This window comes from Ischnura elegans, chromosome X (assembly GCF_921293095.1).
Source record: "Ischnura elegans chromosome X, ioIscEleg1.1, whole genome shotgun sequence".
Taxonomy (NCBI): Eukaryota; Metazoa; Arthropoda; class Insecta; order Odonata; family Coenagrionidae; genus Ischnura; species Ischnura elegans.
Window position 1 is genome coordinate 108,003,056 of NC_060259.1, and position 144,179 is coordinate 108,147,234.

Below are 144,179 nucleotides of genomic sequence, written 5' to 3' on the forward strand. Positions count from 1 at the left end.
TGTAGTGTGAAAAACTCGCGCAGCTTCCCAGCAGCAGATGCGGATTCGGACCACAACCTAGTACTTATGAAATGCAACGTAAGATTCAAAAGACTCATGAAAGGCAGGAGGGTGAGAAAATGAAATGTTGAAGCACTGAAGGGGAGTATGAGGAGAGAATATCAGGAACTAGTGGACATGAGTATACGGGAGGGTGGAAGTACACAGACTGTAGAGGAAGAGTGAGATTGTATTAAAACGGGAATAGTCGAAGCGGCTGAGAAGTCAATTGGTTACGTTGACAGTAGAAGGATAAGGAAACCGTGGATAACGGAGAGCATGATAAGGGAAATGGAGGAGAGGAGGAAGTGGAAGAACGTGGACACAGAACAGGGCAAAAGAATGTATAGGAAATTGAATAATAGATTACGACGTGAAACTAAGAGGGCAAGGGAGGCTTGGTGGAAAAGATAGTGTGAGGAAATGGAAAAGTTCCAAAAGGATGGAGAAGTAGGCGCGTTGTACGCCAAAGTTAAGTCGCTATCGGGCGGCAAAAAAGGACAAGCCATGTGTAAAATTAAGGCTAAAGATGGGAGGATGCTAACCGAGCGAGAAGAGGTACAGAGTAGATGGAAGGAATACGTGGAGGATCTGTATGACGGAATGAACAGACCAGAGAGGTTGACTCTAGAGGAGAAAAGTGCAGTGGAGGAGGATAAATATTGGGCCGGAGATATTAGATTCGGGAATAGAGAGAGCACTTCGTGATATAAAGGCTAGGAAAGCAGTAGGCGTGGACAATATCCCGTGTGAGCTTCTGAAGCATCTAGGGAAGGAAGGTAAGGAAAGGTTTTTCGAACTAGTGCGCAGGATCTATGAGGAGGGATGTTGGCCGGAGGATTTCGTGAAGACGGTTTTAATTCCGCTTCCGAAAAAGAAGAAAGCAGTGGAATGCGAAGATTATAGGACTATCGGCCTAATATCGCATGCGGCGAAAGTGGTGCTGAGGATATTGAACAGACGAATGGAGGCGAGGGTAAACGAGTATTTGGGCGAAGATCAGTTTGGTTTCAGAAGAGGGAAGTCAACTCGTGATGCAATAGCAATAATGAGGTCCCTCGTGGAGAGGAACCTAGAATATGACCAGGACGTAGTATATGTGTGTTTCGTGGATTTTGAGAAAGCGTTTGATAGGGTGAACTGGGTGAAGTTAATGGATATTCTCAAGAGAATAGGTGTAGATTGGAGGGATAGACGACTAATTCGTAATCTGTATATGGCCCAGACTGCACAAGTGAGGGTAGCGGACGGAGAATCTGGGTGGGCAAGCATTGGCCGAGGTGTGAGGCAAGGTTGTCCTCTATCGCCGCTGCTCTTTAACGTGTACGCTGAAGAGATGGCAAGGGAAGCGTGGGATGAGTTAGAAGCTGGGATAAAAGTGGGAGGAAAGATGTTCAAATCCGTGAGATTCGTAGATGATCAGGCGTTGATTAGCCAGTCAGCGAGGGGGCTTCAGGCTCTAGTGGATGCGTTATACGAGCGTTGCAAGGAGTATGGGATGAGGATAAATCACAAGAAAACTAAGGTTACGCGGTTTTGTAAAGCATCACGAGCGAGGAATGTGAGACTCAAGATAAAGGTAGGTGGTGAAAAACTTGAGCAGGTTGAGCAATTCAACTATTTAGGCAGTACGTTAGAGGAAAACGGATACAGTAGTAAGGACATCAGGAAGAGAATTGAATTAGCGAAGGAGGCGTTCGTGAAAACAGGAAGGAGCTTCTGAGAGGATCGTTATGTAAGAGTTTTAAGAAAAGGTTAGTGAAGAGTTTGATCTGGAGTGTAGCTCTCTACAGTGTGGAAACGTGGACACTGAGGGAAGAAGACGAGAGAAGATTGGAGGCATTCGAGATGTGGGTATGGAGAAGAATGGAGAGGGTGAAATGGACGGAGAGGAAAAGGAACGACGAAGTGCTGGATATGGTTGGCGATGAGAGGCAGCTTTTAGATGAGATACGCAGGAGACAGAAGGTATGGATGGAGCGAGTGCTTAGCGGGGAGGGGATGTTGAAAATGGTGTTGGAGGGTAGAATGTTAGGGAAACGAGGGAGGGGAAGGAAAAGAATAGGATTTTTAGATAGATTGAAAGAGAGTAGGCCTTACAGTGAATTAAAGAAGACAGTGCTGGAAGGAAAGGGAGGCTCCCAAATTACTTCTTGAGTACTCCATGGAAACCTACCTTAATCGGTAGAATACCATAATAAAATAAATGTTATAAATAAAGCAACCAATAAAACTTTTTACAATCCTCTTTTAATTATATAAAAATTATAATAAATAATTTAATAATTCAAACTCTGGATCAAGCAATGTCTTTTTTGGTTACACCTTTTATGTAAGCTTCACGATATACCTACGCGAGCGTTGCGGAGGCCCCCTAAGCTAGCGGCCCTCGGCGATTGCCGACCAACTGACCTGGCCAGACCGCCCCTGAATTTTAGTTTCACATGAGTTAAGGGTGTGGTTTATATGATTTATTGTCTCAGTTACGTAGCCTTGCCGTGTATGTCCTCGTCGTTGCGCGTTCGACTTGAGCAATCAGAGAAAATGCACACAAGTGCGCGCATCGGGTTATGCGCGCGAGGCCAAAATCACGTGATACCCCTTCACCTGGTAAATATGCTCATTGGATGATGTTTCAACCAGTAGCGGCGCGTGCGTATACGCATGTTAGCAAGTGCACACCCAAAGATGAATAAATTATAAAAGAAAACTATTCCTTTGCAACGCGAAGGATAAAAGTACTGTCTGCATATGCAAGAAACATGAGACTCCGAACGCTACAGCTATCTCCTTTTCGAATTCACCGCTCTACAAGTGTGCGATCCCGTGGCATGGTATGTGCTGTTCAAAGGGGCGATGGGAGCAGACTCAAAACCATAAATACTCTACACAGGATTCTCCACTCCCTTGGTTCCTGTGATTCCCACCGATCGCATCAAATAGCGGCGCTGATGTAGCGAGCCCCGATTGTTCCCAAGCAATACACGCCCACAAGAGGCACGCTACGCGGCGAATTTGAATCCAAGTTTCGCAACGCAGAGCTGTGAAGGGCAAAATTTGCTGGCGGAGCGGGAGCTCTCGTGGCGTCGACGCAACGCGGAGCTGTGAAGGCACCCTAATATGGCCGCGAGAGGCACGCTTTGCGGCGAATTTGAATCCATGTCTCAATCGTTCATTGCTAAAAAATAAAGTTCGTGTCAACTGCCCACGAAAATATAACTATCACCGTGAGTTTATGTAGTTTCCTGGTGGTGAAAATGTACGTAATCACAAAATCGGTACGCTAATTCACGTTGAGAGAAGGGAAGAATAAGTGGGTAAGGAAACGCTGTTAACTTTCCCTAGCCTGAATTAAGTTTGAGGGCCCATAGATATCAACCATGTCTTTAAACTTCCGGCACCTATGTTTTAGAGAATTAAGAATGATTCCTGCGCAGCTCATAAAGAAAATCACTCGTTGACATCATTACCAGACCACCTAGGCACACTTGGGGACGGGTCAGATCCGGTATTAGGACCATAGCAAGAATTTTTATCATACAGACTGTTCCAAGGGTCGTGTGTCATTTTGGACCTGTAATTTTAGTAACTTTGCATGGAGCAATATTCATGAAAATTGGCACACTTATGGGGAAAGGTCCTAAGTTTTGTTGAGTGTAAGCAAAATTTTACAATTTTGACCTTTTGACCTCACAAAGTGGGTCCAAACCAAAAATTTGAATTTGCCTTATGGGGTTTCAATGTTAAAAAAATCGAGATAGACTAAAGTGTGAATTTCATTGACCAATATGTCAATTCTTAGGTTTTCGGACACGAGAAACCGGAAAATAACACTTTTATTTACGAATATTCAACCGTTGACCCAGTAAGGTCACCGTCAAGGTCATAAGGGTGGCAAAAGGAATAGCATACCAACAAAGGTGTCGATCCATGGGTTTTGTAGGGCGCCCAAGTCATTGGTATTGTCCAAATACCCGTATTTTTCACTAATTGACCTCCGAGGGTCACCACGGGGGTCAAAGGTCATAGAGTTAAAAGTCGGGCAATCATAAAAACCAAGGTGTCAAACCATAGGTTTTGAAGGGTGCCAAAGTCGGTTAGGCTGTTCGTACATCCGTATTGTTGATATTTTGACCTCCGAAGGTCACAATGGGGGTCAAAGGTCCCTTCCGAAAACTTTCCATTCCCTCGCATTCTTTTCCAACAGGCCTCCCATGTCCTTTTATTTTCACGCCGCAGTGGATTATTTATTTCTCTACACATTTTGTGATTTGCCAAAGTTAAAGAAAAAACTCCGTTAAAAAAGATATTGGCTATGTTAGAAACCATTATGTAAAACATAAAAGAAATGGATGATTGAAATGAATCTAGCTTTTATTCAAAGCAATGTGATAAAAATTTGACGATTAAAGAGAGATATCATAAAACGACAAAATTAATAGAATAATAAACTGAAATGTGAACATGGATTTTTCATTGTGCTAGTCAACCATCCAATTGCAGAAATGGTTTCGGATGCCATGATTTTCTTCTTGAATCTCTTGCACCATTACACTTTCTAGGGCTTCAAGTTTAAAATGTTTAAAGTTCGTTATAACGCACACCTAGAATTGTCCAGTACACGCTGCGCGGACAATAATGCGCAGCGGCAAATGCATCTTAATGGAGATGCCAAGACGAAGCCACAACTGCATGTCTCTGCTTTGATGATATTGTTGGGTGTTAAACAATCTCATCAAAGCAGAGACATACCGAACCAATTTGCAAGTTTGAATGTGACGTGAGGTCCTGATAAAATTGCTGCCGGTAATGCTTGCATAACGAGGGACAGGGGAACTGCGGTCTTTACAGTCGAACTGGGAATTTTTTTAAACTACTTAATTAACCTATTTTTAGGACTTTCTGGGGTCAGAGTGGCCCTCCAAATTTTATCAAAACTTTAACTGTTTACCAGTTAAATAGTTTTCGTATCCTTGTAAAGGATACAAAAACGTACTTGTGCAATATATGCAAATGCATGGCTACAAGCAGGGGTGGTCTGGGCTGTTTAGGGGCCCTCGGCTGGGGAACACGATGGGGACCTCCTTATTATAGGGGAATCGGACCTCCTCCCCCGGAAAAGTCAAGCAAGAGTCAAAATTGCATGGTGTTCAGAGTAAAGAACAAATCTGTGTGCACAAAGGAGTGGACAAAGGGGTTGAGGGAGGTGGGGGGCACGAACTGTTCGGTTCATTGCCATCCGCAAGTGGCTTCCGCGCGAAGACCCACGGGTAAAACCGTCAGAAGAGGGCAGGGCCGGACTGGGACCTCTCAAAGGGCGCTGCCTTCAACTTAAGAAAGGGCGCAATCCGAGGGTAGGGCTATGGGATATTGTTTTGAAATTCAAAAGGTAAAATTTGAAAAAAATATGGTATTTTTTTTACAACAATGGTTTCAAAAAAGCTATTTAACACAAAAAGCTATTTACAACTTGTAAGTGATGGAAGGTACACTAATTTAACAAGCGAATACTCCAAATGATCATGTGTACATAGTTGGCTTCTACTTTAGATGGATATATTCTAAATACTTTATATTTTAATATTTTCAAAGATATTTATTATTAATATAACAAATTACACTACTGCCACTATTTACGATGTTTGAATAATGGAAAAGATAAAACTTGTAAGTAAGATTAAGGTTATAAAAGCGTTTTAATTATGTATACATTTATGAAATCCAAATCATACATGAAACAAGAGACGTATTAAACTGTTTTATGAAATAAAATTAATACAAAATAAAACATATCTTTGTAGAAATACAAAACAGCCTCTGAAAACTGAAGTTATCAGTAATTAATGTGAAGGCCACTTTTTTGGAGCCCACTTCAATTATCAGAAGGAAAGTAGGCGCTTCATTTCCTTGCTTTGGAAACAAGAGTTCATCTATAATTTTTTCATTGCTTATCTTTGTGACTAATTCTCGTTCCGACTGCATCAAGAGGAGAGCTTCCAAATTCTCATTGCTCATGGATGAACGAATTCTCGATTTTATGAGCTTCAGCTTAGAAAATGCACGTTCACAGCTCACTTGGGTCATCGGTATTGTTAAAAGGAACTTGTAAGCCTTATGGAGTTGTGGATACATTAATGACTACATGTTGTACTGATAAAGCATCTTGTATGCACATTTAACATAGGAGTGGCATTTGTTGTTGCTTTTACACCAAATTTTTTCTTCATCTTCATCTTCTGATTTAGAACTTAAACTCACGTCAATGTCACTGGAGTCCTTATGAAAGTGATCTTGTAAATTCATATTAAAGCTTGCCTATTGTTCAATAAATGATTCCAGTTCTTCCTGGAGCTTGCCTTTGTCAATGTTGCGGATCACAGAGCATATTTTTTCCAATGCATGTTCTGGTATTCCATTTGTTCTTAACTCAGAGAATCTTACAGGATCATAGCATGAAAGATCTTGATAAACTCGATTTTGATCAGAAAACCTTGCTTCCATTCCAGTCCATTTGTTTGCCCGAGTAGGAAAATCTTCGACAGATATTTCCAGCTTTCATCTCCCAAGTCAAGAAACATAATGCCGGATATTTCCTGCCTTAGATTCCAATGTAGGATTCAACAATGTAGCCTGCACATTTCTGGAACATTTAACCCTCTGTCTGTTGCAACACATTTTGGAACGCAATTTGTCGTGTGGAATCTCACGGACGCCATTTGGTAATGGTTGAAGAAAATACATGCCAGTAGATATAACTGTTTTAACAACAAAAGATCATTCATATAGTATTTAATTTCATGCATGGGCATCAAATATATGCATAATAATGATGGAGATATTCATATTTATAAAATAATTAATACACGTTTTTTTACTGCTATAATTTATTTATTTATTGAATCATTCAAAAACAGCCAAAACAGCCTTTACATTGAATAGACAACTTAAAATCTGCAGCTTTAACAAATATAAACTATGAAAAAACTATAAAAATGATATTTAAAAGAAGAAAAAGAAGAGATTCAGAAGACGGCTTTTCGAAGCTGCCTCTTGAATGATCTGATGGGCATTGAAAGATCCAGGGAAGGGTGAGTACTCGAAATGGTATTGAAAGAGGTAAAGAGTCTGTAAAAAAAGTATTCTCTGAGAGGGAGTGGTGAAGTTTGAAGAAAAGTAATTGTTAAAAGCCAAAGGTCACTCAGCCCCCGAGAAACACACTTGGTCTGACTTAATGATTGATGGTATTTGGGCTGATTTCCGTTTTGAGTTGAATAGTGACCAAAAGCATTTAGGGTTAGAAACCATGTGATCTGTAATTGATTTGATGCTATTGCTATAATCGTGGCATAGGAGATTCCGCTACACTCTACGAAGGCAAGAAAATGAGGCATATGTGTAGGGATTGGGAAAAGACTTCCAAAGCTTCCTAGCAGCTCTTTTGCTTTGAAGAACTCGGGAGATTTCAGCTGAGAGCCACATGGGGTTTTTCTTCGATATCCTTCGGGAGGGAATGAAGTCTTTGGTGACACTGTGCACAAAGTCAAAAAACACTTCTATAGCATCATCCGGGGACCCACTCTCCAAGAGACCCCAGGGCAGAAGGGAGAGGGTGTAGTTGATGGCTTCCCAGTCTTCCCATTCTTCCAAGATTTCACTGACCGCGCTGGTGGCGAAGTTTGGGCAGAAGTGCAGTGGGGGAGGGACATGGGCAATGAGAACTCGAGTGAGGAGTGGTCGGAGTTGAAAATATTCCTGCATGTGGTGGGAGAGTTTACAATGAATGAGGAAAGGATGAGGCCCAAGGTTGCCAAATTTCTAGTGGGGAAAGGCTAACACTGGAAAAGGCCCATGCCATCTAAGAAATGGTCTATAAGAAAGGTGCCATTGTTGTCGGCACTGATGCCGCTGGTCTGGGAATTCCATGTGATTGGGAGGTTGAAATCCCCAAGTAGGATCAGATCACCAAGGGTGTGAACATGGAGGACCGACTCAAGGTATGCCTCCAACATATCACATGATGAGGGATGATAGAAGCAGCCAATGAAGAGTTTTTTTGGGATGCGGATTTCACAACCACCCTCAAGCCAAATTTCTACCCACACTATTTCACACTCAGTTTTGAGATCAAAATGTTGAGTGGCTGGAATGGTGGGGTTAATCACCAAAAGTACACCCCCACCACGAGAGCTCCGATCACGCCAAAATACCTGGTGACTGTCTGCTAATTCCAACTCACTATCGCCCTCTCTATCGCTGAGCCAGGTTTCACACAGGGCTATCACGTCAAAAAAGCAGAGGCCAGAATATTGGGAGGAAAGTATGGAGAGTTTGTTCTGAAGGCATTCTGGTAATATAACTGAAGAGCAGGGCCAGGGTTGAGGCTGATGTCCCTGGCTAGGAGAACAAGTAGGGCAAGTAGGTTCCTCACAGAGAATGACTTACTCGGGGCAGTCAGGCAGGAGTGTTGTCTCGGTGGGTGGACCAGTGGCTGCCGGCATAGTTGGAGATGGCGGATGTTTAAGCCAAATGCGTATAAAGCGTTGAAATGAAAATTTCCATATCTGACACAGTTGTTGGAAAATCCATTTGTTTCGCAAATGTAAGGGAATGGGCTGCATACACAAGACGACACACACACTGAGAGCACCACAACAGAGAGAATTATCACTGAAAACACTACTATTATCTTAGACCTAATAGTAGGTGGGTGCATACCGGCGGCCATCTTGGCAAATAATATGTAGTTTCATTCATGTGATATATTGATTACAATCATAAATGTGCAGCAAAAAGTCACATAACCCAAATTTAATGCTTTAAATAGTTGCTAATAATGTTTGTTTAAATTATAAAATGCATTTAAAAACTTATCAATAAATATCGTGAAGGAATTAACATATAACGTATTGTAACTCAAGTTGTCCTGTGGTGTCTACCAGACGCCAAAAGCAAAAAAATATTCCTATTCATTCTAGAAATGCGATGAAACATAAAATCATGTTGGTGACTAATTCAGAAGCATAAAATAATACGATACAAGTGAGGACAGTTTCCTAACTTTGAAAATATGATGAGGGTAAAGAAAAGAAAATGGCTTGGCATCTGATAGACACCATGCAGCCAACGGAGGGTTCTCAGAAGTAGCTATGCTTCTAGAAGAGGAGTCACCCCTTGGTGTGTGAAAGAACTGATACGCAGTTCACAAAAAATAGTCATTACTATAGATAAGCTTTGTTTAGGAATGTTTAAGTATGCCTCTCTCTTTTACAAAAATATTTTCTCATACTTTTTCTAAATCCAGTTAATAATCCTCTTTGTTAATCTGGGTTGTGAAGACTCTAATAACAAAGAAATGGAAACCATTGGGAAAGAAAGGCCTTATTCCTTTACATTTTACTGAAATATTGCTGTCACCAGAAGATGTAAGGAAAATAAATTCTGTTGAGTGCAAGATATGCTTTAACAACAAAATATTAAATGGAATACCACCTCTAACTCAAGGAAACATATTGTCGCATACCAAGCGGTGCTGAGAATTAGGGTAACAATACGTAGCTGAAACGGGTCAGGGATCTCATACCACAGAGGCAGTCATCATAAAGAAATACACACCCATTCTTAAGTAAAGTCCATTTAACGACAATTATTAGAAATACATATTGAATAAGTGTTGGCTCACTCGTCAAAATACATGGAGTAGGGATTCAGGAGAACTGCGTAGACTAAGATGCGTCAGGGGCGGGCCTTTGGACGTTGGCCTGGGGCATCGGCTGAGGTGATGTTGTTGGAGTAGTGAGACGGTGAGATTGCAGGATCTGCGAGCGTCAGCAAAGCAGCGTGGATGTGAATTTAGGTATATATACCTAATCCGACCCTAAAAGTTTCTAGAATGTTCCACAGGCTTTGGGGCCGGTGGAAAGGGAGAGTTGTGTTGTTTCTCACGACCTTTTGAAAGTCAACCGTCTTTTTAACATAAATCCATTACTTAAGATAGCAAGGTAGGCTGACGTCATAGGCGACCATCTCTCTGCCGCGAGCCGGAACTCGTGCGGTCATCTCGGAGGATAGCGGCGGCGATATCAAAGGGTAGGCGAAAAAATAATGAGCATCAAGGCGGAGAAATGGCGAGGCGAATCTTGTGTAAAATTTATGAATAGCGGGGATCACCTATTCGTGAGAACGGCCATTCCCAAATACGGATGGCCGGCTAAATTAGAAAGTGTGAGAAAATCGTGACTCCGATAGCAGCCGGAGGTAGCGAAGGACTATGGAATTTGGTGGTTGAAGGTTGCCAAAGACTAACTGATGGGGATAGGCCCCTAGCAACAAGTCAGAATGCGACAATATTAAAGTAAGTGTACAATAATTTTAACACAAGAGGGTTAGCAAAAGAGCCAGGAGAATGACCTGATGATTATATGTAACATGATATAAGTACATACCTGTATTCTTTGGCTCTAGGCTATACTCTGTCATTTGATCAACTATCATTGATGACCCTAATTAAAAAGGCTGAGAATTTCTCTGTTGAGGATGGATATAGCTTGCTGTTTCTTACTTTATTGAAAATGTGCTTCACATTTGACTGGGATAAGAAAATCAGTGTTGAAAAAATAATTGCCATGAAATAGATTTTATGTACTTGAAGCGGTGATTATATTAACCTGAAAAATACATCATGACCCAACAGTGAACATGCATTGAGCAATAACTATTACAAATGCTTATTTTTGTGGTTCCCCAATGATGTTGGCTCAAACCTCCCAGAGTGAAAAAGTCTGAGCCTCCTTCCCCGCACAACTCAAACAGGACAAGTTTGATGGCATAACTAACAGTGGATGTGCTTTGCTATGCTAAGATTAATGCGTAAACCTCATGACTTTTCATAACTTTCTCATCCATAAAGAAACTGCAGTAATATGGTTGAAATTTTAAAAATGCAATGAATATTAATAATATAATTTTCTAGTTCCACAAACTTTTGTAGTGATCCAACTTGCTCCATAAATTCCCCATATAAACAGTCTTGGATCAGTCTAGTAGGCACTTGCCAAAGGCCTCGAGATGGAGTAAAAAGCCAATCCCTAGCTCTAGGGCCTCCACAATATGGCCCACGTGTCAGATGCAGCCCACCAGGTCATCTAGCCTGAGGAGACCTTTTAAGCGAGGGGAAAAATTATGGAAATTTAAATGTGTCCTGACGAGATCAGCTGCTGATAAATTGAACTTTCATAATTACCAAGTTTAAAATAGAGGCTTGCAGTAGTAAGTTCGGTTCGTTTTATCTTCTATTTGCCACACGAGTGTGCAGTCAACACCCAAACTGAAGGAATTAAGGAGAAGAAAGACTCTTATTGGGACTGCCTGGTCGTGCCTCTACGTCATTGGGTTACCGCATTATCTACACTGCCAAGGCTATGCCGCATATTTATTGAGACCAGGTCAGTGGCATTTATTATGAAATGTTGAAACCAAATGAAACCATTACAGGGGAATGTTATGGGCTTCAATTGATACAATTGAGGTGAGTACTGCGCAAAAAATGGCCACAATACAAGCAGAGGCACGACAAAGTGATTCTACAGCATGATAATGCTCAACCTCATGTTGCCAAACCTGTTAAAACCTACCTGGAAACACTCAAATAGTAAGTCCGAACCCAACCGCCACATTCTCCAGATATTGCAGTGTCCGATGATCTTTTGTTCCGTTCGATGGCACATGGTAAGGCTGATTAGCAGTTCCACTCACATGAAGATCTCAAAATATGGCTTGAATTGTGGATAGCCTCAAAAGATGAATACCTTAACAGTAATGGTATTAGAGCTCTGCCAGAAAGATAGGAAAAAGTTATAGTTTGAGATAGAGAATACTACTTGGAATGATTCATTTGTAACCATTTTTTTACAATAAAGTTGTACTTTCATTGATAAAGACAGCGAGAACTTAGTCGCGCACGCAATAGATTCTATAAAAGCTATAAAATTACAAAAACAAGGAACAAAACAATTAATACACACATTTTATGGCTGGAATATATCAATTTTAGATAACATGGATCGTATTGCTCTAGCCCTGTGCTCCAACTCCACAACTTCTGAAATGCTCTGTTGCTCCTCTGGTTCTCCTTCATGCATCACAACACTTTGATTAGCAGCATGAACATCAGTCGCGAGCACCACTGTTTCTGCCATCACTGAATCACGTCCATTCCCCTCATTCTCTGCACCCTCCTCCATTTCCAACTCTGCCGTTTCACCACTCGTTCCATCATCTACATCACTGCCAATTGCTTCCTCCTCATTCGAAGTCACAGTCTCACTAGCATCACCTTTGGGAAAGGTGATATGGAAAGGGGCAACTTTAGCCAGTTTCTTAGTAATGGAGGGATGGTCAGAGGAGGATGCCCAATCACATTTAGCACTGGAACGTCCATCTGAAAAATTTCATGCATGTAATTTATAACTTTACTCTTGTAAAAACTTTAAATAATTTAGAACCACAGGTTGAGTGATAGCACATGGTAAGAGTTAGGAATAAAAATTGTAGAGTGGTAAAAGATATGGACATCGCATTACAATAGGGTAGTTTCCTTCATCAAAGAAAACGAAAGGCATTGATTGCGATTCGTTACCCACAATTAGTATATTCATGATATACAAATTATTTGGTTTTAGAAATACCGGTTTAGATGAATGGCAATGGCCAATTTTTATCCTCATTTGAAAAAGGCCAGATTGGCGCCCATACGATGCCACTCCACGTGACGTCACAGGGACCTAGTTTCTATACAAGTAGATAGGAGTTTTACATTGTCTGTGATTACTAATGCATGCATGAGGCACAGAGCTCAGGGAAACATGTCTTACTAATCACTTATTAAAACTGGCTAAGGTCGGAAAGTTTTCTTCGTTTGATAAGGTATTGATAATCCTTATTTAAGCCAAGCGCTACCAGCTAGCACGGTACTCTGCTACCCACTAGCATCCTGTGTCGTATCAGTGCTCTAAGTCTCGCCCCAAGGTCACCTCGCTTGCGGCAACGGGAACCAGATTGACGCCACATGGAGTTTTCCCGGCATTCATACTGAGCTGTCGTGTTTTTGCGTGCTTGAAAATTTTCACTTTTCATTTAATCGCGAAAAATAGATATCGTCATTTAAAAATTTAAATGTGTGAAATATGTACTCCAGGAGTAATAATCTTTCGATTTAGGCAATAAAAAAATAATAGGAAACCACCCTATTGCAGAAATGGTTTCAATTTTTTTCCCAGGTTTTCATAACATTTTTTGACTTGAACCCATTTATACCAGAAGTTTGAAAAGTGCAAAATTAACAATCATCTTTACATATCGCAGGTGTAAATACAAATAAATATAAAATCTGAAAAAAATACTTTTTATTTACAGCCAATTGTTTCTTATGAACGCTTCCAAAAGTAGAAAACTAGGCAAATCCACTACCATAACATATGTACAGTACTTTGAAAACACATCATATGATCAATTTTGATTCAGAAATAATTTAACTAACCTATGAGAGTGGTATTAGGTGAAAACTTCTTTTCCAAAAAGTAAGAGGTATTTTTGAGGCGTTGGACACAGCAAGTTCGCTATTTTTTGCTTTAAAGACAGATTTGGAAAGACCCACTCACTTCATCTCTCTACTTCATGCATACTCCAAGCAGTTCATTCCCATTCAAAGCAGAGAAACAGTGAGTTTGAGAAGCATTTCTTTTCAAGGAAACAGTGAGTTAGAGTAGCATTTCCTGTCAAGGATTAATTCTCAATATCAATCAATATTTTCATGATCTGTCCTCCTCTACCATATACTGACTGTAAGTCGTGATCAAATTTGCCGAAGTAACCTCTACCTCCTATTTCTGCTTCTGATGAGAACAACTGACCTGCTGCAAAGGATTGACTTGGAAACCAGGTGACACATTACATAGTTAAAACACAGTTATCTTACCATTTTCAAGCAATAGAGTCTTTTCCATTCATTTGGTAATCAAACATGTTTCTACTTTTTTTCCAAAGGGTAGCACCAGAATGTGGATGTTGGTCTACGTGATATTTTCTCGCTGAGCCAGCAGCCGGATGGACAACTGAGTGGAACTCATCAAGTGGAGTGCAATGCTCGCTATAAAGCGATTGAAAATAAAGGGTGTTTTCATTGATGACTTGCGACTGCCTCCACTACGATCTAACGATTTGATCGTTGGATCATTCTTCCTCATAGGAAAACCTTTCTTTTTGTAGAAACATTAAAATATGATTTCCCTAGTAGTAGGACCCGCCCGCCTCTGAGACGGTGCAGGATTCCTCTTCCCTTCCATTCCAACCCTATCCTATCGCAGGAGGCGTCGTCGGGCTCCTATCGTGGCAGCGCCTCTCCTTTTTCCTACCTTCTCCTCACCCTTCTGCGGTGCAGACGTGATAAGCTTGTAGCTTCAGACTTCGGCCCAGGAGAGTAACCCTGTGAGCCCACCCCAGAGTTTCGTATTCACTCCCTCCACTATGCATCCAATGATTTGATCAATGGGTTTTTCTTTTTAATAGGAAAATCCTCCAAAATTGTTGGCACATTAATGGCTGATGCTGGGTTTTGCTATTTAGTGGGCCCTGGTCGCTTCTATAGCGGCGAGGGTGTACCCCGTCCCTCCCTTCCAACCCTATCCCTATCCCAGAGGCGTCGTCGGGCTCCTGTTGTGGTGGCACCCTCACAGGACCCTCCCTCCTTGCGTCCTCATCTCTCTGCCTCCACTATGCGCACAAAACTGAAATTCCAACACCAGATTTATATGTTTGGCCATATTTAGATGTTTATTCCTGGTTGTATTTAGATTTTTGCCCTAAACCAGTGAATGTAGCCCAGCCATATTGCACCACAACTGACTTCATAATAAAATCATATAGCCCTTCTCTGCATTAACTGTTTGCACCTGTCAGGGCTGAAATAAGGAATTATATCCTCAAAAAAGCTGAAGTAAATTCAAGGTAATAAAAGTTTCATTTATCTCTCCTTTAGTCTATAAGAAGGCGTAAACTATATAACTTGTCCACGTAGAGGAAATGAACACTGTTTACAACATGTTAACAATAAATTATTGTTTAAAATATCACAAGTCTAATTGCACAACTTACTAGAGCATTATGCAAATCTCGCCTTGGCTCTCAAAGCATAGACAATAACAGCCGAGGGTTCAGAGCTATCCAGGGAAAAAGCCTTTAGTAAGCGGGGCAGCAAAAGACGGGGAGCCAAAGTTTCCCATGCCGCTCTGATAAGGAAAAGGGCATTGCTTGAAGACTTTAAAAGACATTCCCAAATGTATTACTTGGCATCATGACTATCATTTATTTTCTTCTCTCCGCTCGTAAGTAACAATCTATTGATGAATTTACATCCTCACGAAAATATCAATTGACAAGCAGTCCTGTTATTCCCCTCAGTCATATCACCTCATACTGCAGATAAGATCAGAAAGCAAAGCGAATCGCTCAAGGTGGCTGAATGCAGCCATGATACTAGTGGATTTGCGTTGTGTTCCAAAAATGGAACACTGTAAAATAACAGCTAGTAGCTTAAACACTTCCACTAAACTGTGAATAGTTTGACGTCTATGCTATATTTATTGCTTATTCACACACTAGCAGCCAATCAGTAAAACAAAACGCATTTTTTCAATATTGAAGCTTAACCCTTTTGCACTGGAGCCTCATGGAGGGAAATTCTTCCATGTTACAAGTCCATTGAAATTTTTCTGCACTTCCCAGGGCGAAGCTCTCTTGCATTGACAGAGGGAAGAGTTTTGTATCCATTCTAAGGCTGGGACAAAACTCAGTGGCATGCCAAAACCTTTCCTTGGCCGCTGTCCAAGACCATAAGAGGTTTAAAAGACTCTTTCACAGCACGAATCCACAGTCAACTAACTGAAATAGCCGTGTTTCATAAAAACAACTATTTGTGGTTCCCATAGGTTTTTTAATAAATACTTAAATTCCATCTGTTCTTCTGAGCGTGAGGAAATTTTAAATGATTCATATTGACGGATTTGGTATATTTCTCCCAAAAAGTCGAAGGGCCTTTCAATAAGTCGTGGAGAGCAAGAAATTAGGTCAGGCAGAGAAATCAGTGGAGAATAGCTGGAATAATATCAAAAGGTGGCTTCAGGAGGCTGCTAGAGAAGTTCTAGGGAAAAGAAAATGTGTTAAGAAAAAGCCATGGATCACGGATGAAGTCCTAGATGTCATTGAAGAACACATAAAGTATAAGAATGCAAATACTGAGGAAGGATAAGCTTGCTACAAGAGAATAAGGAACAAGATTTGTTGCTAAGTGAGGAAAGTTAGAGAAAAGCATGCATGATGAACATACAAAAGGACGTGCAAAATAACCTCGACAAAGGAAACTGGAAATGGCCTACAGAATAGTGAGGAACCATTTCAAGGAATGGCGAAGGAGATGTAATACTATGGGGGACAAGTATGTGAATATTTTAACTGAGGATGAAGACAATGCTGAGAGATGGAAAGAATACCTGAAGGAGTTAACTAATGGAAGCAAACTCAGCTCAAAAATTGTCAAAGAGGAAAGTGAAGTAGGATGACATGGGAGTGAGCATCTTAAGATCGGAATTTAACACTGCAATAATAGACCTATGAAATAATAAAGCCGCAGGAATAGATGATATTCCAGCAGAGCTAATCAAAAATGCAGGAGAAAAGGTCTTAACTCAAATGTGTAAAACTATTTGCTATATGTACTCAACAGGAGATTTACCTTGTGACTTCTAGAAGAACATCATTCCTGTATACAAAAAGAAGAGAGAAGAGAAGTGTGAAAATTTTATGACCATAAGCCTGATGACACGTGTCGAAGACACTGACAAGAATCATTTACGGGAGAATAGAAGGAAGAGCAGAAGAATTCCTGGATGAGGACCAATTCGGACTTAAGAAAAGCAAGGGCACAACAGAAGCAATTTCAGCTCTAAAGCTGCTCATAGAGAAGAGAATGGAGAAGAACAAACCAACTTTCTTCACATTTGTCGAGAGAAAAAGTTAGTATGCTGCAATTTCCTGATGACATAGCACTCATAGGGGAGACAGAGAAGGATTTGAAGACGACTTTGACAAATATTGAAAGGACTATACCCAGACATTAGCTGAAAATCAACAAAAGGAAGACTAAGGGACTGGCATGCAGCAAAAGAGAGGCGACTAGAACAAACATTAAAGTAGATAAACAGAAGTTCGAAGAGGTGAACAAGTTTTCTTCCCTGGGAAGCCCAATTACCAACAATGGACGAAGCAAGAAAGAAATAGTCAGTAGAATAGTGTAGGCGAAGAGAGCTTTCTACAAAATGAAGAATCTTCTAGCAACTGAGAATAAAATCATGGAAGTGATGAAACAATTCATCAGATGCTATATTTTGTGACGGCACCCCTTAAATAACTGCCAAAAGGTTTATTTCGTTGTGTGTTATATTTTTCTTATATTACTTATTATTGTATGAATTGTATTGGTGTGTGAGTGAACAAGTGAATGGTGAATGTATTTGAAATTTTGTTCACCTAGTTCCCCACTACGTTGTCATTGTTCGGGCCGAGTGCAGACGACATTAGTGCAGGGAATGTTGGGCAGGTGAGAATGAATAAAAAGGGAAGCAGAGGAGGAGACAAGGCAGATAGTGACGCATGAGCAAGCAAAGTAATACAGTAAGAGAGAGCAAATAGCGATCGCACCACGACGGAGTTAACACGCCGAGAGAAGGAAAAGTGGGGGATGGCCTTTTTGGACTACGCTATGCAAGTTCCTTGGCATTGAGGGATCGACATCCTGGAAATAGTACCTGCCACGATCCAGCAGACGTGATCCGCCGTCTGTTTGTCAGAGTATCTTCTAGAACTGATCCCCGCCGGAAAGGAAGCGTAAGCTAACCACGCCTCGAATCCCTATTTCCCCTAGTGGAGCTTGTTAAAGCTTAATAAGTGTGTTAACGCGCGTGCTTCGTGCTCTCATGCATGTAAGAAGAAGAAGAGGAAGGACCTTTTTAGCTAATTTCTCACTGTGCGCTATCTACCTAAATTGCCTTGATGATTAAGTCATTTTCTTTTAAAGGCATTGTTAAAGGGTGTTGAATCTCATTGTTCATGATTATTGCAGTTAGTTGTATTATTCAAAGGGTATTTTGTGTTTTAAGGGTTATTTCTTGTTATCATGTTTTGCCTTATTAAAAGTGATACATATATGTTAAAAGAAAATAGGCCTGGCATCCTGTTACTTAAGGAGGGAGATTTGTCACCTTATTCGGCGATTCCTCTGCCACCCCTCAATTTTATTATTTTCATGCAAATCAAATGGTGCTGGTCGCTTGAAATCCAAGTTTCCTACATCTGGATCGGAGGAAAGGAGTGTTGGATGAAGGCTGTGACTCCTCCGACCCAGGAAAGTTAACTGTGTGTGTGTCGCCTCGCTGGCTAACCTCACTCGTCCAAATATCCTTGGAGCAAATGGAAGGGGGGGGGGGGGGTAAAAGCTTATCTGGGAGTTGGGACCAGCACAATATGGAGCATGTTTCTCCATGGAAGCAAGGCTTGGATATTGACAGGAGCAGAGAAGTCAAGATTGGAAGCACTCAAAATGTGGTCCAGCTGATGAATAATGAAAGTAAGATAGATCGACTGAGTAAGTAATGGGGATTAGCTAAGAGGAGTGGGAGAAGGGAGGTCTTCTAAAATCCTCATGGAGAGGACAGGACAGCTTAGTTGGCCACAATATAAGACATGATGGCTTGATGAAAACCATCATAGAAAGACTAGCAGATAGGTGAGAGGAAAGGAGCACCCTGTCAAACCAACCTTAGGATTGTTGACTAAAGATGATGATCAACTGATTTGGAACTGAACTGAACTCTGTTGATATTAATGCTACACCTGTTTGAAATTTCCATGTTATAAGCGAAAAAAGAAGAATTAATTTCTAACTTAAGATTTATAAGATAAGCAACAAATATTTTTTGGAAAACACTGCAAATAGCATTAGGTAAGCGTGCGGAAGGGATGGGAAAGAGGCAATATGAGCGGCTGAGGAAGGGCGTGGGCTCGCGCTAAGTTGGGTCTCAAGGTGCGACCACATATCTGGGTCCACTGCGTCCACTTTCCTCCATCTCCACACCGCACATACGTGAATATAGGCTTCTGTTCTTTTACGAATATAACCCTCGCCACATGTGCACAGCATTCAGCGCAACAGGGTTCATTATTCAATTTATATAAGTCACATACAAGTAATTAGGTTCAAAAATCTTATAAGAAGCAACACAAGAATATGGGACATTATGAGCGACCTCATTAAATATTTGGAAGCCATCATTAAATCTTTGTGTGAAAAACTTCATTTCATATTTATTGTATAGGTTATTTTGAAAATCCTTTTTTTTTTGGGCCACTGATAATTTATACATGAAATATTTTACAAGGAAAAATGGTATTTATTCTATTTTCCAATTTACTAGTTTCTGAACAAGATTACCTCAATTCCATTTGACTGTATTTTATAAAAACATGCTCATCATTGGATTGCCACTGCACATATTTAATTCACCAGCCACGTAACAATGAACAAACACGATTTTTAAGGGAATTAGCTTTTAGGATTTTATATTTCAGGACATGTTGGGAAAAAAAATTCCCAGTGAGGAAATTGAGAAAGAAAACTTTTTAACCTCCGAGGCTACTTTCCCTAATCAGGATGGTAAAGGTAAATACTGAAAAACACTTCATACTTTCTGAACTGCAGCTATCATCTTCATCACTGTCAGATTGTCTTTCTTCAGCACTTGACTCCCCAGCCACACTTTTGCTTCCTTCAGATGATAGGTCTTCTACATGGAAAGAACTTACATTTTATAAGTATCCAAAGACAGAAAATAAAAACATTATTATTACAAACAGATTTAATTTTACTTCCAAGTATTAATTTAAGCAATGCTAGAATTAGCAATGCTAAAAAAATATGTAGCACAACGTTTCATCAAAACTAGAGCATTGCAAGTGAAATATGTATCTTAGGCATGATGAATTAAATCCAGGGTGAGGTAATTTTTCTTAACATTTAAAGAAGCCCAATGTGTATTATGAATTCAGAGACAAAAGAACATTGAAATGTACGTATACATATTCAATCAAGAAGCAACAAAAGAGTATGTTACAAAATGAACAACCTACCATATATCTCCAATAAAATCCTAGGTCAAAACTCATGACTTCATCACACAAGTAATTCTCAGACAATAGGGTAGTTTCCTTCATCAAAGAAAACAAAAGGCAATAATTGCGATTCGTTACCCACCATTAGTGTATTCATAATATACAAATTATTTCGTTTTAGAAATGCCGGTATAGACGAATGGCAATGGTCCATTTTTATCCTCATTTGAAAAGGGCCAGATTGGCGCCAATGCGATGCCACTCCACGTGACGTCACAGGGACCTAGTTTCTATAGGAGAAGATAGGAGTTATACATCGCCTGAGGTTACCAATGCATGCATGAGGCGCAGAGCTCAGGGAAACATGTCTTAATAATCACTTATTAAAACTGGCTAAGGTTGGAAAGTTTTCCTCGTTTGATAAGGTATTAATAATCCTTATTTAAGCCAAGCGCTACCAGCCAGCAGGGTACTCAGCTACCCACTAGCAACCTGCGACGTATTAGCGCTAAGCCTCGCCTCAAGGTCACCTCACCGGGCGGGAGGGGGAACCAGAAATACGACGTACGGAGAGATTTCCCGGCATTCATACTTACGCGTCGCGTTTTCGCGCGTTTGAAAATTTTCACTTTTCATTTAATCGCGAAAAATAGATATTGTCATTTAAAAATCTAAAAGCATGAAATACGTACTCCAGGAGTAATAATCTTTCGATTTAGGCAATAAAAAAATAATAGGAAACCACCCTATTCAAAACTTTTTCAAGAATGACTGATAGTATATAGACCAAACCTCAGATTTTATGGTATTTGTAACATAGATGACTGATTTCTGCATTCTGGTCACACTTGTACTGCCAATTGAGGATGAGATTTTCTTCAGCCATATTCCATTTAAAGCTTTTGCAGTAGCCGACAAAATATCATACTTTCCACTAGAGGATACAAATTAAAATTGGAAAGAATTAAAAAGACAACTCACCATCAACCTCGTTGCTTGAGTCCTTTGGAATCTTAAATTTCTCATTAACTAAACCACGTTTTCTTTTTGAAGAATCTCTGAAAGGAAATTCAATTGAAATCTTATTAAACCAAAAATTTCAGATTTTTTCATGAAGGACTAATTCAAAGACAAAGCAAACAGCAATGTGATTAAAATGACCCTAGTCTATTGTTCCCACTGAAATTTAAGCAATAGCAATGATTAGGTATTAATGATAATTATATTGGTCATTCCAACTCAAATCAACTAACAACTGACCCTCCAGGTCTCAGATTTTGATCAAAACAAGTGTATGCATGAATAATAACCACAAAATAATCACCCCAATACCATTTAATGAAAGAACTGCAATTTATGACCCTTTCGATTAATAAAGTTATTATTACAGATGGGTCGGTTCCGGTTCCCGGTACTGCCGGTTCTTGGCCTGTGGAACCGGTATCGAGAACCAATCGCATAAAGTCCATACTTTGGAACCGGCTCGGTGCGGTGGCGAGGATTTGAATTTGGCGCCTAAATCCGAAATGGTTTGCAGTGTATTCAAAGCCAAAAAGTGAAAAAAAGACGAAAAAATGATATTTTACTTTCCAATTGCATGGTGTCCACTATTTTTTCTTTTGAGAGTTGCTCGCTAACACGTGCATTTAAGGATTCATCAGTTTGTTGTTTTCGCCAACATTATAACATTTCCATAGCCTTTCAAACGAGCTGACTTATTGCCTGCATCCATCCACGGCACTGCGCCGTTCTTTGAACTTATCATACTCTGTCAAACGAGTCGATTCGTACCGTTGATGGCACGGCACCCATTTCAATCTGGCCCAGCGATGCAATGTCTACGGCGTGAAATACACACAATATGTAGTACATTAAGGCCACTTTCAGACCATACGACTTTTTTGCCAGCCTGCAACCTGTGTGCCGCGCAGTGAACGGGGCCAGCAGAAAATTGTTTTGTCTAAAAGTGGTCTTACGATTGAATCATGTACACATGCAGAAATTCTTCGACAAACGAGCAAGATGCATTCCGAGAGCTTATTCGTACGTTGATAACCTATGCAAGGCATCGAAAAGAGTGGCTATCCTGCAGAATGCAACACTGTATTACAATTTAGCTCACGGCTACTCAGTTTATCCCAGGTGTCGCTGCACCGTCGTGCTGAGCAGTTTATTGTTGAGGTTATAAAAACCGTGACAGTGAAGCATCAGAATAAGTGGTCAATTAAAGCAACAATTTGAGCTACATGATAGAATACCGAATATATTTTGAGCCGACTCACAAGTTACAACAAATTAACGGATGATGTTGCCAGAAGTTGGGGGAAATTCACTATTGATCCTGCTGTTATACTAACTATTTATGCAGCATGTAAACTGTGCTCCTAGCATATTTTGCACATGAATTGGATGGATGAGACAGATACTTTGTGGAGATCCATTATGAGATATGAAGTGAAACACTTTGCACTTTCCGCATAAAAAATTTATTACACTAGAGTCAACATGTTTCATGTTCATTCAACAAGAAACATTTCGACTCTAGTGTAACAAATTTTTTTATGTGGAAAGTGCAAAGTGTTTCACTTCATATCTCATATTTTGCACAGCCCTTCAAAATCAACATCGACCACTACTGTTACTATTTAAAGCTTGTACAGCACTACAGGCAATATTTCTGCCAAAAAAAAGAATAGCTGGGGGAAAAATGTTGAATTTTTTAAATTAAAATCTGGAGAAAGAACCAGTGGTTGCCTGATGTAATTTGACATTTTGGTCGATCGATTCTTTAACAACATGTTATTTAAAACTTTTACTGGGCAAATAAAATTATGGAGATGATCTTAAGTTCTTTTACGGAGCTTTCCTGCAAATTTACATCTTTAGTGAAATTATTTTCCGAGAGAACCGAGAATCGAGAACCAAAAAAATTTAGGAACTGACTTATCCTTAGTTATTATAATAAAAATTTTCATATATATTACTGTTTTTTTGGCATTTGATAATCAATGCATCAATGTGTTTCTTAGTCATTTGAATTTGCCTGCATTGATTCATGTTTGGCATTTGTTTTTTTTAGCACAGTCTTTTTTATGTTGTCTACTTCCGTGTGCCCGACATGTTGTGATGCGTTTTAGCTCAGTAAATGAAGTGATGAGTAAATCCTGGTGTATCTTTAATTTAGTGTGTCTATAATTATTCCCTACCTCGCTCTAAGAGTTTTCGTGACCTCTACTTCTATTTAATCTTAATTATAATCTATTTCTTACACTAAATGTATGGCAGCTGACAAGCAGTGAGAAGGACAGTACAATGGCAAATAAAAATTATGCAGAAGTGCTGGCAAAAAAGCCTACCAAATAATGAAAGTAGAAAATGATGGAAGAAATGCCGGTTGAGTAATTGTCCACACACAATAAAACATACACCAACCTGGTTTCAACAGATAAACATCATTCTCAAGTTGTTGCACACCAGCAAAGTACTATGCATATTTGAGCAACTTCACAGCAACTTCATGCCCATTTCAGAGGGATAATGTTTTTCCCAATATTTGTGCACCAGATGCAGCAAATTGATTTATATTTCATATTGCAGATGAAAGGCATTAAGCATTTCCGATTTCAGGAGCTAATATTAGTTCTTTGAAAACTTTATTTCTTCATTTAACTACATTTTTACAGAAGTTATGCAGCAGTCCAAAATTCGTGGCTTGGTAATGGCATTTCACTTAGCGTGAAAAAGTAATGTTACTCCTTTTGCCTGCCCAGACATTGTACATGTCCCCATTAATATGCATCAAAAATCTGAAGGACTTTAGTACATGGAAGGAAGAAAGTAGTTTTACAGTAGTGCTTGAGGCTAACAACATGGCTCAAATTAAGCCATTCCCTATGAAGTTGAGCTGCTCAAAATTAGTGAGTGGATATTGCCTGAAGTGAAAAACGGAAAGAAAAACTGATTGCTGAAAATATTTCAATACCAATCAAAAATATTTAAAAATTTTACCACAGAAAATATAGGAGAGACATGTAACCACGAAGGTTAACAGTGAAGGCAGCAAAAAGTTGAAAATAAGGAAATGTGGGATAATAACAAGCATACTACAGTAGAAGCCCGCTTTTACGAGTGCTCATAATCCCTAGGAAATTACTTGCAAAACCAAGCACTTGTTGTATCCAAGGAATTGAATAAACCCACCCAAGTCTCATAATTGTTTATATTTACAGTTTTTCTTTTGTTTGTGCAGTATTTAACGAAGTTAAACTCATAGAAAGTCATAATCAGGCACAATATGATTGAGTATCAACATTTTTAAAGAAGGAAACGGGGCATTTTAATTTTTATAAAATAATAATTCCCCCAGTTTCCGTGATTTTATTCCCGTTCTTGTATTATTTGATTGCGGAAGAAAGCCGTAAAAACAGCGAAACTATTCGGAATCAATATGTTTGGTATGTGGTGGATTATTTTGGATAACTTTGCGAATACATCATGCCAACAATATCAGTTCTGTTGAGTTTTTGAATGTTTAACCAGTACATCAGTCAGTTGAGAAAATCGGCCGAAAGATTCACTGAAATACGGCGTGATTCTGTGATCGTAGATATTTCTTGCAAAGACATTTTTCCCCATTGGAAATGTAGTCAGCTTTCGTCTTTAACATCACACCGTTTATGGGCAGTCCTTTGTTGGCAAAACCACTTCAATAGTGCAGATTCCATTTGTGGATGTTCCCCTTGCCACAAATATTTTTGGCTGCTAGGTGTTCCTAGTTCATTCACTACTGCACGAATTGTATCTTTCTTTAACCCTCTCCCTATTGAAGTTTAAATGCCTCATTCTCCGCTCCGTCCTAACCCGGCCGAAACCGGCCGCCGCCATTTAAGTCGCTCCTTCATAAACCGGCCGAATCCGCCCGGCTTGGTCTGCTCTGTTAGGGGCAGCCTTTTGAGCTTCATAGGCATCTGTTTTATCTTGAGAGTGTTTATCTTTGCTAGCACAAGCATCCTTCCTATCTCTCGTTTCATTAAGAAGAAGCAGAACGTCGTCACCATAAGCTAAAATCCCGAGACAATAAGGTGCTTTGTTCCAGCGTGGCACATTAACTGAGAAGTTGTGTAAGCTCTTACGATGGGATTTTTAGGAGGGCCAGTTTTGAAATGGTGTGATACGAAAACCCTAGGCCAGCCCTGTGTTATTTAGAGTGACTGTCACATCTAATGACGATATTTCTTCCTGTGTGGTCACACACAAGCTCACGCTTTTCCTATCTCACATGGCAAGGAGGCGAAGCTCAGCTGGTCAGCTCAAATGAAAAGAAAATTAATCCCCCTCAGTTCTGTTTGCGGGTGGTCACAGGCACTCTCACACTTTTCCTATCTCATATGGCGAGGAGGCAAAGCTCAGCTCAAATGAAAAGAAACCTAATGCCCCTCAGTTCTGACCATGGCTTGGTTAAGTGAGGATGCTATCGCAGAAGAAGTGAACAGAAGCGAATTTTCGAGTGATTCAGATGGTTCTAGTTGTTTGAATGAAGAAGAAGGATACAGTGATAGTGTCAGATCAGGTGATGTACCACTGGAGGATGACGTTACCCCAAGCACGAGTGATTTAAAAGGTGATGATCAGGTGCATGACTCTTGGAGAGACACCCTGATTTTTGAAGAACCGTCGGAGTTCAAAGAAGAGAGAGGACCTATTCATAATTTGGCGATAGGTGAAAATGAATTTTCCTTCCTAAAATATATGCTAGAGGGCGAAGTTTTTTTTCACAACATTGTCAAGAACACAAACAAATATGCAGAACATCTTCAACATTCCTCAGGAAAGGCTGACAAAGACTGGGTAGATGGTACGTGCGATGAAATGGTGGCATACATTGGGGTGCTAGTATACATGGGAATATTCGATTTGCCTGAAAGCAAGGATTGCTGGCATAGCCAAGATATTGACTGCTCAATTGTTCGTGACTGTATGACCTTTGGAAGATGGACAAACATTTCAAAATATTTCCATATTAGTGATATAACTCAGGAAAAAAAACAGGGAGAGGAGGGTTTTGATGTATTGCATAAAATTAGGCCGGTTCTTGATGTAATGGAAACTTTTTAGCAAAAGCATAAACCGGTAGAGAATTAAGTGTTGACGAGGCGATGGTTGCTTTTAAAGGACGTCATAAAATTAAACAATACATCCAAGGAAAGCCAACGAAGTGGGGATTTAAAGTTTGGGTTTTAGCAAGCTCCCATGGCTACGTTCTGCAGGTAAATGTGTACTTAGGGAAAAAAGATAAAAGAAATCGTAAAATGTTTCTTGGGACGCAAGTTGTAATGAATTTAATGAAAAACTATTTAGGGAAAAATCATCATTTGTACTTTGATAGCTTTTTTCGAGTGTGTCTCTCATGAAATTACTACTTATGAATAACACATACGCATGCGCTACTACAAGATCATCTCGTATAGAATGGCCTCAAATACTAGGCATGGAGTAACACAGAAGAACTTTCGTTTAGCACTTTACAGGCAGATGATAGGGAAATTCTCCTCGCGTAAAGTAGTGGGACGTAAAAGAATCCTTCCGATGGGAACATTTTCACAGAGACAGCAACACTCTTTTGTAAAAATCGTGGGGAGAAAAAAAGTGTGCGCCTATTGCAGCTCAAAGAAAAGAAAAACTCCTGCTGGTCGGAGCATAGAAACGTCATGGAAATGCATCGGATGCGATTTACCTCTTAGCAAAATAGGATGTTATCATCAATATCACCAAGAAAATGGATTTGAAGGAGGGAATTAAATTCAATATAAGGTAAGACCAACTTCTTTCAATAAATTAATATATTCTTAAAACGTATACAAATTTTAAAACAAATCACTTAAATATATTTCAAGTTATTGTAAGTTAATTAAAGTAACCTGCGTCAGTTCCTCATCGCGGAGAAAAATAGGTCTACCAGTGGGGCAAATGGGTATTTAAACTTCGTGCATGACGGGGAAATGTTTACGGCCGGTTTCGGGCGGTTTAGGAAGGAGAGGGTTAATATTATGAACTACGTACATGGTGAGATACCAAACCGCCTTCAGATATCAGTCCTTAAAGTCCAGCTACTTTCCCACTCGTCTATAGTTATAATGTCCAAATATTTACGTTTCCCCAATATGATGCACTCGCGCAAACCTCCTAACACTACTGAGTACACTCTGCCCCTCCACGCACATCCCAACTCTCCCTTGCCGCATGATTGGGTGCATGCAGTCGAGGGGATGGTAGAAGTGGTAGAAAATCACTTTCTTCTGCTGAATGCTGAGGCCCCATCAGCCCTCTCCCTTGGATCGTGCTCAAATGATCGGGGACGTTGAGTTCACTGCTCTATTCAGTCTGGCCGCAGATAAATGTTCGGGGTAGGGGGTAAGGTTGCCAGGTAAGAAAGGAAAATGCCCACGTTACATGTAAACAAAATGCTTCTGTGAAGAAAGGAGCCAGAAGGGATGACAACCTTGACGGACCCAAAGGAACAATCCCTTGTTTTGGTGATTCAAAGGAAGGGCTTGTTTTGGTGTTTCAGGCTTGTTTCTTAGCTCCACATGCATGTGACAATGTTGAATGACTAGGCGGTGGTGTGAGATGCATTTTGGGGGCAGTGGTCGGCTGCAAACTATACTGGCGCAGGGTTCTCTGCTCCTCGTTTTGGGCTAATAACGGGCCACTATCTGTGCATCGAACAACTCTCGCTGGCCGTCAACTGCAGTCTAAGGGTTTTTGGATAGCGATTGCGATGACATAAATATGTTACTTAATGCACAAAATCTTCATTTCCTCTGAAAAAAATAACCCTGGGCGGTTTACGTACCTACGATAAAAGCACTGCATGGGAATGGATTATCAAAGAAGCATATGCAGCGTCGTAAAATTAGGAGCGGAATATTTTTTTGACAAAGGAGTCTATATATAGGAGCTTTTAATCATCGCCAAGAGATTCAAAGGATGTGGTGTAGTAAATAGCATTTTTTAATTATACTCGCAGAGTACATTGCCCTTGAGGGTAACTCGCATCTAAGTTAAGCCATTCCTTTAAACAAATTTCAGGGATTGCACGGAAATGGGTCATACATCTGCTGATATGATATGAAACTTTGAATTATAATGAGTTCTGGAGAGTATGAAGAAGATATAATGAATATTCACTATGATTAGTCGCTAGAAGAGGATTTCTGCTATCAGCAGAGTAAGTCTGCTTTTTCAAATTTTTTACTCGGCCATGCTGAGCCCTCGTTCTCTAAGCTACGGTTGATGGTTATTTTACCATCTTGGTAATAATAGTTATTTTCCTACGTGGCAATAGCTGACGATGTCTTGATCGAACTACATTCCTATGCATAAATGAAACATCAAAATGTACATCGCTGGATAGCATGCAGCGACAGTTAACGTTGCTGTAGCTTTCTAAAAGTCCAAAGTCAATGTAAGGGCTCCGATCTAACTACGACAATGCACTTACAGCTTCACTACCTGACACAGGGAAAGATGGAGGGGGTTTCACTACAATGTAAGTTCCCACGATTAACACTGAGAAATATTATGGAGACGAAGTCAGCCAAAGAAAATGGGGGAACAAACTCTCTCTACCACTGTCATCTTTCTCCCATTCCCCTCTCATTGATAGCGGGGCGTAACAAAAGAAGAACGTAAAATGGGAGCACGCGGAGCGTACTCAAGGCCGTAAATCACTAAAATGCTTGGACATAACTGGCTTTAGGTGTAGCAGATCTGACACACATCTTGTATTTTTAGTTTAATTAACAGATAATACAAAGCATAATAGTTAATGCTTGCTCAGCGGTGCATTGCCCTCGAGAAATATCTGTCGTAATACCGAGCGTACACAGTGGAAGGAACTTTTTGGCCTCTATAAATCCGATTTATTTTACATGTAAAACATAGGCCATTTGGCGGTACAAAGAATATCACTAGCAAAAACGTGATTCTCGTAAAATGCCGCACTCGCAAAACTGGGCTTCCACTGTACTTCCTCCTCGTCAACCTTTGGCAGTAACAAAATGCAGACTACCTTTTATTGGCATGAAATGTCCCCAAGACCGTGGTTTTTCTTTACTAGTAATTAGATGGCCATAATTATGCTACTTAACCAATAGCCAAAAATAATTTTCCTCCCAATTCCCTTAAAAGGCTTTCTTAGCCATTTTACTTCATCCTCTGGGCATTTAGATGTGGAAAAGGGACCTTCTGGCTGTTTCCCTGCATAAATTAATTTCCAAATTATGAGCATACTCTGCTCGGGAATCAGTTCATGAAAATATCTCAATCCTGTATTTCACAGGCTTTTTTCTTATGCACTGCCAAAAGGGCCACCTTCCATGGAAGCTAGTTAGTTGATCGACAAAAGTTGCATGTTCCATGGAGGTGTAATTTTTCTGCAGATTTTTGATAAAAACCTAAAATAATCTCTCATACAAGTGTGAGTTTATGAAGGAACTTTCTCTAATTTTGGTCATTGCTCTTATCAAAATGCAAACACCTGAGAAAAAATTTGAAGTGCTTCCAAGACATTGCTGAATAAAATACATCTATGCCCTTCCCATCCTGTTCCCAAAGCCCATCCAAATTCCAATCACTAACTTCATCCCTCCAGCAATAATTAAGTGCCCAATGACAGTTCAAATTTCCTCGGTATTTATTTGCTTTGCATCCCAATTCTGAGAAAACATACCAGAAACTTTTGAAATATAAGTGTTTGTATGTTATGTGAGCAGACAACTGTAGCCCTCTTTTGGTATCAAACCTCATTCAGAGAGGATGTGGCAGCATTTTTGAGCAAGAACACCTATTTATTATGTAATTCACATTTCCATAATGTGAACACTTTTATAGGGTTACAAAGATAAAGCCGGCTTCGGTGGCGATGGGTTAAGTCCCACCCTGCTAAACTGTAGGTTAAGGGTTTGAATCCTGCCTGGGTACGTGGCCCCTATACAGGGCATGGATGTTTGTGTTGTGCTTTGTTGATTCTCCGTTGCAAAGGCCTTTATGTGCTGTTTACGGGAAAGATGGAAGTAAATATCCAGCTCCAGCTTTTGAGTGTTTCATGGCATCATTTTTAGAGAAAAGTTTAATAAAAGATGCTACAGGAATATTAGAAAAAAAACAATGGAAAATAGCAAACACTTCTCACCTGCCAAGTCCTCCAAAAAGAGAAGCTACGAGTAAACTAAGCAACATCAACCTCATATTTACTAACATTTTAACTTAACCATGAATTTCATGAGGAAACTTACGAAGATGTGTGCTGGCAGCAAGTTTTAGAATTCTTGATCCTTTTTAGGGGAAGTCCTTCAGGAGAATGGCTTGACTCCTCATCACACCTCATACCTAACAGAAGTAATTGATTGAAATAATATGTTTAAGTCTCAGTTCCAGAAAAGCATACTTCATGATTAGCTTCTTTTACCTAGGTGATTATCATTATTACATATTATTATACTTCTAACTTCTTCTGTGTGTTACCTTTTAAAGAAATTTGTTGTTTAATAATCATAAATGATTTTATAGTTTAAAAGTTTTCATCTTTTAAAGCAAACTCCTACATTCTCAGATGAAAACCTGTAGCAAAAAATTAATAATAATGGTAATAATAATAAAAAGAATAAAAAAATATTTCTCCGTCTTATTGAATTTAGGTATTTTATGCAAATAATATGTAACAATTTTTATGTAAGCAATAAATACTTATAAAAAAGTATTCTACGATTACTTATTCATCACTTAATTGTGCATCACTTGACACATGCGTGTCCTCCAACTTTTCAGCTCAATCTTTGACAGAGGCCACAGTCCAAGAGAGTAGATTTTATGCTAAATATTAGAGATGGTTCGAATAGCAGATTTCTCGAACTCGAATATCGAATTCAAATATTAAATGATTGCTCGAATATTCGAATACCTCGAATACTAAACGATGGATGCGGGAATGTTTGACTAGGTTGGCTGTGCAGCAGGAAACCCAAGATTTTGGCGAGTAATTGTGATTTCCTTTAAAGGATTCAAACAGGAATTCAGTTGATAAATGGAACATTTTAATTTTATGGAAACAATTAGGGCATATCCAACTAACATCTCTCTCAAATATCCTAAGGGGACATACCACCTCGCGAAAAAATGATTTCATGCCATTTTTTCACCGATTTTTTCACCTGATCAATTTCGGTTCCCCACGTCTAACTCTTTTCACCGCTCTGCCAAAAACAGTGCTGCATGCACTAAAAGACTAGAGTTCTCTACATTTTTCTGAGTCAACTACCAACAACGTGCGTGCGACAGTGTATGATGCGAAATTCAAAGTATTCGAGGTGTTCGAGACGGTACTTTAAGCATAACTATTCGAGACCTCGAATATCGAATACTTTCTAGTATTCGAGTATTCGCGGACACTATTCGCACATCTCTACTAAATATGTTTTACGTCAATCGTACCATATGATTACTTAATCACTTAGTAAAATTTATTCTTTAAAATATTAAGGAGACAAAAACAAATATAGCAAATTAATTAGGCAGATTAACACTAGCAACTACAAAAAAAATAATAGGCAAAGTAATTCGGCTACACGAAGATGGGTGCCAAAATGACACCCTCTTCTTATAGCTCCTCCGTCTTGGGGGATACAAATTTCCCAGCATTCTAGTGTTATAATGCAATAGCTTGGATGATATAAAACTCATGTTGAATTAAAACTTTTGGGCTATGTCGCCGCGTCAGATTTTGGGTGGCCCCAACGTTTCCCGACCGATGCTGGTCGCTTTCTCAAGGGAATCTGAAGAGGTGGGATTTAAAATTGGTATATATAGGTATACGTGTCAGGTGGTGGGGGGAGGGGAGTGAGAGGTTGGAGGAGTAGGTTGTCGATTATTTTTGCCGATTACGGGTTGCCAAGTACGGCTGATTTTAAGGCCAGTGTCTCTGTTGAAGTTGTTTTTTTTTCCTCATCCAGCGCAAATAAATGGAGTGGTCAACACGTTAATTCACCGTTCCTACAAAATAAGCGACCAGAACAACTTTGCCGAAGAGAGGAAGAAGCTAGAGGCCATTCTACGGGCAAATGGATTCGACGACAGAGTTATCTCTCGAACATTTAATATACAGTAAAACTTCGATTTTACGCACTTTGATTTTACATCAAGTCTCGTTTTTACACAGCGACACTCAAGTCCGGCCGGAAAGCATAGGGAATTCCAATGGCGAAACTTCGATTTTACATCTTTTCTTGATTTTACGCAGTTTTTTCGATTTTGCGCAGCATAACCCCAGCCCCAAAGAGGCCGCTAATCATGATTTTACGCAGTTGTCTTTCGACTTGTTTTGAAAAACCCGACTAGAGCAATATGAAGTTAGGTTATTTATTCGTCTAAATGAGTTACAAAAATGAATACAAGAACGAATTTAAGTATACCGGGACTAGCCACGGTAATAACTTTACGTGAGTCACCCGCAATGCACAAATTGTGCGATAACTCCACAGAGAAAAAATCATTCGCCTTGACCGGGATGTTTTCCTTCGCCCCAGCGAAATATAACGGCGAAATTAGCCGTTAAAAATCCTCCCGTGCCAACATTTTGGCTTCCAAGGTGATCCAAAAAAGATAGTCGTACTTCTAGTATGGACGTAAGTCGATGGTGATTCAACACGATGGTAAAAGCATACGTCTCATTCCGCGGGCTAACCCCACATCTGCGGGACGAATGGAGGCGAGGGAAAGTTGATTGCGCGGCGTGCTTATTAGAGCTGATTCAACTTGTATCTCATTTTCAGTGGGTTTAAATGAAACATTGTTGGAACTTCAATAGATATTAGCTTAACTCCGCTAGGTGGCAAGCGTTTATTTTTAACGGAACGGGAGTTTATGCCCTCGGAGAATAACTCGCGTCGACAATCGTCATGCAATCATTGAAGTCAAATCAAGACGTGAGTGATAAGGTCCTCCCTTTAAACTCAGGAATGGCTTAGTACCATTAAATCGAAATACAAAAAGTGTCCGGTGTTGTTATCAGCTATGGGGAAGCAAAATATTACGTTAAGATGAGTCACACGGCTTGTGAGCCGAAGGTCCCGGCGCTGAATTCGCGGAAGAATGCCGACAGAGGAGCTATACCCGGTAGATTCTATCTACTTATGCTAAATTTTCATGGGAAAATGGTTTTTTAATGCGTAAAAATTATAAAGAAGGAAGATTGTTCCGGACTATTAATAATTTTTTTATTCATCACTGGCGGCATGACGGTAGTTGCGCGGTTATTTAAATAGCTCACTTTAAAAAAGTGATCTAAACACCGGAAAAATCTGATTTTCCTAATATCCCGGGTCCTATGTGCTACGTATTATCTTTGGTATGCTATTTGGAAGGAGGTAACTGATAGCTGGGGTCATTAGAGCCATGAAGTAAGGGCTGGGGGATAGGAACCCTATATTGGCATTAGCCAGGTTGTAATGATAGGCCTTAAAGGGACGAGGGCTTAACGTCTCATCTGCTGGACAGAGTGGTGCACTGGAAGTGCCCTCCACATTACTCTCAAGTAGGGATAGGGCCATCTCTGATAAGTTTCTGCTACTGCCAGGACTTGAACCCAGGCCCACAGGGTGTAAAGCCTTTGTGATGTATTAGCACAATTTTGCTCTCTGTTACTGGGGTTAATTTGGATGACTATCCTCAGATATCTCATTTCTTCAATCTCCAATCTTTGTTTGTCTGCAGGTGGTTAAATGGATTTCCTGAAAACTGCTTTTAATGAGAATATTTTCGAAAATTAGCTTCTCTGCGAGCATTTAGTATCACCATTGCGACATTTCTCCTGGGTAACAGATGTAATCTTAGCGCCAGAAATTCTAGCAATTCTACCATGTTATTCAACCATGGGAAACATTGTTCAAGAATGCAACGTTGTTTTTCTCAAGGTAACACATCATCTGTGGTGTTGCTTGTGAGTAAATAAGATTATTAGGCTTCATTTTCTTGCCTCCAAATGAGTATAATTTAATCCAGGAAACATATATCTGATACGACTGAAAAGGAATTCATGCTCTTTTACCATAAAGCCACACATAATGAGACTTTTTCTGGATCCGGTTCTGGCTCAAATCAGAACTATACAAAAGTGTTCTAAAAATTTCTAAAAGGGGTTCTAAAAATAATGAGCAAGAGTTATCCTGAAAACTATACTTCTCCTCAATACCAACTCTTGATTTTACACAGTGCCCATATTTCGGTCCCTCCAACTGCGTAAAATCAAAGTTTTACTGTAGTTATCAGAAAGAACAACGAGATCAAAATCAACACCGCAGAAGCAGCAAACTCCTCTGTAAATGACCTGAGCGACCAGAAGAAAGCCTTCCTGCCATACATTAAGGGGACGACTGACAGAATAGGAAATATCCTACGCAAATTCCAGATAAGGACAATATTCTCGCCTCACGTACAGATAAAACATCTACTGAAAACCGTCAAGGATAGAACTCCACTACAAGTCGAAGGGGTACACCGAATTCCTTGCCAGACCTGTGGGAAGAACTACATCGGCGAAACAGGCAGATCGGTTAAAACACGTCTAGAGGAGCACGAGAGAGCAATTCGACTGGGGCAGTCAACGAAGTCCGCGGTAGCCGAACACGCAGCGCTGGGCCACACAATCGACCTTAAGGAAGCAAAAATTGTTGCGAGAGTGAAAGGCTTTAAACAGAGACTCGTAAGAGAAGCAATAGAAATATCTAAAGAGGAGAAAAACAACTTCAACAGAGACACTGGCCTTAAAATCAGCCGTACTTGGCAACCCGTAATCGGCAAAAATAATCAACAACCTACTCCTCCAACCTCTCACTCCCCACCCCCCACCACCTGACACGTATACCTATATATACCAATTTTAAATCCCACCTCTTCAGATTCCCTTCAGCATCGGTCGGGAAACGTTGGGGCCACCCAAAATCTGACGCGGCGACATAGCCCAAAAGTTTTAATTCAACATGACGAGCACCCGCGAAAGTTTTAACAAAGGATATAAAACTCTATAAAAAAGAACTTTATGCAGTAGTAGTTATAGTAAAATGTGGCTGGTAAAGAAAGACATCATACACTCTGAATGCAGGCTGTCACCTCCCTCACTGTCAGATTGCTTTCCTTCGGAACTTGATTCTTCAGCTTCACTTTCCCCTTCTTCAGACGATGCATTTTCTTAATACATGTAAAGAAAAAAATTCACAATTAACCCATTTCTTCCCAACGTTGCGTGAACGCAACACAAACTTTGCGATTTTTTTCTCCGTATTTGTTGTTGATAAGTAGTTAATATTTTTAACATAGGTAATTCAATGCTTTTTAAAACATTATAAATTTTTCTACGGAAGAAATTTAATAACTTTTGTTTTTACAATGACCTTTTCATTTATATGTAAGTCGTTATTCTAGGCTATCTTCTAACTTTACATTTTATGTTAAATCTGAGGCACTCGATGATTATATCTCTCTGCAAATACAATGATGCATTTGTATTCTAGGCCATTGCAACAATTTGGGTGAATTTGACTAAGTGGTTTTTAAATTATTTAAGAATAAAGGAAGTGTTGCGTTCACGCAACGTTGGGAGAACCCCGGCAATCTAGGTAAACGGCGCGCCGCGGCTGTAGTCGTTTAGAGTGTTTCTTTTTGGACTGAAAAATGAAATGCTTATCAAGAATATGTTACCTTTTTATGGTGAAACTTTAGTTTTAGGCAATTGTACAGTATTTTAGTCCTAAATATACATCTACATAAGTGTTGAAGGGTCCTTACTAGGATGTTTGGCAGGTGGTGAGTTTTCACCGAGTTGTTACTGTTAGATGTTTTTAACTTCACGTATTGAGCAAGATTAAATCAGCGTTAGCTTTCGCTATAGTGGGAATTTACTGTGACCTACACTAAAAGGTGCATAAAAACTTTGCTATAGAATTGCCCAGAAAAATTTCCAGATTTCTGTAGGCGTCTGCAATTCCAAGATATACGGGCATCCTAAGATAAGAACGATCTGCTTAACACAGTTGACAAGTATGCTAAAAGCAAGTGAGAATGTGAGGGTTAGCAAATAGATCGTAAAGTCGTATTTACGTGGTGTTGTTGACTAGGATTCAAAGGGAAGGTAGTGGGAGGGTAAAATGCATGGTTAGGCTGGGCGGGGATATCCCGGCACCAATGGGTCTCCGTGCACAGCGGGGGTTGGTGAGTGAGCAAAATGAATGGAGATATAAGAGGGATCACACTATCACAGTATTTTCTGAGAAATTCATGCCCACTGGCCGCTGGCGATAATGAGCTTGTAAGGCTCCAAATGAGGGTTCAGGCCATTTCGAAAGAAATTTTTTGAGAACTATGAGTGACGATGAATGCACCGGGATTCCAAGAAAAATATTTCTTGGTATATTGACTCAGGTTATAAAGGGCTTTATGGGTATTACGGTATCTAGAAGGGGCAATGTTCTGTTCCATCTGCTTTTACTATATCTGTGGTTGTCTGTTGAACAATTGTTCCCTCCAAATGACCTGAACCCACATTTGCAGCCTGAGTTGCTCACTATCGTCAGTGATCATAGTGCGTGAAATTCTCAGAAAATATTACAATAGTGTGGTATTTCTTCCGTTCTGATGTTTAGTGGTTATCACACCTTAGCTACAAAATATTACTGGAGTAAGGACGCTGATAAAGGCGTTCCTCTTGTGCGTCAAACGATGTCCCTGAAGCGTTTTGTTGAACCTAAAATGTTCATACGCCTGGTTGGTAACAGAAGTTTGGACAAGGGGGATAAGTTTTCTAAGATACGTCCATACTTTGTGAGCTCAACCAAATATTTCAACGGTTTGAAGCAATTTCTCATAAATTGTCTTTTTACGAGAAGATGATGCCATATTTTGGCCGCCATTCCGTTAAAATGTTTATAAGAGGAAAACCAGTAAGATTTGGGGTTAATTTGTGGAGAATGATATCTTCCTTGGGAAAATTTTCTGTCTATGGTTGAGCATCTGAAAAAACTGATACCTCTTTGAGTTTAGTGGAAAGGGTTGTAGTTGGCCTGGCAAAAGTTATTGAAGTTGCAAGGTATCACTTATTGTATTTTGAAAATAATTTCAAGTTATTTTTTACTGATACTTTTGTCTCAAATGGGATTTTTCCCAATTATGACTAAAGAATCCCTTGTAGTGTGAGAGAAAACAGAGTCGCAAGTTGCCTTCCTCGCACTCAAGAGGAACTGTCCAAGGGAAAGTAAGGTTGTTTTGATTGTATGATCGGTAAAAAGAATGCGTTATTCTTTGAGTTGGCTTGATATGTAATTAAATGTATTACCAAATTTCGGTATAATGGATCCATTTGTAAATTTGAAGTTGTAATTGGATCAACCATCAGTCATCATCATTTTTGTTCAGAAATAGTGTTATGTTTCCTCAAGAAAAAATAAAACAGTGAAGGAGAAATTACTCATTTTCAAAAGCAGACACTTTGTTACTTTCGCGATATAAAAATTCCTATTATTTGACCGGTTACTTTATATTTTCTGTACTTTATAATGGTGTAACAGCCGAAACCGGTCAAATACTATAAATTTTTATAAATACTTAGTGGGTGACATAAATTGTCTGTTATTGATAATATGGAGGTTTCCACCACGCACAAGCTTCAAGTTTCGATTTAGGCAACTACCCTTATAGTAACTAAAATTGCCATAACATAGGACATAACGGAATAAATAGTTAGTGAAATGCAGTAAGGAGACAAGGTTGGCCACAATATTGATCGTGACGAAAACATTCACGATGAAGATGCCGAGTTTGTAGCAGCCAGAAAATTAGTGATTACCAAAAGTGCAATATTCATCTACATACTGATTGCTCTTCTAAATTTCATGAACAATACAACGTTTAATCAATATTTTCGGTTAATTATATGTTTGGGTTATACTCAAAAAGAATTATTTGCAAAAAGAAAAGAGTTCCGAAAAAAAGGCAAAACGGCTCATTTGACCAGGGGAACTCCCAACGTTGCGTATACGCAACGTTTCACCAACGGCAAACTTAAAACAATAAAAATATAAAAATCGATAATTTGCCTTATTTAAGTCTGTTTTAATGCTAATTTATCAAAACATTTGGATTTTTGAAGTTATTAACATGCTTGGGGTTTAATGGGTTAATAAAAACCATTTAAACATAATCATACCTTTTAATTTTTTCTAAGCTACTCACTAACAGTTCCAATTGCATACAATATCAATTCTTAACTGTAAATACAACCTTAATTCAAAGTATTACAAACAAATGATTACCAAATAACACACTCAACAGGGTGTCCAGCCAATCAAAGCAAGAAAATTAATGCACAATTCCCAGTTTTCCAGGGGAATTTTACCAAATTCCAGGTCAATCCTATGTGATTACTGTATCAGAAAAGAATTGGAAACCCTCAAAATTAATTCAATAATTTTAAATAATATTAGTTTTATGTATTATTTTTACGTTCTTAATTTAAAGTCTTACACTCAGCAACACAAATTTTTCACTTAACTTATAAATATCTCACTTGGCACCTCAAGATATTTCTCTTAATTCAAACAGTTTTATAGATATGTATACGTTTTCATAAAGTGCAATTTAAAATGTAATCCATACATTTTAAATAATACATGTGTATAAATAGGCCCGAAAATGGGCGTTGAACTGGAAAAATTTTTATGTGAAATGAGAAATCCCAATTTAAATGAGAAATTTCATATGAAAGATTTAGAAATTCCAGGTTGAAGCAAAATTTCATGCATTATTCCACAGATTAAAAATTCATGCATAATCCTCCATTATTCCAGCCACTGGACACCCTGACCTAATCTCTCAGAGACAATAGAGAGTATGAAAAAAGGCAAGAAAAAATTAATGGCCCCTGAACTGAAAATGCGTAGTATGTACTGTGTCCTGAGGACTTTGCACTGAAAATGGTAACTAACAAGATGTGGAGCTGACAAAAATTTTACTTCTCTTTTGGTGCCTTACAGTTTCATTCTTCTTCATCACAGTCATTACACCCACTTAAATTTCTTGCCCAACACAATCCCCCTTTTCTAGTTTCTTTAATTTTGGTTAGCCCCTCATAGCACCAACAGATGATCAAGGGAAAGAAGAGAACAAGGAAATTACAGGAAAAAGGTAGGGGTAGGCAACTCTGAGAACTGGTGTATGCTTGTTGAGAAATGGTCGCAAAATAAAGTAAATGAATAATATTTCCCTGGCAACTGCAGAATAGTGGGTTATCACCGCTATGGCAATTTCGAGGGGAAGTCTTGCTGTACCTGTCTTCCAAAGTGGATTTCTCTGCAGCACTTATGTATATTATGTATTTTGAAATATATAATTCACTAAAATGTACCTCACGCTCTGGACTTATGACTCACATTATTCCAGCAAACTTTGAGACATACCAGAGCGGGATCGACTGAAATGCTTGGAAATGCATCAAAATGGACAGGAAAATGAACAGGAATGGAAAGAAATGGCCAGAAAGCTGTTGACACTGGTGGAAATTAAAAAAATAATAAGTGCCAGAAATAGCAGAATTTACTGCATTGGAAGTGGGTGAGATTGCTTGTGGACTCTGATTGATGAAAACTCAAGCAAATAATGAAAATGAAATAAAAGGTCTAAAAAGATAGCTATTGTCAATAGCTGTTGGGAATGTTTGGAATCATCTCATTTAAAGAAATGAAATTCAAGGTTTATATGATGCATTTTTATGATTTTTTGCAATGAGATTTCCTAATGCATTAATTTTATATTCTTGATAACAGATACTGGATGCAGGTACAAACAAACGTACCTAGAGAGACTCTTCTCTTCTCCCTTCCTCTCATCTGATCATCTCCTATTGTTGCCCGAGGGGCATCAGAGCAGCAACCTGTTCTTTTTCCGTCCCATCTGACACCCCCATTGCAGTACAGGGTAATAAAAAGCCTCTGACTTGTAGACTCTGACTCAGGAATGTAACCTTAAGAAGTTCAAAAACTTAATCACCCCTACGGGCTGGGATAAAAGGAGTCGGAGAGCAAGCATAGCTTCAGAGACGGCCTTCAGTGGGTGGATGGATGATCATCCCCTAGGCAGTCAACCAGCTAGGGTTCCCAGCTGGCAGTTAAAGGATCGTAAAAGAAGGTGGCTGGATGAGTGCTTTATTTCGTGATCCCTTCTGGTTCCTCCTTTTCTAAGCAAGCAAAGCATCAACACCAACCTGTTATAGTCCGGCCACGGAGAGTTGTCCAATGACTTTTAGAAGGGTCTAGTTTGGGGTAGGGGGCAAGGTTGCCGGGAAAGAAAGGGAAACGCCCACCTCACATGTAAACAAAAGGGTTTCGTGAAGAAAGGAGCCAGAAGGGACGACGAGCGTGAAGGACCCAAAGGAAGAATCCTTTGTTTTGGTGATTCGAAGAAAGGGCTTGTTTTGGTGGCTCACGCTTATTTCAGTACTTCATATGCATGTGACGTCGTATGACTAGGCAAAGGTGTGAGGTGAGGTGTATAGGGGACAGGGATTGGCTGCAAACCGTGCTGACGCAGGGTTCTCCTCCCTTCCTTTTGAACCTCCATCGGATATCTCTCCCCGGCCGGACTGTAGTTTCTCCTCAGTCCTGAATTATGCAGGTCTTTTTTTGAGAGAATCCACTTCCTTTTATTTCTTATGATAGCCTCCAAGGAAAAGGAGATGAACGACTTTCAGATGATGATCAGTTTCAGGCAATCATCTACATCACACCAATGGGCATGAGCATGGGCAATTAACAAGCACAGCCAGGTTAGGATTTGGGATACAGTGGAACCCCGATCTATCGTTTCCGCATTGATCGTTTTCCCGCATTCATTGTTCGCCGTTCCTGGTTCCAAATAAAGTTCCATAAAGGCAATGTAATTTTTCCCCACATCCATCGTTCCCCGAAGTATCACTTTCCCACACTGATCTTTTGAAGATCGAGGTCCCGTTGTATAATTTTCCCGCATTCATCGTTTGACGAAAATGAGACGAAGTGTTTACAACATGTTATTTGTCGCTAATAACGACAGACACCCTCAGGAGATTGAACTACAATAGGGAGAAGCTGAGGGCCGTGGGATAGTTACATTAGTGCCTTTCCCAAGATCTGCTATCCCCCGCCATTCAGCGCTCGACTCCCCCTGAAGCTTTCACCTTCACTGAAATAAAAAGAAAGTCCCAGCTTGCGCAGGGATCGTATTACGAAGACCTTAGCTTCGAAAAAAATATCAAGTTACAAGAGAACAATAGACACGCGTTTCATGCCCCCCCCCACCTTTTCTCACCCACTGACCTTTTTCAGCCTACCTGCTTCTAAGTTCCCAGTTTCTGGAGGTCAACTTATGCATGAATCACCTAATAGCCCAAAAGGTGTCTAACAATGAATTTCGGCAATTGGCATTATACTTTTGTTAGATTGAAATAATTGTTAAGTGCATGTAATTCAAAAAAGAATGAGACCAAACACAACATATTTCTCACATTATTTAAGCATTTAAAACAAGGAAATAGAAAAATACAATGGTGATTTCTGGCGAATCTCGATATCCTTGTAGCTGAGCTTCTCGGCAGTTAATGTGGCATTTTTCCAAAAACAGGATATCAGGTTATTATCAGTTATCAATTTACGAGCTATACTATAAGTCTCAGTTGTAAGAGTTACTGAGGAAGGGATATCTTCTCAGGATATTTTGTTTCTCCCTACAAACAATCCGAATTCATCAACTCATCTGGCGCTTCGCTAATTAGAAATGAATGTGTAAGCTGCCTTCTCTTTAGGACAAAAAATTTCATGGATCAGTAATATGTTTATGATTCACCCTCTGCTGTATGTTCTGCGTAAGACGTACGCGATAGCATCGGTTCCAAACTTCACCCCGCACGAGTGGTTCCGTACTTTCCATAGTGGGTTCACTTCAAACTAGCGAGTGTTTTCCATGTGGGTTTGATATAGTAAGGTTTCATTTTTATTAGTTTTATTTTTATCCATCATCGGACCATTGCCCTTCCAAAGAAACAAGTGAGTACTTTAAAATATGGACTGAAAATAATTGAATATGAAGAAAAGCATCCGGGATAAAAGCGCGTGAATATTGGAGAACACCTCGGGCTGTCTGCTAGCAGATGACGGTAGGGGTGGGGGTAGAGCGAGCTACCTGGTGAAAACAAGAAGTGTGATATGAAGCCGAGGCTCAGGCGGGCATGCCGCTGACAATTAACGCAACATTGTTCACGCTTTACACATTGCCAAAATTACATGAAAAATATATTTATTAGATAGGTACATTACAAATAATTGACTATTTTTGGCAATTATATGATCCATCTCAATACTAATCACTGCGCCGGCAAAAGCAGTTGTTTTAGGCATAACATGCACATTGCTCTGGTGAATACCTGTACTGGAAATGGCATTTCATGGATTTCGCATCAGAGAGAAATCCATAAGAGCAGGGTAAATGCCGAGTGGAGAGCAAACATTTTTAACCCAGTTGCGTGTCCCTATAGGATATTTGAAAGAGGTATTATTCAAATCAACAATATGATCTAAGTGTCTCGATAAGTATTCCTGTAATTGGCTAAAATCTTGTTTGAATCCTTTAACAAATACAGTAGAACCCCATATTTGCGTTATCGGAATTTACGTTTTCCCGCAAATTGCAAGTTTTTTTCTGGGTCCCGTCATATATCCTATCTCTCCAATGTAAATAGATCCCTGTATTTACGCCGTGTTTTTTTCGTTTTCCCGCCATGTGCATCACGACGTGCCGACTAAAAAAAATTATTTGCGTACTAAAACAATTAATCGTGCATATCAGCCCTTAACAACTGTCTTTTGGCTTCCTTTCGCGCATTTGTATTTAAAAATCCAAGAGAGAGAGACGTAATAAGAACTATTTTCGAGAAGAATTTGAATGTGGCGGGACAGAACGCCACTAACGTCGGAAAGTTGAACTACGTCATCTCGTTTTCTGTCAGCGGCGAAAAGATTCACGATATGAAAGTAGGTGTTTTGAGCAATCGAGCTATGTAATAATGCAAGAACTCCTGAAGGAATGTTGACAATAATCATGTAGTCGATAATTTGATACGAGAGTTTGAAAGGAAACCAGACGCGATGAAACGTGATAAATGCCGAAACTATAAAACTTGACCGACAACTGGGATCATTTGCGCTGACTTCATTCAACAGTTGCGTAGCAATTATGGGTTAATTAAATACTTTAAAAAAAATATTTAAACTTGAATTATCCCATTTAAATAGCAGTGTATCGCAAACTATTGTAACTTTAAAAAATTATGAAGTCGCACGACAGTTTGTACTACCGCACTTGATCGCCGAGAAGTACTTCAGATACTCGTGTGTTGCCAAGTTTATACCCTCAATTAGTACGGGAAATAGAATTTATCCGGCTTGAAAATGGAAATTCGAGGAACGGACGGACATTTTTAACTGACGAGAGAATGAAAATTTTAGAGCTAGTTGATTCCCACACTGGAACCCGCATCGATTCAAACGCTGGCGAAGCAACTCGAATGTTGGGACTGGCAATCCGATCGGATTCCCAGTCTTAACATTCAATACTGCGGTGAAAAATCGCGATGCCATTGTAAAATATGCAAACCAGTGCGGACGCTTATCAAAAAAGAGAATATAAGTGAAGAATTACAGGTAAGAAGAAATAGAACGCATTGTAAAAGACTAGTTTTTAGGTGCAAGATCATCAAATGTCCCTGCAAATGGTGTCATCTGAAGGCCTGTTTACATAGTACATTAACCCGTACAAGTTAATGTCTAAATTATGAACACGAAAATGCACCGTGTATTCACCCAACTTGTGGGTATGCATGAACAGAATATAGAACCTGTTCTGCAAATTTGGTTCATGCATTCATAGTCGGACTTGGGGGCAGGGGACGTGCCCCCCCCCCCCCAGATGCTTAAAAATTGACAAAATTTGAATATGGTTATCGTAGGAGGATCTATTCCCCCCCAAAAACTTAAAAAATATGCAAGATTTTTAATACAGTCCGGTTATCATTGCGTTTGTTTTGTATAACGTGGTATCATTGTGCCCCCCCTCCAGAACAAAATCCTGGATACGGCCTTGCTTGTGCCCCCCGGAAAGAAATCCTGGATCCGCCCCTGATGGTAATCATTACGTTCACTTTGTTTTGTTTATTACTCAAGGAGGCTCAATCATTTAATTGAATAAGAATAACTTTGATATAAAAATAAAGAGAATTTTGTAAAGCCATTGTTGTATCTTGTTTTTAATCTCAATTAAGACAAGATCTTTTGCCTGTCAGGCCCTCTGTGCCCCTCCCAGAAAAAAATCATTCTGCCCCTGCCTACATTCGTACACGTCCCGTTCCGGTCCACAAAAATCGTTCATGCAAGCAGACATTAACTCGTACGTGTTAATGTATTAAGTAAATAGGCCCAAAGGCCCTTGAGAAAAAGTATTTCCGCACAAGATTGGAAATTGAAGATTCCATGGCATCTATAATGGTTGGTTGGATAGATTCAAAAATAGGTGCAGTCTTGTGTATAAGACGGTGAGTGGTGAAACCAAAGATGTTAACATAGAGACAGCAACTCTGGAAAGAATCTGAATATATTAGAGTTCTGGAAGGTTACAGCCCAAAAGATGTTTTCAATGCAGACAAAAAAGGATTATTTTTTAAATTTTTGCTGCCATCAAAAACACTGTGCTTCAGAGGGAAACAAATTTTTGCTGCCATCAAAAACACTGTGCTTCAGAGGGAAACAATGTTATGGAATAATGCTTAGTGAACAATTAAAAACTTAACATTTCCAAAGCCAGCATATGAATAAAAGTGAAAATTCTCCATTTCCCACTATTTGCATTTTCCCACAATTTACACTTTTTTTCTTGGGTCCCTAGAAAAGTGTAAATAAGGGGTTTTACTGTATCATAATTACGCTCCAAAATCCTGTGCTTCGTAGGACATAGGCAACCTAGCCATACATTCCCGCATTGATTGTTTTTTTCGTCCATCCCCCTGAAAAACGATAGATCGAGGTTCCACTGTAGCTGGCAGCTGGGTGTCTGACCACCTGCATGCTATGACAGGCGGGAAAGTTCACTCTCCAACTCAGGGTTACAAATTATCTTTACTCCAATCGACCAAATTGTAGTACTCCCTCAATTAAAAAAATTATGACATGAAATATGAAAAAGATTTGATTATGTCCATTCTATAGTTCAAGTACTCAAAATCAATGACATTACATGGATTTAGAAGTAACAGTACTCTTCCACAAGTACATGGAAGAATTCAAAATTCTAGTCAACTACTCCCCCAAAAACATAGAAGATAATCAAGATGTGAAATACCAATACCAATTGGACGACCCCACTGGAAACTCACAATAATTGTCATGGTAATGAATTACCCTTGACCAGGAACCAAACCACAGACCTTTGACTTTCCAAGCCAAAGCGTAGTCCACTACGTCATCAAGATTCCTTGATTCCCAAGGCAATTAATTTACTTAGATATCTTGATGGAACAATTGGGCCTAAACGTCTACCACTATGCACTATGAACCTTGGTAAATTGCCACGAGAATTGAGGAACCTGGATAGCGTAGTGATCTGGCAAGTGGCCTGGAAAGCCCAAGATTGGTGGTTCGAATCCTAGTCCAAGAGATTTTTCCCCACATCGATTGTGAATTTCACCGCCATTAAAGTGGCAGGTTAGAAATATATCACACCACCAGAAACTTATCATGAGGTTAACAATGGTGCATAAAATGAGTACTAAGCCTTTGAATCTAAATTCACAGATGTGCTTGATAATTTGTGAAGTACCTATCCTTGAACATGAAACTACCTACTTATACAAATAGAAAAGGAACAATGATTGGACTCACCATCATTTCCTTTACTTGAGACCACTTCTGGCTTTCTGCAATCCTCACCTAAAATATTGTATTTCCCCTCTGATGAGCCTCTGAAATGAAAGGTTATGTTGACATTATCTACGTCCTCATGCCAGATATGGGAATTATATTTAAATTATATTGCAATGATAGGCTACAGTGTGGTATTTCACATGATGTCATGCTTTGTCTAAGGAAAAATTGACGTTAAACCAGCGAAAACCAATGGTCACATTAATGCTTAATTATGTTGATATTCCCTTAATTATCCAGCAAGAAAGGTATAAAAATTGTTAAGCTCATTTGTACAGAGCATTGGGTGTCAAAATTCATTGATTCACTTAATAGGCTTCTCTAAGGCTTAAAAGCAAAGATAAATTCAATTGAAAACTAAGCATACTATTTGGAATTGATGGAGAGTTGAACAGCATTTATAGGGAGGGGAAAAGTACACATACATAAAGCTTAGATGGAATCTTTGGGCCATTTCATTATAAATTATACGCCTAAGATCGAACACTCAACAAGAAAACTTACGAAGTTGCATGTCCACAGCAGGTTTTGGAAGAAGTGCAACCCCTGTCTATTTGTTGAGAATGACCCCCAGGAGAGGTGCTAGATTCCGTATCACAAGGTATTCCTTAAAGTAACAATATGAAATGAAAACCTCAGAACCTAAAAATTAACTTAAGCGAAATACTTGTTTAAATGTCATGGACACAAGGCATATGTATTTTTTTACCTATCTATATTTTAATACAATGTAAAATAGCCCAGAGGAAGAGAGGGCTGGATTGTGGCCTCATCTGGGCCAGGTAAAAGAAAATAAAAGTCAAATCAAGTCCATAGGTCTCAATTGGAAGACAATTAATAAATCCTGCTACTTGGTTAACAAACTAGCATAGAGAAAATTACTAATGGGAATCTTGATAAATATTTACCTTCCAATACTTTAAAAATCACATCCGCAGACATTTGAGAGAGTTCCTCAAAGCATATTTTCTTCAGCTCCTCAATGGTCTTATTCTAACTCAGAAAAAGAAATATGACATTGTTAAAGAGTTAGCAGAAAAAGGCAAGTTAACTTTAATATACCCGTATACATGAGAATAATGCGATTCGTGAGGCACACAGAAATATATACCTTAAGGATAATTGGTGTGTGCTTCTCCAAGTAGTCTTCGCCAACTGCAGCAAAAATTTGCCTAATCATCTCTCTCTTATTATCCACTAGGCAGCTCAAGTCTCTCAATTCCGTGTCCCAATCACTAGAGTTGACCGGAATATTTTCTTTCTTTCCCTCATTCTTTCTCCTCGCCTATAATGTGAATGCCAATGAAGTTCACGAAGAAGTCAAAATACAAACCAAAAGAAAATATTGCCACAGTGAAGATGATAAATGCATCTACAAACCGGGGAACGACTTCGACGTTTGTGTTTTCGAGACCTTCTTCTTTCCCTTTTTTGCTTGTGGGAAGGCATCCTTTGGAGTATGGAAAACTTAGGTGATAGACGTTTTAATCCAACGTAAGCCTTCGACAGTGCATAAAATCAAGTTTTATCTACCGCAAGGGCAGCTTACCTCATGTGTCTAAGGTCAATTAAGTCTCATTACAACATTAAATTTTCTTCTTTCTTCCTCAGACTGAATTTTTAACATACTTCCACCAGCTTTCAAAAGTTTTAAACTCAAGCCCACTCAAGCCTTCAGAAACAGATTCCGCAGCTACTTTGTTTGACGAGTAAGCATAGAGGTAATCTCTGCAAGCAGCGATATCGACGTCGAAATTTCGCACTATTTACACATTTGTACACGACGACTGCATAGCGTTGTAGTATATAGGGCTTAGACGTTGTGAACTCAATGGGTGCTTTCAATGCCTTCTTAAGCTTACTTAAGTTAGCTTAAGTTCAATGCCTTCTTAAGTTAGCTTAAGAAGGCATTGGTGCTTTCCATTCATGCGACTCACGCGTCGACTTGTGTCGACTCGCGGTAGCTGTTTATAACTCTCCTATTCCTGTGCGTTACCGTTTGTTGACTTGTGTCACAACAGTCGGCGACACACACAGAATGGAACACGAAAACCGCGACGTAAGTTGACTTGTGTCAATGAATGGAAAGCACCCAATGGAAAAAAGGAGGAGGTCTCATTTTCTAAAGGCCGTTTTACACGGTACACGGAATTGCGCAATCTTATAATATACGTACGAAGGTGCAATCAAAATTGTGTCGTGTAAAGCGGTGAATTGCTAGAACACATGCGAGAATGCATGGATGCGAGACGGCAAAATAGCCCGTTCTAATTTCGTTCATGCATTCGCGCAATTCCACGCCATTTTAGAAATTAATGCAGCTCTAACCATGGCTCGAACCTGCGCAGTTCCGTGCCCCGTGTAAAACGGCCTTAAGACCGTGGTCACGGCAATACTTAACTAAATCATAATTTCGAATTTTTTTGCTGAGAGGGCGTGATTGCCATTTCCTCTTAGGGCTTTCACGCAAGTGTGGCCATGGAAGAAGGAGGGGGAACAAAATTCAATCATCAGGACACACACAATCAGGATAATCATAAAAAATACTCAGGGCACGTAATGGCGTCGGTTAAACTACTTTAATCTCTCATCATAGCGTGATATTGCGCGAATGCACGAACGAAACTAGAACTGAGGCCATGGAAGAAGGCTTACGTGCTGAGGCTATTTTACCATCTCACGTCCATGCATTTCTCGCATACTTCCTAGCAATTCACGGTACACGACACAATGCTGAATTTAACTTTCTACATAAGTCAGATTATGGAATTACGTGCCCGGTGTAAAATGTCAATCAGAATTATAATTTTTGTAAAATTTAATTCCTATTTATAGTTAGCGTTTTCCCGCCATTTTAGGGCTCTTATCAGCTAGCGCCATGCTTGCAAGGAAGTAAAGGGGAGATAGAACAGCACCACGTTTTCATACTTTCTTCCATTGTTCTGTGTTGAGAAGCAAGCAATGAGCGGCAGATAGTTTTTCGAAAATCATTTTGCATGCAGCTGGGTTGCAGTCATTTCAGGAGTTAAAGTTACACAAGTGAGTGGCCGCGTATTTTTCATGGCTAATGTAGGTGAATTTTAGATCATTGGAGGGGATTTTGACCTCAAGAAAATGCCGTTTGTCATTGTAGATAAAAGCAGCATTGCCGGCGTAAGGTTAGTAATGCATTCTTGAGCAGAGCTTATGAAGTTGTCATCGAAGTATTCCATGAATCCTTATCTTTGTGCCTTTCATCTAGGCAAAATTTGAAGGAGTTGAAGCTGCTGAGGGAAACGGATAAAATTCGAAAACTAGCGAATGGAACTTTTGCAATACCCATACTGTCACTTCCGGAACAGACGGGGAACAGCAACTCCTCTCTTTCATTGACTGGAATTACTTATGATGTCGTGAAAAACATTGAAATTTTACCATCTCAGTCGAAAAAACCATATGATGTGATGGTAAAATCGGTGGAAGTATATTTGAAAGAAAGGAATATGTGGAGGGAAGAATTGGTGAAAGAAATCCCCCTCTCTTGGGTCAAGTATGGAGATCTAATACTATTTGGTCGCAGTGCTTTTGCAGATCCAATATGGAAGGTTATTGGTATGTATAACATTCCAAACTGCTTAGATTCGTATTCTTGTGGTTTTATATGTCCTCTACACGGGCTTAGACCTTATTTCCCGATGTAAACATTTTGTACTGAAGGTCATGTATAATCGTAATTTCAGTAGCCGAAAGTTCCAAAGATTTACCGTTTGCTCATTCATGGATGATTGAGTTTATTCGGTGGAAAATTTCCCCGAAAATTGCTTGATTTGTTTAACAAAATCTGCCACCAATGATCCAGTGATGTATTATATTTACTAGAAAATATTAATCTAGATTAGGGCTGTTGTTGTTTCACTGTCCTAAATGACTCGATTCAATCTACAAAATCTGCCATGTTGACGTTCAATTACTCACAGGTAGGTTAAGAATCATTTATTTCATCTGTTCATTCCAACAAGAAACCTATTACATTGATTTCAAGTTATCATGAATTGGTCGAATTAAATAATAGTAATTATATTGATTCGTATTTACACTGTTTAATCCATATGTATTAACTATATATTATTATTACTAATTATCTGAAGGATATGAGAATGAACTCAATGACGAACATATTTGAAATCATTAGCTGGATACTGGGGAGAGCACTGAGGTTATGAGGACGTCATTAAGGTCATCATATGAATGCAGTTTTACGTTGGACCAAAATCTGTTTAAATTTTTTGCTTGGCAATAGGAAATCCTGGAATCCATTATCACAAAGATTATTCGTTAATACAAAATATATTTACTTCATCATTAATGTGGTCTACGATTGGTTTTTTAAATTGTCTGGAATGGAACAGAATGTTGAAGCAACACCAACTACCAATAAATTTTTGACTCACACCACATGTACCTAAAGGTACCGAAATGGGCGTTTATTGTGTCCATTTTCCTACATAATGAAGTAGCTTTAGTTTGTCTTTTAAGCCGATGTCCCTTGGTCAAATTTGCATCAAAATATTTGTATCAAATTTTGATACAACTGACGCGCAACGTCTCCCACGGTCAAAATTTTATCCAACTGGGTTTCAGTCCTACCCTGTTAAAAATTCCCCATTGAAAATACCCATTAAAATTCCTTTTAGGGAATTGGCAATGGGGACTACCATTCCCTATAGGGACACCCATTCCCTATTGGCAAATGGAAGGAAATCCAGGTGGCAGCACTAAGTTAGGTGTCATGGCCGAGTAGGGAGGATCGCCCACTTTAGTACGTTTGTTTGTGTGGAACGATAACCTGCGAATACCCGAGTTTTATGTTCTTATTGAAAGCGTCATTGTTCTTATTGACAATTGCATCTGGAAGGGAATCCAGGTGATAGCACTAAATTAGGTGTCATGGCCGAATATGGAGGATCGGATGCATTAGTACGCTTGTTCGTGTGAAACGTTAGGCGGCCAGCACTATACCGTTTAGCCGAATATCAATGGCATTATGATGAAAAACTTAGAAGGAAAAGTTCATGAGCAACAAAATGTGCGGTGTTTATGATTGCACCGACCAGTGTGAGACAAAAGCTATCTCTCTACATAGATTCCGCAACACCCCTAATTTGGGAAAGAAGTGGGAGCACGTCATGAGAATGGGCAAGAGTGAGCTAGCATGCTAGTTTTATTTAAGAAAAAAACAAGAATGGGTCATAGAGAAACATATAAAGGCATGACACCTTCATTGTATCAATTAATGCCTACTTAAAAATTGTTCGCGTAAGTATGGAGGTGTCAGAGGATGAGATGCAGACGGAAAGAAGGTTGAACAAACTTGCAATAACTATCAATGAATTTTCAGATATCCAATAAGCCAGGAAAGTTAAGGTTGGGGAAATGATTCGAATCGCAACAACTGAGAATTATATGAATATTCCCGGCCGACTACCCACCAATTGCCGGGACTAAGTCTGCTTGAGACAAGTAATTTCTCCCAAAGTCGCACAAACTTTTCCCAGGCGATCCCCCCCACGATCGCCTGGACATCTTCCGCCCAGGGGCCCGTCAAAACCGGGTCGGCCCTTAAAACATCTGTCTCTTTCTCATTCAATAACTAGGCCCTGCTCTTCCGAATACAATGCGGTGCGAAACCCCGACGTTTCTAAGGCCTGCGTGCTTCGTTGGGTTAAAGGATTTCTCAAGTCGCTTTGCCCAAATGGCCAAAATTACGGGGCCGAGGCACGGAGACCCTCGCGCGACCCGTCTCGCCACTTCCCCATCGATCTTCGCTAGCCGGTGAGAGTCGAGTGACTCCACATAGCAGTCAAAACGCCAATGCAAGGGGAATTCCACTCACGACCACACCGACGTCGAATTCCCTTAAGAAGAATAGATTATTGAGGACGGATGGCTTATGTGAGTAGATGCCTATCATATTGTTTGATGATTTTAATAATGATATATCTCTTGTAATGATGGTGGATAAAATCGTCAAACAATACACACGAAAACGGAAAAAGAAGCACCAATTTTCTTCTGAAAAGCTTGTATCTCGTGTGACATGCCATTAATACCGCTTGTTTGTATGCTAAAGCCCATTGCAAGAACCAAATACTCCAACAGTGCTTCAACCATGACAGGTTACAGCATTCCACCTCATAGCCCTCAACGAGGGACCTCTTGATGTCTCTATTGAACTCCAAAACGTCAGATGTGGAGAAAATTACTTCATCTATTATTCACAACTGAGATTTACCATATACATCAGTATTCGCTTCACAAAATTGCTGAAAACACATCCGTTTCGCACACCGCTAGGCTGTAGCATTAGTAAACAAACCGGCCGATCCTCCATGTCTCATTTCTGAAATTGGCCACCAGATGTCAGCTACTTTGATTCCTGTTGCCAATAGGGATAGCTATTCCCTACAGGGACAACTATTCCCTATAGGGACTGTAATTCCCTGATAAAACAGAATGAATAAAAACAATTGTTCCATTGATATGAATTTACACCCATGTCTCGTATAGCGCAATTTCGATTAGCGCAATTTCGATATAGCGCAAATTCGTTCCTCGGGGAAACATTGCAACGCAGTGTAGCCTAATCAAAAATCTTAAACGCTCTCGTGATAAAACGTGAACTTGCGCTAAATACACACGAAATTTCTATCATTTTACGCATATTAATATTATTGCTTGCCTCAAATCTTCTTTTTAGTTTATATATTAATCGAAATCCATTGCTGCGCAATGGCCAAAAGTATTTGTCGTCATTGGGTCCAGATGGCCGGCCTACCGAAGTAATTTATCTCGTCTCCTTAACAGAATGAGTTAATTTAGATCATTAAGTAAGCGTGGGGCTAGTGGAAATGATTTTTTTTCAGCAATACGGTTTGAGACGTATTTTTGCCGTCATAGGTTATCGGGCGATTGACTTCCAGGTAGGTCTACGCTAAAGCCTTCAAGGTCATCGGTATTCACGGGGGAGAAATGGAGCGGTGGCCGAGTGGCGCATGAATAGCATCAACACATAAAAGGGTCCGCTATAGTCTCAAACACAATGGCTTCGTTCCCTCCCCGCAGTCGCAGGCCTTCTGCGTCTCAGGAATACAGTTCAGCAGTGGAAGGTGATATAGATAGAGCCATACATAGTAAAAACCAAGAGAATATGGCAAAAAATAGGAATGCGTGTAGAAAAAACAAGAATTTATCAAGAAAAACTATAAACCTAGAAGAGGAATTGAAAGAGGTCAATTGCTTTGAAAATGGAGAGCGTCAAAGCGATATTGCGCAGAAGTTTAAACGCACGATGCCTTATTATGAATAAAGACGAAGTTAAAACATAAGTGACCTCAGCCGCACCAACTTCAACCAAGCGGTCTACACATACGGAAAATTAATAGTGAATCAGGACGAAAAGACGAGAGTGGTAATCGCTCCGAGACATTTAGTGAAAGCTCCGGTTGATTCCAGAATTTAAACGGCAAGCAGGTATTTTCAGTGCGGCGATATCAGGTGAATCTGCAAGTGTTGATAGCGCAGTCACCGCAGCATTTTCTGATGAACTCCAAGCCGTGATTGAAAGTGGCTCCTTTCCCCCTCAACCAGTTTTTAGTGTTGACGAGACGATATTGTTTTGGAAAAGAATGCAATCTCGTTCATTCATTTTCAGGGAAGGAAAACCTGGGTCAGGTTTCAAGGCATTTAAAGACTGTTTCACGTAGCTGCTAATAACTCGGATGACTGCAAATTAAAATTTTTTATCATTCATTAACTCCGCTAGCTATGAAATGGCATTCAAAGTAGCATTTTCCTGTCATTTCGATGAGCGACAAAAGGGCCTGGGTGACACAATAGTTGTTTTTAGATAAGTTTGAAAAATCGTCAACTGCCGGCAACGCATTACGATCCCCTGAGATAGCAGATGTTAGCCCACCCGCACGACAGGAGGGAATTTCAAAAGCACGTAAGAATTTTTTTTTAACGTGAATAAAAGTCTTTGAATGCGGGCATACTATCTTTAAAGATGTTTTGAACTATAAACATTTATATAAATAATGTTTTCTAAGGCTTTTTATGGGAATATAGATGTTTTAGAGGAAATTCAATACCCAAGACCTATGCTACCAGGAACGCATCCCTATCTTCCCAATGTTAAAACGCTCTCGTATAACGCAAATTCGTATAGCGCAAAGACCCCAAGGAACGCATCCCTTGCGCTATACGAGACATGGGTGTAATGCTAAATTAAACATTTTTACATTATATAATATAAATTTGTTGACAGGCTTGCTACTCTTTAACAATAAATAAGGTTAAAGAGGGCAAGATTTGGGGTAAAACTGTACAAATTATGCAATTCCAGCTATGGCTATACACATAACTTTAAAATGTATGTTGGAAAAGATAAAGTAAACAATATTCCTGTTAATACGAAGATAGTATTGGATTTGATGGCCGCGTATAATCTTCTAAACAAAGGATATTAATTGTATGTTGATAATTGGTATAATTCGCCAGATTTGTTTCACAAGTTACACACCTTAGGAACTAATTCGTCTGTATCTTTCGGCATATTTTTGCATTTAGCTCACAAAGTACAGTACATTAGTTCCTATACTTCCTAATATTATTACTGCAATTGGAAGGACAAGAAGGATGTTACAATAATGAACACCAGGCATTCCTTGGAGTGCACAGATACCAAAAAAGTAAAGGTAAAAGGACGGCAAAACGTGTAGTGTGCTTGGAGAAAAAGATAAGAAGAGAATCCACATGGTAGTATGATGTGTGCAAAGTGCCACTATGTTTGGAACATTTCAAGCCCTAAAGAATTATCTCCAATTATGTAAAGTATTTAATTTAATTTTGAATGCTTTTATTTTTGCACACAGTAAACCATAGTTGGTAGTATATACTTCAAGCAAATGAAAGAGCAAGTAACTATTAACAAAATATCAAAATTTGGATCGAATTGGTTAACAAATACCACTTTAAATGTCTCATACAAACCAACATTACAATTGTGTTCAAATTCTTTCAAAGTTCGTGGTGTTTGGGGTAGATCAGGGGATTGATGTGAATGGTATGCGAGTATTACATAGGCTGACAGGGAATGAACAATCAATATCTTAGCTGGTAGCATTTGCATCCATCATCAGTCTGGATAGACATGTAAAGTATTATTTGCTACTTTTCTGTAGCTTCTTCCTTTGGTATTTAACCATGTCATAACTTTTGGTGGCAAATGCCTTTGTGATAACTTGCTTTAGTCTAGTTGGTATCTCCCTTTTCAGGTTGTCATCCTGACTCCAGGCTCTCTCCATTGTCCCTGCAAATAAATATAGAATATTAGTAATAAAAACAAGGTTATATCATTTGCTATGAACCTATCCTGCAGGAAATCTACCTATTTATTACATTTACACATGGCATCTTGCAAGCATATTTATGCACTCACGCTCTAACGCATTCATATTTATGTGCATGCATCAACGTGGTGAACAAAATGCTAGGCTCAACTTCCTAACAAGTATCTATTCTGTGCTCAACAAACAGGTTATTTTTTTATAAATATTTATATATACCCATTAACTGCGTAAGGAACACCGGGGTAAGTGGAACCCCTAACATAAATAGTTGACATTTCAATAGCATTGAATTGACATTCAATTTTAGCAACATTCTATAGCAATTGATAACAATATAACTCTTTAAGACTTTCATTGCAATTTAGGCATTTGTGAAAAATGTACTGAAGTACAAATCAATACCTAAATGATAATGATCAGAGAGATTTAAATTGCAATGGCAATTTTTTGAAGAGCTTATTAATTACTATAATTCTTCGACATAATATCTTCCCGATGGTTATTCATTTTTCAAGAAAATACCCTTCGTATACGAGTTAATTGAGATTGATACTTTAATGCCATAACGAACTGGATGCCATAGTGGGCTGCTAACAAAGTGGATTCTTCTGCGAGAACCCTGATATTTCAACTTAATCGGTCTTAATGGATTGTATTTTTACTATGGCCGAGAAAGGAAAGATCATGCTAAATTGTAATTACACTGTGAACATAGTAATTAATAATCTTAAATACTTATTGGAATGAAATTAGCGGTCCATTAATCGTATCAATACACACAAATGTTCGGTGATTTACTAATGAATAGAAAAAATGTTTCATTTACTTACATTTACATGGTCAGCTCAGCGGAGATGTGTTGATGCCTTTTTGCCAGTCTTCACTGCGAAACACGGATTATTTTCCTCTTCCATTGCGTACTTCAACGTAAATTTGCTTGTAAAAGAGGATTCTACAGCACAGCTAAATTCGCAAAGTCACAAAATACAGTAACTACGAATGTAAATAATTCATTTGCAATGGCTCTTGGGTCACTGGTGTGCAAGATGGCCGCCGGTCGTTGTGGCGCAAGTTTCAAAATGCGATATTTAATCCGTTGTATTAAAAAATAATTTAGTAATGTAATGGGGTCATTCCACGTCAAATCACCCAGAAATTTTCAAAATGACACCCACCGACTCGGATTTTGATGAAATTTTTGTCACTAGCTACTATCACCTATCTAATGACCCATGTAAAATATTTCCTCTCTCACTCTCATAGTTTGCAAGATATGAGGAGTCAAAGTTTGAGATGTTTGCTCAGAAGTGGCGCTAGTGGGAGTCAAATTCCAGAGTGCAGGGCACAGGGTAAAAATTCATAACTCAGAAACCACATAACATATTTGAATGAAATTTTACTCCTTGTCTATCCAAGTACATAGCTTCCATAGTGATGTCTTTTATTCCCCTTGCATTGTTATGTTGGCCAAAATGATGTCAGCAGTTGTTAATTAACCGATTTTTTTTAGCTCAAAAACATTACTTCATATTTTCAGAATTATCACCAAAAGGCAGAGCAGTTAACTCATCCAATTTTTTTTTAATTGAAGGTTAATATGTGCTCCAATATACTGTGAAATAAAAATGGTGGTGTTTTGACTGCCACTATGAGTATTTCAGGTTTTACTTTTTTTTCTGCCCCTGTGAGAGGGATTTTGGACACGTACTGTAAGATAATAAGTATAAGTGTATCCATACCTTCATGAGGATATATTTGAAATATTGGTCAGTAAATCTAAGACCAAACATGTAGTCTAGTGAATGTGGCTCTAGTTCATACAATTTTTTTTAATAGCAATACTTGGCTTGTGGCAGCTGAGGGTAAAAAAATCCAAATGGCTCAGAAATGTGAAATGATGCTTTTTCCCTGGAATTTACCCATTTTTCAAGTGTTTAGTTTATGGAAAAATTGGTATCAAAATACATTAGGCTCTTACTGTGCATTAGAGGATAAATGGAAATACTAATTTAAATAAAATTATTTAAATAATACACTTCAATGTGTTTAAGGCATCTCCCGAACATCTCTGGAGGCTCTCTCGGGCAAACTAAATGCTTTACAATACCACCAATTCCATCACATGGGGATATTCCATGGCTTGTAGCAAAGAATGTCCATGATGCCATTGAGGAGAAATCCTGGTAATGCTTGCAAAGATTGAGAAATATTTTGCAGCTCTTGTACCGTCCTGCACAACCATCACTAAAGTAACTCAATTTTTTGACTGAAGTAAAATTTTCCTTAACAAAGCAAAATATTATTCTTTGGGTTTCATAAACAAAAGCTACATCACGCTCCAAATCATCTGACAAGATGCATAAACTGGAAATAATAAGCTGTTTAGTCAGGTGATCTAGAGTATAAATCACAACAGGGTGTACTGTACAACTATCACTTGTCCAGTGATTCCCTTGTGCCTCATCCTGGATAACATATGAGTAGCTCTCACTGAAGTCAAAGAGAACAGCTGCTTCATGGGGTCCAAGATTTTCTTTCATTTTCTTAAGGTAGTTTGCCTGTACCTTCGTAATAAATGAATGGGGCACCAGTTTTTCCACTCTTTGAATTTAAATTGATAGGTACCCATCAAATGTCACCGTGAAGTTCACCAGTTGACATCTATCACTGGAAACCCACTGACTGTATGAAACTTCATCTCCGGGGTCACATTCTTCAAACTTTTTCAGCAGTAAGCTTTTCAATTTTTCACGTGAAGGACACTGAGAGCAATGTTGCAGTATACAGTCCCTATTATTTCTAGAGCACACGAAATAACCAATTAGGTCCTGGCATGTTTCCTCTATATTACAGGCACTAAGCAGTAGGTTGACATTTTAATGAATTGTGCAAAAACACACTGAATGCGTTCCAGGACATCCTGCTACCACAAACCATTTTGGACCTAGGTTGCAGAATTTAGAAAAGCCAATTTTAATTCTGGGGAAGTCAAATTTATAAGTGGAATACAATTCCTTCAAGTTAGCAAGTAATAATCTCTTCTGAACATGTACATTTTTGGAGATACTTATGGAATCTTTCTTTCCAGGCATCATTCTTGAGTACTCATCACTTTCATAGAAAGTCCTAACTAATTGTAATGTTTTATTTTTGCCTTCCCTTTTCTCAATTCAGGTGCAGCTAATTTTCCATCGTCTCTGAAAAGTTCTCTTGCTTGGCGGGCAGTGTACTCACTCACATGATACTCTTCCATTACTTTCTTCCTGCTCCATAAAGTTGGTACCAATGATAACAGATGTACCTATCCTTGATAGGTGCTTGATGTGTCAACTTTTTGTTTGATTAACCCGTCAGCGTCCAAAGTTTTTTTTTAAATTCACACATATTTCACTTTAAAAAAATATGATACGTATGAACTTCACACAAAGAACACAATTCAAACTGACTGAATAATGGAGGAAACCTTCTACTAAGTATGTGCACTGAAAGGTATGCTAAAATTCACATATTAAATACATTGCCGGAGCATTGGCTCAGCACTGCACTGGGTGCCCTATGGCACCCGTGGGCGTTGACGGGTTAAGTCTATGAGCACATCTATATCATGAACTTTCTGAAGTAGTTCTTTTGGCAGTTTTGGGTCATCCTTTTCTGGAGATAATTCTTTATCAAGAAGTCTTTTAACTTTCCTTTTAAAATTACTGCATGCTGACTCTACTTTCCTTTTAGCGTAGGTTGACCTTCTGTGAGATGATATGCCATGAAATTTTAAAGGTGACTCCTCTATATCTTGCAGCGTTCTGTTAAGTAGCTCAGTTGATTTTTCTTGGGATACTGTTGTTTCAAAATTCAAAATACTATCATTGCTGTCACTATCTACTGCTTCAACATCAGAAAGCTCATTTCCAAACCTGGAGTGTTTCTGTACTTCCTCCCTACATGGCTGGCATACTTTCATTCCTGGCACTAATTTCCGAAGAGTTGGGATTTTACAGGCCTTTTCTGCAAATTCAAGACTTACATTTCTCAGTGATTTTGATATTTTCTTCTTGTAGCTCTTAAAAGGATCAAGACAATATATTTGGTAGGTTTCATACTTTTTCAAATATGTAGTATATTCTGTGATGTTTGCAGACATTGGATAGGACTTCCCCAGGTACACCACTTCTGAGAGATAACAGCTGTTTTTCAAGCATACTCATGATCTCAATTTTGTTCAGTTGCACCACTGGTGTGTAGCTTTTTTTGAGGCAATCAGATGCAGTTACTTTTCCAATGCTGCACAGTTCAACAATTTGCTCATTTTGAAGCATAGTAGAGACACTAACCTTTTTTTAATGTCGAAGTTCACATTGAGCAGCTTCGCCTAACTCATAGCACACACAATTAATATATAGGTAAAAATACACTGATCGTACACACAGAATAAACTTGGACACCCATGGAGCATCTTTACACAAGAAGACTTGGCAGAAGACTAAAAGTGGTACCCTAGAATCTATTTTGATTTATCATGCCCTCACTGTGATACATTGTAACACTTTATTCTTCCTAATGTAGAGGTTGCACTTAATTCTCTTATTCCTTGGGGAGATGGAATAACACTGAAAAGTGAGGCTGAATAGGTGGGATTGTATTACCTTCTCAAGTTTGTCATGTAATACAATCATATGTGAGGCAGGGGAGAAAACAGTGTGGCACATAATGTCAGCATTACCTCTCCCAGTGAAATAGAAATTTAATACTCCAGTTGCCATCAAGGAATGTGGATATTGGTGACAACCTGCTGCATATCTATAAGTAATACCATTTGCTCTGCCAGCTCTTCCATCACTAAGGGTTTGGAAGACCATACTTCTTCTGTGAAAGTGAGGCTAAATTTGTACAACTCCAGTTCATTTAATCACTTTTTCACAGATCTTAACAAACTTGTACATTGCATGTGCTTATGATAACCACTGGTTTTTTGGATGAGTGATTTCTAAACACGAGGAAGAACATGATGTGAAAGTGAAATTTATGCACCCATATCGAAAATCCCCATGTGATGGAATTGGTGGTACTGTAAAGCATTTAGTTTGCCCGAGAGAGCCTCCAGAGATGTTCGGGAGATGCCTTAAACACATTGAAGTGTATTATTTAAATAACTTTATTTAAATTAGTATTTCCATTTATCCTCTAATGCACAGTAAGAGCCTAATGTATTTTGATACCAATTTTTCCATAAACTAAACACTTGAAAAATGGGTAAATTCCAGGGAAAAAGCATCATTTCACATTTCTGAGCCATTTGGATTTTTTTACCCTCAGCTGCCACAAGCCAAGTATTGCTATTAAAAAAAATTGTATGAACTAGAGCCACATTCACTAGACTACATGTTTGGTCTTAGATTTACTGACCAATATTTCAAATATATCCTCATGAAGGTATGGGTACACTTATACTTATTATCTTACAGTACGTGTCCAAAATCCCTCTCACAGGGGCAGAAAAAAAAGTAAAACCTGAAATACTCATAGTGGCAGTCAAAACACCACCATTTTTATTTCACAGTATATTGGAGCACATATTAACCTTCAATTAAAAAAAAATTGGATGAGTTAACTGCTCTGCCTTTTGGTGATAATTCTGAAAATATGAAGTAATGTTTTTGAGCTAAAAAAATCGGTTAATTAACAACTGCTGACATCATTTTGGCCAACATAACAATGCAAGGGGAATAAAAGACATCACTATGGAAGCTATGTACTTGGATAGACAAGGGGTAAAATTTCATTCAAATATGTTATGTGGTTTCTGAGTTATGAATTTTTACCCTGTGCCCTGCACTCTGGAATTTGACTCCCACTAGCGCCACTTCTGAGCAAACATCTCAAACTTTGACTCCTCATATCTTGCAAACTATGAGAGTGAGAGAGGAAATATTTTACATGGGTCATTAGATAGGTGATAGTAGCTAGTGACAAAAATTTCATTGAAATCAGAGTCGGTGGGTGCCATGCCTGGGTGAACTGACATGGAATGACCCAATGGGCAAAATATGTAACTAAGGTATTTTAAACGCCAAATATATATTTCCCATAGTTACTAAAAGTTGTGAAAATACTTGGCATTCCCCATTGAAAACACATGAGAGATATTCATTCCCCATTGAGTACCCATAGGGACAATATATTCCCCATTGAAATTTAATGGGGAATATTATTCCCTATAGGTTTTTTCAATGGGGACTAATGGGTAATTTTTAACAGGGTATTGTTTGGGCCAAACTCAGTTATGTCCAAATGTACAGGTTTAAATTATTTATCGTCTGCATGAGCATTATAATTAATAAATATATGTATTATGGACACAGAAATAAACTTTGTTGTATTCCACGCTGTATGCATTAAAAATCCAACCGGTTTCCACCTTTTCAGGCCATGGTCATTATCGTTCACCTCTTGACCTGATTGTCGAAACCGGTGGAGTATTTTCATAAATACTGTATGGATTACTATAAGGTTTAGTTTTGAAGTATAATTAATACATTTATTATTTATTACGTGTATTAATACAAATTGTTGCATCAAAATTTTTGGTCCACAAATTTTGATGCAAATTTGACCGTGGGACACCGGCTTTAGGCTGTTTAAAAATCAATCCTAGACAACATTAATGCTGCAGTAAAGTTATTTGGAAATAATAAGTTAAAATAGTAAATTTGGCAGTTAAAGTACATTCTGTTACCTTATTAAGCCGATTTCTTATTATTTTTACTCCACCATTATTGTGGTCTAGGATTGGTTTTTAAGTGGTCTAGAAGATGACATCCTAGACTGCTATTCATATCTAAGGAGAACAAGGTCAAAAAATCATCATGGTCATAGATGGTAATAAAAACTCTCAATCTCAGGCCAATAATACCTATGTATTTCCTTCCAACCACAACCTCTTGTGGTTGGTTAAAAGGATATCATTTTGGTCAATAAAACCTCTCGATCCCTGGTCAATAATGTACCTATTTCCTTTTAACCCGGTAACACCTGAATTAAAAAGTTTCTGCGATTTTTGTGGTAATCATATATTTTAATACCAATGAAATTCTGAGTCATTCAGTGCAAATTTAATTCTTTTAGCCCTAATAGTTACCAAGATACAGTATGATACCATATGGTATCGCTAGGCGTTTAACCCTTTCGAGACGGCGGAGTTTTCGTCTTAGCATGACTGCTGTACTGAGCCCCAAGAGAGACACTTCTTTCTCGTGGTACGGAGCATTTTTGGAGAGCACTCGTTAAGTAGGGTCTCACTGAACCTTTTTTGACCCCTCCCAGCGAGGACTCCGCATTATCTCGGACTCCGAGAGTAGTTGTGCTCCCTCCTTTCAGGGTTTACGACCATACCTGCGGCATTGGTTCGCGGTCAACTTATGTATTGCTTATATGTATTTAGCAAATGGATAATTGTTGCTTGCACGTAAATAAGAGACTTTCAATTGAATTCCTCATTTTTATCTGAGCATTGTAAAATTTTAAATGAAGTTCTAAGGCCATTATTAACGCATTTAATGCAGCAACAATTTCCATGTTGATGTTTATACATAACTCGAGATATAAGTTAATATTTGTCGTAGAATTTCGTTTAAAATTTGTAAACGCTGCTCAAAAGACAAATAATTCAATTCTAAGTGTATATATCTTGAGAAATGAACAAATATTTATTTGGAAAATTGACTGTATAAACAATTGAATGACCGCTGTCCCATACCGCTGAGAGGGGTTACAAAAGACGAAGGGTCCGGGTACTTGCTCCTGGATTCCGAGGGTTAATCCTAAACCCCGAAGCGTTGGGTCCCGAGACAAAGACGTCATAAACCCACGACCGTCCTAAAAGGGAGGAGCTAGAAAACGTATATATACGGCTTTCGATGTCCTGGCTGGGAAAATCTCACACGTATATATACGCCCGTCATCTCCCGGGTCAGGAAACATCCACACGTATATATACGTGTACAGTAGGGAAAAGGTTAAGGGGTCAAAAAATTGAAATTTGAAAAACATTTCGGAAATCACATTTTGAAGCCAAAAGCGTTAAATATTTATTATTTACTGTGAAATACATTCATTTTCATCCAAAATTACGCTAAAATATCGATAATATTCAATTAATTATTAGATATTAGTGATTATAAAATAGAAGTTAAAATTGACATAGATATCAAGAATAACATGATTTTAGCGTTTCACTCAGTCGTTGCCACACACAGAAATGAACAAAGCAGTCACTGCATTGCATTTCAATCATTCTGTTCTTATTCCACTGGTTTAGTTTTCAGTAGCACACCGTCCCCGCTTGGGCTTGGATCTTATTTGGTGGTTGTGCCTGTTGAACCTATCTCGTCAGGGGCACTGGAAAGAAGATAGACCGCTGTCAGTTGAATGCGTTCTTTGAAACATGAATCAAATACAAATCTATTTCTTTAGCCAATTACCCTATTCAAGTCGCATTTCTGGTAAATTGTGCACGTCATTGATATTTTAGGGCATCCTTGTATCCAGCTGTGATTATACTAGTGCCCATCAGAACTCAAGCTGAATTATGCTTTTTCAGTATTTCCGCATCAGCATCCATGCGTTGTGTGTCATTGAATCTAGAATCCAAGTAAAAATGGGCCACGGCCATTTTGTCCCCCTGACACATCTTTCCCAATTCCTTTTTTCTAGGCTTTCACTTTCCTTAGTTTTACGACATAGCCATCTGATCTATTAATGCACCACACTTTCTAGCCAAACCTAATTGGCCTCCTCTGCAAAAATTGCCAACAGCCATGTTTTCCAAAAGAGAACATTATCGACTCATTGAAACTCAGGGACTGCTTTTCTTTGAAATATTCACCGAATCTTTCTTTTGCCATGCCCATAAAAGGGCGCATTTTCCACATCTTATCTGATTTACCCATAGCTGTGTAATCACAGCAACGAATAAACCTACGAATTTGTAGAAATCTGTCACGTCTCATTGTGTAATAAATAAGATTATTTCTGGCGTTTAGTGCTGCTTCACAATAGTGCCTTTTACTGGGAGTCGTTTTAGGCCAACTTATAAAAAGAATTGCAACAAATATTTTCAGTACCTCATGTCTTATATTTGGGTCATAATAGTTGCAGAATTGTACACACGTATTCGACTCTTAACACTTAGTGCGTAAGGACATTTTCGTCCAAGAACAGTTCAAATGTTCTGAATGGGGATGCTTCATGAAACAGTGAGTTGGTAATCAGGATTACATACAAGAAATCCTTTCGTGCTTTACGATCTCTTCATCATCAAAAGTGCGTCCTTCCTCCCTATTTTTATACCTTTTGGGTGCTTTACGGCTCGGTCCAATCACACTTTTGAAAATTCTCAGACCTTTCTTGAGATAAACTCAGCTGATTGTCCACCTTTTCGAACAACAACTTCAAATTCGAGCGAGATTGGCGTCTACCTCATTATTCAATTTTCATCAGTCAGAAGGAAGGTATTCATCCTCTCTTTGCGGCAGCACATGCTACATTATAAGCAGTATGTGTAAGTTATTTCGGTGTTACTAGCACATGAAAGTGTGAAAAGTATCTGAGTGTGATTGGGATACGTAAGACAAAAATAATTTAAAGGATTAGACTGCTTCTTGTCGAAGTGATGCCTGTCGCGTGGTTGTCTATTGCTGCCAGCCGTCATTGAATTTTCCCCTTAACAAGCCCCCTTATTCACCATCATACCCCTTTCCTAATTGAGTACACGGATACTCTTCCTATTCATCTTTCTAAATAGGGTTCAGGTATGCAATCATACCTCCCACCTCTTGAGCCCTCGTGAGGGTACGCGATTCTGAAAAAACGCAGACAATTTAGGGCCTTATGTACTTGGATGACGACCGTATAATAAAAAAATTAACTTATGTACACATTTTATATGCGTAATAACATTTACATAACACAAAATTTATAATATAAATGATGAAAAATAAATAATTGTAAAATAAAGAATTGTTAGAAAACGAAAACAACAGAAATATTTGTATTTCTACTTTCCGCCAAAACACGGTAGTGCAAGCGCCTAGCAGAACCATATGGTACCACCAAAATGGTTTGCATCATAACATCTCAAATATTAGGCTCACATAAAAACACCATACTTAATATGAAATGTACATGTTATGACAATCATAATTACATTATGAGTACATAAGACGCAAGTAAAGAAAATCTAAATGCATGCACTGAAAATTCCGTTTTTTTCGGATAGCTGAAAATTCTCAATTTTCAAAAGGCTCAAAATACATTAATTTCAGCTTTGAAAAAGCAAACTTTATGGGAAAATGTAAATAAAAACATTCTTATTATGTTTTAGCTCTCAAAAACCCAAATAAATTATGATAAGTGACAAAAAAGTTATGTTTAGCATTGTGCTACTGGGCTGGTACCATATGGTGCCTCTAGGCGTTAATGGGTTAAGGTGGATATGGGTAGAGGAAGTCTTTGTACACACATGCACCAAAAATGCAAAGGCTACTCGTCTGGCAAATGTTTATAGAAGCAATTTAAAGTTACAAAAACTTGTTTTTTAAATATCTATACAAGATATCTAGGGTATGTCTGTTCTATGGAAGTGTGGCTATTGATTGGACTTCATAAGTACGTATATTTTAGATTATGAAAGTAATTTCAGAAATGACACACCCGAGAAGTGGAGCATGGCCCAACACTTGGCTACCACAGGTCACGAAATAATCCAAGCAAACTTAAAACTGTTGAAACGTGCTAAACCTAACAATCTTTTGGATGCATATGAGAGCATTTTTATTTTTAAAAATAAAGGGAAGTTTCTACACTGTGACACGGGACTTGTCCCTAATTCATGCCTTTTCTCTCATTTGAAATAGCTGTCCCAGCAGCCCACTGTTTCTTTTGTGCCGTCAATGGATTTTTCCATACACCACCCCCATTCACCCCTGAACCCCATCCCTCCTTATCCAGTTCCATTTCTTCAATGGTCACCATCCTCCCCACCCCCTCTCCCCTGGTCGACCCTTAACTTCACTGCCGAACAATGCATTTCTGCCCCTTCCCTCCCCCATATTCTTTTCAAGTATATATTCTGGCAATGTCCCCACTCAACTATCACTTCAGCCTTGTGTTGACATGAAGATTTCTTTTCCACGTTGAAAAGGGCCTCTTGGAGGCCGAAATAGTGCTATTCACATGTCACTTTCCTATTATACATTTTGACCCGCTCTTCTTGAGCTTTTTCTGGTGGTAGTTTTAGCCTGTGTGTTTTGGTGTCTACCTGCGATTAAGTGCGAGTGCCAAGGCTGGCCGGTTGAGAGGCTGTGTATGGCCCCTATAGTCCTTTTCCATCCTCGTAAACCATTGCAGCAAACCTGGGTCGGTGTAAAACTGTAAGTGTACGCTTCTCACTCTCCCATTATACATCTTGACCGCTCTTCCACAGCTTATTCTCCTGGTAGTGTCAGCTTGGCATGTGTGTGTGTGTGTGTGTGTGTGTGTTATTATTATTATTATTATTATTATTATTATACTCCAAGGTAGGGGAGTACCTAAATCATCCTAAGCTTTAAAAATATTTTTTATCCAATACTTAGTCATCATATTACTGACCAGGATTGTGCGTAAATAATTAAATATCCAAAAATAATTCATTTATGGTGGATATAATATTAGCCGCTAATTAGTACAAAATAGCGGACACTTCATTAATATTCCCGGTATTTTGTTCAATGAACACATTATTGTGTGCCCATATGCTTAGGAAACATTTTTCATTTCCATTTTGAGAGTGGTAGGCCTTTTCATTGGTAAGCCTCTTGATAATTCTTTTCTTAAGGGCCTGTGCATATTGTACGTCATTTATTTTTCCTTTGTAATAAAGTACCACTTCTCTATGGATTGTGGATTTAACAAGTGAAAACAAATAATTTGCCAGGGCTATGCCCCGTTTCTGAACCGAGGCACGAAGGGGAATCCCAGCATACAGATATAATACCAGTATGCTGTTCATACCCGTTAGTTGTTTAGCACAGGACACAGCTGCTTTCCAAACTTCCTTTGCTTTCTGGCACACAAAGGCCAAGTGCCATGCCGTTGCTATTGTGTCAGGGCACCAAGGGCACCTGTCGGTAGGAGTGTGACCCACTCGGGAGAGAAAGGCCCCATCGGCCCATGCCCCATGACATAATCGCCAAGCAATGTCTGCATCAACTCCCAAGGTTGGTCACTTCCTCAAAGCTAGCCACAAAATTCCATCGTCAGGATGTTTGCCCTTCAAAGGCCAAAGGTGGCTATTTTGTAAGTAGAGGCATTCTTTATAAACAAAGGCTTTTTGAATTGGCAGAATGAGACTTTTGTCTTGCCTGCGGCTGAAATATTTGAAAGCATACGAAGGACTTGGTGGTGGCCAACCGGTCGGTACAGGACGCTCAGATATTCTAAGTTGAGGATTTTCATTCGGTGTCACTCGGTACATTTTCCACGCTTTCATGACGCTATGATAGAGTAGGTCATTCGGGTGGAGACGACTTGGGACAATTCTCTTGGTCTGAGTGAACAGAGTGTAAGGATCGTCCATCTCCCACTCTCTTCTAATGCACTCCAACGCCAGAGCCCTCCTCATACTGGACATTGATCCGAGGGCAATACGCTGCGCTGTGAGGTACCGGAAAGCAATCAGCTTTGATGAAATATCCACCAATCCAAGGCCTCCTTCATTTAGAGGTGTTGACACTACTTCTTTGGTAACCCAATGCTTCCTATCACACCATACAAAGTTCACTAGTATGGCCTGTAACCTCCGAGCTATATTTTCAGAGGGAGAGTAGGAATGTAGAATATGCCAGATGGTAGGGGCTATAAATTGATTACATATTAGTACCCTTCCCCTGAGGGACATAGGCCCTGCTATTGGGGTCCACCTACGAATGGCTCTTAGTATTCTTTCTCGTATATCTGTATCCAGAATATTTTGCTGCCTCTCTGGTTGCACATCTATCCAAGCGCCGAGACATTTAATGCCATCTTTAGACCACTGAATGCCGAGGGGGTCGTCATCCCGTGATCGCCAACGTCCAACCCACAGGCCGCGACTTTTGCACATATTCAATTTCGCACCGCTGTGTGCAGAATAAATTTTAAAGCAATCAGTGATTTTATTGAAGTCATCGTTTTTATTTATATAAACCGTAATGTCATCTGCGTACGCGCTTGCTACAATACTAGAATGTACCTGACCAGGGATTACTACAGGGGTTAACTCGTGTCTGAGTTTTCTCATCAAGGGCTCAAAGGCAATTGAGTATAATTGCCCAGAAAGAGGACACCCCTGTCGTATTCCGTTGCAAAACGGAATGGGACTGGTGAGATTTGTCACAATTCTTACCATGCATAAAGAGTTTTCATAAAGGGTTTTGATCATATTAATAAAACTCATACCAAATCCCATTTTTTCCATAACTTTGAATAAAAAAGCATGGCTTACATTATCGAAAGCCTTTTTTTGATCCAAGGATACCACAGCTAGAGGTTCTTGGCTATTTTTATGAAGATTAACAAGATCTCGAGTGCATGCAATTGAGTCATATATGGTTCTCCCAGGAATGCAATAAGATTGCTCTTCAGACACTAGAGAGGAGATAACTTTTGACAATCTATTAGAGAGAGCCTTCCCTAAAATTTTGTAGTCAGTATTAGTTATGGACAAAGGTCTAAGAGAGTCAACTGTCTCGACCTTATCAGTTTTTGGCATAAGCGTTATTACTGACGTAGATGAGGTTCGAGGAAGCCTTCCTCTTTCAAAACTGGCATGAGCCATTCTTAGGAAGGGTTTTTTCAATACATCCCAAAATCTGAGGTAAAATTCAGGGGTCAGGCCATCCATTCCCGGGGATTTGCTTTTACTTAAACTCTTGAGCGCATTTAACACCTCATCAGCGCTGAGAGGAGTTTCAAGGGAACGACAATCGTCCTCGGTAAGAGGAGTGAGAGTCGAGAGGAAGGAATCTATATCCACGCTAGGATCACAATTTAAATGTGTCGGTGGACTAAAAACATCAGCAAAATGTCGGCGAACCTCAGCCGCAAGTTTTGAAGGATCACTTTCCCATCTCCCACAAATTTTGAGTCTGGTAATGGGCTTAGGCATCAACCTTGATGCCCACTGTGATAAGTGAGCAGTGGCAGGTGCATCATTTGCTAAGATGCCCTCCCAGCCCACCTTGGCCACCAGAGCTTTGGCTTCTCGAGCATAGTAGCCCTCATCATTTTGCGCATTCATCTTGATACCCCTTTTATAAATGATTGCGTGTTCTTTAATCTCTGACTTAATCACCTCCCAAGCAGAGATCGGTCCATCATAAGATCGCAATGTTGGAAAGGACGTAGCTAATAGTTTTGCATGCTTGCAATATTCCTCATTCTCAAGAAGTGTATTGTCAAAACGCCAGTAAGGTGACTTATGTGTGGCGTGTGACACAGCCAACCACATCATGACGGCTTTGTGGTCTGAAAATGAAGGCAATGTCTCAACCTGTCAGACACGTTCAATTTTCTCCTCAGAAATGTAAAAGCGGTCTAACCGTGAAGCAGTAGCTATTCCGCTGTGGCTCAGGTGGGTGTAGCCAGGATCATTGGATCTCAAACGTCTCCAAACATCAATGAGACGGTGTTGATTTACAAGATGTCTTAAGGCGGCAGCATACCTTGGGTATCTCTCAATTCCATTTGTTCTATCAGCTCTGGGAACAAGAGTGCAATTGAAATCACCACCAACAATCACCCATGTGTTTTGATTGCCCTGAGTTGAAATAGTGTTTGTAATGTACAGGTTAACTAAATGCATTAATTCAACCGCATTATCCTGTATGTGAGGGCCATATATGGTAACAAAAAGGAAATTTTGACGGTCTGGGTAATTGGTCGAAACTCTTAAGTGCCAATGCATAGCCTTGTGCGATCACATGACGAGACACAGAGCAAACGCTAACATTTTTCTTGACTGCTATAGCGGTCCCTGCATGTGGAACCATTGGAGCAGTAAAATGAAAATCGTACATTGGCAAGGATCGCATAGTAGGTGAGTCGGTATAAGTCTCCTGAATGAAAACTATATCTGGCTCATATCGCCTGAGATACAAGGACATCTGAGCCCATTTCATGACACTGCGTACCGAGCAGGCATTGAGAGTCATCACGCGTAGCTCACTCATTACTAGCAATAAATAAATAAATTATAAATATATATCAATTTAAAATCAACCTTAGTCAATTAAGGTATACGTTGGATGAAAATTCAATGAATAATTTAACTAGTTAAAATTATTTATAAAATGCATAACAGATGAAGGAATTCATTGATTAAGTGCATTCACGAGCCTATGCAGCCTAATACTGAGCGCTCGATCCCTTACAATTTTCCTCTCATCAAGCTCAGTTAGCGTTGAGCGTAATTCTCCGCGATCAATGAGAAATTTTTTAGCTTTTTTGTGAGGATCAGCTCTTTTTACAGCATTCAGGTACCTCTTAAGGGTTTCAAAAGGAATGGCACTGAAATCAGGATTTTCTAAGTAAAAATCCTCAATCTGTTACAAACCTACTACGTCCAAACTTTTTGAACCTCTCTTTCGCTCTGGGGAGTCAGGAAGGCTCTCGGTGCTGGCCTCGTCAGCAGATTTCTTCCTTTTTGCCGATCTTTCAGACATGGAAGAAGTACCAGGAACGTCATACAAATCATCAACATTTGATAATAGCGAAGAAAAGGATTGTGTATCAAAGTCTCTTTCTTGAGACTCACCCAAATTATCATCATTGATGTTTTGCGGAAGTTCTTCCGCAGTTTTTCTGTGTGTCGAGGGATGAGAGGTATTTGGTGAAGTTGGTAGGGTAGTTGGAGAGGAATCAGTGCTATCTGGGACAGCGTCATTCGAGGACTGGGGTGGGAGAGGGGGTGGGTTAGGGGGACTGGCAGACTCCTCCTTCTGTTGTGTGGTATGCGTAATGTGTTGAGCATTCGCCTCATCACCCTCGGCTTCCGGAGGTAAGAAGCGAGGGCATTCCGATGAGAAATGCCCGTACCCTTTACACATGTGACACCTTTGGTCGTCATGTGTAAGATAAATTCTGTGAGGGTTATCCCCGATATCTACGAGAAAAGAATCGGGTAGTAAGACGCCGTCGCGTCAGACTACATAAACCATTCTCTTCCAAGAGTTGACATGGTCATAGCCTTCATCCTTCATGCCAATGGTTTGATGGTAAATTAGTGAGACGACTCTGACAGCTTGACTCAATATTTCAATAATGTCACCATCGCTCACATCAGGAGGGACATTAGATAAAATAATTTTTTCAGACCTGGTGACAAAACACCTGGCCTCCACCCAGGTGTCATTTATGGTGATACCTCCGTGTTCAAGCATAAAGGTGTCCACCAATTTCTCTGATTTCAAATATATACAAATTCTCTGGTGAGAGAGACGCGCAGCGTGCGTAATATTTCTCCCCCCTCCCAAAATCTCACCAACCTTGAGGACATAGACATGGATAGAGGTATCGGGAAGAGCGGGGAGAATTATCCCCATTTTTTTATTAGGCCCTCCAGCAATAGGTGTAATTTTTTTAGTTTGAAAAGCAAATACAGTGTTATTTTGTGCAACGCGTCCATCTGGTCGGCTGACGTAGTTCTCAGCGCCACCGGTCCTTGCCGCACGAGCGTACGTCCTCGCGCGAGGCGGCTGGAGGGAGGGGAAGTCGGAGTTGGTGTTATCAGGAGCAGGCGGAGTCACGCTGAGAGGGTGGGGGACTGGTTTCCTTCCGCTGGCTGAAGAGGAGGGGGCGGCGGCTGGCAGCGGCGTGAGGTCCGTCGATGTTCTGCTAGGATCGGCCGACGGTTTCAAGGTCACCGGCCGATGCACAGGCCCGGAGTGGGAGGGGTTGGGAGTAAGGCGTTCTAGGCTAGCAGCACGCGATATGGGGGTTAATGCGAAATCACTTGATGTGACTTTCGTCTTACAATTATCACTAGCAGCACTCGTAACAATGATTTGGGCTTGCACTGGAACCACTGGTGTACATACGGTAGATACGAGGACTTCACGCTCTCGTTGTAGACGAGTGGCAGGTGTTGTTTCCTTGGCAGATCCAAGAAGGTTAAGGCGTCCAATATTCCTTATTGGTGATCCATTGTTTGGTGAGCCTTTTCTAGGTGATTCCGGGGTTGATTTCGCCATTATTGTTGCTGTAGCAGTAGAGTTAGTAGTAGTAGTAGTCGTAAGGTGAGTAGAAATCACGCCATCGCCTTCCGCAGCCGACTCCGAGTCCGACCGGGACGGAGCCCAGCCGACGGCCGCCTCCTCCTCGCGGTCCGATAAGCTGAGTTGACTCGCAACACCAAAACAGCAAAAACAGCAACAAATTCAAAACAGCTCAACTCTCGATGATGGTTGTTACACCAATCAATAGAGAATGTAATAGCGCACACGATGATACAAAATAATAAGCAAAATAGCTCGCTTAAAACTCTGAAAATCGGAAGCTCGATGAGAGAGCGTCGGAACGCCACGGTGTGTGTGTGTGTGTGTGTGTGTGTGTGTGTGTGAGTCCAAAGGCTTACCGGTTGAGAGGCTGTGTTTGGTCCCTGCAGTCCTTTTCCATTTCGCAAACCATTGCAGCAAAGTCCAGGTCAATGTAAAACGGATAAGTGTAACTTGTTACGGGTTTTGGAGCCTCTTATTTAATATTTGCCTGTCAAGGCCATAGAGCTAATTACCGCATATTCACTGAATCAACATTCATTGATAATTATGCAGAATTCTTTGAGACAGCTAACAATATGCTATCTGCAGCGTGTTTAGAAGATGTCTACAAGTTATTAAAGCTATTTTCTAGATATTAGCAAAAGACGTATAAGATATTTTGTGTAATGTGGGAGTTTCCTACATCAAAAGGCATACCTCCTTCCAAAATGGCGTGTCCACCTGAACGAAGAGTAACCTGTTGCGTAACGCCTGATCATCTATTGTATCATCATTGGAAACTAAAATTATCAACCCAGTAAACATAATTAAGCAACCTGTATCATACTTTACAGGTGCTGTAAACTCCTTTCCTTACGAAAGCCTTTTAAGCATAGAACGAATGTGGTACTTGTAGCCGAATTCATCGAATAAAATAGCTATGTGATATGATGGATATAAACCCTGGAATGCAAACTTACCCACATCTGGGTAATACTCATAAGGCAGCTTGTTTTTTCCAATGAATGACTCCACAAACGTAGACTTAACTATGTTACTAGAAACCCAGAGATATACAGCTGCTTCTTCTTATGCTTGTGACTCACAGTACTACGATTAAACCACATAGAGCATAGCCAACATAAAATAAGCCCACCAAAAATAAGAATGATCAATTCTCTTTAAATGTATGGAAGGGATTTGCTTTGATTTATATTCGTCGTAATATGTTTTTAGAAATTTGTTAATGTTTTTATGTTCTACCAGAAATGGATGGCATATAAGAAAAGTCACTAATCTCCGAAGCTCATTTAAAAACTCGATAATTAAAATTCAACTTACTTCTGGAAATATTCGTTAAGAGTTCAGTGTCCTCCTTTGATATGTATTTCAAGCAACTTCTTCTAGATCTACACCACTACAGATCAATTGCCACTATGGGAAAAAAGCACTCAATATATTCCTTCAATAAACCAGCCGTCTTTGAATTTCAAATAGCAATGTAAATGTTTCTCCACTCTCACAGGCGTCACACTAAAATCGAGAGGAGTGCACCAACTGATCAAATACCGCTGCAGTCCTTTTACGTCCTTGTTAAGTTGCCACTGGGATCAGATAAGGTAATAAAAGCACATGGCTCAGCTTACAGTGGCTCCTTATCTCCATCGAAGCCCCTTGACCCTGACCTCGACCTTACGGACTGACTAAGAATAGCTGCAAGGAGGAAAAATAACTGTTATCCCGTGCATGTATAAGTTATTCTAGTACATGGAATGATAGGGCTGATCGGAAAAATCCATTTTTTTTCAAATCCATCTGGCCCAATGAAAAAAAAGTTAGGGGATTGATAAAAAATAAGGCCTGAAAAATTTTAGACCTCTAGGTGAACCCCTTACCCTCGCTCAAATGCAATTTAGGGGGGAGGGTCAAAATTCGAAAAATTTAATATTTTATGGTCATTCCCAACAGATTTTGCTGTGACACTGTATCTTTAGGGTAAAAATTTCATGTATTTTGACGTATCTGCCACCGTTTAGCCACAAAATGCCAAATTTGAGTCTGCATCCACAAAGTAAAAACATATTCCAATGCCCATGCAGCGTCGTGGACACGAGAGCGGCAGGCTGATCCCATCCCCTCCCCGCTTGCTTCTCCCCCTCCCACGCCTCAAATACAGCAAAATTCATCCTGCGTGTGCTGTTAGGAGGGCATTCATATTTGATAATATAAATCGGAGGATGGTAGAAGGTAATAAAGGATGTGTTGTGAGACGACTTGTCCCTTATGTGGCGCCTCGTCAGGGTTAAACAAGTCGATGTTACCAGCTTTTAGAGAAGTGATGAAATATTTTTTGATCTGAGAATGTAGGAAAGGAGCCTATGGTCTATGAAGAGGCCCTTCGAGTGACCATAAAGGTGTGCTAACAATGGTGACGAGCTTCTCTTCCATTATGTGTGTGACTAAATGGATTTAGCGGTACTACAGGAAGTGCTGAAACTTACGGAAAATACAAATAGGCCAAAAGTAGGGTTTTATTGAAGTATATAACTGAAACTCTTTTAAAGGAACATTTGAAAGTATGCGATAATTGTGCATTTTAGTGCAAGAAGGAGCATGAGGGTCCCCCTAATGAAGAGAGACCATCTAATCTAGACCTAATGCATTTTGAGAGACCATCGGAGGAAATGAAAGATGATGGCAGCTGGATTGAATCCTATAGAAACTCGACAACTGTGGAAAAAAAGGGAATCGTCGAAGGGCATTGATTCCGAGATCCCGACCACCAGTGGAGCAAAATGTGACACCGCAGGAGGAGGAGCTCAGCCCTCCTCCTCTACTATGCTTTTCTTTGCTCTCGATGCCCCCTTTTCAATCAAGTAACTTCCCCTCAAATTCAAACTACAGTGGTTACTTTTCAAACAAAATGACGGTGACCGTTATCACGGATTTCTATCAAAGTATCCTTTCCCCTCAAGTCTTAATCAAAATAAAAACAATAAGCTCTGTTATTCAAATGACTAGCAATTTGTATGCTACAACAGGTGAACGTCCTTATATTCCAAGGAGCTTTTCTCATTTAAGTGCTTATTGAGCTCGCTGCAGAGGTTGTTCGGAAATTATTGCATTACAGGGTTCCCATAATTTGAGACTGAAAATACCAGTGAGGATGGGTTAACAGCTGCTATCCTATTGTGTTTAAATTTTTTTTAGAAGTTGCAGTGCACGTTTTTATATTCAGAATAAATTGCAACAGTCAAGGAACATTTTTTAAATTATTACCAATGCAGGATATCAGTTGTCAGGATATCAAAAAAGTTACGGGGATATCAGCTGAAAGCCCAGTATTAGTCAGGATGACCTCAATATGTGATATTTATTTTTCACACACACACACACATATATGTACATCTGAATCTGAAAAAGAATCATATTTTTAGCTTTGTTTGACAATCATTGATTTTACTTAACTCCTCATCATACTTTATAACAAATCATACTTTAACTTCCTCACACCTACCACCAATATTTAGAGTGGATATATTCTTGAGTCTAACTTCGATGGCATCAATCCTTGATATAGAATTGGCAATGCATGATTCAAAATTATCAATTTTTTCATTCAGAATTTCAGACAAGCTCTGTCCTTATGCCTTCAGTGCTCTTTTAAACCTCCCCCATCTTATCAAAATTGGTAATGTGTGTATCAACTTTGGACGTATGAATAGATATTCATTGAACCAGGACATTGATGGATGTTTAATCCTGTGTTAAACAATTGCTTGTGTTAGAGCACTGTTTATGGCACTGATACTTACATAGTTTATTGTACTCGTCCTAAGACATATTGCAGCAGCCACTATGAATCCAGTGTTCACTCTTCCCGTTGCACTGAATGCCAGAGTCGTCATCAAGTATGGCAGTAAGATATACATATTTGGAAAGGATGCTATATAGTAGAAGCCGTAATTAGCCCTTTCACACCGGAGTCTTGTAGAGGAAAATTCTTCCATGTTACGAGTCCCTTGAAAATGTTTTGTACTCCCCTGAGTGAATCTCTGTCACCTCAACAGAAGGCAGAGGTTAGCACCTGTTGTAAAGCTGGGACCTAACTCAGCGGGATGCCAATCCCTTTCCCTGGCCGCTGCCTGAGACCCTAGAAGGATTAAATTGCAAGAGTTCACGGACAACTGAATGAAATAGCCATGTTTTATACATATTTGTTGTTCCCATTGACTTTGGAATATATAAAACAGATTCCCTGTGTTTTTCTGAGTATGAAGATATTTTAAATAAAGTGCATATTAATGGCCATGTGGCTGGCTCTGTTGCTTCCACGGCAGTCACTTTCTTCCCCCCTGCCCTGCATATATGCAGATGTTGTTCGTTTGCATTGGAAAATTGACACTGCAGATGTGTTTTGTTTTTTTTTTTGAGAAGAAAATCTTCATGACATATGTGCGAAAGGGTTAAGTTTACATATGACCACAGCAGCATCCAGCCAGGAGCTGCTCAGACCACCCCCACGCTCTTGCTTTCAATATGATCTGTAAGAGAATCAAAATCATTTGTGTTGAAAAATTCTGTTACTGCAATGCGTAAAGGTATTTATCTTTGTACTATGGTTTTATTAAGGTCTTGTGGTCTTAGTTTCAAGATTATATATATCATATTCAAGATTATTATATAGGCCAGTTTTGTTGAGCTCTAAGAAGAGTATAGGCTAGCTGTGTGAATTTATTTGCCTCATATCCTAATGATGTTATCACTCTCAGCATGGAGCAAAATTGGAAAGTACATCTAGCCACCTATCATTGCTGCACTTCACAGAGATTTTATTAATTAAGATTTGTGGTTTGGTGATGTCATCATCATCAAGTTGGACTCTTCCGCATCTTAATGTGTTATAAATTTATGGGATTAAAATGATGCATTAGTATTGCATAAGCTTCAGTTGTTGAAGTAAGCATTTCAAGCTTTATTAAGTATGCTCTCAAACTTTCCCTCAGAATCAAAGGAGAAGTAATTATCACAAGTTTGTGTATGACCATGTCTCTACTTGACCCCAGTTGCCCCAGCAATGCAATAGAAAATTTCTCTCCAACTACATTTAGCCCTTCAGAAGGAAATCTATGTGAAAAAATAGCAAATAAATAGTGATTATGAGCTTGTGGTGAAGTATTGGTAGGTTACTAGATAATCTTCTTCAGACATCACTATATTATTTGAATAATTGTAAAATCTCAGTACTTGTGTTCTGTGCCAGCATCACATTAATTTCCTGAATGTGTCCACATTCAGGTAATTAATGTCTCTCGTTCCGTCCGCAATTGGGCGGAATTCGAGTGAGCTACTGATAGGCCGGACATTTCACAATTTTTGGTGAAAGAAAAGTGGACTGTATGAAACTAAAAGAAATGGAAAAAAAAGATAATGGGCCTGCAGGAGAGCACTGAGTGACTTAGCCCAGGCTTCCAGGCTAGCAGCTCCCCCGTCAGACGTCTAGATGATATGGTGATTCCCTTTCGACAGTTCGTCCATGAGTGAGACCGGGTTCGTCGCCTCATGGTCCCAGGAAAGCAATACATAACAAGGAAATATTCCGACAGGTGTTGGGATGAGGGGCAAGTCCCTCACTGCCCTCTTTAGGCCAACAAGTAAAATAGACTTGGGGCGCGAAAACCAAACGACTATCAATAGCCTTTTCCTTGTATTATGCTGAGAAAACAATATTTATCAAGTCAGACGGTGTTGAAGAGATTTCCTTTTAAGAATTAGTAATGTTAAAATTGAATAGTCTGCAGAAATGGGAACGGGTTTTCCAGGGCCGGACTGGGACCTCTAAAAGGGCGCTGCCTTCAACTTAAGAAAGGGCGCAGTCCGAGGGTAGGGCTGTGGGATATTGCTTTGAAATTTAAAAGTAAATTTTGAAAAAATAGGATATTTTTTTGCAATGGTTTCAAAAAAGTTATTTAACTATTACAACGCGTATGCGATAGAAGGTACGCTAATTTAACAAATACTCCAAATGATCATGTGTAATTGGCTTCTACTTAACATGGATATATTCTAAATATTTTATATTTTAATATTTTCAAAGATATTCATTATTAATATTACAAATTACACTGCAGCCATTATTTACAATGTTTGAATAATGGAAAAGATAAAACTTGTAATTAAAATTAAGGCTATAAATGGAATTTATTTATGTATACATTTATGCAATCCAAATCGTGCATGAAACAAGAGACGTATTCAACTGTTTTATGAAATAAAACTAATACAAAATGAAACATATCTTTGTATAAATACAAAACAGCCTCTGAAAACTGAAGTTATCACTAATTATTGTGAAGGCCACTTTTTTGGAGCCTACTTTAATTATCAGAAGGAAAGTACGCGCTTCATTTCCTTGCTTCGGAAACAAGAGTTCATCCATAATTTTTTCATTGCTTATCTTTGTAACTAATTCTCGTTCCGACTGCATCAAGAGGAGAGCTTCCAAATTCTCATTGCTCATGGATGAACGAATTCTCGATTTTATGAGCTTGAGCTTTGAAAATGCACGTTCGCAGCTCACTTGGGTCATCGGTATTGTTAAAAGGAACTTGTAAGCCTTATGGAGTTGCGAATACATTAATGAGTACATATTGTACTGATAAAGTATCAGAAGCTAAGAGAGATAAAGTATCTTGTATGCACATTTAATACAGGAGTGGCATTTGTTGTTGCTTTTAGACCAAATTATTTCTTCATCTTCATCTTCTGATTTAGAACTTAAATTCACGTCAGTGTCACTGGAGTCCTTCTGAAAGTGATCTTGTAAATTCATATTAAAGATTGGCCACTGCTCAATAAATGATTCCAGTTCTTCCTGGAGCTTGCCTTTGTCAATGTTGGGGATCACAGAGCATATTTTTTCCAATGCATGTTCTGGTATTCCATTTGTTCTTAACTCAGAGAATCTTACAGGATCATAGCATGAAAGATCTTGATAAACTCGATTTTGATCAGAAAACCTTGTTTCCATACTGGCGTTAATTTGGTCAACAACCACATGAAACACATTAACTTTAAAACTCTCTTCACTGCTGAATGGAGTTTCTACGACCTCATCACTTGTTTCATCAGTCATTTTTTCCGTTTTTTCTGTCTTCTGGCTGGCAATTCACTCTCTATGCTGATGTTGTTGGAATATTGATCCAAAATTGAATTTTCTTCGATTTTATTAATCAGACTTTTTGACATGAACTTGACAAAGTTTTTTGCAGCATGGACAATGCCTGAAAACTCTTCTCTTATTCTCTTAAGACTGTCTTGAGCTGATGAAATCAAATTCCAAGCCTGTCCATAATCTAAATTTTTTGTTTGAAGATAGTCCGACAAAGGCGTTGTTGATTTGAAAATAATCAAGAACATCATAGCAGTTAGGATTGTTTCAAACGACGAAAACTTTTGAAGAAAACTGTTTGCTTCATTTCTTGTTTTGGAACTGAATTCTTGGGTATTTGCCACAATAGAAAGAGAAATGATCAACTCTATGTACACAGTTTTAGGTTGTTTTCCTTCATCTTCCGCCAATTTCATCCAGTTATGGAAATAGCCAAAGATCTTGGAAGTGGCGTCACTCTTTGATCTCCATCTAGTTGCACCAATAGCACCCAACCTATAACTTGGATGTTGCTCCAAATAAATATCTAGTCTCTTGTGAGATTCCCTTACAAACACTTGAGTTTGCTGCAGTAAACCAAAAAACGAAATCGAAGCCGTCACAACTTGTGATGTGTCTACCATAACCAAGTTTAGGGAATGGGAACAACACCACGTATGAATGTGGTGTGGGATCTGCTCTTGCAGCCTGGCTGAAGCGCCCTTATATTGACCACTCATGTTTGCAGCTCAATCAAATGAGTTGGCAATGCAGTTGTTGATATCAAGTCCTGCTTCCCTTATTACTTCGGTTAATTACTTGAATAAACTTTCTCCTGTTGACGACGACTGCACGTTCTGTAAGCCAAAAATTCTTTCTTCTACTTCCGTTCCCAACACGTATCGTAAAACAATGACACATTGGTCAAAACCAGAGACATCTGTAGTTGAGTCCATTAAAACAGAGTACGACATAGCTTGCTTTACTTCATGAGCGATAATTGATTTGATCAAACATTTTATAAAGCTCATTATTTTATTAACGGTGGTTTTACTCAGAAATGTCACCTGGCTTCCCCTTCCTCTGGCTTTAGAAATATCATCGTCTGCTGATTTTAACGCAGCTTTACTCGTTTAAATGGTTTTTTGCACATGATTTTCTAAGTTTCTGTCATAATTGCGGAGAAGAAGGATTTTATCTAAAAAATTTCCATGGTTCAATGAATGGTTATCAAGGGAATGGGCACTTTCTTCTGATGCCCTATAAGCAAGGCCTTGTTTTCCAATAAGTTTTATAACATCTATAATAGCAGACACCACTTGCCTTCGATCAAATACTTCTTTTTGTCTTTTTGCCAGCTGTTTTTCAAAAAATTGCTTGTTAATGGTCGATCCCCTGTCATGCGCCACCTTAGCCTTAACTGATTCTTTGTGCGATACTGGAGCCTCATGTTCAAGTACAGTTTGTGTCAAATGTCCGTAACGGTCAAACCCCTGGCAGAAAACTGATGAACAATCCGTAAAAACTAAGCATATACTGCAAAACAACTTTTTTGAACTAGTGTTGTAAGTAAGCCAGCTGCGTTTAAATTTTTTGCCATCAATATCTACCGTAAAAATGCTTTCACTAAAAGGCAGTCGTTTGGCGTTTCTGTCACACTGAACAGGATGAAACTGGAAAAACGAAGCAATTTCCAAGTCTGCCCGATTTGGCTTTTTATAGTACTTGTCATTATCGTTGTCCAACATTAACTCTTCATTTGTTTGACTCTGTTCTGTCAGTGAAACTTCATTGTCTGTTTTGTCTGTCGCTGCTGCCGGTTCACTTGGCTGTACTACTTTCACTTCGGAAACCAACAAATCCACTTGAATATCACTCCCCGGGTCATCCTCCGCCACGGAATATTCTGAACATGAGATTTTTTTAAGTTTTCAATAGTCCTCCCAGATTCTCTATCAGCATTGGAAGAATAACTTGGCTGTAAACCATGACCATAAAAAGTGGTTATCTTTGGCAAATTTTGAGCAACTTTTTCCCTCTGCCTATCGTATTTTTCTTTTCTGTATTCATTTCCTGATTTTCTTTTTTTCTTTGACCTTTCTCCTTCCATTGTGCCCTAAAAAAGAAATGTATGTATGCGAAAATGTCCTCAATAATCGCTTTAAAGATATATGTCTAGTTTTGTGGATCAGTCCACCATACTATGTGTATTTGTATGTTTTCTTACCCGAGTTTGCGTGTTTCACGCCCCCTTTAGCCTAATCGCACTTGAATTTTGAATGGCATAGAGTTAATTTTCGAAGTCGAGACGCTGTTGATAAAAACAGTGTCGTTTATCGCACGCAAATATATTGAAATGTTCCTAATCGGTGTCCAAGCAGCTATAGCCGCTTGTTTCGCGAAAAATAAGCTGCCTTTGATTCGCGAAGTGCTGCAGGTGTTCTATCACCACCACTTAACCCTGAAACAGGGAGTGTGTGCAAAATACGAGACTAACGATGAGGTTCGTGGTTCCATTCAGGAGTATTATGTCGAGAATTCAAATTATTCAAGAAATACGTGGAATATGTAAAATAGAGGCACTGTGCAGTGAGCTGTAATAATTCAATAATTATTTTTGGCGGCGACCTATGCAACAGCTAACGAATGACATGGAATTGAATGAAAAATTGGATCGGTTGTTTGATATTGCCGCGGTAAGTGCTCTGGAAGTTATTCAAAATGATGTGGATAAAGTGCTCTTGAAAATAAAGAGGCGACCAGGATATCCGCTTCAAAAGGTACTAAGTTAGCACTAAGAGTGTTTTCAAAATATTTTTCTTTCAGAAAAACTTCCTTATAATTATTAGTTTCCAGTTTCTGATAGCACGAAAAAACTAATCTCCCACGACATAGACAAATGCACATTATGAAATGCATTGTAAACTGGCTGATTGGGGTGGACTTGGTTTACCAGGACAGCTATAATGCGCCTTGGCTTGCTAAATAATGAGATGCTTATCTAGCAATTAATAGAGAGTGAGGAGTCAGAGAAGTCGGCGCGTCGAGTGGAGAGGAAGAGAAGATATGACGAGTAGATAGAAGAGAAGATAGATGGGTAGGAAAATCCTAATTACACCCCAAATTGCACTGATCTTTGATGCCTTGGGCATTGGCGCGAGAGGAGCGGCAACGGTTCTTGTTGTTGCTATGTTGTGGTAACAGGGGTTACTGTCTACTAAAGGAAATATTTACTCATTCGTTGAATAAAGTAAGTATGTAAATATTATTTTTCATAGATTATTATTTTCAAAGATTCCATAACTCACCGGAACTGCCAGTGGGTGGCCGGGCCACTACTGAGATTGTTCACGCCTGCGTTGAAGAGTGGAGATTAGCGAATATATTAAAGCACTTTCAATTGATTCGATAAGCGTAAATAGAGCAAATTAACTACTTTCATATCTTAGGTTCTCAGTCTATCATATTTTTTGGATTCTTAACATGAAAATGTCTTTTTTTATCATTAATTAGGCTCGAAGAACAGTGATGTAGTTATTTTAAAGAGTAAACTACATCATACACTCGGTATGAAAAACACCAACATAGTATACGACTCCTACATTCTTAATCCGACTTTCGCTCGTAAAGGCGGGAGGGGCGTGAGGCAGTGAGGGGCGCAGGACTTATCAGTTGACCGTGATGCAGCCTGCGAGCGACCAGCTCGCCGTCAGGGGTGTGACGCGCTGCTGTAGCTCGCGGAAAAGTATTGTATTCCTGGAAAACTGTTGAGCGGACGTTAAAATGGAGCGAATTTTGTTTCTAACGATCTGCAAAATCGTGCGTTACCCCTGAAAATGATGTTACTTCAAAAAATCGGGAAAATTTAATGTTATTGCATTTATGCTCTTTGAGCGATCTCTAAATGTTAAACAATTGAGCTGAAATTTTTAGGATATCCATTCTGCACCCCAGAGCATATTTTAAGAGGTAGAAATTAAAAATCAGAGAAAGTATAAAAAAATAGGCAACACCCTACCGAGCAATCCCTAATAGCTGCTGGAAAAACTCGAAGAACAATCGCCTCTCGTTTGGCGCCATGTCGTCTGCATCATAGGTCTGCATTCAGCGCCGCCACAGCTGTCAACGTTGTCTCGTAACGCGCAAACCTTAGCAATGGCGCAGCGTGTCATTGCAATCATAGCATGTCGCTGTCGTCTTAGTTACTGTATTATCAGTATAAGTTGTTTTTGTATACAAGTGTTGGGTTTTTAATTGACTGGAGCACCTTTTAGAAAAGACGTACTTGCGCCTTGCGGGCGCAGGAACGCATTTTTTTAAGGGCGCACCCTTAGACCACGTTGGTCTAAGGGTGCACCGGCCCACGGGCCGATGGGCCGGCGGGCCAGTCCGGGCCTGGGGTTTTCCCTCCAATGAATAAGCATCCTCATCTCTGTATTAATTGTAAAATCTTCCACTTTTCTTACTGGCCAAAGGTCCTCACTTATTTCTTCCTGTACCCCTCCTACTCCTTACGCTCCTCTCCCTATTTCCATGCTACATTTGAGTCCATTTCCTGGAAACATTGTTGACAGCTGATTATGCATACATACTTCTATCAAACTTTACATTCACAGTAGAATACACAGCAAATCAATTTATTGCAACTTTATGTAATGTGATTGGAAATCACACCACCATAGCACTTTATCCTTGTTATTTCCTGAAGGCCTATTCATTTACAACTTTGATTTAGCAATTATTTTTATACACTTTTCATGAGGTGTGATGTATGTATTTAAATTTGTTCTTTTTGTAGATATATATTTTACTCAAGGATTAAAGTTGCATTGGGATGTAATATTTGTGATTGCCATGATGGAGTTCCTCACTCAGAGTTGAGAATAATTTCTCTTTTCATCTTTTTATTTTGAATTTAGGAGACTCATTGTGGCAGAAGGTGTGCAAAGCTTTAAAGGTGAAGAGACTTGGCCGAATGAGTGGCATTAAACCTGATGGCTTTAGGTCACCAATAGTGGAAATTATATATGGTAATGGCAGCTGGGTTGATGTAGTCGATGGTCATGTCAGGTAATAATTTTTATCAACGGTATTATTTGCATTTGAGGTGGTGAACAGTTGAAATTTTAATTGGCTACTTTTGCCATTAGCCTTATGACATGGAATATGTATTCTGACAGCACCAGGAATATTTTTCATTCAGGGTGTCCATGAACTCTTAAAAAAAAGGGAAATAAGAAGTTAAGTTAAGTCAATAAAATAACTGTTAATATAACGATTTCTGTACCTGATGATGTCGCCTCTTCGACGAAACCGGTCGTATTGAATACATCGTGTGAAAAGGTACCATAACTTTTCATTGTTCAGAATGGATTTTCACAAAGTAAAGCCAGAAACAATCGAGTTTAAATAAGAAGTTATTCATAATATCAGAATTGGGAAATACATAAATGAGGATTATTCCTGAATTTCTTGTCACAGTCAAGAATTTTTAAGTTTATCATCACATGAAATGTATTGATCATGGAAGTTAAATGTGGTAAATATTTTTTATGAGAACCTTTCTCATGTGAGTGTTTGCATCCTGCAAACATGCCCTACACTCTTTGTTTGGAATGTAGCCATTCAGGTTGCCCAAATTTTCTTGATGATTCTCAGCGGATTATGTGTAGAAGGATGAATTATTTGTATAAAACCTGTCTACATTGCTCTTTGCCAACTTTTGGTCTTGTGTAAGCATTCTTCATCATTATTTTACTTCCTTATTTCTTCTCCAGTTTTATATACTCACCATAACACATGTAATTTGAGTACGTAAGGCAACGTAAACCTGTATTATACTGACTGCCAAGAGCACTTCAAATTCCATTGCTTTGTTTTGCCACTTATTTATTTTAGAATTAGTATTTAATTGATATAATTTTATTGGTTTGCCCAGGGAAATTATCAACAAGCCTCAATCCTTAATCCTGCTGGTTGGATGCAGCCCTCCACTCAATCTTTGAATATGTACCTGCATAATTTTTCTGAGCACTGCAGGAACAAGTGACTTTGTACGCAGTCACGCGCACCGGTGCAAAGTTAAATACACCAAAGGATGAAGTTCGCCATGAAAAAATATTTGACTTAGCTGGGATTTGAACCCGGATCTCCCGAATGCCGGTCAGGCGTGTTAACCAGTTCCACCACCAAGCCATCTTCTCAGAGCAAACTTTGGGATGGGTTTTACCGAACAAGATGTTGACGTCACATGTCCACACTGTGGCACATGTGGCGAGGGTCGTGCTTACTAAGTCAGATGTTTTTTAATGGCAAACTGCATCCTTCGGTGTATTTAACTTCGCACCCGTGCGTGTGACTGCGTACAAAGTCACTTGTTCCTGCAGTGCTTTGAAATTCGTTGTTGCAGACCAGCGACAAAATAAGGGTGTTTTCACCCCGACAGTGGCTTAGTAAGCACGACCCTCGCCACATGTGCCACAGTGTGGACATGTGACGTCAACATCTTGTTCGGTAAAACCCATCCCGAAGTTCGCTCTGAGAGAATGGCTTGGTGGTGGAACTGGCAAACACGCCTGACCGGCAATCGGGCGATCCAGGTTTAAATCCCGGCTAAGTCAAACATTTTTTCATGGCGAACTTCATCCTTTGGTGTATTTATAATTTTTCTGCTTCGCATCCTTCATCACCTGCTCCATTTATTTCATCCAAGGCCTACATCTGTTCATCCCTTCCATTTGCTTCCTTAATTTTCATTATTCCATTATGTCTCATGATGTGGCAGGTTTAATTGTCCCTCCTCCTCCCCACGCTTTTCCCTTGGTATGTTTACAGTTGTGTACATATTGAAAATGATTTTGTAGAGTTGAGCTAATGTCTTTTCTCTTGCATTTTTAGTAAGTTGAGCAGGAATATTCTCAATAGGGTAATTTCCTTCATCAAGGGAAACGAAAGGCATTGATTGCAATTTGTTATCCACCATTAGTGTATTCATAATATGTATTGAAATTATTTGGTTTTAGAAATCCCAGTTTAGAAATCCCAGACAATGGTCAATTTTAACTGCATTAGAAAAAGGCCAGATTGGCGCCTATGCGATGCCACTCCACGTGACGTCACAGGGACCTAGTTTCTATACGAGTAGATAGGAGTTTTACATCGTCTGAGATTACCAATGCATGCATGAGGTACATAGCTCAGGGAAACATGTCTTAATAATCACCTATTAAAACTGCCTATGGGCAGAAAGTTTCCTTCGTTTGATAGGGTATTAATATTCCTTATTTAAGCCAAGCGCTACGTGCTAGCAGCCTGCATCGCAGCGGTGCACACACCCTTGCCCCAAGGTCACCTCACTTGCGGCAGTGGGAACCAGAACGACGTCACACGGGAGTTTTCCCAGCATTCATACTTAGCCGTCGTGTTTTCGCATGCTTGAAAATTTTCACTATTCATTTAATCGCGAAAAATAGATATCGTCATTTAAAAATCTAAATGTGTGAAATACGTACTCCAGGAGTAATAATCTTTCGATTCAGGCAATAAAAAAAGTAGTAGGAAACCACCCTATTGCAGATACTTAATTTATCCGTAGGTCCTTTTTTACTGTGTTAAACTCGGATTGTAAGATTTAAGCTCCCATATCATCTTTTTTAAATTCACTTTTCTCCTCGTTTTATTTGTGGTGTAAGGCTATTCTTACTTCATAAATCTTCCAGGTACTCACTCCATCTCTTCCCTTTGTCTTCATTTTCAATCATTACTTTCTTGCTCTTAATGACAATACATAGTTGAAATCTGCTAATGTCTCTTGGCATTTTCCACAAGTATCTTCCTATGTTATGATGTTTTAATGAAGTGGTCACAGGGCTTGATTGTATTCCACCCCTAAGTCCAGTAATCTTTCGCCTCTTTCATTTTGTTTACCTAATCCATATTCTCTGGCTATTCTTCTATCTTGACCTTCCCTGATGACAGCATTTCAATCTCCTAAAATGAAATTCTCCTTCCCTCTTACCTGTTTGATTATTTCCCATCTATCTTCATGCAAGTCTTCTTCCTCTGAATCTTCGTATTATTATTATTGTACTATGGCTATTTGCCAACTTGTAACTTGTACAATACAAATCAATTGCTATTAAAGATGTAATCAAACTTTAATGTGACTAAAAATTGAGAACAGCTTGATTGGAAAAAGATTAAAAGGTACATATATAAAATATGAAAGGCTATAAAAATAAGTTTTGTCTCACTGGTTAGAAGTCTGGATGAAAAAGGGGAATAGGAAGTATGGCTATGATGCTTAATTGAGGGTAATAATTCACAAAAGTAAAATGAAAGGAAAATAATAAAAGAAATTATTAAAACATCTAATGTGAAAGCTAGAATTTCATTTTTAAATCAGTAGCCATACAAAACACAAGAATGTAATATTAAACTAAAATTATTGGAAATGGTAACAAAATTTAGTGTGATGAAAGCTCTTGCCACATTAGGTTTAGTGCCTATGAGTTCATGCTGCCAACTGAGCCAAAAATGTGTTGAAGGGTAGAGATGGTTGGACAAGGCAAGGGATCAGCATCCCACTGAGTAGGTTCTTCAGATGGAGAGTGAGCACATCTATGCCACCAAAGAGTACCATACAGAGAAGAAAAAGTGCTCATGTGGTGCCTGAACGTGGGAAAGTATTTTCCTCAACAAGGCTCCAGTATAAAAAGGTTAAAAGGTAGCCTTGAAAACCTAGACTTATTATTGAATTGACATTTTTGCTTTTGTGGATATTGTTACTGAAATTGAGGCTGTTTCATCATTTCATTTGGAATAAATGTGGATAACTTTAAATTGGCAGGCATTACATATTCCTTTTTCTAATTTGTTATTATAGCTATGGAAATATTATTTTGTGTTTGATAAATGCAGCCGGTGAGATCATTAATCTGTTGTGTTGTATCTCATGTCCTTATTGTTTTTTTCTGTTTACTTACTAATAAGATACTTTTAGTAGATTGATTTCAAATATCTTATATATCTTAAATTGCTGGGATGATGGCTTAAATTTTCCAGGAATCGGTGAAGAGGAAGTATTTTGTAATGTGGCAGTCCACGAGCCAATGAAAATACAGTGACAGTGAGTGCTTTCTGTATTAGAAATTTATCACTCATACTACCACTGTGTACTCATGGTGGATGTTTCTTTTGTTATCAAAGAAAAATATCTATCTCTGCACCACTAGGATTGCATCAGTGGAAGACACAAATGCGTTATTTTGAGTTTGTGGGGGATGGCACATCAAGGAATATAGGGCGCAGTGGGAGAACTTTGTTTATTCACTTGTTGCTCTTGTGCTTGATGACTGACTTGTTTCTGGTCTTCATTAGGGCCTGCCAAAGTTTGAGCATCTAGACAATTCTGTTGATTTCTGGAGCCTGCTGGAGAAAGGGGGTGAAATTGGCTGTGGATGCTGAGCATTGGTTGAATGATGCAACGTCAGCCCCCTGTAGGGACTAAAAGTCTATCAAACTGGAAGGGTTTATGTTATGGGTGATAGCATATGGGAAGAGAACTAAGTGGCCGTTGTCACCGTTTGTGACTTCTCAGGTGGTGGAAAGGCTGATGTGAGGCTTTCAAGGGCCTCCGTACCTCCATGTTCTGGAGTCATAGGGATGTTGTCTGCCAGAATAATGGCAAGTTTCACACTATCAATGAAAAAATTTATATTATATTTTCGTATGGCATGTGGCGAGGTTTTAAAATATGAATATCCCAAGTAGGTAATCCTGTGTTAAAATTAGAGATGTGCGAATAGTATCCGCGAATACTCGAATACCTCGAGTACTAGAAAGTATTCGATATTTGAGATCTCGAATAGTTATGCCAAAGGTACCGTCTCGAATACCTCGAATACTTTGAATTTCGCGTCATACACTGTCGCACGCACGTCGTTGGTAGTTGACTCGGAAAAATGAAGAGAAATCAAGTCGTTTAGTGCATGCAGCGCCATTTTAGGCAAGCTGACGAACTACATCAAATTCGCGGGTTTGAGCAGTGAAAAGAGTTGGGCGTGGGGAACCGAAATTGATCGGGTGAAAAAAATCCGAAAATCCCAGGTGTCCCCCGTCAGGAGAACCTCAGTGCCGTGGGATAGCAACATTGGCGCATTTCCCACGATCCGTTATCCCCCTCCATTCAGCATTCACCCCACCCAATCTGACGATTTCCTATTCTCCAAAATCAAACAAAAGGTCCCGCTATCCCCCTCCATTCAGCGTTCGGCCCACCCCCTCCGACGATTCCTCTTCTACGAAATCAATCAAAAGATTTCCAGCTTGCGCAGGAATCATATTACGAAGAACTCAGCTTCGAAAAAAATATCAAGTTACACGAGAACAATAAAAACGTGTCTCACGCCCCCCCCTCTACTCCATTTCTGGAGGTCAACTGCTGCATGAGTCATCTACTAGCCCAAAAGTTGTGTACCAATGACTTTCGGCAATTGATATTACACTTTTATTGGATTGAAATATTAGTAATGTGCGTGTGATTTAAAAAAGAATGAGACCAAACACGACATATATCTGACTTTATTTGAGCATTATACCCAGGAAAATAAATGCCGGAAAGGCAAAGAAATACGAAGGAGGCTTAGCATTTTGGCGTAATGCTCAAATAGGGTGCTTTCCTATTATTTTTTTATCGCCTAAATCGAATTATTAATACTCCTGGAGTACATATTTAACGCTTTTAGAATTTTATAAGACTATATCTATTTTTCCCGATTAAATTAAAAGCAAAAATTTTCAAGCACGCGAAAACGCGACGGGTTAGTATGAATGCCGGGAAATACTCCGCGTGCCGTCGTTCTGCTTCCCGCTGCCGCGAGTGAGGTGACTTTGGGGCGAGGCTCTGAGCGCTGATACGACGCAGGGTGCTAGCAGGTAGCTGAGTATCATGCTAGCTGGTAGCGCTTGGCTTAAATAAGGATTATTAATACCTTTTCAAGCAGAGAAAACTTTCCGACCTTAGGCAGTTTTAATAGGTGATTATTAAGACATGTTTCCCTGAGCTCTACGCCTCGTGCATGCAATGGTAACCTCAGATGATGTAAAACTCGTATCCTCTCGTGTAGGAACTAGGTCCCTGTGATGTCACGTGGAGTGGCATCGCATGGGCATCAACCTGGCCTTTTTCAAATGAGGATAAAATTGACCATAGCCATTCGTCTAAACCGGTATTTCTAAAACCAAATAATTTGTATATTATGTATACACTTATGGTGGGTAACGAATCACAATCAATGCCTTTCGTTTTCTTTAATGAAGGAAACTACCCTATTGTTTACATAAAATTAAAATATTCCATTAATCAGCTAAGGTCCTGTTTGAATCCTTTAAAGGAAATCACAATTACTCACCAAAATCTTGGGTTTCCTGCTGCATAGGCGACCTAGTCAAACATTCCCACATTCATCGTTTAGTATTCGAGGTATTCGAATATTTGAGCAATGATTTGATATTCGAATTCGATATTCGAGTTCGAAAAATCTGCTATTTGACCCATCCCTAGTTAAAATTCATATATATGGGAAGCCTAGAATACTGCAAGATGCTGCCTACAAACTGAAGATTTGGGTGAGGTACTTAGATGGCACCTTTATTGTTTGAATGCATGGAAAGGAGAACTGAAGGATTTAATAATTAGTTGAATGGTACCAACAGCCATATCAAGTTCACTTTGGAGGTGGAAGAAAATGGAAAACATCCATTTTTCTATGTTCTTGTAGAAGAAAGGAAGAATGGTGTTTTAGGGCCCTTAGTCAATTGAGAACCAGCAACTACTAATTGGTACTTGCATGCAATGTCTCATCATCATCTTGTCCAAGACTGAAGTTATCAACTCCTAAATCCACCACACCTGCACAATCAGTGACTGAACCAACTTTCCTGAAGAGAAGCAAAGTTGGAGGCTATCCATCAAAGGATAATAATACTGCAGAAGGCAGTAATTCCTCAACAGATGACCTCAGCAGCCAGAAGAAAGCCCTCATTCGCATGTAAAAGAGCACATGACAGATTAGTAAATATCCTTTGAAAGTTTCACAAGGACAGATTTCTTGCCACACAAACATTTAGGTTGCTGAGAGTTCGAGAATCAAAGTGCTCCTACAAATTCATAAATTATATTCTAACACATTCAATTTTTTGGCTAGCAATTTAAAGTTAGTGTATGCTGGAATATGATTTCATAGAAAGATGATTGAATCAATATGCATTGGTCATTTGACACAAATTTTTTGAAAATTGAGTTTTATGCAAGCTTTGAGGATCAATTCAGAAATGTTTGGCACTATCTTTTTTCCTTGAAGAAATGCTGTCAAGATTCAAACTTGATGATGCCATTTTTTAATTTCTTTCTTTGTTTAATACTTTGTTTGAAACATGCGAGTTAAAAATATGCATACATTTAGTTCAGGTTACTTTTTGGTAACTAGCTGGATATTTGAAATTTAAAAAATTGTATGTCACATGATATCCAACCAGCTAGTTTAGCAAAAATGTCTATTTTTGACTTGGTATTTGCATTTCAGGTACACATGGGATGCTAGGTTCTGTATGTTCAGCCCTGGGAATGCCACTGAAAGATTTCGAGTGGCCGAGATGAATTGTGAGAGTGAAACAGTTGTTGACATGTATGCTGGTATTGGGTACTTCACTATTCCTTTCCTAGTTCGTGCCAAGGCTGAATATGTGCATGCTTGTGAGTGGAACCCTCATGCTGTGGAAGCCTTGAGGTAAGAATATTATCGGAGATGATGATGATTTAATATGATGAATGATTATTTGACGTATGAGGCATCAGCAAAATGAAGTAGCCCCAAGAAGGAGACTTTTGGAGTGGAAGCTACAGAATGATACTCACAGAATCGCTAAATGGTAATGCTGGAGTAGGCATAATGCTTAGAAAGAGCGCCGGAATGCGTGTTAAAAGCTACCTGCAGTTTAATGAAAGGATAGTAATGGTGAAGATAGATACTAACCCCGTAGCTACTGTAGTGGTGCAGGTTTACATGCCTACGTCAGATTATGAAGATGAAGAAGTAGAAGATGTCTACCAAGATATAGCGGAAGTTATCAAGCAGGTAAGAGGGGAAGAAAACCTTATTATTTTAGGTGACTGGAACGCCGTCGTCGGCGAAGGTCAAGACGGAATGATAACTGGGAAATATGGGTTAGGTAACCGAAATGAAAGAGGAGAAAGGCTACTCGAATTCTGCACTGAGCACAGGCTAGTGGTTGCCAACACTTTATTCAAAAATCCCCTGCGAAGAAGATATGCGTGGAAGATGCCAGGAGATCTTAGAAGATTCCAAATCGACTACATTTTAGTGAAACAAAGATTCAGGAACCAGGTGAAGGACTGCAAAAGTTATTCAGGGGCAGATATTGATAGTGACCATAACTTAGTTATGATGAAATGCCACCTTAAATTAAAAAAAATTGAAGAAAGCCGCGAAAAACGTATGGCAGGTTGAAAAATTGAAGGAGGTTCAGCATCAACTGGCTTTCATAGAAGCTGTAAAAAAGAGAATAGGGGAGTATACGACCAATAAACAAGTGGAAGAGAGTTGGAAAACCATTAGAAGTGGTCTGCGGGCAGCAGCCGAGGAAGTTCTTGGTAAAAGAAGAGTCGTTATGAAAAAACCATGGATCACAGAGGTAGTATTAGATCTCATTGAAGAAAGAAGAAAATACAAGGCTACGGAAATAGAGGAAGGACAGAATTGTTACAAAAGAATAAGGAACAAAATATGTCATAAAGCGCGGAAGGTTAGAGAAATGTGGATGAAAAATATTTGTGAAGACGTACAAAACAATCTTAAACATGGAAAAGTAGAGGCCGCCTATAGGATAGTGAGGAACTACTTTAAGGAAAGGGGTGTAAGATTTAATACCCTTAGGAATAAAAACGGAGAACTAATTATTGAAAACGAAGAAAAAGGAAGAGATGGAAGGAATATATGCAAGATTTGTACAAAGGAAGCAGCCTAAGAACGAATGCTATCAAAAACAAGAGGGAAGTGGATGCCGATGACATGGGAGCCCCAATTTTAAGATCAGAATTTGATGCGGCTGTAAGAGACCTTAGGAGAAATGAAGCGTCTGGCATTGATGATATTCCCGCAGAACTAATTAAAAATTCAGGAGAGAAGACGTTGAACCAGCTATACAAAATCATTAGTGAAATGTATACGACAGGTGAGATACCAAAGGACTTCGAGAGGAACATTATAATCCATATTCCTAAAAAGAAAAGAGCAAGAAGTGCGAAGATTTTAGGACCATAAGCCTAACTACACATGCGTCGAGGGTACTGACAAGGATCATCTATAGAACAATAGAACGAAGAGCAGAAGAGTTCTTGGATGAGGACCAATTTGGATTCAGAAAAAACAAAGGCACAAGGGAAGCAATTTCGGGACTTAGACTGCTCAAAGAGAAGAGGATGGAAAAGAACAAGGCAACGTTCGTTGCGTTCGTGGACTTAGAGAAGGCATTTGACAACGTGGATTGGGGCAAATCTTGGTATCATGAGGGAAATTGGGGTTCTTTACAATGGCAGAAGAATCATTCATTCATTTACCATTGTATCATTATGTTCCACAACATCTCGCCGAACACCGTTGAATACACCAAGTAGTGATGATAAAATCAGGGCCCAGCTGGGAAGAAGCAAGAATTAGGAAAGGAGTGCGACAAGGCTGTACATTGTCACCTGTAATTTTCAACGTTTACATCGAGAAAGCCATTAAAGAAATCTAAGAAAAGGCATTGGGAGTGAATATCCATGGAGAAAAAATTAGCATGCTAAGATTTGCCAATGACATAGCCGTTATAGCAGAAACAGAGAAGGATTTGAAAAATATTCTGGTTAATATGGGTAGGGTAATGGGTAAATATCAACTGAACATAAGCACGAAGAAAACCAAGATATTAGTATGCAGCAGAAGAGAAGAAGTCAAGACTAACATTAAAATAGGGAAGCAAAAACTGATAGAGGTTGATGAATTCGGTTGTTTGGGAAGCAAGATAACTAGTGCCGGGAGAAGTAAGAAAGAAATTATCAGCAGAATAGCTCAGGCGAAGAGAGCATTCCACCGAAAGAGAGACCTGCTTACAGCGGGAAACTTAAATATGAAAATAAAGAAACAATTTATAAGAACCTACATCTGGAGTATGCTCCTATACGGAAGTTAGGCATGGACAATGACCGCAGCAGAGAAAGCAAGGATAGAGGCCTTCGAAATGTGGTGCAATAGAAGAATGATGAAGATCAAATGGATCGACCGAGTTAGTAACGAAGAAGTCCTAAGAAGAGTAGGAGAGAAGAGAAGCCTCATGAAAACCTGAACAAGAAGACGGAACAACCTTATAGGCCACATCTTGAGACATGATGGCCTGTTGAAGACAATCGTCGAGGGACAAGTGGAAGGCAAGAATGGAAAAGGAAAACCTCAAACAAAATATATGGAACAAGTAAAGAAGGATGTGAAAGAGAAGAAATACGTAGGTGTGAAAAGATAGCTGATAGGAGAACTGAGTGAAGAGCTGCATCAAACCAATCTTAGGATTGTTGACCAGTGATGATGAGGAACTTAGGAAAGTGGATGCATAGTTAATATGGAGAAATTTTCTAAAGCACTCTGTGGGTGATATTCTATGAAAACTTAGTCATTTTGTATTAATTTTTGCAAATTTTAAAATATAGTTTCATATTAAGTTTAGCTGGAAAGGAATGGCAATACAAAAATAATTGGTTTGTCAAATTGATTGTTTGAGGCGTAACTTGGTTTGTCGTTAATTAGAGCTTGTTAGCTCCTCTTTTTAACGTTCTTTGTCAGCAAAAGACTTCTTTTGCCTCAATGAGAGGCTGTGAGCTTAATTTTTTTAACCAACCCCTTGCTACCAGTTTTGTTTTGCTCATTCCCTGGGCTGTAACGATCTAATAGTTTGAGTAAAACTACAGAGTGCTCATGTTTCTGACCCAAATGCCTTGTAGTCAATAGACCTGCAGGAAGCTGACATCCTGAGGTGAGAAATCATCATGTGCAATTTGATGGCATATACGTAAGCAGTTCCTTACCTGAAATCCCTAACCTTTGTAGCTAATTATGAATATTTTTCTTTTAACTTGTAAACTGATGCTTGTATTTTGCACATTGGAGTGATCTGTCAATAATTGTATGAAGGCAGAAAGAGTGACTGCGTAGCTCATTGGCGGCATCCAAATTGTTGAGCATGGGAACTAGGTATGTACTTGCAAAAGTCAGTCATCAGAAAATTAATTCACTGAAGATTGTCATGGAACCAGGAAATTTCTTATTTCATTGGTATCATTCTCAGTTCTTTGGTATCAGTGTTTAGTAAGAAGGCAAAATAACGACAACAATGATATAGAAATGGATTAAGTGTGGCGGAGGGGAAACTAGAGATGAACTGTCCCTTTCATGAGTGTGGCAATAGACTTTGCTGGTTTCAATATCTTGTTCAATATTATGTGTGCACTCTGTTAATAATGTCACAGGAGTTTACTTTTGATCTACTGAAAAATAATAGGGTAATTCTTCTTCAATTCAACAAATGTCTGTCATTTGTGAGCTTTTGCGCATTTTAATTTTTTCAAATTGTTGTAAAAAATGTGCCTTTTATCATATATATCTATTTCACCATCAAATTGTTGTCGAGCCATGATTTTTGGCTTATTTTAAAACTCAGAATTTTTGTAGGATGTACCGAGTGTGTAAAATGAACAATTCCACATTCTTAACACTGTATTATGTAAATGTTTAGAAAATTGTTATTTAACTTTTCTAAAGCACACGATTTTGGAATTGCCCCAAACTTTTATGTCATAACCTAGACCCATCTACCTTACTATTCCAAATACATATAGAATATAGTGATAACTCATAAATGGACTTTTAGAAAATGTTTAAATATTTACCTTTTTCCATGTTGGCAATTCAGCTCCTCCAATGGAAACACACACTGTAGGCTTATAATGCTAGTCTGTGGATATGATAACTGCTCCAGACCATAGCAATACCGTATAAGCGCGTGTAAGGGGCGCACTTTTTTTCCCAGAAATTGCAGCCGAAATTGAGGGTGCGACTCTTACACAAACTTCTTATCTTCCTCCCCTCCCCTTTACAGCTGCAAGTCCGAGGGGAACTGAGTGGCCTTGGTTTTCAGCGTGAGTCAGTCATCTGAAACCCTCGGTCAAAAGCAAGCGGCAGGCAGGGGAGTTTCTCCTTTTGTGACGTATTTTTAAAATGCTCCTGTTTGCTTTTTTGTAAGCATCGCGCCTTCACATCAGTACCCCAGAGGTGAACATGGAAAAGATCGCGCAGGGTTTTTCGCTCCGGAGGGCACGCTAAATTTACTGCCACAAGTGGGTATCCCGCGACATTCATACTGCATATAGTAATCGCCTATCAAGCGTAGAGAAACGCGTAGTTTTGAAGGACATACCTGGTTAATAGTCAATATCTGCCTTGCCGAGTAATTTCCATTACGCTGAGGACCTGATTTTTCAAAAATCATCTTCAGACGCTAATATGAGGATTATTGCAACTGGAAATTATGTTGGTGTCAAAACTTGCGCTTTAAAAAAATTCGAACGGGTGTGTTCATTGTCAGACTAAATTGTGGATGGAAGAAATCAGAAATGCTTATAAGTGAAGAGCGCGGAAGGAGAGGTCGAGGGAAGGAGCGCCATCCTTCCTTCTTTGAAGCTATGAGCGAAGGAGCAAGGGATGAACAAGTCTGATCTTGCATGTGACGTCGTTGCCTTCAAAGCGACGGGGCGAAGGCGCAGACATGTGATATACGCAGTTTGCATTGCCTGAAGTTTCCAGTCCGTCTCGTCTTGTTTGAATGCGCTTATGCTACGCTTGTTTCTTCTGAAATTGTGCTGTTTGGATTATTTTGAATATTAGTAGCCTTTTTGTAACTATAAATCTTTGTGTCAAACAATCAGAGCTTAAAAAACTTAAATTCTGTCAGATATGCTTCACGTTAGATCTCTTTCTTATTTTGAACCTCGTGGGTGTCATAAAATTATTGAAAGCTATCGAGATATCTTTGGGCTCAGTAGATGACTCACCTAGCATTTGGCCTCTAGAAACTGGGAGATCGATCAAGGTCAGTGGGTGAGATGGGTTAGGAATGAAACAGGTTTCCATTGTTCCCCTGTAACTTGATATCTTCCTGTGGGGTCTCGGAAAGGAAAAAGAACGGCAGTTTGGGTCCAAGCTCTTGGGAAGGTTCATGCTATGTGCCTGTCGTGTTTTGCCTTAAAATTTTCCACAGCTGCAATGCTATCGCAATACTCCTGCGAGAGCATTTAAACAAAATTGTTCGTGAATAGGACAAGCATCGTAAAGCAACGGCATATGCGAAGAGAGGATCGGAACTTATTCTACTCCCTCTTATGCCGCTATCACCGCCGCAGTTATCTAAATGTCCTCTTTCAATTAGCATTTAAAGGGGAAATTTCGATAACCGTCGAAATTCCAGGCATACGTCTGCAACACTGCGCGATAGTATAAAAAAATGCAGCAAAATGTTTTTCTTCATAGCTTCGATGCTCAAAATAGGGGTGCGCCTCTTACACACGCTTATACGGTATTACCTACAGCTTCAAGTATAAACTAACAATGCTGTTATCTATCATCATCATAAACCAGCAACCCTAAGATTGGTTTGACACAGCTCTCCATTCCTCTCTCCTTTTGGCTATCCTTTTCATAGCAACATATTCCTTCTCATCGTCATCCTTTATAACCTGTGCAATGGAATACGTTTGGGGCCGTCACTTGCCTTTCTACCCCTCCATATGTCCTTCTACGATGGTTTTCATCAAGGCATCATCATATCTCATAATGTAGCCAACTGAGTTCTCCCGTCTTGTTGTTAAGGTTTTTAGAAGACGTTTCTTTTCTCCCACTCTTCTTAGCACTTCCTCATTGCGTACTCAATCGATCCATTTAATCTTCATCATTATTCAGTATCACCACATTTTGAATTTGACATCTCTGCTGTGTTCAACATCCAAGCCTCTCTTCCTTAGAGAAACATGCTCCATATGTAGCATCTGATGACTTGTTTCCTTACTTCTATGTTTGTATTCTCAGCTGTTAGAAGATTCATTTTTCTTTTAGAGAGCCCTCCTCGCCCGCTCTATTCTACTGACTATTTCTTTCGTGCTCAGTTCATCGTTGGTAATTCGGCTTCTACAGTAAGAAAATTCTTTCACCTCTTCAAGCTTTTGTTTTTCTACTCTAATGTTTGTCCTAGCCTCCTCTCTTTTGCTGTATACAAGTACCTTAGATTTATTTTTCTTGATTTTCAGCTCCTATCTGGTCATTTTTCTTTCCGTATGTGTCAAAGTCTTCTCTAATAAATTCTCTGTCTTGGCTATGAGTGCTATGTCATCAGCACATCACAGCATACCTAATTCACCTCTAGGGAATGCAGGAAAAAAATTTCATAGTAACATCAACTCTCATTCTCTTGTACATACTACATTTTATGTCCTTACCATTAATATGCAATACGCACATAATTGAAAGAGGCATTGGTCCTCATCACATCCATCACACTTCATGTTCTAAATTCATTGGTGCCATTTTTATTTTTCAGGAAAAATTTGAGTAACAATGGAGTGTCCAGCAGATGCTCCATTCATTTTGGTGATAACCGCATGGTAAGTTAAATCATTAATATATCTACATCTACATGATGCCCCGCAAGCCGCCTAAAAGGCGTGTGGCAGAGGGTGTTAGGACAGCAGCCGTTTACAGCTAAAAAAAAAAAAAAAATGAAGTGCTCTAACGAGGTTGGGGCTAACGTTTATTAAAGTCCTTTATGGTTCGGGGGAAAAATGAATTCCCATACATATCTATCCGTTTGGCAAAACATCTCTCTTAATTTATCGCTTCTATCGGACCGGGAAATATAATATGACTCTAATAGGTATTATGTTCTTTGTGTCGTTCTCAAAGATATCCATTCTCAATTGTTCAAGCAATTTAAGCCTAGCGCGCAGCCTCCGAGTCTCCAACGGCTCTCAGCCTAATTCGCTTAACATCTGGGTAACACTGTCTGTACGCCCGTAGCAGTTTTTGACGAAACGCGCAGCCTTCCTTTGCTCAGTTTATTTTATTCAGTTCGCGGATTAAGTCTTTCTGCACCTGATCCCATACGCTCGCTGCTTATTCAAGGTGCGGTTGGGCGAGAGCGAATTAGCACCTTTCTTTTACTTTCTCATCCAAAAACCTTCCCACAATACGCTTGACGAATGCTAATTTCTTCAGGGCCACCCCACAGATATTCCTTATATGTGTTCCCAATTACAGGTTTGAGGTTATCCTAACTCCCAGGTACTTAACTTTGTCTGTTGCCTTTATGTTGATACCATCTTCTTCACCATCTTCTTCTGTACTTCACAGCATGTATTTTTACCTTAATGTCAGTTTTACCACATGAAAAGACGGAATTTAAGATAGACATGCTATATAATTTTACTTCAGAAAACCACTGTAAGTGCTTGCATATTATCTCAAAAAATATATTTATCAATGTTTGCAGAAATGAGCTATTATAGGAAAATATACTTATTATTCACAGGGGGTGTGAAGCAAGGATAACATACTTTCGCACTGTACATCAACGTAGAAAAGGGGTTCTTGCCTGATTATCAGCTGTTCAAGAGCTAGAGTGCTTAATCAAGGTTTTAAATTTTGTCATTCATAGTGAGATGACTCCTTTGATTTTCAAGTGGACCAGTAGCGTGTTTGGCCACTTCTCATGAATTGAGCTTTGAGCAAAAGAGAAGAGAGTCACAGATGATGGCCCTTTAGTCTTATGGCTCCACTGTGTGATGGGGTCTGGAGCAATAGGGGAACTATTTTTGCCTCTTGGCAGTTGTACTTCTCCAGATTTCCTTCTCCCTTAGTGCAGGAGGAGCACCCATTTTATACCGTGAACTTTAAAGGGAAGTAAGTGGTCAAGGAGGGACGTACGTTTGGTTTGGAAGAGACGGAGGTTCCCAGAAATAAGGATTGATATTGTGATGTTGAAATTCGTAATGGAAAAGTGAAATCTTATTGGGAGCAGGTGATTTTTGTCAAAGGTAAAAAAGGTATTCTTGTGGAGGCGGTTAAGACTTAAGTTAAAAATATTTGCTTGGCCGTGGAATTTGGAACCTTATTCTTCCTGTCTCTTACTCTAGGTAATTTCTGCAGACAAAATGTGGCTCTAGGACATTGGATGCACCAAGTCTATGCTATTAAGGATGCATCCCTATCTTCCCAATGTTAAACTGGTCGCATTTGATATAAATTCAATGAGCACAAAGGTCCTGAGGAATGTGTCCCTTGTGCTTTCCTAGGTGTGAGTGTTCAACTTAAATTCAATAGGAAACCCTCATGAGCCACAAAAATTCTGTTTGGTTTTGTCTTAAGTGCCTAATGGTTTGTGGCATCGTTTTTCTCATTTCTTTCTGAAATAATTCAATCATTTTAATCTGTTAACAATTAGTAATGCCATTTGGTACACTAAAAAGGGACTCTCACAAGTTACCCTCAGCAGATATTGATCAAACTTGGATGGGTGGTGCTCCTTGGCACACGCATGCACAAATTGAAGCACATGCATGAAATATCCAATGCTCCGGTGCCTATTGAGTGGAGGTATAAGCTTTCTAAGTTTTGCACTCACCATCTTTTTCCGCTGAAGGCCCCCTTGTTCATGGGATTGGGCCGAAGGCGGCTGATGTCGTAAGCACACTGGGATGGCTTACATGCCAGTCAGGCCCTTCCCACTCTGATGGAAGGGAAGATAAAAGGTGCGGATTTCCTTATTTACTCTGTCCATTATGTGTATTCACTTTGGTTATTGTAGGGAAGTGTGCAGATTATGTATGTATGTAGTCCATGAGCATGAAATGTGCCAATGGCTTTTTCCTTTTTTTTTGGAACTTGGATGTGGTGAATGGAACCTATTTTGGGCTGAAGGAGGAGGGGCTTAATTTTTAAAAATACATATGGTCAGTAAGCACTTAACTACTATTTGAGGGATTTTATCTCAATGCAAAGAATGATCGGTCGGTAAATACATTTTTAGACTCTAGCATTCAATCAGTGGCTTCTCAGCATTGCATTTTAGAGTTCTCTAGGTTCAAAATTGGAATTTCATTGTCTTCTGTCAAATTTTTGTGGCAATTTACTTAACCTAAGAACCCAGTAGGTGGTCATTTTGACCAGTTTTTGAAAATTATTTCACTGTAATTACCATTGCATTCAATATAGTCAGAAGAAATTTTGTGACTTTTATTTTTGAATTGGTTTTAATAATTTTTCTTATTATTAACAATTAATTTTGTATAATTTGTATAAAGTTACACCCTAAGCTACCTTCAAGGTGTGAACCGGTCATTTTCAGCACTTGAAATTCCCACTCAAGTATTCAAAATATGGTAATTGAATTTTGATACAAAAACTTTGGAGTGCAAGTTTTGTTCACAACATTGGGGTATCTTTTAATTGTTGGTTACTTTGCCCTTTAGCTGTCATCAGTTTTCATTGAAACTTTTACAGGTTCTCCTCATGGTAATGAAAGTTTTTGAGCTATGCAACCTCATCAATTTTAGGATGAGTCCCATGCTTCCTGGCTGATGCTGGTCCCATTGGCCAGGGAAATGTCTGAGAATTTTTATTTAGGTACGAATTGATAGATCTGCTACAGAATGGATCCTTTCACCCTCCCAGGTTCCCCTCTCCCTTTGCCTTCTCTTCACCCTATAATGGTACAGCAAACAGACTAAATAGTTTTTATTACCACGGTATGACTTATGACAGCAAAAAAATGAATTCAAAGCAAGCCAAAATTTTGGTTCCCCAATATATTGTATTAAGAATAATATTAATCCATAACATAGCCACCTGATGTATACTGGCAGAAAAATTAATGCAAAGCTCGTTGGCATCTGAAAGTCGCAAGTTCAGAAACTATTTGTCTTCCAAAATTTTGCTCTCGCAATGCTTTCATACAACCGGGAATTTCAAAAGCTATATGCCCCTTATACCGGGGAAATAATCATGTCCGTTGTATTATGACAACATGCAAAAGATCTAGCTGTGAATTCTTCCCAATATTCTCCTAAGTATGCTTTGCCCAAGGTTCACCTGGAATGGAGTTTACTCTCCTCGGGATATCTGTGGACACAGCCAACATTTGGGGCATTGAGACTGCCTTAACCCTATAACAGCGAAGTATTTTTTCGGAGTTTTATTTTGTTTTTCCATTAAAAACTGCATAATTACTGCCCAAGTATTCAGGTAAACACTTAGTTTTAAAATTATGTTGATTCGTTCTTGCTTGAGGGGGTATGCCCACATGGGCACTCTTGCCGTTCCGGCCATCGGTCTGCATTCTGCAGAAAAATCGCTCGTACCATCATGTCTCATTTTTATGCGTTATACGCTATATATTTTTGCATTTATGTATAATACTTATTTTATTTGGCAATTTGATATAATTTCAAATTGTTGTACTTAATTTTTTAGTTTAAATTTTTTTTAGCTGACCAAAGAACTTAACAGTATAAAACTCAGTTTTGAAAACAGTTATTGAATGAAAAAATATGTTATCAATGGGAATATGAACAAAGTTTGTCCTATATTACTGGTAGAGTTTTTGAATACTATAAACTGGGTTTTCAATTGCCGAGTATGATAGTCAGAATTTCATTGAAGGCAAAGAACTACGTCGCACTTAGCACATTCTGAGTGCGTGGGAAGAATATTCTTCATAAGAACATTGGCATCTATCAAACGGGACAAATTGGTTATCACTGCCATCATACCTTATGTAATCAGACTTTCTATGATTGTTTGCACTTGATAGGGGATAATGAAACACTGACTTGCAATTTTCCACAAAAATAAAATTTTAATCCTCCTTGGGAAATTGAAGGTTTTTTTCCAGGGTTAACCCTTCCCTTTCCTTCAATTTCCAACCTTTTTACCTCCTCTGGTTTTTCCACTCTCCCCTCCCCCCCCCCCCCACGCCTTGCACTTCTACCCATTCCAGCCACCTCCTTGAGGACCTTCCACCCCATTTCTCCTCTCTCAGTTGTACCTTGAAAATGATGTAGTAACATCGAAACTCGAGTCGAATTAAATTTTATTTTTGTGGAAAATTGCAAGTCAGTGTTTCATTATGAATCAATTCCACTCCATCTCGCTTGATTATTCGAATTTTATTGATAGGGGATGTTAAACATGACCAATAGGTCTGGAAAAGGTACATCTTCGTTACAAAAACACTTGTGCAATCTCTCGCCTAAAGGCTTACTGCACTATATTTGAACCAGAATTTTCCATACATATGCAGGCATTTACAATGAGAGCATTAAGGAGAGAGCTTCATGTGGACCATCACCATTTTTTTCCTCTGATAACATTCCTGTACCTGTTGATATTTTGATCCGTGAGATCAGTTCAGCCCATCTATATGTTGTAGCTAGAGAACACTGTCGGCTGCCTAACTTATACCATTTTTGAGGTAACGCGTGGGAATCTCATGACCTTTGTGAGTGGGTGTACACATTGGCAAGATGACTTGGCAGTCACCACCGAATAGTCATTCTTTCTAACAACAACAATATTCTTTTATTCTCCCGTTATTCCGTTTTTCTCCTGTGCGAAAGAATGGGAGCAGCGGGGCTGCTTATGCTGCTGTTTTATCAATCAATGAGGTCACCTTTGAGTAGTCTTTTTCTCAGAACTGTTCCAGTACCCTCATATCCTTGAGATTTTTACTGACTTATAAGAGGAAAGCTAGTAAACAAATTATGTATCTTAATAAATGGAAAAGGTAAGATTTATTGCTTGCTCTAGTAAATTGTCCAACTTGATAAGAAAATAGGAAGAGCATTCACCTACAAATTTATGGTAGTTATTTTTTTCTTCAACACTCAGCCCCTGCCACATGCTGAAGTCCACCAAGTAATCTTGAGCAGTATTCAAGTACCATACTTTAAAGCCGAAACTTATAGGTTCACCCCGTACGAACGGTTTGCAGCCATGTTTGCCAAAATATTTTATCATGGATTCATCGTACTTTAGCTTGGGGGTTAGAACATACAGTGCAACCTCGATATAACGACACCCCACGGTGCACTAATAAACACTCGCTATAGCGAATTGTCGCTTTACCGGAGGTGGAGCAAATAATAGCCAATATACCTGTTGCGAACAGATATACAGGAACAGGAGTGGTGCGGCGACAGATAAACATCGATCCGATAAACGTAAGCATAAATCCAGACGAAAGGCGATGTTTTTTGCATCACTAAATTTCCTTACTCGAACAACGACTAACTATTCAAACCATTCATAAGCGCCGCACTGAATAAAAATCATGGAAAGCATTGTTTCGTCAAATATTATGCTAATGCACAACCGACAAAGTCATTTTTCTATGCACTTAATTAGTTCATTTACGTGATCATTCTATTATTTTGGTATTTTCCACTGAAAATTCAAAAATTAACTGATAAAACAGTATCGCGGTTATTTAATGCCTCAAAGGTTTCCATTGGTGTGTGTTTATTGTTTCTGTACGTTAAGCGGCAGTGAAGTGAAATAATGCATTACATTTGTTTCTACAGGCGAAAACGGTGGAAGGTTGTATAACGTTCCCGCCTTGGAAGACTTTTTCTATCAGATAATGTAATATCTTCATCATCTACGGTAAAAAGTTTGCTAACCTTGAAAAATGACGTGATTAAAATTGCCTTTGTTGAAAAAAAGTTTCTTTTTGAGTGTTACGCTCGCGACGTATTTGAAATGATACACCGAGTTTACCACGGCAGTGCAAACGAGAGTTAGTTGTTCTGTGAGTTCTTCCAGCGGCCACCAGGGGATGCTCGGCTACCCACGTGACAAAAGAGAGCGCCAGAACGACTCCGACCAGTGACCCGAATAGTTCACCCTTGTAAATCCGCAACGGAGAATAAATACGTCCATCCGGACAATTCACGCTGAGTATCATTGCTTCGTACATCCTACATCATCGCTAAGGCGCACTACCTACCTTTAGAGGCATCATTGCAAGAAATAACTCATACTGCAAGGGTTTTGTCGGGGACTTGTATGTAAAAAAAAGTTCCGTTTCGTCTATGTTATATGACGCGGGGAATACTTCTAAAGATACTTATGATCGGAGTCCTTTCTTCCACGACGTCAGGTTTACACCGCAGGCATCACCAGCAATTGTGAGGGGAGATAACGCTTTGGTGCTTCGCATTAGTATAATCAACCTTCCGCGCTCTTAAAATTCTCGATTCGCAATCTATCCCTAAAATACTCCGCTTCAGGCTTGGGCGTAGCCCCTTTCTCAGAAGTTCCCGCAGATTTGAATGGGCAAAACCACCCGAACAAAGCTCCTTATAACTCTTCATCGTCTGCATTCCTTGGGCGCTTTTGTTTTTTTTTTAATTTTGCAGAGCGAATAGGAAGATAAATTAATTTCGACACTCACATATTACTCCTATATTTTTATTTTCTCGCTTAGACGTGTTTGGTGTTTTTTTTGGCCATGGTGACTGCCATCAAATGCTTTCTATTCACGCAACTCACGCACGTGCGGGTATGCTGCCGACTGCTTTCTGCCGCCCGAGGAACAAAAGAAGATTAAGCATTCGCGAATGCTAATGCCACAATATTTTCACCAAAATTAACTACTTATTTATCGAACGACAGTTTACCACATAAATTTGAGACTGAGCACTCCATTAACTTCATTTCTAACAGATCGCTAGCAATTACGGAGGTTAAGGAGTCTTGATGAAAGTCTTCCGGCGGTGAAACCCTCGCTATGGCGAGAGCCAACACCAAAAGGGTCTGGTAAAAACGAATTTATTAACATGCTTATTATAGGGTCAATTGACGGTTCATCGGCAATCTATCGTTATAGCGGGAGTGTCGCTATAGCCCGTACTCGCTTTAACGAGGTTCCACTGTAGTTTTCTGAACAAACGTGCTTTATCATATTTATGAATGGCTTAAGTGTGCACATTTTGCCACTGTTATCTTAGTGATTATTATCTGCACTGTGATAAACCCTCATTATATTTTGTAACCTTGCGAATGGCATTATACACCAGAGTGTTTTGGACGTCATCGCCACTCTCCCAAAAATACTCTTCCTGCAGACAGCAATAACCGCTCAGAATAGAATAGAACAGGGAAAAATAAAATTCTTCCGTCATGAACATTTCGGAAACCTCAACAAGGGATTTACCGGGAAATGCAACGAAATTCATTTCGAGGAATATATGTATTCTCAGCGGATGACAAGTCATCTCGTGCCTATGCGTACGTCTTGGTCATTTTGCTGTTTCCTCCATCCTGTTCAGGACTAAAACTGACGGAGCTTGTAATGGTTGCTGTTAACTTTCGCCTTGATTGTCTCCCTGCGACTTACAACCAGGAACTGGACTTAGTTGGAAAATTTGGCTACAAGCTCAATGTGGTCGATGTGATCAAGGTTCAATCTAATTTTATTGTTTCCAAGTTTTATACGCAATACAAAGTGCTTCAATATGAGCTTCATCACTGTATTTATCAAACATCCTTTCCCCGTCCACCATGCCCTTGATTGTTGGGTATGTATACCAGTGGTAAAAAATAACCCTATCATTCTTCATACTAGATAGTTGAGCAAAGTAAAACGCCAGCACCATGAATAAAAGTGTTGAATAGTATAAAGTGTATTTTTTGTACTAAAAATTAATGGAAATATTACAACAAATATAGCAAAAATATCGCAGTCGTTAAAATTGGATGACACGAGAAAAGAATGAAAGGTTGACTAAAATGTAGCATTTTACATCAAAATTATTTGATAACAGACTCAATAACGATGTTTGTAGCGAAGGACACCTGCCAAAAAGACACCCCCGGCTACCGGCTAGCATGCCCATATGGGAACACCCAAAAATGAATTAAAATTCCTCCTCTATATACTCTATATACTATGCTGCACACACTCTGTAAACATTTTTCTGATCATAAAACTTCGCAATACCTATCACGAGGTCCATAGGATGTTGCATGGCTATTGAATTCATACGCGCTTATTTATTTGTTGAAATTCAACTACTATATTGCATAACCATGTGGGCAGTTGACTGTGGAGTGAATTTTGACTACCATTTCCGCGTCGTCCAGCCCCGATTCAAGGCCCCTGACCAATAGCTGCATGTGCGATGCATCACGGCCTACGCTTCTTCTCCCCTTCAAGTGGAAACTCCTATAGAGTTCCTAACAGCAGAATGAAAGCACTTTTTTGAGCCACCTCCGAGAAATCAGTTGTCTGTTTTCATTTCAGAGTTGCAATGCTTTGCTCAATATTCTACGTCCAATAATAGTTTTCCGAGGATTACATTGGAACAACTTAGGTAACGTACTGCAATTGAAAAGAAACGCGAATCCGAAATGATTTAGGTAACGGAATATTTGATGGCCATTTTAGGCTTCAATAATTTCTTTCATGTATTTTTTCGAAGTAATTGATTAATTCGGTCAGTAAATGATTTCTTTCATAGTGAAATGAGAGGTGTAAATAGAGTTTTTTTAAATTCATAATTTCTTTAAAACTTTATTTTTAATTGCAAAGATGATCCATACGAATGCATATTTGATTAAGAACATTAATTAAAAATTATATCTTTATTAAAATAGATTATCAGCGTTAAATGTTTTCCAATTCTATAAACTGACATAAAATGAGAATCAGAAGAGTAATATGATTTTCACTTATTGAAAAGTTATTTAGGAAACTGGAAAGATTACGGAAATTTGAATGGGTGGAGAGGAACTTAATGGAATTCGACTCTATTTTTGAGTAAATAGGAGAGAATGACTTTTTTTTAGAATTTGTTTCCGTGGTAATCAAATTATTATTAATATTTTCCTCGCTATAAGTTTATTCATCGCATGGACCGATATATTTTTCCTCGTGAATTTCTCATTCTGGCATGATCAATCAATTGATTCTTGAATATATTTCTTCTAATCCTAGATCTTTGATGCTAGCTTTCTTTATCAATTCCCGCATAATTCCCCTCTTCTCTGAAGCACACATGCTGTACCATGCAGTCATTTACCTGTCTACTCCGTTTTTGTGTCCTAATCGTTTTCCGCAAAGTATTTAATGTCCACAATTAAACTCATTTACTTTTATTTTGCTACGTAGACTGCTTCAGAAGTCCAACTTTAATGCACACTTCAATTAAGCAACAATTATGAAAGTAAATCCTTCGTAAAAAAAAGTGAAAGGAAATGTCTGCTATATATAAGGTAAATTTTTGTAAGCATCATGTGGCTTACTGGAAATATTTTTTTGCTGAGACAATGGCAAAATTCAACTGATTTGGGTGTTACTTGGTGGAACGATGAAATTTTCATGGTGAAACAAAACCCAGTACTATTCCACAAACTTTTTATTATTAGCAGGGTCTGTTAGTCTCGATAATGACGGTTTAAACGTCGAAAATAGTTGACAGCTAATTACTATGAATAAGTGATTGTGAGATCTATTCTATTCCTAAACCTATGTTGAGTGCTAAAAGTAATCAAAAGTTCAAATTAGGGACTATATAAACAGCGGAAAACACGAAAAGTCAAGTACTTCTATGACTTCGAAATAACATTAGTTCCATGATAATGATGAAATATTTTAAATATGTATGAGTAATGATCATTTTGTTAGAAATTTTAAGGGCAAGTCCAATCTCTGTTAACTCAATCATTTGCTCAATGTCTCAAATGAAATGCATACGCAGACGCCCAAAATTTCCCAATTGAGAACTATTGAGATTGGGCGGCTCAATGTTCTACCTTCATTCACCTCTGCAGAACTTCTGAGGAATTTTCCCTTGAAATGAGGGAGGAGTAGAAGGCCGTGACACATTGCACATACAGCTTATGTTAGGGACCTTGAAACTGGGCTGGACGACTTAGAAAAAGTAGTCAAAATTCACTCCACAGTCAACTGCCCACATGGTTATGCAATATAGTAGTTGAATTTCAACAAATAAATAAGCGCGTATGAATTCAATAGCCATGCAACATCCTATGGACCTCGTGATAGGTATTGCGAAGTTTTATGATCAGAAAAATGTTTACAGAGTGTGTGCAGCATGTAGTCATCCGTCACTGGGACTTGATCCGTGGAACCTCTGATTCATAGCATGATACTTTACCCACTACATCACCAGAATGATTTCATTCTCACGCAGTCTCCATGCCCAATATGTCGGCTGTGTCCACTGATGTCCCGACGACAGTAGATTCCATTGTAGGTGTGTCGAGGGCGAAGCATATTTCGGAGAGTATGGCAAAGAATTCATAGCTGGATCTTTTGCGCCTTGTCATAATGCGAGGGGTATGATTATTTCCTGGGTAAAAGGGGTGTATTACTTTTAAAACTCCTGGTTGTTTGAGACCATTGCAAGGGCAAAATTTTGGAAGACAAATAGTTCCTGAACTGGCCGCTTTCAGACGCCAACGAGCTTTGCGTTAATTTTTTCCGCCACTGTACATACATGTTTTCTGAAAATTGAGGTGCACTCTCATTTTTCCATTGTCACCTGTCTGCAAAGCTAAGATTGTTTTGATGCCACTCTCCATTCAGTTCTGTTGTCAGCTTATCTTTTCACACCTACTTGTTTCTTCTCTTTCACATCCTTCTTTACGTCTTCATACATTATAGTCAAGGTCTTCCTTTTTAGCCAGAAAAGTCAGAAAACCTCAGTCTTCTATATGGAATTATAACTTAAATACATGCTAAGTAAAAACCTGTACTATCTATATTTTTGTACCAGTCATTCTTGTGTCAAATAACACTATCATCATTCATTCACTGGTAATTAATAACATGTATACTTCCTTTTTTATGCCTGCAAATTTTCAAATATTTATGCAATTTAAATGCAGTTGGATCCAGATGTAAGGTTTTTGCATTCAAAGTTTTTCCGCATTTAGAGTTTATTTTTTGGGGCCCCAATTCATTCGCTATGTAAGCAATGTTAAAATTATCCTCATATAGTGTTTCTGCATTCTGCATTTTTCCACGTTTAAGGTCGTAACATATTTTCCCGCAGAAGATATTTTTGCCCGATTTAATGTTTTTTTTCATTATGGTTTATTCAAATGGTTATCAAAATCTTTGAATTTCTGCTCAACAACAAGAAAATTCTCATGAAATTTTAGCAAGAGTTGACTGAATCTATATGGGAAGGCTTCCTCATCAGCATTCTCTCGCGAATGTGGCACTGGGACCTTCAACTTCAAGCAGGGTTATTTGTCTGTATGTGATGTTTCACTCCTCTTCTTATCCAATCGCTTTTTGTTTCAAATTCGATCAATTTGATTTATCCATCATTAAAGAAAATAAAATACTAAAAGTTTGTATATTAACAAAAGATTTCTTTGAAAAATGAAGTTGTTTCCATTATAAAAAGTGTTAAAATTAGTTTAAAACCCTCTATTTTCTAACCTTTTTTATTTTCACCCACACCCCCCTGGTTTTGGTCCCCCCAACGTCATTCCTGGCTACTCCAGTGTGTGGTACCTTTTAGTGACTTAAAAATATATTATTTATTAATGGAAAGTCATTCCAATCATTACAGACCTTAAAACCTGAAAAAATTGGCTGGTCCTCATTTAGTGTTTCTCCGCATTTAGTGTTCTGAATTTTGTCCCCCCTGAAAAACAAATCAGGATTCTACTGTACTGCATAACTCTTCATGGATTCTTATATCCATACAAGACATGAGGGCATAGAAGATGTTTCTTCTGTTTCATTGTGAGTGGATGGTTATTTTTTCTATCAATAGCTTAAACTTTATCTTTTCATTTCTAGGTCTGTCCTCAAAATGTAGCTGATAGAGTTTACTTAGGACTGATTCCTACGTGCCAGCCTGGAGTTGTGACTGCATGTAAAGCTCTCAAGTCTATTCGTGGGGGAGTGCTACATCTGCATGAAAATGTCACTAGTGGACGAAAAGTATTAAAGAATTCTCCTCTCAAAGTATCACAGGAGGATACATCAGAGTTACCCTCTAATGTAGCTGCTACTCCCTCTGGAATTGACTTTGAGATAGACTTAAAGAGTGAATTGTACAATGAACCTCAATGTCAGGTGTGTGAGAACATAGAGAAAAAGTTTTTTATTAGCTTGGATGAAAACAGCAAGTGCAAGTTTGACTGTTCCGATAGAAGTGAAAAATTTGATTATAATTGTTCCTTTATTATGAAAGGAAATGAAGAAAACATTTTTGCGTGTCCATCTTTTGAAGTGATGTGGAAAAAGAAGGAATGGTTCTGTCATGCCATTCATATGTCCCACGTTGTTTGCTCTACCCTGTCTTGCCTCCATAGCAATCCCTGGATGGTTTCTGTTGTTAACTTGCATCATGTGAAATCTTATGCTCCCCACATTGACCATTTAGTTTATGATATAAAGTGCTCTCCAATGATGTAAATTGTGGTATTTGAAAGCTATATTTTGAAAAATATTTGACTAAAAATAAGATTTTGTTGTGCTTCTAGTCATTTTTGCCTCATGATATTTGAATCCGAGATTTCTATGTGAGGTATAGAATTTATTGTTTGAGTCTCTTTCATATCTTTGCTGGCAACTGAAATCACGAAGTGTAGAGGATTGGCATGGTACATGATACTAATGTGTAAGTTGGTCTCATTTAAATTTGGGCTCTATCTAAAATGGATTCATGATGTTCATTATTTTTACTTGGCTGTACGTTTTCTAAACTAACAGCTTTTTTTGTCTATTTTATATGTTCCTTTCAGGAAATGCTTCATGGAAATCATTTTAACTCAATGTTTCACTCCTTTTGCTGAGAGTGTTGTCAAGAGAATGAGAGCAAAGTTCTCATCTCGTTTCACCTGTGCCTCCAGAGATGTATGGGAATCTTATGGCTTTTTCTTGTTGTGGTTGTCATTTTGAAGCAGCTGTCTTCCTTTCATCGCTCTTTTTATGAATGAGGCGCCATAGCCATTGTCTTTCTGAACCCTTAGGTACCAGAAAATGTTTTGAATGAATGTTTAAGTACAGTAAAACTTTGATTTTACGCAGTTGGAGGGACCGAAATATGGGCACTGTGTAAAATCAAAGTGTGTAAAATCAAGAGTTGGTATTGAGGAGGAGTATAGTTTTCAGGATAACACTTGCTCATTATTGCTCGGAAAATGAAGCCTAATAATCATATTTACTCAAAAGCAACACCACAGATGATGTGTTACCTTAAGAGAAACAACGTTGCATTCCTGAACAGTGTTTCCCATGGTTGAACAAAATGGTTGAAATGGCACTTTCTGCACTAAGATTACTTCTGTTACCCAGGAGAAATTTCGGAATGGTGATACTAAATGGTCGCAGAGAAGCTAATTTTCGAAAATATTCTCATTAAAAGCAGTTCTCAGGATATCCGTTTAACCACCAGCAGACAAACAAAGACTGGAGATTGAAGAAATGAGATACCTGAGGATAGTCATCCAAATTAACCCCATTAACAGGGAGCAAAATTTTGCTAACACATCACAAAGGCTTTACACCCTGTGGGCCTGGGTTCAAGTCCTGGCAGTAGCAGAGACTTATCAGAGTTGGCCCTATCCCTACTTGAGTCTAATGTGAAGGGCACTTCCAGTGCACCACTCTGTCCATCAGATGGGAAGTTAAGTCCTGGTCCCTTTTAAGCTTATCATTACAACCTGGCTAATGCCAACATAGGGTTCCTATCCCCTCAGCCCTTACTTCATGGCGCTAATGACCCCAGTTGTTGGTTACCTTCAAATAGCATACCATAGATAATAGGGAGCACACAGGACCCGGGATATTCGGAAATTCAGATTTTTCCGGTGCTTTGATCACTTTTTTTAAGTGAGCTATTTAAATGACCGCACAACTGCCGTCATGCCGCCCGTGATGAATAAAAAATGACTAATAGTCTGAAAAATTTTCCTTCTTTATAATTTATACACATTAAAAAAGCATTTCCCCATGAAATTTTAGCATTAGTAGATTGACTCTTCCGGGAATAGCTTCTCTGTCGGCATTCTTCCGCGAATTCAGCGCCGGGACCTTCGACTCACAAGCCGTGTGACTCAGCTTCACGTAATATTTTGCTTCCCCATATCTGATAACAACACCGGACACTTTTTGTATTTCGATTTAATGGAACTAAGCCATTCCTGAGTTTAAACGGACTGCCTTATCACTCACGTCTTGAATTTGACTTCAATGATTACATGACGATTGACGACGCGAGTTATTCTCCGAGGGCATTAACTCCCGTTCCGTTAAAACGCTTGCCACCTAGCGAAGTTAAGCCAATAGCTATTCAAGTTCCAACCATGTTTAATTTAAACCCTCTGACAATGAGATACAAGTTGAGTCGGATCTGATAAGCGCGCAGCGCAAGCAATTTTCCCTCGCGTCCATTTGTCCCGCAGATGTGGGGTTAGCCTGGGAATGAGACAATGCATGCTGCTTTTACCATCGTGTTGAATCCTCAGAGTAAGGATTGGGGTAGAGGACGCTATCAGGCTGCGCAGTAGCAGATTCTGTGGTCAACATGGTTACCACGTGATCGTGGGAAGAAGTGCGGGAATCCTTACTCTTCTTGCGGGAAGTGTGGGATGTAAGTGCGGGATCATGACTACACGCGCAGTAGCCAAAGCGCACTCTCCCCATCCTTACTCTGAGGTTGAATCACCATCGACTTACGTCCATACTAGAAGTACGACTATCTTTTTTGGATCACCTTGGAAGCCAAAATTTTGGCACGGGAGTATTTTTAACGACTCATTTCGCCGTTATATTTCGCAGGGGCGACGGAAAACATAGCGTTGGCAAAATTCTAGAAAGCCTTGCGTTGGGGATAGATATTCCGTAGCTCATAATTCTGGATATAAACAGCGTCGATCAATAAGTCGAATAATAAACGAAGGGTGATAATGTTAATATCTCCAGCGATCATGTCTTAATCAAAAGTAGTTACGCATACCCGGCGATTGCCGTGTGTTTTAGGTTTCGATATCCTTCTACGGCGAATTTGAACTAAGAACGACATTCGCGTTCGTAATAGAGCCTGAAATATTACTGAGAGGGCTCACGGGGAAGCAATAATTAGATTCGCGATGTTTTTAGTTTCACGCTCAACAGCGCGACGTCATTTCAACCGTTCCTGTATTCATTTTTGCAACTCATTGAGACGAAAAATAACCTAACTTCATATTGCTCCTGTCGGATTTTCAAAACAAGCCGAAAGACAACTGCGTAAAATCAAGATTAGCGACCTCTAAGGGGCTGGGGTTATGCTGCGCAAAATCGAAAAACTGCGTAAAATCAAGAAAAGATGTAAAATCGAAGTTTCACCATTGCAATTCCCTATGCTTTCCGGCCGGACTTGAGTGCCGCTGCGTAAAAACGAGACTTGATGTAAAATCGAAGTGCGTAAAATCGAAGTTTTACTGTAAGTGGATAAGAGAGAAACCATTTGTATCCCTGCGGGCTGGGGGATGGAGAATACTCCCGCAGTATCCCTGCTTGTCGTAAGAGGCGACTAAAAGGGTGGAGAGGCAGCAGAGGTTGGGTGTGGACAATTGTTTTAGCCTTCAGTATGTGTAGTGCTGTACCAGCTAGCCTGCTGTTCAACTGCATGCATCCGGTGTGTGTGGAGACCGGTAAGGGAAGGATGTAATGGTTGGTGAATCCTGAACCTAGTCATTTATCAGTCTAGTGTAGGCTCTTGTTAAATATCTGGCATTCCTGTATTCCAGGGGAGGGTTCTTACCAGTCAGGCAAGTATAAATCAGGACTGAAAATCAAAGAAATTTTGAGGACATCAAAGTATGGTCAGGCAAAACTCCAGAGGCACGGCAAAGAGATTTAATAATGGTTGAATGTATGAAGAGTTGCTACTTACAAGTGGTAAGGTGGGCATTTTGTTGCAGTCTTGGCTAGGTGGTATGGGGTAGTTCCATCTTGGAACCACTTGAATTTACTTCTCCTAATACTAAGGGAATGCTGATATAAACTCAGCATGCTCCTGGGTGGCTGAGAGCTCTTTCTGTTCAATTATCCTTTTATAATTCCTGTGGTCATTAACAGGAATATTGGAGTCAGTAAAGGGATAAATTTGGATTTGATGGTGTTCAGGTTTCTCGGGTTAACAGATTTGAGTAAAACTTAATTGATTAAGTAATCAGGCTTTATTGCTAACAAAGAAAATACATTCCCGCACTTCACACCATGGCCCCCTGGGCCCATGGTAACACACCAGGCTCACATACCAACTTACTGAGTGACTGCGAGAGACTGACTGAGACTGGCTCTCCCGCCAACTAACGTAACGTACGTCACCAACGTGCGCTCACCAACGTGCGCATGCGCATCAACAGTTTTGCGCAATATAGATGTACCACATATATCCAACAGATGGACTCATCAACTGAATATTTTGATTTGAAAGGGAACAATTGTGCCCTCTTATCTACTACCTGTGTTTCATGAAGCACATTCTTTGTGCCCATGATGTCCTATTGTCTGGCTAAGCAGGATCACTTGAATTTGGGTGTTCATACCCTCAAAGGTAGGGCGGAGCGGAACCTATTAATCTAAGTAAATAAGGCCTCTAAGTGTGTGAGGAATGCACCAACAAATGACAAGAATGGCCCTCAAAGGAATTATACAGCCAGGTTTGAGTTAGAAACAGTTTAAATGGTGGGAGAAACACAATTTCATTAGCAACAAATGCAGAAGAGAGGTAGAGAATTTTAAGGTTAATTCCTTTCCCACTTTGAGTATTCCTCATTGTTGGAAGTTCTTCGTACATATTATCGTATTCATATTATTGTCTTTAGTGAAGATGACAAATATATTCCTGTTTCAATTGCCCACTGCTGCCCATCCAGAGAGGTAATACTGAGGTCTTACAGATGCTTCATGGAATGACCAATCCTGTCCAGACTCATGAATTGAAATCTGCTTAAGTAATATTAAGGTAAAAACCTGGGATTATGGGTGAAAAAACTACCTTGAAGTTTGCTGACCTTGGAACTCAATGGTTTGTTGCTGAAAGGGGATGGCAATCCATTTATGCAGCCTCAACTCGAGGAAAGGAAATTTTGACTTGTTCATCAGCTTTTGGTTAGAACTTAGACTTAAACTTAGGTATGTGTAATGAAAGTGGGTTTAGAGGTCTTTAAGGGTTATCTTGGCAGGCGGCAAAATAACTATGCCCTTTATAAATAATGAATTAATCCGTTTATTTGCGGGATAAAATTACAGGCACACGTGCGATTGTTTCACTCTGATATTCGCGGATTGAAATCACGGTTGCGGGATCGGCAGGTTTCTCTCCTCAAACTGTCGGAACACTACTCCCCGTGCCAGGGCGCCAAATCCCCAGGGTCCTGTTACCCTGCCGGCGCCAAGGGCCTTCTGCCTGTCTCCCTTCTGGCAGTGGCGCGCTACGATTTGAACGCCCACCACACCACCCCCTCACCAGTGACAGAGCTCAGGAGATCTGGAATGATACAGAAAGAAAAAGAAACGGAAAGGGGGTTGAAGGTTGGGTGGTCATGGTTGAAAGGTTCACAGGTTGCTAAAGGGACAAGATTTACTGATGAAGTGGTTTATCATATTTTCTGTTGTGGGTTGCATGTAGGTTTGGTTGGGCTAAAAATCCACAGAATAAAATTTGCTTTGTGTTTATTAACCCTTGGAAGCAGTAAATAAAGTTAAGGAAGGGCGGTGCAAAAATCATAGCACGAGCAGTGCAAAAATAGCAAATTTCATGCTCCGGTGGTGAAAATTATAGTTTGGTATTACTCAGTTACAAATATTATAGAATCATCTAGCATTGTAAAGTGATTTATTTAATAATAATGATAATAAATTTATTTCACCGTTGGCAGTACATATGTACAGTCAACTCCAAAAGTAAATGTGGGAAGATCAGCCGCGCCACACCTAGGACCCAGCTCGAACCACGTCAAATTCGCATGACAAACTTGTTAAATAATGGGCAGGAGAGAAAACTTTTCTTATTCCATGATGGGTTTTATTCAAGATCACGAGACAGACTGAAAGCACATGTTTGGCGGTAACACGCCCACACCACTATACAAAAGAATAACGAAAGTACGTGAAGTTCATAATACATTCACAACACCCCCACTCAATTTCAAGTCACCAAAATAAAACATTGAAAAATACTCTAAACACTTTGACTTGAAATTGTAACTGGTCATTTAACTAAAGTTCACTTTCACAAAACAAAATTATAATCAATTGTCTCTTTCAAAAATAATTATACACTCATTAATCCTTCAAAATGACATACATGCACTCAAAAATGATTAAGTCCTTTCAATATAAACATAAACAATTTCTTAGAATACTGAATTTTCCTAATGACAATGGTTTAGTAAAAATGTCTGCAACATTGTCATCAGTTGGTATATATTTTATATTTATCACCTTTTTTGAAACAAGGTCTTTAATAAAATGTGCTTTAATGTCTATATGTTTAGAACGTTTGCTGTTCTCGTAACTTTCAATTAATGAAATAGCACTGATTGTCTACAAGCAAGTGGGCTGGTACTTCCCTTCCTCGACTGAGATCTGAAGCTACTCCTCGTACATATATCATCTCCGAGGCTGTGCTGGCTGCTGCGATGTACTCTGCCTCAGCTGTAGAGAGGGCGACTGTCTGCTGCTTTTTGGATGTCCACTGGATCAGTTTACCACCGTAGAATATAGCTGATCCACTGACACTTTTGCGATCACTCTTATCAGCTGCCCAATCTGCATCTGCGTAGGCATTTATCTCTTCCAAAGCACTGTTTCTTGTATATGTTAAAGCTAGCTCCTTAGTCATCTTGAGATAGCGTAAAACTCTCTTGCCTGCTTTCCACAGTTGGTTAGTAGGTCTATCTAGAAATCTGCTCAAGTATGAAGTTGCATATGTTATATCTGGTCTACTAATCATAGAGATATACATAAGACTACCTATGAGCTCTCTATAGGGAACATCTACAATTTCTTCTGATGAATCTATTTGGAAATGAGGTTCCATTGGAGTATTGGCCCCTTTGCAATCCTCCATCCTAAATCTTCCCAGTATCTTTTCTATAAAGCTCTCCTGAGAAATGGAAATAGTGTCACCTTCACATACTAGCACGGTCCCCAAAAAATGTCTGGGCACCCCTAAGTCTTTTGCATTAAACTCTTTCTTCAGTCTCTCAACAACTTTCTCATATTTTCCTGCTACTAAAATATCATCTACAAATATTAAAAGCCAAATGTCTTTTCCTGTGTACAGACAGAAATCATTCCTGGAACGATCTAAACCATTAGACACAGCAAAGTCATCAAAACGTTGGTTCCAACACTTAGGAGCTTCACGAAGACCATACAAAGCTTTGTTTAATTTGAAAACCTCTACATTTGTTGACACACCCTGTGGAGGTTTTATGTAAACTTCTACATTTAGTTCCCCATTCAAAAATGCTGTGGGTACATCAAGCTGTTTGATGCTCCACTTCTCTTGAACAGCTTTTGCTAACATCATTCTAATGGTGGGCATCCTAGCAACTGGTGAATACACATTATATGACTCTTCCTCCTGAAAACCTCTGGCTACTAGTCTGGCTTTCTTTACTCCATCAGCTTTAGATTTAAATACCCATCTGGTATCTATTATTGTCTTCCCTTTTGGTAATACAGCTGGTGTGCAAGTGTTATATTTCTCATGTGCGTCCAACTCGTTGTGAATGGCATCTCGCCATTCTTGTCCCATTTCAACTGCTTCGTCATAAGTCTTGGGATCATGTGCACAAAGGCAGTAAGTAGTATAAAGTTCATAATCTTCAAATCTCTTGGGTTTACGAATTTGTCTTCTTTCCTTTTCTCGATACAAATTTTCCTCTTCCTTATCTTCAATTTCAGATTCCACAGATTGCTCCTTTTCATGACTTTTGTCTTCACATATTGTGCTCTCATTTTCCTTTTCTTGACCTTTAAAAAATATATTGCTTTCATTAAAGCGCACATCCCTAGAAACGACTATTTCATTTGTCACAGGATCCCACAATCTATAGCCACATGGATGATACCCAACCATTCTGACTTCGCTGCAGAGCAAAGATGATTATGCTTCAAGATAGTGTGCTCTGTAACATGATCATAAGGGAACTTACTCTTCAAATGGCTGCCCGAGGTCTTTTCCCTACCGATTCATTAAATTATAAAGTTAGTGAAAATATAATTTGGGGAAAAACTGCACATTGTTACTCGTTCAGAAAAATCCTATCTCAGTCCCGTATTGACGCCGCAGCGTCCAGCTCCCATAAAAAAAGAACATAATAAGCATAAAGCAAAAGCTCCTCAAGGTTGAAGGCCGGTCGACCATGAGCTTTTATGTTTGGGGTTCCTTCATGTACACAGCCTTTACAATGTAGTCGAACAAAGGTCATTCCTGTGCGAGAAAAGAAAGGTAACGTGAAGAGAAAAAAGGAAGCGACCTGTTCTATTTTCGAAAGAGTGCGCTTCAGCATCCTCATACTTTCCACAATGAGGTTGGCTCAGTGTCACCTCATTGCTTGCTATCGAAGCAGGGGAAGAAAGTGGACTGTGATATTCATGGGCTAACTTATAGGGTTTGCCCCTTGAATTATAGGCAACCCCGTGAGATTGTGACTTCCTAGGTGGGCCAATGTGATGTCACGGCTCGTTTTGGCTGGAATGTGTTCACCGAATAAACAGATATTTTGTCATTAATTGGGAGTCTCACCCCAAACTTTAGCGTTCAAATCATTGAATACAGTTTGATAATTGTAAATCAAACAAAATATAGACGCAATCGAGGAGAAAAGCGACGATTATGAGCTTTAAAAATCCGGAATGTTTTTTCCAAATTACTCAATTTTGAGGAATGATGTTTGTGAATTTACTTTCTTTCAAAGTAAATATTAATGATTTAAGCTATCGCATGAGTTAATATGCTTCCAAAGTTTATATATATATAATCTTAAAATTCCGAGGTGGTGCTAATGGCAAGATGGACGCCATGCGCTCATATCATTCACGGAATCATTCAAGCAAATTAGGACATGCTCGAAACGTCTCGAAATTTCTTTCGGGTGAGTTCCTTGAATGATTAGAGATAGGCAATATTGTGATCCCATAGGTGAGCCAAGATAACGTAGGGGCTCGTGTTGGCTGGAATGTGGTCACCGAATAAACAGATATTGTGTGATTAATTGGGACTCTGACCCGAAACTTTAGCGCTCAAATCATGAAATATAGTTTAATAATTGTAAATTAAACAACATATAGACGCAATCGAGGAGAAAAACGACGTTTTTATTCATTAACTATCCGAAATGTTATTTCCAAATTACTGACTTTAGACAGTTGATGTTTGTGAATTTATGTACTCTCAAAGTACATATTAATTATTTGAGCTATTTCGTGGGTTACTATGCTTCCAAAGTTTTTATATAAAATATTAAAATTCCGAGGTGGATGCCAATGGCAAGATGGACGCCGTGCGCTCATATCATTCACGGAAATCATTCAAGCAAATTAGAACAGGCCTGAAAGTTCATTCGAATGATCATTCACGCTGGAAATTTCCAGGAAATTTCCGTTGTACACGGTGAATGATGGATCATTCGAATGATCTTTCGAATGATCTTTCACCGTGTAAAGCGGCCTTTAGAGAGCCCCTCGATTTTCCGATGCGTTGTGTTACGGGGCAACATCGCAACACTCGAATTTCAGTCCACTGTAACGTAAGACAATTAATTTTCATAACCTTTTTTATTTACTTCAATTCTCTCCACAATACTCCACAAAACCTTTCTTTTTCACGTCTCCCTCAACAATCCCCTCTCCCAAACAAACCCTTCACAACCAAAATAACTACTTTAAAAAATCAGACGTTACACCACTAATTCTATTTAAGCTCAAAAATTTTTAGAAAGACGTCACTTATCCCTGCATCGAGCTCCAGATAATTTCTCAAAATATTTCTGATAGAGTGCTATTAAAATACTGCATAAAACGATTTTTGACGCCTCATGACCTCTCGCCTCCCCTATGAGAGACAACGTGAAATTCTAATTAGGGATCTCACCCCTCCAATCTTACACAAACAATTGTCTAGTTTTCTTAGTTATGCACATAGCAAAAATTCACTTTTGAATTTCGTTTTCAATAAGAAATGTTTTGAGTAGGGTTTGATTGTCATGGAAATGGTGAGAGAATTTTGAGGATTTTTTGCTGCAACTAAAAGTTCCTGACTGCTAAGAAGAAATTATTCGATGGCCGGGGGCGTGAAACAAAAAATCTTTTGGCTGGGGTGGTTTGGATTCGCAATCAAGAGTGATAGGTCTTAACTAATTCTTTGGATGTGAGAATTGAACACAAGGAATTTTACAGCCAGCACAGCATTTCACCGTCCTTTAGGTGGGAGACTCAAACTTTTAAGTGCATTACTCTTACCTATTCGGATGCGATATCTAGCTGTTAGGTTGCATGCAGCCACAAATAGTAGTTTTAGGCCACAAATTCGCTTCTGGACATTTAAATTTGTTTTTGCATTGAATAATGACAGGTGTTTTTACGTTGATAGATAAGTATTGTGGTGGAAATCATCGGTTAAATATTTCGACAAAACAAACGGAAAACTCTCAACTCACAATTTCTATTAACCATTTATTTTCTATTTTGGCGAACTATAATTATTCATGTTTTCATGCAAATGATTACTACAGTGCTTGACGTGTAAGAAGCGCAATGGTTTCGAATAATAAGAATGATAATAAAAAGACGCTCAGGAATTTTATTCAGCTTGATGTGCGCCATAAATATATTTAATCGGAATCGATGCTCTATCACTCTGTCAGTGGGATGGGAATTGGAAGCGAGTTTTTACTGGCCAAGATGTTATGTGCCAAGTCAGCACCGGTAAGGGTGCTAGTATCTTAGTGATCAGACACCAAGTATATTGGAGTGATTGGGGAGATCCTTATGGCATAATCCTCTGGGAGAATTAACTTGACACCTTACGCGTTTACAGATGTGGAATCCTCCATAAGTCATATAGGGACATAGTCCGAGAAAAACCCTATGATGAAAGAGAGTTAAGCGGCCTTGCTTGGGCTTGGAAGGCGTTTTATTTCACTTGCCAACCCTTCTTCCGCGAACCGGCAATCTAGCGCCGCGGCGCTACATTATGATCATAACATCCTGTCAGTGTTTGGTCAGGTTAGGGAACTTGGATCCTAAAAAAGTATTTAATTGCTAAACGTTTCTTGAAATTGGAATTATTCATAATTATGGCGGATCATGTTGGGAATATTATTATTGCTTTCCAAGCAAGCTATGCATTGAAAGCTTGATTATTTTTTTAAAGATATTAATTAATAAAAACACTATCGGCAGTTCAGTTTTAATATCTCGACCCTGAGAAATCAGTTGTCGGTTTTACTTTACTATGGAGTAGTTTGACTGATATTATGTGCTGTCACAAACATATCTGCCGGTAGAAATGCACAATTTGCAGTTATTTATTAAAAGATACTCTTGATTAACCAACAGCTATTGAGAAATTTGTTGTGAATACAATTTTATGCAAGATTATTTCCGAGTCCCACACGCCTCTACGGAAAAAATGTAAAAAAATGCCGAAAAAAAAAATGCCGACACCAGGTTCATGTCGGTGGATACACTTTTCTCCTGATAACTTTCTCTTTTCCTGCCTGCCCACCTGTCCTGAGTGAAGCAAAAGGCCTCAGTCACCGATCACGTCCTCAATTATCCACATTACTAAAAAGGACGCAAAATTGTATGAGATCGCGGAACCTCTTCGATGTTTAGGTCAAAGAACATGAGTACAAAAGCTTCGGAGGGGAAAAATTGAGATAAATGAGAATTTGAAAGATGAGAGAAAATTTTCATAATTTAATTTATCATTTTTATTTAATATTTAATAGCTTCTCCTCGGGCGTTTAGAACGCCTTGGAGTCGGGTCTTCATCGAGCCAATTAAATTTTCAAATAACTGTGGCCGTCGGCCCAAAGAATTCCACATCTCCACGACGTGTGCCACCAGCTCTTCTGTTGTCCTGATATCATCGAACGCTCGTTCCATTGCCAGCAATCCCCATATATTTTCAATTGGATTTATATCTGGGGATCTAGCTGGCCAGTCTAGAACATCAATGTTCTCATGCCGATAGAAGATTTGCTGGGCTAAAGCTCCTGTGTGAACAGGAGAATTATCGTGCACGAAGGAAACTGTTTCACCCTCAGGCACAATCTCTTTCAAATAATGTAGTAGGTGATCCTCCAGCATATTTCCATACTGTGCCGCGGACATCCTTGTCGCCGTCCTCACTAGTGGCCCCGGACCTGCAGCCGTTATAGCCCCCCAAAAACTGACAGATATTCTGCCTGACCTCCACCCTCGAATCATATGTTTCGGCTCATACATGCAAGATACAAATACACTCTTAATATTATAGAATTGCTTATTTCCAATTCAGTATGTTCAATTTTTTTTAAATATGCCAGGATAAACATTTCCAGAATCTTATCTATTCGCAAATACCAGAATTGAGATATCTTATCACTATCACTCTTAAGTAAAATTGATATTGCAGCAACTCACCGTGTGAGGGTTGGACGCCAAAGTTTCACCATTCCATCTGCATCAGAAGAGAATGTTTTTTCGTCGGAGAATATGCAGAGGTCCCAATACGTTTGAGGAACGTCCACATATGTTTCAGCGAAACGCACCCTACGAGCTTTGTGCTCCGGCGTAAGGAACGGCTTTCTAGCTGGCTGCCTATGGAAAATTCCCCTTTCTCGTAGCCGCCGTCTTACTGTTTCATTGCTGCAACCCAACATTAGCTCTCGCTTAACGGCGGCAGCTCCTCCTGCCCTCAGCGGCTCGTTGAGAATAGCCTGGTGCATTCTCTCATCATCTTCAATGTTGGTGCAGCGAGGACGGCCGCTTCTCTCTCTACTTTGGAGGTCCTCATCTTCTCGTGCTCGTCGAACCCACTTGAGGACTGTATTCGGGTGGACTCCAAAATTTGCTGCCACTTCTGCAGTTGAGCATCCAGCGTTTTTCATTCCAACCATTTGCCCCCTTACGGAGGCCGAGGTTTCGCTGCGATCGCCTCTAGGCATGATCGTAAGGCTCTCTACCTCGCTCCTAGCTTCGTCACTCGTGCCAGCTGCGATCATACTGCCTGGGATCTCGCTCGTATGTTTTTAGTCCACGAAAGAATTTTTGTCGCCGATAAAATAGCTCGAAAGGTAGTGTCCATTCAACTCGCACTATACGGCGCAAACCAAAGGACTTCTCGCAGTTCGTAGCTTCCTCATCCCACTTCTCTTCCACCCCAACCACCCCCAACTCCTCTTACCGCGTCTTTTTTCAAATGCAGTGCCAACATCCGAGAGTTTGCCATGCGAATTTGACCTGGTTCGAGCTGGGTCCTAGGAGTGGCGCGGCTGAGCTTCCCACATTTACTTTTGGAGTTGACTGTACATCTGTAAGATAAGATAGGATAATATTTATTTGCATAGCGATCAAAAATACTAAATGAAAGTAGTATGTACAATGATATAAGGCATGTCAAAAACAATAAAAATATGCATACAAAGATACATGCAATTTAAAAAAATAAAAGCTATTAATTTAATTTTGAGCATACGAAAAGAGAAAATTAAGTTAAAACGAGTCAACCAAGAACTCATTCACTGAGTAATACATTTTATTTAAAAGAAACATTTTTAGGCTACTTTTGAATTTTATTAACAACTGTTCAAGCCCACGAGGAAGTTTGTTGAACAGATGGAGACCCATGCTAGATGGCCCTATTGCTGAATTTTTAGTCCTTACATAGGGAACATTAATATCATAATATCTTCTATTGGATATCAGTGTTGAGAGTAAAATCTTTTAAGTGATCTTTGACATAGTGTGTGGCATACATAATGTATACACAGAGTAAAGGCAGGATTTTAAAGTTGCTAAACAGTGGCCTACAGGGTGTTCGTGGGCCAGCTTGAGCAATTATTCTGATAATTCTTTTTTGAATTTTAAATATTTTTGTAGCAGAAGGGAAAGATCCCCAGACAAGTATGCTGCAGGTAATATAGGAATAAAACAGGCCATAGTAAGAAGGATATAAGTATGTAGTAACTGTATGACAGTTGGTACGAGTGAGGTAACACACAGAACTGAGTTTATTAGCTAGAGTGCTAATATGAGTATCCCAAGAGACAAGAGTGTCAATGTGTACACCAAGGAACTTAATGCAATCAACCTGGGAAATAGAGGTTCCCTGGATATTAATAGAAATAGATTTTCCCCGCACGGGGGGAAGAGAGTAATCTCTTCCTTTGGGGAGTTGCGCCCCCACGGACCCGAGCCCACCGGGGAGACAACCTCGTCAAAAAACCCTTCGTACGCTAGGGTAGCGTCCAGACAGCATGTGACTCTCTGCTGTGCTGCGTAGCCGAAACATCTGGCGTCCAGATTCACCCACGTGTTTGCCGTGCGTGGAGACCCGTACAAGGGGGAGAAGGGGATCCTGGTGGGTGAGTTTTCCGGCACCCAGCTGGGCGTCGGAAACCCGGTATGGGCCGGAGTTCAATACCCCACTTCGGCCCTGGATTCCCCGCAAAACGGGCGGCCGAGAAGAGCCCAGCTCGGTCAATCGGCTCCTGGCGGCTGGGGAGCTTGGCGGCTCCTTCCGAGCATACGCCAGGACGGGTTAGTGCTGGCGATATGGGGGTCTCCGTAGGGCGGCCGAAGGTGCGTGGGTTCGGAGGGCCCCCGCGCTGGAGGTTCTAACCCGAAAGAGATACCCTATCAAAGGTAGGGGATCTCTTTCGGGTTAGCTAATATCCCTCGGGTAGCCCTGGCGACCACACCGGATCTCGGTGTGGCGTCCCGAATGTGTGGCTCCGTGGTGGGTTGGGAGCCCAAGGGATGAATTTCTGTTTTGAATCCATGGATAACAACTTTCTTCCTCCAACGAAAAGATCCCGTCCGGAAGTGGGGGGGGGGGAAAGTAAGTACCGCATGTCGGAAATTCCTTGTTATGAGTAGTGATGGCATAAACGACTCTTTTTGGTGAGCTGCCTCACCGCTCACAGAACACTTCAGAGTGCCGCTCGCACAGTGCGACTCAAAAAGGTGTTTCTCGGTTTGGGGGAGGGGGAATGAGGGGTCTTGAGAAAGGGAGGGGAAGGTGTATTGGGGGGGGGGGGTTGAGCGAACATTTAAAATGCAAAATTTCCTTCATCACTATATGAAATATTTATTTAAAATTAATCACATGTTGGCATTAAGAAACAAAATCTGGGAAACTTTCTTCCCTGAAAGCTTATTTCGTCTCTCAGTAATCATTTGTCCAGCTTTAGAAAATATTCTTTCGCTGGGAACTGAGCTACCAACGACACAAAGCACCTTTTTTGCCATATTACATAGTTCGGGGTACTTTGATTTATGTTCACTCCACCATTTCAAAGAGCAGTCCTATTCAGAAGAGGCTCACTAAGGGAATTGTTCACTTCCACAATGCCGCTTGCTCGAGAATTTGGCTTTTGCGCTACTCCCGCCACACATTCGTCAAAACCTTTCCAAATATCAGATGTTCCCACCATAATTCCTTTATTAGCAGCTGCTTGCGGGCTAGTGGTGGTTAGAACCTCCTTCTATTTCATTTGACTTGCAACCTCCGTTATTACTCTCTCCTTGCCCTTTTCAAAACCGTTTGTTTTGGTGAATCCGTAATGTTTAAATCTAGGATCCAAGAATGTCGCCTCGGCTAATGGTGGATTTTCTTCCACAGACTTGAATCTTTTATCCAGTCCCTCTGCTAATCTTTTCGTAAGTGACGTGACTTTACTGGATATGCCTTCTTTCTTTGTCCACTCTACACCAGTTCATTAAATAATGGTTGAGAAGAATAACTTTAGAAATTGTAACCTGCTTTTCACAGCTCATTTCCTCTGTAACCTCTTTGAAAGGTTTTAGAATTTGACAACAATGGGAAATTAAAGTCATTTCACTGCCTGAGATGTTTACAACATCCGGATACTCTATAGCAATCAGAGACATTACCGACTCTTTTATTTTCAGCATCCTCTCTAGCATGTCGTAGGTGGAATTCCATCTTGTTTTCACGCTTTATTTCACTTTTAAAGTAGGCTGCTGCATCTGCATTTGCATTTTCTTCAATTTTTCTGCAGCTTGGGGGGCTTCTTTTAAATAATTCCACTATGGACCTCACCTTGCTAAGTAAATCTTGAATTTCTTCAAGCCCCTGCTGAACAATTAGATTAATGTTGTGGGCAAAGCAGGGGTAGTTTCTCCATCCAGCTAATTTAATGGCAGCAACAATATTTGCAGCATTGTCACTGATTACCGCAACAATATTTTTTTCAATATCCCATTCACGGAAAACTCTTTTCAACTCTTCTGCCACATTTTCAGCCGTATGCCTCTCAGAAAAAGGGAAACACTCTAGTAAATTACTTTTCAGTTCAAATTCTTCATCAATAAAGTGCACAGTCACGGAGAAGAAATTTTGGTTTCCCTCGGAAGTCCAACCATCTGTGGTGATACTAAAGTACCGTCCACTCCTTAACTGTTTTTTAACTCTTTCCTTCGTCATATTAAATAGATGGGGGATTAGATCATTAGAATTTTTCTTTCTGCTTGGTAAGCAATAGGAGCTCTTCAATTTTTTCACAATTTTTTTAAAATAAACGTTCTCCACTAATTAGAAAGGCAGATAGTTTTTCACCAAAGTTTCCACTAGGGTAAAATTTAAGTCCTGATTTTTTTTGGGGGGTCAACGGTTTCTTAACAAACTCCGACAATGCTGTTTGTACACTTGGGCGGAGCTCAGCATGCTGTACTGCAGTACTCTGGATCACTCATCTCATCAACCATGTTTCTTTCTTCTAAATTTTGGAGACGGTTGCCCTCTGTTGACGTTGAGGTACTTGCTCCATCTTGATGCGCCACATTGGAATATGTATTGAATATTCATTTGGGATTGATTAGCATCACTTTTTAGCATCAGAGGTAGTGAAATTCTACTATTTATAAGTTGCTATCAATTATGCTAAGTATCCTTGTAATTAAAAAAACAATTATGTTATTAACGTCCGTATTAAATACTTACCCAGCCGAAGTAAAACTGTGGGGTTCAGCATACGCAAATGTCTTGTTAAATTGAAATTACTTCCACCTTTGTGGGATGAAATCTTTGAACAAAAATTGCACTTCGTTTGCCCAGATCCGGTGTCTTTGAAGTACTCCCAAACTCTGCTAGTTTTCTGTTTAAGAAAGAAAAAGCAAGTTTAAGAAAGGAAAAGAAAGCGCCCAAGGCCTAAGACAAGCAAATAGCCTTTGCAAAGGACAAAGTAAGGAGATGGGAGAAAAAGGAATAGGAAGGGATAATTCCGATGGCTCATATCCTTGTGATAACATTGTATCACTTTTACTGCTAAGCGAGGGTGCGAGAAGCAGTTGGGGTTCAGCGATTGGGAGCGAAACATGCAAACGTCAGGCTTCCTCCTCCCACCAACTGTTTCTTTTGCGCTTTCAATAGGTATCTTTTCGCTATGGCAACTGTATCATACATTGTCATTTTCATAATTGGCTCTACGTATTTCAAATTTGTATTGAAGGCACTAGGATTTCAATCTCACTTTACAGTGGCAATTGTGATGGTCCAATACTTGCTGCTTTATTTGCCACACATGTCTTGATAGTAAAATTAATTGGTACAATTATACTAACCTTTTGATGTAAATGAACCCAGTGGTGTAGCATCAAAGGAGTAAAAGGTCGGGGTGGGAGGAGTCGGGGTTCGCCATCGGGCCCGCGACCAGCAACACCGCTGAATGAACCCATGGGTATGTAACTTAATTTTAAACGTAGTGCATTCGAAAATTTAAAATTGTTCTTACTGATTTTTGTCTAGTAATGCTTAACAGGAGATATAGCTTACCATTTCTGCAGATACGTAATATCTTTCATGGAATATGGACAATATAATTTGTCTCCCGAGCTTAGAGATGACAATTTCAAAAAATTCTGTTGCAACAAAATATTCTCTCCAAAACTACATGATCATGTTACCAATTCATAATTAATTTCCTCGATTAATCTTAGTTGTTGGTGAGTAGTATCCCTGGCACTTCAGAACCAGGGGGATGGGTAGTTCATTGACCTCTGCGTCAGTGTCACTTGGGGACAAGAGGAGGTGGGGGCGGGGTCGTTGACCGCTCCGTCGGGGGGTGGGGGGAAGGAGTGGGGGGAGACAAGGAGGCCCTTACGTCGTTTGAAAACGAGGGGGGTGAGGAGAAGGGGGAGGGGTTGAGACTGGTTGTCGCCATAGCCTATACCTCACCTGTGCTAAGTGGCCAAAGTGTGTTGTCCTAGGGCCCCCGCCTCCCCTTGTTCTATGGAACCGAGAGGGTGTTTTAAGTGGTTTTGTAGCCGGGGGGGTGGTTGGGAGGAATTTGCTGTCCTCCCTGTAACTTACCGCTTTTCTCAGGCACCGCCCGGACCTTACCCATTCGTTGGCATGTCACCTCTCAGGGGTCCAGACTCCTTGGCGTCATAATTTTGTGGGACGGGAAGCCCCTCACGCGTTTGCAGGTGCTATTAGGCAAGCGGCCGTTATTTTCCCGTTGGAAGAGTATGGGAAAATGTCGAAGGTTGGATGGGGGTTGGGTATGACGGAGGATAAACAAACAAAACACAGAAAGCAGAGAGTTCATTTCACATATAATTTTATTAAACACTTTCAGTACACAATTCAGAGTGAGTATTCGTTTGATACAGCAAAAATGAAATAAAAACGAACTGAGTGATTAATTAACATTTTCAATATTCCGGAGAATCTGAATGAGTGACTGCGATATTCTCCACAAGAATTTTTTTTCCTTCGTGAGTCTTTAGAATACAGTGTATCTCTTCAGCAATCGCTTGAATATTCAAGGATGGCGGCGCGTCGGTTATCTCATCGAGATTCACTTTAGCACCCGTCACTTGTTCCCAACTAATGCACTCGCGATTTTCGCCCTCCTCACGATCCACGGCATTAAAAATAGAGTCCGCATACATGTCCAATATTTTTTGTGCATGTGGAGACCACTCACATCGTTCCTCCCAGCGGAGTCTAACACACTCGGCAAGGTTTAACAGTCCATACCAAGACGTTTTGGCTAGATACACACCGCTGTTATCGTGAGATGAATTCACATCCTCGAGAACAATAGACTTGATTCCGAATGTAGACTTGAATTTCAACACAGTTTTCCCGAAGCTGATGGCATGGGGGACGGTATCTCGATAAAAGTACGATGCTACGACACTTTCACACTTCATCAAGTCACAAAAGTCGCTGTAATCTATTTTCAAACTCTGACCACCGACTTTAGCAATGGCGATGAAGGGGAAGCACGCGTTTTTCAAGTCCAACCCTATTGAAACTCGCTTGGTATCGCAGAAATTCAAGCGATATGCACATTCAACAACTCCTAGGTCCCGCGGCCGCTGACTCTGCGGTGACTTCGCCTCCTCTTCGGCGGCCGGCCGCTGACTCTGCGGTGACTTCGCCTCCTCTTCGGCGGCCGGCACGCTAGGGTTGTTGGCTGCTCTATTCTCCATCTCCGACGACCTCGCCTCCTCTTCGATGGCATGGATATCAGGGCTGCAGGATGGCTTATAAGATGGAGGCCGAAACTTCCCACTGCTCGGTGGTCGTGGAGAGTAGGGGCGGGTTGGGCGGCTACCTCCTCTCGAAGAAGAGCCTCTCCTGGTTGGTTTCCTGGGCGTGCGAAAGGTCTCCCCGTTTCCGGCCATTGCTCTCGAGACACTGATGCTAGGTGTGAGTAGGTAGTGAGCACTGCCTCTGGAGGGCGCCTCTATATACCCTCACGCCCGGTGGTGGGGGGTGGGCCATGGAGGGGGGAGACTGGAGAGGGGGAGTAGGAGGGGAAACAAGATGGCGGCTGCGCGAGCCTAACACAGGGTAGAACTTTGGGGAGCTCGTGCCCTGCCTATTTGCGTACATTTTGACCGTTTATTTACAAAACTCGACTTACAGTGCCTCCCAAAAATTATATTGTACATATGGCGGATAACTAAGTCGTTCTCTCCGCTGGCTCGCGAATTAAAACAAGTAGTAAACTGACGCATCGTATAGCCCATGCAACGGAAAAATAAAAACAATGATGAATAATTTCCGCAAGTCACCGATGTCCACCCCTGGATTTCTTTCCTGTTATATCGCCACGATGAACTATCCCTGTTGAGAAAGTTTATATGCTCTTTGATGAAGGGGCGTATTCCGTAGCTGTCGAAATATTCACCCTTTCCGTTAGCATCAATGAATATCGCTATCCAATGCGTTCATTGCTTCCAGGAGGGGTCGGTATTCACAATTAGAGCAGTGGGGTGGCGGCAGTTATAAGGCAATTCATCAGCAGCAAAGACACCCACATAGAATGGAGCGGTCGCTCTATGACTGCTCAGGGCCCTGTCTAGCTGAATACTGTCCATCGCTGAAAATGCTACTGTTCTCTGAGGCTGAATGCCACCTTATTTCATTTCTATTTATGGATGGAGGCCGATAAGTACCGGGGATCGTAACCAGCGGGCAATAAGGATTCCATCGCCGATGTTCCTTCTCTGGACTATCCCTTGAATCCCAAGACCCCAGAGCGAGACCGCATATGCAACAAACTGCCACATCGCGCACGCCTGAATAGAAAAATCCAGCTCTCGCGAGGCGCTCGATGTTCAGCGCAAATCGTTGCGAGGCCCCAACGTATGAGGTAATGTGAAAATTAGCGGATATTAATTTATCCTCGCCGTTTTTCAAGAACCAATCCCGTAAATTGGTGCAATTACTCGCCGAACACTCGTAATCTCTTTTCCGATGAGGATTAATCCTGCATACGTCTCTTGAGGTTTTATATTTTATTTTCCTCAAAGAGGGACATCCCAGAATTTGCATATCGAGCACTATTCTGTATTTTAACATTCTCTGAAGGAATTCGCATTTTTCACGTCCCTTTGAAAATACATGCTCGCACGCGGATAACTGCGAGTGAAGAACGTATTTGAGATCGTCGTAATCAATATCCCCGTCCTCCCGAAGTAGTCCATGATGATTTTCGCGAAGCCATTGATCCTGCTTCCGGTCCGCGTCACACCTTTCCAACCCATTATATGGAGGTTTGAATATCCAAGTTTTCACCTCCGGACATTCAGTTCTAAAAATGGATAATTCTTTCACCACCAGGCCCCCCTTCCCCTTTAAACACTGAATGTCCACTATCGCAGTCATGATCGGCCTTAGATACAGCAGCGACTAGAGGGCCGCGTCGTGAGAGGATGCGATAGCGAGTGAGAGGGAGGTGGGCATACCCCTTCTATATACACCTTCGACTGCCAACCCACCCCCTCTCGCCGACTAACATACCCTAAACTATTCGCATAGCGACCTCCCTCCGTGTTTCACATCGCTATAATACACTTTCAATGGCTATAGATCTTCTGAGCGATATTAAAGAGGGGGTATGGGTAAGCTAGACAGTTAATAGTTTCTATCAGCGCGTAACTTCCTCCCCCTCCTCCCCCTCCTCCGCTTATTTCTTCTAACTACTGTAATCTACCCCGACATTGCGATGACGATCAATTTCGAGAATATTATTAAATTCTGCGTACAACAGACAGTTTATAGTCTCGGCCAATGCGGTTTTAAATCTTACTTCCAGACGAAGGCTTCCATGCCTCTGTAGACTCCAATGAGAGGCGTTAGCCTCTAAATCAGGTGTCAGATCAAATGCGGTGAGGAAGTTACCGTCCTTATAATCGTCCCTGGGTATACCGTTGCCATCGTCTTGAAAGTGAATGCCTGTGCCTGAGAAGAACGTGTGATAAGCCGGTAGGAAAAGGCCAGATCCCGAAAAATCAGGTTGCAACGGCCTGTTTGGAATCTGTTTCCCATCAAGATACAGAGACAAGAATGTGAGGCCGAAATTCTGGAAATTAAATGGATTGGATACCATTTCCCCGTTGAACGCTGCGTTTGAGACAAATCCTATAATCACGCGCTTTGGAAGTTGTCCCAAGAAAATGTTATCCATAGTTTTACTCTGTACATCCTTCGAAATCGTGACGGTCTTAATATCCACACGTGTGATTGGATATTTCGCTGTGGATTTTTCTAGAGCGCGACTGTGCCCTATTAACACAGACGGGCTTATTTTCACTTTACGAATGAGAAGTGCCGCGTCCAATATTTTCACTTTAACGTTGTCGTATATTCTCGAAGCCATCATGTTAAATTCCGACTTTGACCGAACGAGTTTCAGACGCATCTCTACCAGGCCTCTGAAGGTTAGAACTTTTTTGTTATAGCGCCAGGCGTCTCTGAGTGTACCGCGAACGAAGCGCTCCTAGCGGTCAGAGTAGACCCAAGATCAGTTTCCTTCTGAGAGCCGTACCGGAAAGGTCTCCTCTGCGCATAAAGTGTTAAGGGAAAGCGTCCCTATTCCAGCATGGCGGTCCATGAGCGGAATTGCTTCAAGCGGAAGCGTGGTGGCACTTATTGTGCCGCTGCTTGGTGCAATAATTTTTCTGGCTGCAGAGTCGATCAGCCGTTATCTTTTTTTACGTTCCCGAAGGATAAAACAAGGTAATTGCTTTTAATTTTCAACTATTTAATGCTACGGAATATTTGATTACTAGACTTGTGATCTTGCGGTTCTGGTTTTACAGGGCAATGGAATGGCTAAAATTTTCTCTTCGGGAGGATTTGATGGAGAAGGATGTCTCCAAGTTGCGTCTCTGCAGCGAGCATTTCACCAGGGCCGATTTTCGTTCGTTAACGCCACGTGTGCTTCTGACGAAGGACGCCATGCCGTCGCAGCTAGAGTGGAGAGATTGTAAGAAGATATCCTACGGCATCTATGATACTGATGCATATTTTAATGTTTTTATGTATTTTTTCCGTAAATTAATAACCAGTCCGTTGAGCAATAACTAGTGGTTCAAAAAATTCCTGAGATATATTACGAAACGATATATGTTAATTATGGCTTTTAATTGTTCACCCCCTAAGTCTGCCTAAAGTCGTTAGCCATCCGAAAATACTGGCATTTTTTTAGTATCCTTAATTAATGTCCTTAATTGTGGAAATAGTGTGAATAATTAATTAAATTCCGTCCAGCAGGCCCTCAGACGCAGGAAGAAGTGTGCGCGCAGGAGCCCTTAAACCACGGTGAGTTTATACTTTAAATTATATAGTCCGATATTGTACGTTTTCCGGGTTAATACTTTTGTCTCATTTAATTTGTTTTAATTGGAGCAGAAATAGTGGCTCCCGAATTCAGAGATGAGGATCGAGGCAGTGATGCCTCAGAAACGCGGACGTCCACGTTGAGACCTTCATCGCCATCTCAGGAGCCAGGAGATTTTGTACAAGGTGGCATCGTTCCTGGAGCTGAAACACCACATACGAATACACCGGGTAAGTTCCTTCTAATTTCTGTACAATGCATATTCCCAAAAATTTCCTTCCACGGTGTATTACAGTTTGATTTAGGTGATATTTTATTATTATTGAGCCCCGCACGGGGGGAAGAGAGTAATCTCTTCCTTTGGGGAGCCGCGCCCCCACGGACCCGAGCCCACCGGGGAGACAACCTCGTCAAAAAACCCTTCGCACGCTAGGATAGCGTCCAGACAGCATGTGACTCTGCTGTGCTGAGTAGCCGATACATCTGGCGTCCAGATTCACCCACGTGTTTGCCGTGCGTGGAGACCCGTACAAGGGGGAGAAGGGGATCCTGGTGGGTGAGTTCTCCGGCTCCCAGCTGGGCGTCGGAAACCCGGTATGGGCCGGAGTTCAATACCCCACTTCGGCCCTGGATTCCCCGAAAAACGGGCGGCCGAGAAGAGCCCAGCTCGGTCAATCGGCTCCTGGCGGCTGGGGAGCTTGGCGGCTCCTTCCGAGCGTACGCCAGGACGGGTTAGTGCTGGAGATATGGGGGTCTCCGTAGGGCGGCCGAAGGTGCGTGGGTTCGGAGGGCCCTCGCGCTGGAGGTTCTAACCCAAAAGAGACCCCCTATCAAAGGTTCCTATATCCCTTGGGTAGCCCTGGCGACCACACCGGATCTCGGTGTGGCGTCCCGAATGTGTGGCTCCGTGGTGGGTGGGGAGCCCAGGGGATGAATTATGTTCTTACATTCATGGAGACGATTACTCTTCCTCCACCAAAAAGATCCCGCCCGGACACGGGCGGAGGAGAAAAGTCTTTTGAAAGCTCGAAGCGTTTTTTGTCTATGAAATGCGCCAAAGAAGGTGACACTCTGAAAAAGGTGTCTCCCTTTTTCATAAAAAAAGCTATGCAATCGATAATTACTGGAGAGCCAAATTCGGTGAAAAAACTAAGAGATCGTACCCTACTAATAGAGACTGCGAACAACATCCAAGCTGAAAAATTGCTTAAAACTGAAAAATTACACGACATCCCAGTTAAAGTCGAGATCCACCGCACTCTAAATACCTCTAAGGGAGTAATAAGTCACTACGACCTTCTTTACGTGGAACCAGAAGAGATCAAGAGAGAGATGGCCCCCCAGGGCGTCATCGACTGCCGCAGACTGACTACGAAGCGAAACGGTGAAGTGATAAATACCACGTCAGTAATTCTCACGTTCGCTCTAGACAAACTGCCCGTTAAAGTCTTCTTAGGATACGAATCTGTAACTGTGCGACCATTCTTCCCTCAACCGATGCGCTGCTTCCAATGCCAAAAATTCGGCCACATCGCACCGCGATGTGAGGGCAAGGCCACCTGCCCGCGCTGCGGCAAGGACAAGCACGATGGGGACAAATGTGCGGAAGCGGCCTGCTGCGTGAATTGCGAGGGTACCCACGCGGCTTACTCTCGCGATTGCCCGAAAATGAAAGAGGAACGGAAGATTATGGAAATAAAAACTATGGAAAAAATATCTTACCTGGAGGCAAGGAAAAAGTTCAAAGCCCTTAGTGCCCCCTCTTTCTCGCGTTCCTTTGCCGCAATCGCCTCTGCTCCAGTTAAGAAGTGCACCATTTCTACACAGACGGAACCTGAAAAGCAGATAGATTTATTAAAAAAAACAAATGCGAGTAACAATAGCAATACTAAAAAAAACACCCCTAACTCCTCCGTAGTGTCTCCCAAAAATACAACAAAGAAAACCACCAGAAAACCTGACCAGCGAGAGAAAACTCCCTCTCCTGGTCCCTCCGGCAAAGGTATGGAACCGATGCAGGAGGACATAGACGAAGATCTCTGTATTTCGGACACAGAGATCGAAAAAGTCAGGAATAAGGGAAGGAAAAGTCGCTTAAAGCGATGATTCCACAGACTTCCGGGCTAATGCTGCTCCAAGTTTCAATATTGACATCCTTTTTTTCTGTTTTTATTTATCTTTTACCCTTTTTAAACCCTTTTTATGAATTTTATATTACAATGGAATTGTAATGGATTTTATCGGCATAAGGAGGAGCTGGCTGTTTTAATAAATGATTTTAACCCTTTCTGTATATGTTTGCAGGAAACGCGTTTTAAAGATACAGACAAGGGATATTTAAAACATTTTAACACTTTTAGACTGGACGATACTAGTGGCCAACGAGCCCATGGTGGAGTTTCGGTTTTTGTCCGGGAGGCTCTTTACACCTCCCGAATAAATCTTAACACACCGTTCCAAGCGGTAGCGGTGACGGTGCACGCTCCCGAGGCGATAACGGTGTGCAACGTTTACCTGCCGGAGGGTGCACCCGTCACCCGTTTTAATCTAGAATCCCTTGTTCACCAGCTACCTCAGCCTTTTATTTTACTCGGAGATTTTAATGCTCACGATCGTCTATGGGGAAGCACCCCGGAACAGTGCAACCGCAGGGGACGTATTTTATCAAGTTTTATTAGTGATTTTAACCTTTTTTTACTCAATAACGGCGAGAAAACCCGTTTTAACTCTTATAGCGGCGATTCTTCCTCCATTGACTTGAGTATTTTATCGACTAGTTTGGTCAATAAACTCAAACTCTCTGTGCATAAGGATCTTAGTGGGAGCGATCACTTTCCCCTTTTAATCAAAAGGGAGCAAAATATAAACCCCGATTTTATTAGACCAGGCTGTTGGATTGTCCGGAAAGCTGATTGGCATCTTTTTAACTCAAATTTTAACTACGTGTGGGATAAAAACAACGACTGTGTAACAAACGTAAATCTTTTGACATCCAGCATCATTCAAGCCGCCGAAATTAGCATACCACGATCTCGAAGCATCCTTCCAAGAAATGCGGTGCCATGGTGGAATGAAACCTGCGCAGAAGCCATTAAAAAACGTAAGAAAGCTCTCCGAATTTTCAACAAGTATCCTACAGCAAATAATCTCTCCGCTTTTCGGCGACTAAGAGCGAAAGCGCGTCAGGTAATAAAGGACGCAAAGAGGATTTCTTGGATGAATTTTGTCTCCGGTGTCAACCACAGGACTCCACTTGCACAGGTATGGCGTAAGGTGAGGAGCATATCGGGTAGCAGCCAGCATCTAGGTATATCCTTCCTAGAAGTCGAAGGAAAGGTTATCACTTCTCCAGCTGCGATAGGGAACGTATTCGCCCAATTACTCGCCAAAGTGAGCAACGACGAATGCTATGACCCTTCTTTTGCGATCCTCAAGAAAAGGCTCGAGAACGTCCCTATATCCTTTATGGAGCCTAAAACAACGGCAGACTACAATATGCCATTTACCATTTGGGAGCTGAAATCTGCCATCCATGACTCCCACGACACGTCCCCAGGACCCGACGAGATCCACAATGCCTTCCTCCGAAATCTATCGGAATCGGCGTTGCTGGAAATCCTTGAAACTTTTAATCAGCTCTGGGCCAATGGGGATTTTCCTCCGTCCTGGCGGGAGTCCGTCATTGTCCCCATCCCAAAACATGGAAAAGACCGAGCTGACCCGAATTCTTACCGGCCGATTTCTCTCACCAGCTGCCTGTGCAAGTTAATGGAGCGAATGGTAAATCGACGTCTCATTTGGTGGCTGGAGCGTCGAAAACTCCTCTCTAGGATACAATGCGGATTCAGACGGAACCGTTCCACAATGGACCACTTGGTCAGAATTGAAAATTTCATCCAAGAAGCCTTCCTTCTCCGCCAACACGTAGTCGGTGTATTTTTCGACTTAGAGAAGGCTTACGACCGGGTCTGGCGACGTAAGATTCTACGCGTATTACGCGAGTGGGGTTTTAGAGGCTGTTTGCCCATTTTTATACAAAATTTTTTAACCAACCGTGTTTTTAAAGTAAGGACGGGACAGTTGTTGTCAAATTTTTACCCTCTTGACAACGGAGTTCCCCAAGGCTCGGTTCTGAGCGTGACGTTGTTCGCTATTGCGATCAACGACATAGCTCACTGCATCAAGGAGCCAGTGTTAGGGTCACTGTTTGTGGATGATCTCGCGATTTTCTGCAGATCATCTAGGGTCGTGAATGCATCGCGTATGGCGCAACTCACCATCAATAAACTTCACAAATGGACCCAAAATAACGGCTTCCTTTTCTCTTTGGAGAAAACAAAGTGCGTTCACTTTTCTCGCACTCGGGGCGTCCATGTAAATCCCACGTTACACCTAGGTGGTAGAAACCTCCCATTTGTGGAATCAGTCCGTTTTCTGGGGATGACCCTCGACCACAAACTCAACTGGAAGGAGCACATTAATTCTGTCAAGGTAAACTGTTTGAAGTCTTTAAACATTTTAAAGTTTTTAAGCCACGCATCTTGGGGAGCAGACCGCACCACCTTAATTTTACTTTACCGCACACTGGTGCGGTCGAAATTAGACTACGGCTCATTCGTGTATGCGTCCGCACGCGAGACGTATTTGAAAGCACTTAATTCAGTGCACAACGCAGGTCTGCGACTATGCACTGGGGCGTTTAGGACCAGCCCGATTCCCAGTATATATACCGACGCAGGCGAGCCTCCTCTATGCTACCGAAGGACCTGGCTTCTTTGTAGCTACGTTTCCAAAATTTTAGCAATGACGAGTCACCCATGTTATAGTTTACTTTTTAAACCCCGTTTTATTAATGTTTTTAACCGAAGGACTAAAGCAACCAGACCAGTAAGCGTTCGTTTTAACGATTTTATTCGCGGATGCGAATTCACGCTACCTGAAGTGTATCCTGTTTCATTCTCGGAACACCCCCCTTGGATTACTCCCACTCCGGTGGTGAATATTCTTTCACGATCTCGACCGAAGTCTTCCACAACTCCCTCGGAGTACCAGCGTTTGTTTGCCATGTTCCGATGGAATCACCCCAACCTTACCCCCGTTTACACTGACGGTTCGAAAGATAACTCTGCTTGTGCATGTGCAGTGGTCTCCCCTATCCACGGGAACATCAGAGCAAAGCTTCACCCGATGTGCAGTGTGTACACGGCGGAGCTTTATGCCATAAGGACAGCTCTAGAAGCCCTAGATGACCACGGCGGCTCCTTTGTGATATGCACTGACTCCAGGAGCTCGCTACAAGCCATCTCTGGCTTCTCACCCGTGCACCCGATCGTGCAAGAAATACACTCTCTCCTGCTGACTCTTTCGAGAAAGGGTTTGAATATCCATTTTCTGTGGGTACCGGGACATGAGGGGATAGCCGGGAATGAGATAGCAGACGCTATGGCCAAGGAAGCTCTGAATAACGAAGTTCTAGTCTCAACGCTGGTTCCCCACGAGGACTTACGAGCATCTCTAAGAAACGTGGTATTTGGAAAATGGAGGGAGTCATGGAGGATTCTAAATAATAACAAGCTCCGTGGCATCAAGGACACGGTAGCAGCGTGGCCCTCCTCAGCTCGTAGTAATCGGAGAGAGGAAGTAGTACTTACACGATTGAGGATAGGGCACAGCCCCCTGACCCATGCGTATCTCTTTACTGAAGAGAAGGAACCTCCCCAATGTGGGGATTGTAAATGTCCATTAAGTATTAGACACATCATGCTAGATTGTGTTAAGTACCGCGAAGCGCGAAGGCGAAATAATCTAGGGGGAGACCTAAAAACCCTTTTAGGAGACCACCCTACCAACTTAATCTGTACATTTCGGTTTCTCAGAGAAATAAACATTTTTAATAAAGTCTAATTATGTACACCTTCAACGAAGACATCAGATGCATTAGATTACTTTATACATAACAATTGTAATTAAATAGCACAGTAGTGGTGCAAAATGACCTTGCCGTCGACGCACCCTAAATCCAAACACTACTACTATTATTATTGAGATAGCAACTATTTCTTTCTGGCATTCTGTGACTGATTAATTTCTCTGGATATTTTAATCCAAGGACTTGGTGCTATTTCGGAGCTGCCTAGTCATTTTTGGGGTAGAATTAGCCCTTTTTTCATCCTTTTATAATTTTTTGTGCATTTCTTCTAATTGTAAGAGAAGTAATTTATTTACTTTCAGTTTTGTCAATCTATTGTGGCTCCCACCGTAGTTCCCGGAGCCATTGTTTATCTTTACATGTATCAATGTCTTCTAAGAAGTTGCTTGAAAAAGTCATTGAATTAATTTAGATTTTTCTTAAATCTTCTCGGTACTATTGCAGCCCATGGTACAGGCATTCGCTCTACTCCTCGGAGGCAATGGAGTAGTCGCAGCCAGCCAACTCCACGGACTTCAAAGAGGATTGTATGTTATAGGCAGTCCATTGCTCGTCTACGGACAAATCTCTTCAGGGAAAGGAAGAGGAAGGCTGTCCAGAAAAAATGTGAGAGGAGACAACTGGCTGAAATAAGCCAGAAATACCTTCCAACCTCAGCTCACAAACTTTTGATGGCCCAATTAAAATTAAGCCAAGTACGTAAGTATGGTAGGCGATGGTCATCCTACATGAAGGACTTTGCACTTAGCTTATATTATCATGGACCTAGAGCATATAGGTTCCTACAGAAAACCCTTTGTCTTCCGTCAGTACGGTCATTGATCTCCTGGCAGAAGAAGGTTGTAGTGATGCCAGGCATTGACAATAATGCCATGGTGGCACTAGAGGAACATGCCAAAAACCTTACAGGACCTGATTTAATTGTATCCATCATATTTGATGAAGTAGCTATTAGAGAGAATTTGTTTTATGACCCTAGTGTAGATAGAATTTTAGGTTATTGTGATTATGGGAATTGTGTGAACTCCACGGTTGGGAATCAGTGCCTAGTTGTAATGGTTAAAGGTATTACAAAAAAGTGGAAACAGTGCATTGGTTACTGGATAACTCATAACAGTACTGATGCTGATGTGTTACGTAGTATAGTATTGGATTGTATTCATAGGGTTAGTGCAATAGGTTTTAAGGTTAAGGTAATTTTGTGTGACCAAGGGCCTCATAATTTAAAGTTGAAGAGAAATCTTGGGGTCACTAAACAGTCACCCTTTTTTGACTTTGAAGGGCAAAAGATCTTTTTCATGTTTGACCCCCCTCATTTATTGAAGTCTATGAGGAACAATCTCGCACGTTATGACTTTAGTTTTAATGGCAATGTAGTCCAATGGTGTCATCTAAGGAGCTTGTTTGACATGACTGATCCTCTCAAGCTGAAGATGATTCCAAAGATCACAAAGTTCCACGTGACTGTCAAGGCTTTCAAGAAAATGAAAGTTAAGTTGGCATCTCAAGTGTTTAGTAATAGTGTTAGTGTAGCCATTTCTGCTTTCATTGCAATGGGTAAGTTGCCAGATCATGCTGTACACACAGCTGATTTTTTTGAGTTAATGGACAAGCTGTTTGATTCCTTCAACAGCAACCAAATTGCATTCCATCCTTTTAAAATGAGGTATGCTATGGGCTGTGACACACCCCACATCCAGTTCCTGCAGGATGCTAAGCATAAGCTGGAGAGGAGTAAATTCATTGGCTGCATGCGGCAGCCACCATGCTTAGCTGGGTGGATCCTTACCATTAGTTGTTTGATTAATCTATTTCATGACTTGAAGGATCATTGCGGCATCCCAAAACTATGTACAAGAGTTCTGAACCAGGATGCCTTGGAAAACTTGTTTTCTGTGGTCCGACAACAACATGGGTGTAATGACAACCCAACAGTAATGCAGTTTGGCAAGGGGTATAAGCACCTCTTGCTGACATCAATTTCCAAACTGTCTAGTTTTAGTAACTGCGAGTTAGATGTAGAGAATTTCCTTGTTAAGATTAGTGACTTTAAAAATATTGCTAATGGTAGCACTGAGTCCCAGCCAGTAGAAGTGGAGGTAGACTTTAGTGACCTTAGAGTTAGTACAGAGTTAGATATAGATGAATTAAATGTTATATATTATGTGTCAGGCTTCATCTGTAAGGTGTTCATGAAGCGCCATGATTGTTCACCTTGCAGGGAAGCCATGGTTAAAAGTCCTTCTGTAGGGTTTCCATCGGGCCATGAGGTTTTCATGCATTTAAAGGGCAGGGCTGAGGTTGGAGGAAAATTAATTTCAGTCACTGACGATATATTTTTGCTGATAAAGGAATGGGAGGCCATATTTCAGCCAATTTTTATTGAACAAGCCCATCATCCAAATGTAGGGGCCTCAATCAGGGCCGTAATTGAAAATTCAAGCAAAAGGTATCATTCGTTTTCCCTCCCTTGTGAAAAGGCAAAGGAGTTGCTACTGCAAATATATGTCAAAATAAGAATCTTTTGGGGAGTTCGCTTCCTCAACCAGGAAAGGTGAGGTTTGCCGGCACTTAGAAGTTGTAAAAAATTTATTTAAATGTTTAGTTGTTACAATTGTATTTCCAATTGATG

The 144,179-nt window shown here is 40.0% G+C and overlaps 4 protein-coding genes across 10 annotated transcripts; 1 reads left to right on the forward strand and 3 right to left on the reverse strand.

The window, feature by feature from the left end:
* Nucleotides 1-7,097: 7,097 nt before the first annotated feature.
* LOC124170931 (caspase activity and apoptosis inhibitor 1-like) lies at nt 7,098-48,016 on the reverse strand. 5 transcript variants are annotated; one of them, XR_006867613.1, is made up of 13 exons: nt 47,845-48,013; nt 47,676-47,745; nt 47,407-47,580; nt 47,204-47,288; nt 46,800-46,902; nt 46,254-46,333; nt 35,395-35,493; nt 30,549-30,642; nt 21,235-21,311; nt 19,830-19,928; nt 12,060-12,475; nt 11,670-11,867; nt 7,098-8,527 (listed from the first exon to the last, which is right to left on the reverse strand). XR_006867613.1 is itself a non-coding variant. In XM_046549993.1 (12 exons), exons 1-11 carry the CDS (start codon nt 47,847-47,849, stop codon nt 12,063-12,065), a joined length of 1,299 nt encoding a protein of 432 aa, XP_046405949.1. In that variant the 5' UTR covers nt 47,850-48,013; the 3' UTR covers nt 11,211-11,867; nt 12,060-12,062. The 5 variants fall into 5 exon arrangements, 4 of the variants coding, with proteins under 4 accessions (XP_046405949.1, XP_046405948.1, XP_046405950.1 ...); XM_046549993.1 differs by lacking the exon at nt 7,098-8,527 and having other exon boundaries at nt 11,211-11,867; XM_046549992.1 differs by lacking the exons at nt 7,098-8,527; nt 11,670-11,867 and having other exon boundaries at nt 11,903-12,475; nt 47,845-48,012.
* Nucleotides 48,017-49,216: 1,200 nt separating this feature from the next.
* On the forward strand, nt 49,217-112,763 carry LOC124170814 (tRNA wybutosine-synthesizing protein 2 homolog). Of its 3 annotated transcripts, XM_046549788.1 has the most exons (7): nt 49,217-49,453; nt 49,537-49,886; nt 85,021-85,171; nt 92,686-92,889; nt 99,800-99,863; nt 102,757-102,879; nt 112,094-112,207. In XM_046549788.1, the coding sequence occupies exons 1-6, from the start codon at nt 49,410-49,412 to the stop codon at nt 102,832-102,834; spliced, it is 891 nt and encodes a 296-aa protein (XP_046405744.1). In that variant the 5' UTR covers nt 49,217-49,409; the 3' UTR covers nt 102,835-102,879; nt 112,094-112,207. The 3 variants fall into 3 exon arrangements, with proteins under 3 accessions (XP_046405744.1, XP_046405742.1, XP_046405743.1); XM_046549786.1 differs by lacking the exon at nt 102,757-102,879 and having other exon boundaries at nt 112,094-112,763; XM_046549787.1 differs by lacking the exons at nt 92,686-92,889; nt 102,757-102,879 and having other exon boundaries at nt 112,094-112,763.
* Nucleotides 112,764-124,932: 12,169 nt separating this feature from the next.
* On the reverse strand, nt 124,933-125,517 carry LOC124171249. Its single transcript, XM_046550391.1, has one exon. The coding sequence runs from the start codon at nt 125,515-125,517 to the stop codon at nt 124,933-124,935; it is 585 nt and encodes a 194-aa protein (XP_046406347.1).
* A 5,563-nt stretch (nt 125,518-131,080) lies between these two features.
* Nucleotides 131,081-133,895, reverse strand: LOC124171561. The gene is made up of 2 exons (XM_046550732.1): nt 131,927-133,895; nt 131,081-131,884 (listed from the first exon to the last, which is right to left on the reverse strand). The coding sequence occupies exons 1-2, from the start codon at nt 132,170-132,172 to the stop codon at nt 131,192-131,194; spliced, it is 939 nt and encodes a 312-aa protein (XP_046406688.1). The 5' UTR covers nt 132,173-133,895; the 3' UTR covers nt 131,081-131,191.
* Between the last annotated feature and the right edge of the window lie 10,284 nt (nt 133,896-144,179).

Excerpts from the sequence above, each read along its gene's own strand:
- LOC124170931 (XM_046549993.1), bottom strand. Across the intron at positions 35,494-46,253 it reads CTCAAGTAAAGGAAATGATG|AAAATGCATCGTCTGAAGAA; the intron begins GTGAGTCCAATC and ends ACATGTATTAAG. Across the intron at positions 12,476-19,829 it reads TGATAGCTGCAGTTCAGAAA|ATGGACGTTCCAGTGCTAAA; the intron begins GTATGAAGTGTT and ends GAAATTTTTCAG.
- LOC124170814 (XM_046549786.1), top strand. The coding sequence starts at position 49,410 with ATGCCGTTTGTCATTGTAGATAAAAGCAGCATTGCCGGCGTAAG. Across the intron at positions 49,454-49,536 it reads AGCAGCATTGCCGGCGTAAG|GCAAAATTTGAAGGAGTTGA; the intron begins GTTAGTAATGCA and ends CCTTTCATCTAG. Across the intron at positions 99,864-112,093 it reads ATTTTGGTGATAACCGCATG|GTCTGTCCTCAAAATGTAGC; the intron begins GTAAGTTAAATC and ends TTTCATTTCTAG.
- LOC124171249 (XM_046550391.1), bottom strand. The coding sequence starts at position 125,517 with ATGATCGCAGCTGGCACGAGTGACGAAGCTAGGAGCGAGGTAGAGAGC.
- LOC124171561 (XM_046550732.1), bottom strand. The coding sequence starts at position 132,172 with ATGGCCGGAAACGGGGAGACCTTTCGCACGCCCAGGAAACCAACCAGG. Across the intron at positions 131,885-131,926 it reads TGCCGGCCGCCGAAGAGGAG|GCGAAGTCACCGCAGAGTCA; the intron begins GCGAAGTCACCG and ends GCCGAAGAGGAG.